The 144,179-nt window shown below is 43.9% G+C and overlaps 1 long non-coding RNA gene across 1 annotated transcript; it reads left to right on the top strand.

Annotated features, from left to right (window-relative positions):
- Positions 1–44,700: 44,700 nt before the first annotated feature.
- On the top strand, positions 44,701–135,571 carry LOC138302103 (uncharacterized). The gene is made up of 3 exons (XR_011205275.1): positions 44,701–44,950; positions 129,686–129,776; positions 135,173–135,571. It is a non-coding gene; the product is annotated as an uncharacterized lncRNA (long non-coding RNA).
- Positions 135,572–144,179: the final 8,608 nt, after the last annotated feature.

Below are 144,179 nucleotides of genomic sequence, written 5' to 3'. Positions count from 1 at the left end.
CTACCAAACCATGCATACCCTACTCTATGCCACTCCACTCTACAACACTCTACTCCACTGTATGCTGCTCTACACCGCTCCACTTTACAACACTCTACGCCACGCCACTGTATGCCCCTCCACTCCACTCCATGGCATTCCACGACATTCTACGACACTCTGTCGCTCTATTCTACTCTATGCTACTTTACTCCACTCTATTCCATTCTACACCACTCTACTTGACCTTATGCCACTCTACTCCAGTCCACGCTATGCAATCCTTGTTACACCACCCCAATCTATGCTACTCCATTCTACGACACTCTATGGCACACCTCTCTATGGCACTCCACTCTACTAACTTTATGACACTTTACTCCACTCCATCACACTGCACTCTTCTCCCTTCCTCTCCGCTCATTGCCACTTCACTCTGCCACTCTGCTTCACTCTACTCCACTCTAACCCACTCTACACCACTTTATGTCAATTAACTCTAGGCCACTCTAATCTACTCTATGCCGGTCCATTCTATAACGTTCCACTCTATGCCTCTACTCCACTCTACACCACTCCACCTTAAGACACTCCACTTTATGACACTCCACTCCATTCTAGAACATTCCACGACACTCTATGCCTCCCCATTCCAGTGTATGCTACTTAACTCTACGCCACTCTAAGCCATTCTACTCTATTCCACTCTACACCACTCTACTCCACTTAATGTCACTCTTCTCCAGTTCACTCAATGGGATTCCATTTTACATCACCCCAGTCTATCCTCTATCCCACTCCACTCTACGGCACTCCACTCCATGCCACTCTACTCTACTAACTTTATGACACTTTACTGCACTCTACAACACTTCACTCCACTCTACAATACTCCACTCTACAACACCCCACTCTACTCCTCTCCACTCAACGGCACTCTACTATGACATTTTACTCCACTCAACTCCACTCCACTCCACTCTAATCCACTCTACACCACTCTATGCCATTCTACACTACTCTACTCTACTCTATGCCACTTACTTCTAGGACACTGTAATCCATTTCTTACCAATCCACTCTACGCCACTCCACTCTACACCTCTACTCAACTCTGCAGCACTTCACACAATGACACTCCACTCTATGCCACTTTACTCCACTCTATGCCACTCCACTCCACTGTACTCTATTCTATGACATTTTACTCCACTCTATGCCACTTTATCCCACTGTACGCCCCTCCACTCTATGCCCTTGCACTCTAGGCCCATCCTCTCAATACCCCTCCAATCTAGACCCCTTCACTCTAAGCCCCTACATTCTATGCCCCTTTGTCATACGACTCTCTGCTCCATGACACTCCACTCTATGCCGCTCCATGCCATTCTATGCCACAGTATGCCAATATACACCCTCCATTTTCTGCCCCTCAATCCTATGCCCCTCCACTCTATGTCCTTCCAGTCTATGCACCTCCAATCTAAGCCCCTCTACTCTAAGACACTCTGTTCCACTCTATGCCAAACTATGTCACTCCACTTAAAACCGCTCCTCTCTACACCCCTCCACTCTACTCTACTCCACCCCACTCCACGACACCCTACTCTATGACACTCCACTGTACCACACTCCAGTCTACGTCACTCCACTACACTCCATTTCACGCTACTCCACAACCCTTGACTCTATGCCACTCTACGCCACTCTACACCACTCCACTCTATGACACTCTGCTCCTCTCTATGCCACTCCACTCTATGTCATACCACTCCCCTGTCCTCTATGCTATTAAGTTTTAGTCATACTAAACAGCAGCCATGCTGGTGTACAACATTGCAAAACACATTGGCAAAGCCAATAGCTCTTGCGTAGGTGAAACCTATTAGCTTTGTCAATGTTTGTTTACTGCTGACGACTACTGTGTTGTGCTTGAGGGGGGCCCCCTGCTAAGTACCAAGAGGGGGCTCCACCCCCCCTGACCCAGTCAGATGCCTGCTGCCCGTGCACAGTGTGCTGTGCTGAGGTTGGCCCCCCTGGAGCTCAGGCCCTCCCCCGCACCGTGGGGACTGCAGGGGCCTTTGTTACATCACTACAGTTGAGGTTCTGCCATCAGCAACACAACTTCTAAATGAGGCTTAGAACCAAGAGCTGGGCAGGTCAGGCATCTGCCTATTTTTAGCCTTTGTCACCTAACTCTTAATGCTTTTTACAGAAACAGAAGAATGATGTTTTCCTCAGTGACACACAGTTATCATTCATGTTGTCTCATGTGGCATAAAGCATTGTGGTCTAATAGACTGGAAAACAGAGGTGTTTGAATTATAAATTCAAACCATCACAGAGTAAAGAAATGAATAAAGTAACACATTTTCCTGCGAAATCCACTAAATGGGTCAATATTTTAGAAGGTTATGTCAAAATTATCGTTACATATTGAACTTCCAAAATAAAACCAACAGAAAACTCTCATTAGAAGAAAGTTAATTGGTTTAATCCATTTTTTATGAATTTGATGATTGCTCAAAAGGACTTCTGTAGTTTGTGACTAAAACCTTTTAGAAATAAGTTATGCAATCCCTACATCAACACAGTCAGTGGCAATAGAACTAACACTACAACAGATTATGAAATCTAAGAAAATGATTTAAAAATATTGTTTGATATATGCTTTATATTTTCAGTTCGTAGAATGGAATTTTGATATTTAGTAGTCCTGAGAGTTGTTTTTGTCCGGAAACATGTATTCCCCCCATAGGCTTGAAGAGTCCTTATTCGAGGGGTGACCAACATTGGTCCATGATAGCTGGACCCATGCATGATTTTCAGGATAATCACTCACCACAGGAATGATTCCCATTTACAATGATTGCTAAAAAATGATCACATATAGCTAATATGAAAGTCTTGGTTGGCTTCAGTCTTTTCAGACCAATGGTGAACCCAATTCCTACTATGTTCACACATTCTTCTCCCAATCACCTTTGGTGCAATCCAAGGTAACATAACATGACATGGACTTGTTGAAATTATCAAAAGAAGTGCATTCCATCAGGTTACAACTGCTTAGGGCTGACAATTGGCCAAGGACCTGCGGACCCTTCGTCCCTTTGGTGACTTCTGCTTTTTAAAATATGTTTGAATGCCAATTTTACTACCTGACTTGTAACAATAGGTTGCTTACCGTGTGTACTGCAAATGGAGGTTCCTAGATACTTGAACGTAGGAAAAGATATTGGCACCGTGTGCTAATTTGTTACATGTGTCTACTTTTAACTTCATGTGCCATGGTGCTGCCATCATATGCACAGGGACTGTCATCAAATTCCAGGTTCAGATATCATGTGCACGGGTATAACTACTTTAATTTTGACTTCTGTAAGGTACGGAATCAGACACAACTATGCAACATTGGTGCAAGAGGACACATCTGAGAGCAATCTCTTGTTTGCGCGACTTTCCCAGCTCATTCTTCAACATTCAACCTCAACCGAAAGCATTCATATGCTAACACAGCATTAGATGATTGGAGAATATATACATCACCCACTCTCTATGCAACCCCCCCTCCCCCCCCCCCCCCAGTTTAGCTGGGAGTCACAGGGAGGCATCCACGCCCAGGATATCAACTCTACCTTAGTATTCTGTAACTCTCCTCTCCTTTATAGGCTGGTGTGACTCAGATGTTGGATGATGAGGATTTTATGCCGACTGAAGTTCAGCTTTCTCGATTTCAGGGCAGCCTTGGTCACCAGATTTTGATGCCTGGGATCACTCAAATTTACGACCATTATTGCTGCTGCCCCTTTATTAGTACACAAAGGGATCTTTGGTGGTACGCCAAAGGTTCTCACAATATTCACTGTAATACGTTTCCTGGGAATGATATCTTATGAGCACATGCTGCCTCAATAATTGAAGTAAATATGTTTATACGCACCATAAGCACGGACACGTTAATAAATTGGGCACATACTGCCATCATATGCCAAATGTTTTTGATTATTTTCCAAGAAATAACACTCGCGTCATCATAAACATGTGCATTACCATCATATGCAATCACTGCAAGGCAAGGTATTGAAAGGTTATGTTTCGGTTCTGCTATTATACTCGGGTTATGTCATCATATGTATTAGTACAGAATCGAATGCCATGATAGTGTAGTAAATGTTCACATAAAGCCAAAAATGCATTAGAATTGCTTTTGTAGGCTCAATTTCCTCCCTGCCCACCTGCAGACAAGAGATTCCCAGATACTGCACTGATGTACCCACACACAGCCATGATGCGACCACACATTTGCTTAACAGCCCACTAAGCAAAATCACCCTTGCTGAATCATCAGCATGAGTTCTAAAAACCCTTAGAAGCACAAATCACATTTGTTGATTATAATATTTCGTAGCACAGAATCATCGTGGTGCAAAGTAAGCACTATTGAGATATCATTTAGAGAGGAAAAAACACTTTTAGGGGCAAAACCACACTGAGTTGAAAAATCCGACTTGGTGCAAAATTGCAAAGAATGTAGAAACCCTTTTAAGAACACAAATCAAATTTATGAGCAAAAACACATTTAGGTACCAAACCATCTAAGTGAAATTTCAACAGGAATGTCAAAATTCTTAAAGGGGCAAAAAAACATTTTCAGGCAAATTAACGTATGAGTCAAAAATCACACTTAGGTACTAAGGGCCAGATTTTAAGAAAAGTGGTGCAGCATGGTGGTGTGCCAAAATTGGCAGCGACACACTGAGTCAGTTTAGAAACACAGGGATGTGCCGTATTTAAGGGAATATGGCGCAACCCTGCGTTTCCCCCTGCGCTGGTGCTAAATTTAGCTGACAGTGCCAACGCAGGCATCCTTGCACCATTTTACAATGATGTCTGTGTTGAGGGGTATGATTGTTTATGTGCGGGAAGGTGTCCCTTCCTTCACATAAACAATCACTAATGGCACTTTGGTACTTCTGTGTGTGCTGCATTGTGCAGCACACACAGAAGTGCCAAAGCGTAATTTACAAATTAATGTTTATGTGCAGGAAGGGACACCTTCCCGCACATAAACAATCATTTCTGGCATTTTCCTTTTTCTATGCGTACTGGAGAATTCAGCACGCATAGAAAAAGCAAAAAAAACAGGAGGAATAATAAAAGTATTCCTCCTCGTTGCGCCCTGCTAACACCACCAAGGTTTACGAGATTTCGTAAATCTGAGGCAGTGTCAAAATGCAATGGGTGTTGCTTTGGCACGCCCACAGCAACATCCATTGCACGTCCCTTCCACGCATAGTGCTGTGTGGGAAGGGACCGTATTTACAAGGTGGCGTTAAGCCACAAAAAGTGGCTTAACGCCACCTTTGTAAATACGGCGCTGTGCTTAGCGCCACAGGAGCGTCACTAAAAGTGACACTCCTGAGGTGCTAGGGGCCTATAAATATGGCCCTAAATTACTTTAAGTGTGACATTTTCATGATTATAGCATCACTTTCATTTGCAAAAAAATTTAGATGCAAAATCGCATTTAGGTGCCAATACCACCTTGGTGCAACTGGAGTAGGGAGACTATTTTAGGGCCAACCATACTTAAAAGCGCATAGTTGCAAAAACACATTTAGGTTCAAAATCGTCCATAATCGTAGGAAGCCAGAGAAGATATTGGGGGTCATTCAGACCCCGGCGGGCGGCGGGAGCCGCCCGCCTGGCGGGAACCGCCGAATGACCGCACCGCGGTCAAAAGACCGCAGCGGCCATTCTGTGTTTCCCGCTGGGCTGGCGGGCGACCGCCAGAAGGCCGCCCGCCAGCCCAGCGGGAATCCCCTTCCCACGAGGAAGCCGGCTCCGAATGGAGCCGGCGGAGTGGGAAGGGTGCGACGGGTGCAGAAGCACCCGTCGCGAATTTCAGTGTCTGCTATGCAGACACTGAAATTCAAAGTGGGGCCCGCTTACGGGGGCCCCTGCAGTGCCCATGCCATTGGCATTGGCACTGCAGGGGCCCCCAGGGGCCCCACGACACCCCTCACCGCCATCCTGTTCCTGGCGGTCGGAACCGCCAGGAACAGGATGGCGGTGAGGGGGTCGGAATCCCCCATGGCGTCCTGTTCTGACCGCGGCCAAACCGCCACGGTCAGAATGCCCTGCGGGGCACCGCCAGCCTGTTGGCGGTGCTCCCGCCGACCCCGGCGGTCAATGACCGCCGGGGTCGGAATGACCCCCATTGTGTCTCTTTTGTGGCTCCCGCAATAATCTGTGCATTTGATGTAGCAGCTGTTTACTGGATACTGCAACCCCGTCCAGTTGGCACCTGTTTTCAAGCAATGTAAGCAGTGCATGCATCAATCGCAAGTAGCTCATGACACTGGCAGGTCCTCACATTTGTTCTGTTAGTCTGTGAAGACACTCAGCACCAGGCTGGCTTGTTTGCTTGTTGGATCCAAAGTTCAAAGAATATCCTGCAGGTCCTGTGTTCTACAGTCAAATCAAATCAATCTTTATTCAGATACAAATTCATAAAAAATGCATATTTAAAAACAAGTGTTTGTTCAATAAAACGTACAATAGTAATCAGAGAAAATATTCAGAAAATTTGCACTTCATTACATAAGAAAAATACGCACATAAAATATACAAGTTATCCATTCCACGACCTGACATCATTACTTTAAGCCAACTATAAATCGTCATGTTATTCAAACTCAGTGAGTAAATTCTCCAAGTGGGTATATGCTTTCCTATGTTTTATTGCATAGGTAACATATCTAGACACTGCAAACATTTTTCCACAGTACTCAATTTACATACATAATTTAATGCCTTTTTCAAACAAAACAACCTATTGGCAGTAACTAATGGGTTTAAAAACATTTCCTAATATCATGATAAAATTTAGAACACTAAATAAAGTACTGTGTCGATTGTGCAGATTGGCCTTAACAATGACATTTCAGTAGATTCATTGACAATCCCCTCATTCGTGGGAATGCTACTATAAAATGTAGAGTCCTTAATTAAAGCCTGGTAAGGTAAAACCTGTCCTGCACATTTGTTACAGTTAATAGATAGCCTTGAACACCATTATCCAAGGGACCGCTAATATAACACCTAATAGTGGATTTGGTCCTCTCACTGACTTCCCTTTTAGCCTCTCTTTGTCCCACCAATATCTTCTTTATTTCATGTTTACTATAATACAAAATACCAGGAAGGTCATCCAGGGCAAACTTCACATCTAGACTCTTTAGCAGATTACTCACATGCGCAAACTACGGAAATGTATCTCTAAGGCCAAACAATCTACAATAATTTCTTTAGTGAACCTGGTCCCATTTTTGGACCATATTCCGTACCATGTTAGTAGTGCACTAATATAAATAGAATCTTCTAAAAAAGGGGATGCTAGTTCTTAATGTACAACATTCGATGAGGTAGAACAGGGTACTGCCAGTAGTCTACATTAAAATGTATCCTCCATTGATTGTAGCAGCTTAATGTCTGATAAACCCCATAGGGTTGAACCATAAATAATGCTACTGATAAATTTGCTTTTATAAAGTTGTAGTATTTCATTTATAGGTTTGCTGCCTACTTTTGGTGCAAACCTAAAAATGGCCTCTGTGGATTGTAAAAAGTTAATATTCATAATCTCCAAATGGCGGTTCCAAATACCTCTAATAGAAAAATGAAGATGTAAAGGCATTCATCTCTGCAGGTTTGTGTCCTTTGACCATATGGGTTCTCTTCTTGACCTTTGCAGGCCCACCGACCATTAGAGAGGATTTATCTAAATTTAGACACTCGTCCCTTTCCTCCATACAAGTTTAAAAACCCTTGATCAAATGCTGTAGGCCATTGTCAGTCGACAATAGTAAAACCACGTCATCTGCGTACAGGGTGACTAGGACTAGGCGATTACCTATTACCTATTTTTGGGGATCAGCATGCAATTGTTCTAAATAAGTATCCACCTCATTAGTATATAATGAGAACAACAGCGGTGCAAGGCAAATGTCTTTAATTATTCTAAATCCTGGGGTGCAGTCGCCATTTACCCCATAACATATCCATGAAGTCAGATGCCTATTTAGTTGTGCTAATAAGGAAACTATATCTGAAGGAGCACCCAAGTCTGTCAAAACTTTCCATAGCTTGGTGTAGTTAACAAGGTCAAAGGCGCTACTAAGATCAGCAAAACACAGAAATAAATGCCCTTTTTGTTGTGGTATATTTACTCACAATAAGATGGAGGTTAATACACTGTTTTAAGGTGCCGACTTGAAGCCTGAAGCCAAGTTTTGTATCAGTAAGCACTTGATTATCCGTTGCCCGGGTCAACCAATCTTTCTAAAAGTATTCTACCTAACAGCTTAACTAAAGACTCAAGAAGGGAGATAGGTCTATAACATTTGGCATCTCCCCTCCTCCCCTTTCTGAAAATCGGGACAATTATACTTTATGCCCACATGGCTGGTATATATCCTTGTGATGCCGCTTTGCATATCTGAGTTAAAATGGGACCCCACAGTATAAATTGTGACTTAAAAGTGTCCACTGGGACTCCGTCTGGACCGGGTGCCTTCCCTTTTACACCTTTCTCTAAAGCAGCTCTAACTTCATCTAAAGTGATGGGATCCAGGAAAGGGGGACTAACCTCGATTATATCTGTGTATGTGGAGACCATGACCATATTGTCTGGGTTAAATATTATCGTAGTTGGACTCTCGCTCCCTAGCGGGACTGCTGGTTTAGGGGTGACAGCACTTTTGTTTGTAGGCAACTGAGTCACTCTAACAATAAGGCGCAACATTCGGTCCAACCCTCATGGCTCACAGGCAGTACCTCACTGAAACTCTGACAGCAATGGTGATTTCTGATATCCTTATGCAGGGACTCTAGATTGTGGCTTCTCAGGGGAGTCATGGTGGAATGGAAGATACCTTTTTCTCTTGTTAGCAATCAGTCTCATACACATATAGGCAGCAATGAAAGAGGTCCAGGAAGGTTTTCAATATATATCTATTGAAAATACTGCAATCTACAATAAAATGCATGAGCTGCAATGATTAGGATAACTTGTAATAATAAAAGCAGAATTGTGAAGATGAGAGTTGTGAATATGAAAACCCCCATCATCTTACAATAAACATAATATATAAAATTACTAACCAAGAAAGCCTAATTTCTACCCTAACAAGAGCTTGGTGCGATAACCCTAATCTGCCAGTACCATGTCCATGAGAAGCGCCCCCGGTCCTTGTTACCTTGGAATGAGGTCTCTAGGCCTGACTCCGTGGTGACATAAAGGTTGAGTTTCTGGAGCAAGGTGATAAGCAGCATAGATTGATCTGAAAGGAACCCCTCTAATTACCTTGTCAGTGTGAGGTGTAATTATACAGATCATGTAGGATCCCTGACGCATGTATGTACCTAAACAACTGATAATGTGGCAGACTTGTGTCAGCAATTGCATAAACAATCACTAACAAGAGCGTATTATGTTCCTGTCACACATAAGTTAGAAAGGGACATGATGAAAATACCTGTGTACATCACTGATAATGACGCTGATAATGACGCCTTCGCAGAATGGCACTGATAATGAAAATCAAAACATTTCTTATAAAATGTAAGCAGTGGTAAAACTAAAATAAATTAAACGATAAATGGAATAAAACAGAGCATGCTCAATGGGTAAAAGGTCACTAGGTAACGAGGGCAACAGGCCAGCAAGCTGAAGTCTAGGCAAACTCCTGTGCCCACGGGTGAACTAAAATGGATTCAGCACACACACCCATTGCTGGAAAAGGATACTAACTCATTAGCGAAGGTGCATAAGTCCAAGTCAAACAATGCTCTGAACTAAAAGTCTAAAATCTAGTCAAAATCTAAGCTAAAACATAGAAAAGAGATATAATGTAAACAATGACAAGCAAGGCAGGCCAAATTCCAACCAAATTAATAAGGCAATTTAGTATAACATTTTATATTTTGAAAAAAGGCCATGGTCAAATTATTTAACAATCGTTATGGTCTTGAAGAAGGCCTCCAAAATCATCAAATGGGAGTGCGCCCAGGAAGGACTCCACGTCAGCAGATGTCAAATCGACCACAGGATTGGCAGATGGATCCATGGAGCAGAAGTGCGCAGAAGTATCAGACGCAGGATCACCCATGTAGGCAGAACCATCCATTGTGCCAGATATCTTTGGAGCCAAGTAGTTCACAAGTGGTGGCTCATAAGTGGCCTCGCGAATCAACCTCAGTCTCATGGGGCATGACCGTGAATGAACCTTCATCAAGAACAGTAAAAATTCCTTGCCCGCAGTAGGCAGTGGCTGAACAGCAAGACAAACCAATGGAGCACGTTTGAAGAGGCACCTGGTGCAATGAAAGAGAAGTTGGATGCACCATAGGACTGGCCGGAATGACAATGATCAATCATGCTCAAGTTCTTCCAGCCCAAACACCAAAGTACTGCATCATGCAGTCATGACACAGCTGGGCTGGTGGTAGCTCCATCACTCCACTTAGCCGAGTAAGCACAACCACTGCATATCAGAAATAGCAGTAGCAGAATTCCTCCAGTCAGCGCCAAAGTTATAGGAAATCCACCAAACACATAGCTGAAGGAATGACTCTGAAGACGGTCTGGAAGGTAAAAACAAATCCAGACTCAATAGCCTTAAGAATGTGTACAATCCCCAAAGTGCTTGAGGCTTTTAATACTCTGCAGTCCAGCTCTCCAAAGTGCTTGGGGAAGTTGGTTATTAATAAGGATTGTACCTTGGCTGATGATCTCACTATCTGGAGAGTGCACATCTCCTTGGCTGATGTCAACGCCACATGTTTTTGGAACAGTAGCGCCTTTAGTCTGCTCAGCTTGTCAAAATGTACATTAGTAGTATCAATGTAAGGCCACATTTCTGCTACTCTTATCTCTTGTGTGGTGGGGAATGAAATATGGCCGCAACAAGTTACAATCTGAGAGACTGAAATTGTGTTGGCAATTCCCGGCCTCATTCAGTAGCAACTCTGATCGCTCAGAACCACATAACTTTCATTCAAAAGTGCATGAAATGCCATGCCAAGTTCACGACTTCCGCATTGCAAAAGCCATGAAGGGACACCTGTTTGCAAATCATTGAATGACTAACGGTAGTCTCTGATTTGCTTCTGCTCAGAAAGACCTCTGTTTCTCCATTCATACATTTGAAATTGAATGGCAACTCCCTCTCTTCCCTACTATAGCTTTCTTCCAGCCACTCATATCTGCCCACAACAAAATGTTTCAAACATTTTGTGAAACGAAAGCTGGAAATTGGCAGATTTCCAACAACATATACTAATCATAGTATTGATGGTGTCTCTACTACAGAGAAGGACAGTTTTTCTAACTTTTCAATGTTAAGCATGGTGTTACTTGCTTAGTTTGTAGCCATTTATATGTTGTTCTTTGAACAGATCAAAAGCAGCAAACAATTCACTACTGTTTATGTACTTCCAAGGGACAAAGCCATTTTTTAGAATCTGCAGTGGTCTACTCAACTGCTTGATGGAATGCAGCTGACTTTGTCCACATTGTAAAAGTGACATTTCATTCTAAATTATGACAATCACAGATGAAACAATAATATTGTATATTCTGCTGGACAGAGTGTTCATGGCGTTATCAACAGCTGCTAAAGCCTTTTCCACATTTTCCTCACCTATCTACCTTAAACGTGCAGCTGCTTCCGTTTGAGAAAGCTTTCATTTCTCATTGTATATGGCATCCAAGAATCGTTTAGAGCTGGGGTTTCTTGGATCTAGCAAGAAATCCTGCAAGTCTACTTCCTCTGATAGAAGAGTAAGATGTTCTTTACCTGCTACTAAGGTGTTAGTGCGTAACAATTGTTGGCACAGTTTTCCCACACAATGGCGGTCATTCTGACCGCGGCGGTCGGCGGTCGCCGCCCGCCAAGCGGTTCCCGCCGAAGGACCGCTCCACGGTCAAAAGACCGCGGCGGCCATTCCGGCTTTCCCGCTGGGCCGGCGGGCGACCGCCAGAAGACCGCCGGCCGGCCCAGCGGGACAGCCCCTTCAACAATGAAGCCGGCTCGGAATGGAGCCGGCGGAGTTGAAGGGGTGCGACGGGTGCAGTGGCACCCGTCTCAATTTTCACTGTCTGCACAGCAGACAGTGAAAATCTTTGTGGGGCCCTGTTAGGGGGCCCCTGCACTGCCCATGCCAGTGGCATGGGCAGTGCAGGGGCCCCCAGGGGCCCCACGGCACCCGTTCCCACCATCCTGGTTCTGGCGGTGGACACCGCCAGAAACAGGCTGGCAGGAAGGGGGTCGGAATCCCCATGGCGGTGCTGCAAGCAGCGCCGCCATGGCGGGTTCCCTGGGCCAGCGGGAAACCGGCGGGAAACCGCTGGCTCCCCTTTTCCGACCGCGGCTTTACCGCTGCGGTCAGAATCGCCCAGGAAGCACCGCCAGCCTGTTAGCGGTGCTTCCGCCGCACTCCGCCATGGCGGTCATGGACCGCCAAGGTCAGAATGACCCCCTATATGTATTAACTACACCAGATATTGACGCAAGACATAGCGAGGATCTGGCAGGCTAATCTTGAAACCCCCTGAGGAATTAACAAAACGTGCCTGACACCAATTTGTGTCCAAAGGCCATAACCATCCGCTGGGGCTTGAAAGTGTGGAATTAAAAGTACTATTCTGGATCCAAGCATTCAGTCATTCCTTAGTGACATTTAGGAATGTTTGCCAATCGGTTAATTTGGCTGGTGTAGGGATACTGGGCGCATTAAATTATTTTATTTTTGCTAACCCTAAGCAGGATGTTTGTTGAACTCTGTCATTTAAAGATATCATTTGTTTAGGAATAAGGCATCTTCTAAACAAAGCTTCCCTACCTTAAATTTGGCAATCTTGTGTTCCCCATGCACTTTTCACATCAATAGTGTTCTTCCAGTAATCATAGCCTTCAATAGCAATAGATTCATTTGGATTCAGTTAGCAAACTGTTTCTCATTTCAGAATCGAGTAATTTAAAATAATATGACTCTGCATTTGTAGTGTCATGCCCAGATAAATATGCAAACTTCTCTACATATGTTTTTGGGCTCCCCACAAGCGCAGATGAACAGTGCCCCCACTGTGTGTAATTAAATACTGCTCTAGGTCTAATCACTTGGTGTAGAAAGTACTGTACCCACTGATGATAACAGAGCATTTACCCATAATTTGCTGTGTTCATATACACATCTTCACTTTCAAATACAGTGTATTCCTGCAATTCAGACAGCATAGAATCAACATCAACTATTTTAACATCCCAGTCATCAGAAACAACATCAGGTGTAGTTACATCAGTCATTAAAATCTTAAACACATTTGGAATTTGGATAACCTCAGTAGGCCCATATTTATCAAATGGAACTTTATCCCGAACAATCACTTAAGGAATGGATACTGCTAAAATGTTCATGAGGGACAAGTCTCTTCAGACAGTATGTAAGGAAATATATGGTGTTAAAACTTCATCCACTGGCTCAACATCAGAGTGTTCAGGAAGATAATGACCATTTATCAGGAGAAAGAAAATAGCCACAAAACCAATCCATAACAGAAAGGCAAGCCATGTCAGTAGTTTCCACGGGCAATACCGTGGATAAATAAGATTGTTATTTTTAAGCCTTATGTACAGGTCACATGTCTTTGAAAAAGTTTCAGTTACAGGTGCAGATGAAGCTGAAGCTGAAGAAAAGTCATCAAGGTCGATGAAGCAAGCAGAAGCAGTCTCTGCAAGCACAGGTGCCGGTGCTGAAGTTGGTGGATAGATCCACATCTTGTGGAGGTTCATAGTAGACAATGTTGTCAGTTTGTGTTGCATTCGAGTAATAATTAGCCACATCTTGGACAGTTCTTGCCAGTGAGGTGGAAACAGGAATCAGCAGAAGCTCATTGTCTACCCTCCTCAAGCTTCAGAAGGCATTTGTAGCATTGTTGTACATGCTAGTGTTTTCAGAAGCATTGTTTCTACCTTGAAGCGGTATATCCTGTTGCATAGTGAGAGGGGACCGGGAACTACCCAAGGGACCTCAGGGTCTACCATGTAGGATCAGCCACATGGTGCAATTTGATGTTGTCAATGGAGATTAATCTGTTCCCTTTGGGACCTGGCAGCAGTGACAGAAAGACAGTTCTGGTGCCTTGGATTCCTAGGACTGGAACTGGTGCTCTGTTAGATGGACCGAATTCCTTCTTCACAGCAATCTTCTCACAAACCAGATCCCTAACTTTAGGAATCCAGCCTGTGGATGTTGTTGGTAAATCCTTTATTCCTAAGGTGGTGACACTGGCAGATGAATTGTCATCACAAAATTGTTGAAGCTCCTGTTAGACAGTGAGACGTTCATTTATGTCAAATGGTGTGACTGCCGCCACCATGCCAGGGCCATCTAGACTTGGGGCATACATAGGTATCGCAAAGAGGACTTCATAAGGAGTGCGTCTCCCACAGTCCATCTTGGCAAATTATTAAGTGCTCTGTGGACCCAGTATAGGTGATGAACCCAACTGAGGCCTGAACCTAATACTCTTGCTTTTAAGGACTGCTCTAGGTCACGATTCCTCCTCTGCACATCAGAATTACCTTCTGGATGATATGGAGAAGAGTAATGTAGTTCAACGCCCATCATCCTCATGGTGTCCCTGAATGCCTTAGAGGCAAAAGCAGTGCCCTGGTCCGATTAGAATGCTGCAACCGAACATGTACAGATAAAGACCATCAAGTCTTTAATAACAGTCAGAGCGTCAGCTGACTGCTGTGCCCATACCCACAGGAATCTTGAACAGCGACTAAGGTGTTTTTTGTATGCACCATCGGGTTGTAAGGAACCACAATGGTCGAGGTACACACATTGTAGTGGCCTATTGAACACTAAGAGGGATGTCTACAGTGGGTGTTTGATGATGGAGCCCATCTGGTAACTTATCCTTTAGCTCAATTACCTTCCCCCACAGAGTTCTGGGTTTTATGGTTTTCCCCTTTGAGTCTCTGAACCAGTTCAACTGCCTTATGATTGAGATAATCATTGTGGGACTGAACACATTAGTACCAATCACACACAATCAATGTGAGCTGTTCTGGATCTGTATTTTCCGGTGGCAAGATAAGAGCTTTAAGCTCAGCCAATTGTGCTGAGCAGTCCCCCAGGGTTTGCACGTAGGTATGTTGAGAGTGGAATACACCATCCTTCATCACTCCGCTCACACATGTGCAAGCAGCTGAGTATTGATGTTTTGAACCTACAGCTGATTGTGCTGAACCATCAGTATAAATGACAGTTTGGTATCTGTCATGTGGCAAGATGTTAGCAGGTGTGGGGGTATTCCCGTTCATATTGGAGAAATTCTTGTAATTTAAGTTTTTGGTCAAAGATGTTATCAACATCAGTGGCAGTCAGGGAGGTTGCCCATTGAATCCAACATGGATGTAATGCCTTAGCATTAGGAAGGCTTGCTTTGGTGACAGCCTCTAAGGCCGGTACGGAAGTAACTACAATAATGTGTTTCCCTTGGGCAAGTGGCCTTTCCTTAATGACACCCATCTGTACAGCAGTCAGAATCTTTTCTGTGGATGCAAAACGTTCTGAGTTTAAGTATAAATGTGATTTGTATGCTAATGGCACCATGTTGCCCTCATTAAAGGTGACATAGGTGAATCCGATGGCACCAGCAGTTATTCTGATGACCAAATGTGTTTGTTGTCATGTGTGTGTGTAAGTGTTTTGCTTCCAGCATGTCTTGCTGTAGTCCTCTAAGGATGTGTGTGTGTTCCACTGTCCAGTGTTTGCTTGAAAAATCTGGACAAATTAAATCATAGAGTGGTTTTGAGTGTTGTGCATAATCACATTTGGTAGGGCGCAATTGAAACAATTTAAAGTTCTTGATAAGATAGCGGTATCTGTAGATACTCGTAAGCCTAGTACCGCTGCGGTACGTTTGCAATTTTGAATGTGTGAAATGTATGTGTTGTACTGTCTTCTTCAGTAAAGATGACCCAGGAATAAACTGTTTCTGTTCCGTAAGCTTCATGAGCCTCCACGATAAATGTGACATCCCTGCCTTCATCTGTGAAGCCATGAGATACTAGATGTTGTGTTAATGCGTGTCTGACATTTTCTGGAATGTTTATGGTGTTAGCCATACTAAGTGATGGGTACAGAGAAGGAACGTCCTCTTAAGGGTTCAAACTTGAACACCCTACAGCCTAATTAGGTGCCCCCTAGTCAGCTGAGGAGGATTTCCTCTAAGACCATGGACATTTCTATATAATGGTACTTAGGATACCTGCTTTGTGTGAGACAGATATACTCAGGATATTTGTAAATTAGTACCAAAACACCATTGTTGGTGGCGCCATGTCGTAGTTGGACTCTCAACCCCTAGCAAGACTGCTGGTTTAGGGGTGACAGCACTTTTGTTTGTAGGTGACTGAGTCACTCCTACAACAGGCTGCAACTGTCGGCCCAGCCCTCCCGGCTCACAAGCATTACCTCACCGAAACTCAGACAGTGAAGGTGATTTCTGGCAGCCTTATACATGAACTCTAGATTGCAAAGTCTTAGGAGAGTCGTGGTGGAATGGAAGTTACACTTTTCTCTCGTTAGAAATCAGTCTCATACACACATAGGCAATGAAGGAGATGCAGCAAAGTTTTCAATATATTTATTGAAAAGACTGCAATCTATGATAAAATGCATGAGCTACAATGATTAGGATAACGGATAATAATGAACGCAGAATTTTTAAGATGAGAGTTGTGAATATGTAAACCCCGACCATCTTAAAATAAACATAAAATATAAAATTCCTAACCAAAGCCTAATCTCTACCCTAAGGAGAGCTCGGTGTGATAAACCTAATCTGCCAGTACCAAGTGCATGAGGAGCACCCCCCAGCCCTCCTTACCTTGGAATGAGGTCTCTAGGTCAGACTCTGTGGTGACACAAAGGCTGAGTTTCTGCAGCAAGGTGACGTCCAGCAGAGTTGGCATCTGGAAGGAACCCCTATAATGACTGTATCTTTGTGAAGTGTATTTATACAGATGATGTAGTATCCCTGACACAGGTATGTACCTAAACATCTGATAATGTGGCTGACTTGTGTTGGTTATTGTATAAACAATCCCTAACAAGTGTGCATTATGTTCCTGTCACAAGTAAGTGAGAAAGGGACATAATGACAATATCTATATACATCACTGATAATGACGCTGATAATGATGCCTTCTCAGAATGGCACTGATAATGAAAATCAAAACATTTCCTATAAAATGTAAGCAATGTTAAAACTAAAAGAAATATTAAAATAAATGTAGTAAAACAGAGCGTGCTAAATGGGTAAAAGGTCACTAGGTGATGAGGACAACAGGCCCGCAATCCGAAGGCTAAGCTAACTCCTGTGCCCAGTGGGGAACTAAAATTGATTCACCACAATATCCTACCATAATGGGTGAACCAGTCGGTTTGTGGTATATGTGTTACAATCCTGGGGGCATTTGTGTCTCTCAGAAACAGCTGATTTACAGTTTTCTTGAAAAAAAGGGCAGCTAGTGTAGCTGATCACTCCAAATCTTCCCAAGCCTCTTTCCGCAATTGGGATTTCCTTTTCTCCAATGCATAGTTATAAATTAGATATTTTTTTTTTTACTTCTTCAGTGTTTTTAGGCCAAGCTTGTCAAGCTTTTTTGAGCTCTTGACTTTCTTGTGAACAATTATGATCAAACCACCTTGACTTCCCGCCCACCATAAACTAATTCCATTGTAACCACTGGTTTCCAAATTCATCGCTAACTGCTCGCCTTCTTTATATTGGATTCATATGTTGAGGGCTAATAACAAAGGTTTGTGGTCAATAAAAACAGTGGGCCCAACCCTAAATGAGTCGAACATTGATAGGCGGTGCTTACAAATTAATATATGGTCAATAATTGAAAAATGCCCCCGATAAGTTGGTATTATAACATTGCCTAAATCAATTTTCTGCTGCATCAATCCAAGCCGTGCCTATGTACCATTTCGTTCAGCACATCTTCATATAAACAGTGCAAAAAGTGAGATTGGCCATTTCCTGAAACATCCATGTATCCCCAAACCTTCTCAGTGTCCATTTGAGATGCAGCAATATTAAAAACCCCAATCCATATCAAAATGTAGGGGGCGGTAATATCTCCTAGAAACACCTCTATCCCTCTCTTAAGGGCAAAAAAAACTAAATAGTCAAACCTATTATTAAAATAATTCACCTGTACTACTGCCATCTTATCATTTAACTGGAAAAATAGGAACTGAAAATATAGAGGGTTGGTGAACGACTTTATCAGTATAAACAGGATTAAAATTGAAATCAAAACTGCTAGCCCCCCTTTTGCTCTCCCACTGGGGGACAGTAAAGCTGAGGTAATAACCAAGGCATATCCTTTAATATAAAGGCCCCCTAATGCCAAGTCTCTTGGAGACAGATTATTTGTAAGGTTTTCAAAAAGGAGTGCCATTCTGTATTTCCTATCTTATTGTGAACCCCGCTGCATTCCATGACATTAGTGTAAATTGCTTTCCGTGTAGGACAATATGACATTCAGCTATATGATCTATTGAAGGCTTATCACAAGGAAAAGCTGGGGCATAATCGGTGACCACCAGACTGCCAGTGGCATTATCACATTAACAGTAAACACCATCCCTTCATCTGTGGACCGTGGTAGTCAGCCCAAATCATCGTAGCCAAGAAAAAATTAATTAGTCCATTTCCATATATCAGATCTTAATTGGTTGCTAGTTAACTGGCTTGTGCCACACCACAAATATACTTGGTTCTGTTAATTGTCTCATAGAAAAAACCCAGAGGTACAGCAATGATTTCTTCCCTCATTGTTGAGTTGTTCTGTTGTCTTTCATGGAGGTTGATGAGGAGATAATTAACCAGTGATAAATGTTGGAAAATTACGAGTATGCAATCACCCTCCTCTTGTTTCCTATTACAGTCTACCCATTTCACGAGTCTTACCATAATAATGTCCTGACACAATACGTTCATTGTACATATATTGACAGCCAATGTACCACATTGTTATGTAAGTCTGTCCAGGACTCAGTTGTTCCTGGTCTTAATTTTGGGACATCTTTCAAGATAATTATGTAAGGTGTTGATTCTGGGGGCAAATGTAGATGGTCGTTAGTAGCTATTGATCAATTTATATTTTCAGGGGTCTGCTTCTGTTCATGGCCTGTTTCCCTGTTTTTAGTGGGGGGATTTAGTAAATGGGGCCTCCCTCTTCTTTACCTTACTATTTTCCTGTTCAGTACTCAGTATCTCCCTTTCTTTAGAGTCCACAGTCTCAGCCAGAGATGGGGGGCGGATGGGGCAGGTGGGGTGGAGTTGAGGCAATATGTGTTTGATTCTCATTTGCAACTGTGCAGCCCACAACAGTTAAATTTTATTTGTCCAGAAAAACTTTGACATACTGCTCGATCAGGGTCACACAATCTTTTATTTACCTGGTTCTAGTCAATAGTTGTAATTATAAGTTGTCAAGTTTAGTATGCATTCTTTTTAACAAAAGCTCCAAGTCTTTAGGGAGAGGGAGATCATAAGCAGTTAACAAATCCTGCAATGTTATGTCATTTCATACTAGTGCTGTCTTTGTTTTCCTTGAGTTAATCACCCTCGGTGAAATAGTTGTACTCATTTTTGCTATCTGCCCACATCTCTTCTTTTTGGAAGAAGGTGAAATTAAATAGTCACCAGTAGCAGATAGTTCCATTATCACCAAAGGATCTGTAAGAACAGACCGCAAAATCGTGGTTTCAGTTTGATGCCAAGTGATACTATGTCATACTCAACTGGCAATACTGTTTCACTAATCGAGATAATAGGCTTAACTGTGGCTTCTATGATTACATCCTGAAAAGCGCTTTTAGTGGCCCCAGGTCTTGCTTCTGCACTAACAATCTCCTAATTTATCCTGCCTATGGCGTCTGTGAAGTATTTAGTAATCACACTGGCTGTATTGCAGGCTTTACTTTGTTGTCAATACAATTTTGAATTTGCTTTTGTTTCACTGTGGTAGAATGTCAATACTTGACACTATTATTCTCACCATAATGAACCTTGAACCTGCAGCCAAGAGAAGGGACCCGGCCTGGCCTCAGTTGTTCGCGGACGGACGCGGATGGGCCCGCCCTTGCACTGGCGTGGCCTTGGCATGTCCCACTCAGCAGGGCAGTGCAGGGCTTAAATGTGATTGAAATAGGGAGCAGCTGTTTGGCGAGCAGGGTCTTGTGGGAGATGGAGGCCCTAGCGGCTGCTCAACGCAATGGCTTAGCCCTTGCAGTTCTTGAAACTGCCCCAACTGGAAACATCCTTAACAACGTGTTGTGAACAATGCAGGCGTTTCCCACGCAAGCGTCACCACGACTCCTGGAACAATGCCTGGATTTTTTTGTGCATTAACCACGCATTTGCTAAACTAGGCATATGCACGGATAAGGCACCGAAAAAGCCATGTGTTGTTCGGGAGAGGATGCGGAGGATGCAGTGAGGGAAGTGGGGCTGGGGCAGGGGTGAGGGTAGATTAAGGGATTGGGGTGGGTGGGGGATCGGGCGGGCTATTTTATTTTTAAGGGGCAGGGTCGAGGGGTTTGGGTATTTTATTTTAGGGTTTGAGGTGGGTGAGTCCGGCTATTTTTTTTTTAAAGACGGTAGTGAGGGGGTTTGGGTATTTTTCTAATTTAGGGCTTAGGGTGGGGTAGTTTATTTTTAAAGTGGTTGAGGAATGTCTACGGAAGGGTGGGAGAAGGGAGGAGAGAAGAGGAGGAAGAATCGGAAGAGGACACGGTAAGATTAGAGGGTTTGGGGAAGGGTTGGTGGGTAGTTTTTAGCAGTGGGGTGTATTTAGGGCTTAGGGTGGGTGGGACGTGTTGGGGTAGTTTAGTTTTTAGGGGCAGGATGGGAGGTCGGGAAAGTTTTTTGTTTTAGGATGGATGGGGCCGGGGTAATTTACTTATTTGAGGAAGGTTTTAGGGCTCAGGGAGGGTGGGGGTGTCGGGGTTTTTTAGTTTTCCCTGGCATGGGTGAGGGGATTGGGATACTTTTTTGGGGCTTAACGTGGGTGGGAGGTTGGGGTAGTTTTTATTTGAGCTCAAGGCGGATGTGGGGTTCGGGTTACTTTAGTTTTATGGGACAGGGATGGGGGTCTGGGTAGTTGATTTTTAGGGTTCAGGGTGGGTGGGGGGATGGGGTACTTTAGTTTTTAGGGACAGGGGTTGGTATAATTTTTTTTAGGGTGCAGGGTGGGTGGGGATGTCAGGGTACTTTAGGTATTAGGGGTGGGGGTAGTTTTGGGCCTCAAACCGGGTGGGCGGTTGTATGACAGAATCACACAGGCCGCTTTGCATGCCGTTTCAATAAATGCCTTTACTACGCATGCTTTTACAACGAAATTCGTTGTAAGGCTTGCGTGATAAAGGCATGTGTGAAAATGACGCGGTCATGATTCCAACGGCATTGTTAAGGCATGCATTTGCCAGCATGCGTAGTTCCATCATACAACCTTCCCAACAGTTACAAAGTAGGCTCCCCAACAGCCTTGAAGGAAAGAAAACAGGGGCAAACACTGTCTGCTCAGGTCCCACTAGGAAACTAGTCTCCAGGCTTCACTCATCTCCCACACGCAGCACGGCAGCGCAGATCTTGAATGTGCTTGAGATAGGGAGAAGCTGTTAGGTGAGCAGGGGTTGTGAGAGATGGAGTCCCCAGTGCCAATCAACGCAGCAACTTACCCCCTGCAGTTATTTAAACAGCCCCAACAATATCGAAGTAGGCTCCCCAACAGTTTTGAAAGAAAGAAAACAGGGGTAAACACTGTCTGCTCAGTCCCGCTAGGCAGCAAGTCTCCAGACTTCACACGTCTCCCACTCGCAGCAGGGCAGTGCAAGGCTTAAAAGTGCTTGAGATAGGGAGCAGCTGCTAGGCAAGCAGGGGCTTGTGGGAGATGGAGGCCCCCGCAGCCGCTCAGCACAATGGCTTAGCCCTTGCAGTTCTTGAAACCGCCCCAGCTGGAAACGTCCTTAACAACGCGTTGCCAACAATGCAGGCGTTTCCCACGCAAGCGTATCCACGCTTGACGGAACAATGCTTGGCTTTTTGTGTGCCTTAACCATGCATGTGCTAAACTAGGCATATGCATGAATAAGGCACATAAAAAGCCATGCGTTTTTCGGGAGAGGACAAGGAGGATGCAGTGAGGTAAGTGGGGCAGGAGAGGGGTAGATTAAGGGATTGGGATGGATGGGGATTAGAGGGGCTATTTTTTTTAAGGGGTGAGGGGTTTGGCTTTTTTTTAGGGTTTAGGGTGGATGGGTGAGCTATTTTTTTTAAAGGCTGTAGTGAGGGAGTTTGGGTATTTTTCTAATTTAGGGCTTATGGTGGGAGGGTAGTTTATTTTGAAAGGGGTGGAGGAATGTTTAAGGAAGGGTGGGGGAAGGGAGGAGAGAAGAGGAGGAAGAATCAGGAGAGGACACAGTGACATAAGAGGGTTTGGGACAGGGTTGGTGGGTAGTTTTTAGCAGAGGGATGGATTTAGGGCTTAGGGTGGGTGGGGTGTGTCGGGGTAGTTTAGTTTTTAGGGGCAGGCGTAGGGGCATCAGTGTAGTTTTTTTAGGGCTGAAGGGGGGTGGTGGGGTCGGGGTAATTTCGTTAATAGGGGCAGGGTGGGAGGTTGGGAAAGTTTTTTGATTTATGACTTAGGATGGATGGGGCTGGGGTAATTTTTTATTGGGGGAAGTTTTTAGGGCTCAGGGAGGATGGGGGTGTCGGGGTAGTTTAGTTTTTACTGGCAGGGGTGGGGGGATTGGGATACTTTTTTGGGTTTAAGGTGGGTGGAAGGTTGGGTTTGTTTTAATTTGAGCCTAAGGGATGTGTGTGGTTCGGGGCACTTTATTTTTTATGGGACAGGGAAGGGGGGTCTCAGTAGGTGTTTTTTAGGGTTCAGGGATGATGGTTTCGTTTTTAGCGGCAGGGGTTGGGACAGTTTATTTTTAGGGCTCAGGGAGGATGGGGATGTCGGGGTACCTTAGGTATTAGGGGTGGAGGTAGTTTTGGGTCTCAGACCGGGTGGGAGGTTGTATGACAGAATCACACAGGCCGCTTCGCATGCCGTTTCAACAAATGCCTTTACTATGCCTGCTTTTACAACAAAATTTGTTGTGAGGCTTGCGTGATAAAGGCATACATGGAAACGACGCAGTCAAGGTTCCGACAGCATTGTTAAGGCATGCGTTTTTTCCGGCATGCGTGGTTCCATCATACAACCTACCCAACAGTTACAAAGTAGGCTCCCGAACAGCCTTGAAGGAAAGAAAACAGGGGCAAACACTGTCTGCTCAGGTTCCGCTAGGCAGCAAGTCTCCAGGCTTCACTCGTCTGCCACTTACAGCAGGGCAGTGCAAGGCTTAAATGTGCTTAAGATAGGAAGCAGCTGTTATATGAGCAGGGGGATGTGGGAGATGAAGTCCACAGCAGCCGCTCAATTTGATGTCTTATCCCTGCAGTTCTTCAAACAGTCCTAACGATATCAAAGTAGGCTCCCCCACAGCCTTGAGGGAAAGAAAACAGGGGCAAACACTGTCTGCACAGTTCCTGCTAGGCAGAAATTCTCCAGGCTTCACTTGTAGGCTCACATTCCAATTCAGTTAAAGGACACAGTCCAGCCTCACCTGTTTATTGTCAAATTCTGTCCCTCTTGGTCTTTGAGCACTTTACACACTGCTGGCTGATTGGTCACAATAGCTCCTCCTCTTATATTTCAGGAACACCATAAAGTGGAACTAGTTGAATGAGCAAATCTCTCTTTTCAAAATTATTTTTCCAAAATCTGATCCACAGAGTGAAAGGTTTGTTTTAAAGGTGGTGTGTCAAGGTTTTCCAAAGGCTGCATCTATTGTGTTGTTGCTGTTGTAATTTTAATAATGAGCACAGCTAGGACATACCTGTTGACAGGTGGATCAATATGTGGATTCCATCCCTTAGGACATCCCTACTGTTTCCTATAAGAAATAATTATGGCAATAGAAGCAGTGCTTTATGGCCATTGCTAGGGCTCATGAACTGCATAGTGGGAGACTTAGTGATCATAAAGAGCACCTGCATGAGTAGAAGTCAGAGGGAACTTGTTTTTCATACAGCTCTTAATACTGTCCTCATACAAATTGTCAATTGCAGATTACCCAATGTAATATTCGTCAATTTACGTACCTGAGTCTGAGTTGGCCTTACTAGAATTCATACTTTAGAACTGCAGATCATATCAAATATCTGCCGTAAGTGGTAACTCACTGATCTATCTTTTTCCTATGAGGGATGGTTGTAATGTATGTTTATGTACTTTTGGTTGTGCCAACCCTAAATGAAAAGTTTGTGTTTATTGTATTATAGAATTTCTTACTGTGGTTCTTATTGTGGTTTATTAACTCTATGAGTCTACACTTTAAAAAAATGATAATTTCTCAAAAGCTACTCAAAAAGTACTCCAAACCAACCTAATGGATTTCCTTGTGTAAAGTTCTACTTTTATGTTAAGTTTGGCCACAGTTATTGCATCCATACAAAACATGGCATACCAAACCCTTATCTGATTCATTTTTGTATTGGAAGATGTCTTGCAGATTGGTTGAATGGCATCATCATTATTTAGAAAATAATAAATGCCTTTTCAATTGAAATTGTAACCTAATCATAATTATGGAGCCATCACTACTGCCTGGGTAATCTATATGTAGAAAAAGTTGATCTGTTCGTTTTAGTTCACCCAGATTTTTTTATTTCAGGATCACTCGTTTTTGAGGCCTTTATTGTGAGTGAGTCTCCCTACCTATGTCTCATGCACAGTTATTACATGTTAATAAGACTGCATGTGTTTACCGCCAGTGCCCGTCTTTTAAGATAAGACACTGCAACATAAGTAGGTTGAGGGGCACTGGGCTGGTTACACATGAACATGTGTGCACACACAACTGGTCAAAAGTATGTGCTAACCTTGTGCACAGCCCAGTAACTGCATAGGTAGCCTGGTGCAGAGGGGATTCTGAAAGGGCACATGTTGACCTAGGGCCTTATGGTGTTAGTGGGCATTCATAGATAGGTCAGTAGGGTTTACTGAATTATCTGAAGTGTTGTTGTATTGTACACGATGGAGAAATCAACAATTTCACTTCTCTTAGGTCTACATAGTCCAGTAAGGTGTCAAAATGGGGTGAAATGTGCACACCAAGGCCCTGATTTAACAAAAATGGCACTTCTTGTCATGAAGCGCCACTTTTCTTGTGGCCCATTGTGCCCCCTAATGCCACCATGTGGGCGCCATATTAATTTAACACTCGGCGCACCATGGTGCAGGGACAATGTTGGCACTAATCCTGCAAAGTACATAGAGGCCCCTTAAAAATAATGGTGTGCATCCTTTTAACGCCTGCTCTATGCAGGTGTTAAAAATAACGTTAAAAATTGTGCAGTGGAATCTCATAGATTCCACCTCGCCATTTGTGTGCCCCCCCTAAAGGGGGATCGTCCTCTTTGTATACATTATGCCTGGAGCAGGCATATTGTGGTCCAAGTGTTTACAAAGTGTTTACAAAGTGGCGCAATGCGTGCATTGCACAACTTTGTAAATATGGTGCAGCGTTTTTGCCACATTATCGCCACATTGGCGTACAAAATATGACACTCATGTGGTGGTAGTTGTTGCTAGGCCCGTCTTAAATTTGGGCCCAAGTTTCAACATGCAGGTCCCAATAACCTACATCTACATCTTATGGGTCATCTACAATTGTCATATTTCTCTGCCTCATCTCAGAATCAGATAACAGGCCTTTTGTTTCCCTGCTGGGCCAAGGCAATTACCCTGCTCTCCAGCAGTGAGAACAAGGGCTTCTCCACGTAATTATCAGTGCTTGATTCAATTCCCAAGAAGGAAGTGGTTGGGAGGAAAATCTGCATCTGGAAATTTGCTGTTGCACTGCTCCTGGGTTGGGACAGCATAGGTCCACTGAATGAAGGAGCTGGCCCAGGCATTTAGAGCCAACACAGGAGGGGATCCCCATTGAGGTTTTTGGGGAAATGTTCAGGGCAGTGATGTCAGCTCTGGTGGAGCTGAGGCCCTCAGAGGAGCAGAAGTAAGAAAATACAGAGGTCCCTGCTATGGGAAGATGCTGCCAGACTACCCAGTTCTTATATTAAGGTGACAAAAGCACCATTCTAGGTAAGACAGTGATACCAATTTTCAGAATCCAGCTGAGGCTTTCTTTAATAATTCCAGCCTTTCACCATTCCCCAAGTAATTTCTTGTCCTGATGAGACCCTAGAATCCAGCATGAGGGTCGAAACGCCGTCCACACATTAATCAGACAAGACCTCTTTTTGATTATGTTTTGCATTATCAATCAAAGCATACTTCATAACTTAATAAGAGGCTGTATTTGTGAGATACACCAAAGATCACAGAACTTTCTTTATTGCTTTATTGCTTTATGGTATGGTGTTGCTTTTCTCACTTGGGGATCACTTGTTTCAACTGTCACTCTTTGTTTATTTTTCTAAAGTATGATTATAAAAATGATTCACCATTATATGCCGATGCAACTTCTAAACATTAAAAACACGTTTTTCACATATGTGTTGGTACTGGATTCAGTGGAGCTTTTTTGAAAGATTCTAGACAGATGATTTTCGTCTTCATTTAAGAATACATTTTTTGCATGAGGTAACCAGTAGCAAGATTTTTCTGCTATAATATTTAGATTGATTGCAAATGAGTTTCACGTGGATATGTGTTTTGTGATAATCATACCCAGATTCACGTGGACATTCTGGGTTGCTCATGTATTTGTTTAGAGCCTCAGAGGAGCACTGCTCAGAAAACGTGACATCACCATACTGCATTATCCCAGAATACTGTGAATGAGGGTTAGGACAGGGTTGGAGGGATGATGTTGCGTCCTGGGATTGGCCAGCGGTGGCTGGCTTCTAGATCTTTCACCCACATATAAAAATCCCTGTACAAGGGCCAGGCAGTGAGCAAGAATGGGGGAAACACCATGGACAGCTGGAAGCACAAGCCACATGATGCCCTGATGGACTAAGGACTGTGCAGCTGACCCCCCCAGATTAGATGGTCACTTCAGGGCCAGTGATGCCTGCCCCTTAAGTACCCTTAAGACCAGCTGGTGGAAGACCTAGACTTCTGTACCTTAGCAGGAGGACGGCAGCACTCGGAGCCAGGCAAATGAAAATTCTGAAAGGCTTATTCGAACAAGTCCAGGTGACTAGGGCTTGCCACCAGGAGCAACACTAGCCCAGAATCAAGTAAATCACCTCAAAAGGGATAGAAATACAGCAGTTTAAAGCCCGGTGCCCTGTGGGGCAGGGTAAAGAACCAAGAGTGCAGTGCTTTGTGGCAATTTTTCAAGATACCCCAGGAGAGAGTCAGTGCCTGGGTTTTGGCATAAGCTTCATTAATTATTTATGCACAGAATGGGGGTGGTGTTGGAGCCCCCTCCCCAGACTCCTACTGGGCCTGGGGACCACATCCCCTGGGCTGATGAAAGCAGCGTGGAGGCCTCTGTTGCTTGAGAAAATGGGTCATGGGGCCCCCATCAATGGGATCCAGAAGCAAAAGGATGACCTGCAGGGACTCACCCGCAGTCCATGACTGAAATTGTGGGTTGGGTGGCCAGCCTGTTGTGAGCCTCCCACCCCAAGGCAGGAGACACACTGCTCCCACCCTCTGGAAGCAGTGTGGGCAGGAGCATAAAGTATACTGGCTCACGCAGAGGTAGGTGGAGGTGCCACAAAAGCATTTGGACTACCCCATTGGCCCCCAGTGGAGCAACTATGTGTGGGTGTGACATATGGGACCATGGCATCCATGAAGAGGAAACAACAGCAAAGGTGATGCACAAAGTTGCACACATCAAAACAGCTGTGGTCAAAGCTGTTAACTAAGTATTCCCTTTCCCTGCAAGGAGTGCCCCATAATGACAGGAGAGCCTTAGATTGTTTATGGTTTTGGCCTTTCGTTTCCCCACAACAGCCAGAGACACAACCAACACATATAAATAAGAGTTTTGAGGCTGCAAGAGCGCAGCAGCACCCCTTGGTTAACTTTCAAACATCACCCTAAGTCTCTCAGGTTTCAAGAAACCTGACCTGAGGAGACTTTCCCCATTATTTCAAGCACTCTGGGCTTAAGCTTTTTGCTCTACAGCATGAGGATGCAGGGACATCTAGAGATTGTCATATTGTGTTTACATGCTTCATTTAAAGTATATTTCTCACAATGGTTTTTGATAAACATTGCAATGATTTTATTTACAGTAGTGTTTGCATTTAAACATAGACATCTAAACCAATCACAAACTCCATGGTTACTCATCTTCCATTACATCCTTGTGGTTTTTACATCTTACTTGCTGTTGGGATGGAAACCTCCTTTGAATGGTAACATCGTGCACTCCTGCCCTGAGTGCCCAACTGCACTGATATCTGGATCCTTAATGCTGATTTTGTTGTCACAGGCAAACACTGATCATGGGTGTATGCCATGACAAAGGCCTGTCTCACAGATTGAGGTCTTGTTGGATGGGAGGGGCACCTAAAGACATACCCCCATGTAGGTGGAAGGCTACACCCATAACCAGTAGTTAGGTAACACAGGCAAGGTGGTGGCAGCATACAGTGTAGTGATAAATATGAGTAAACAGGTCATTTTAAACCTGTGCCACTGAAGTGAGTCCTGCAAGCCCACTAACGTTTTAAAGTTCTGCTGCTGTGTGCTTAACTCACCCTTTGGCTACATCAGAATGGTGTAAAGTGCTGCTCAACACAGCCATGGTCTATCTGTGCTGGGGAGTGTTAATACATAAAATGTGCAAGTGCGTATGTTGAACGCAAGTGCTGAATGCACGTGTGCCTGTGAATGGTACAGTACGTGGGGGATACAGTACTTAGCAGTGTGTGTATGTTGTATACATGCACTGGGTCTATGTGTGCTTGTGAATGGAACTAACACATGGAGGGCAGCAAACAATAAGAAAGTGGCTATAGAGGATTTGACGGTCCAACACACGTTCCGCAGGGACTAGAATAGTCATACAATGAAGTAGTGTGCTGCTCCGCTGGAGGTTTAATACTTCATTGCTATTTCAAATCTAGAGAAAGGTCAGGCAGACAAAGCATCCCTTATCGGATACACAAGCCTTCACTCTCTGAAGTGGCATGTTTCGTCATCAGCCTGTGCTCCCCGCCCAACCAATAGCCTCTTTGCCAGTAAACATTTTCCTTACTAAAACTGCCTTATGGAAGCAGTTGAGTAATACGCTGTACCCAGTTTGGGAAGCTGTGGAAAATATAGTGATGGATTGGGAATAGGCAAGTTAAATATTTAATTAACTTCCTGTGTGAGAGAACAAATCCAATTTCTGGCACAGAATTATGCAGAGAATTAAAAAGATTGGCCACCTGCAAGTCAAAAGATTACCCAGGATCACAAGCCCCTTTTACGAGCAACAACTTTTGCCTCTGAAGCTAATGCTCTAAGAGGAGATATAAACCTTCATTATTTGTTACAAGAAATAGATTTGTGCATGAGTATCAGGGCTTCGGATTTTATCAGTGCGTTCACATGGTGTCATAGAAGGGTGGAGGAAATCTCCAATAAATATTTTTGGCTCCACTCTAGCTGTACAGGTCTTTGTATGTTTTGCTCAGAGTTGCAACTCAAAAGGGAAATTCAGTAATGTATTTTAGAGCCCACAAGTTATCATGCAATTTCAGGTCTCTGCTGATGTGTCAGAGACAGTCAGATGTGTCTCTGTAATTAAACATAATAATGGGAGGATGCTAAGTTCAAGTTTCTTGCATATTGCTGTGATGCTGGTGTTCTCCATATGTATTTTTCAATAGGAGGTCTTATTTTTTCTCAGTTTTAGTTTAGAAGTGATCAATAGGAACCTCATAATATTTGTGTTCAATTTCAAACAGTTTGCATTCATTCATACTTAGATAATATGGGATACATTTTAGATGAAAGGAGGGACTTTCGTAAAAGTCGCACAAAGGATGGAGTACACAGACATGTCCGATACATGTTAGTGATAATTAAGTCCAGGAGTTTATAAAGGGGGTGGATTGGGTTTTCAGTAGTGGGCCACACTTGTGCTTAATTTGTATTAGAACACTGGAATGTTAGAAGCTCCATTGAAAACAATAAAATGTTTCAGGCTTCTAATGGCTGGTAGAAGCTCGGACCTCCAATATTCCAATGTTGTCATTCACAGATGTTGCTGTGAGCAAAGGCTGCACGGAGCCCGGGCGCGAGAGCTTTGTTTTATTTATTAGAACATTCTGCCCTCTAGTGGAGGAATATTCTAATACCCTGATAGCCCTCCAGAGCTGGGATATACTGGCTTTGAAGTCCCACTCCCTTGATAAAGTCCCTCGCCTTCAGCTCTGATCTTTAACACTGGAGCAGGCCTTTAATGGATTGTATAGCCCACTGTGGCTATAATAGTATTAGTGCAGGTGCCTAAAGATCTGCTCAGAAACCTGCAGATGGTGGTTTCAAACACTGGCACTCCGAATACCAAGATAGTGAAATCTTGTATTAACCTCTTGGTTCTTCCATCAACTATCAGACACTTCCTGTCCTTTTATCTCACTTGTTCAGGTTCCTGGTTTCTCTCTTTGCAAATGTTTTCAGTCTTTCTCATCCTACTTCTTTTGCCTTTGGGTGTTTTACCTTTCTTGCTCTCAGTCAATGTCTGGTGAGGAAAAAAGGACCAGTCCTCAAAAATGAGTGCCAGTGGCCCCCACCAGAAATCAGGGGCTCAAATTAAGTACTTGCCCCACTAATCAGTAGTGTAGCTAAGTTGCAATGGGGCCTTGTGCAAGCGAAGTAACTAGACCCCCTCACCAGTGTTACATTTCAGGCCTTGAGTTGCCCACAACACTCCTCAACCTCCTTTGACACAGTCTGCAGCTGCCATATCAACACTCACTACCATTATCTTATATACGCTATTGTATTCCACTTCCGGCACTGTGTTTCTGCAATTTAAAGCCATAACCATAAAAAGCATTACCAAAGCCAATAGGATTGTCCTTTGTAAAGTGCATGTACACTAAGACATAACACGAAGGGACACCACTGCTGTCACTGCTGACCTCCCATAGGCACATTCCTCAGACTGAACTCACACAGGCATATGACTCACTCTGCACTCACACAGGCACAACCTTCAACCTGTGGACCACTTAACTGAACTCTCAAAAGACCATGGTAATTTTACATTCACACAGGTGCATACCTCGCAAAGCACTCACAAAACATGGCGGCTATGCTGCACTCATCCAAGCACACTGCTAAACAGCCTTTTGGCAAGACCTAAAATACACACAAAAGAAAGAGCACAAGGAGCAGTAGTGCCAGGAGTCCTTGGCTTACACACATAAGACATTCAGCACTGGTCGGGAGCATCACCATCTTCCCTGACACACAAAACAAGCGTGATACTACAGGACCAGTGCAGGTTTGCTTTAAAGATTTGTAACAAGTGTGGTACTGCAGTGGCAATCAGTGAAAGCTTTCTTCAAAGAAATGAAACCAGTGATACTGAAATGCCAGTGCAAGCTTCATTTAATGACATGGAACAAGTATGGCACTGCAGGGCCATTGTAAACTTCCTTCGAAGATTTGGCTCGAGCCAAATGCCAAGCTCTCCTCTGGAGTCCTCGAGCTCAAAATGAGCTGAGTTTTTTTGTGACTTCTGCCTGCTACCAACGCTTGGCTCACACCAAGAATGAAAGTAAAAGCATTAAACTTTGATGATAAAGAGGAGCAAGAAAGGGATACGAGTCTAGTGGCTGAACTGCACAATATCAGACCAGAAAACCTGGGATAATTCCCAGCTGGACCACTTGAGTAGTATTGTGTGATCTTAGGCAATTTTTTTATTTTATTGTGCCTCATATTGTTTCGTTGCTTAATTTGTGAAAACGTTGAAATACGTAAGGATGTATGCTGTACAAAAATCTCTCTAACTATAATGTTAAAATAAAGAATATAGTTCACGGGTAGCGTGCACATGACAAGTATTTTGCCTCTTTGTTCACTAATGGTATTGTCGTTGAAGTAGGGGTGGGAGAATGAATGTTTCTAAGTTAATGCTTAGAAATTACCGCTTTTAAAAAATGTCTTGCAAAGCAGTGATATAATCTAATATACTAAGGAGAAACGTTTGTCAAAGAAATATACTTTTTTAAGTTTGGAGACACTTGACCCCATTTTTACATAAGATTGGTTTCAAGATTTCCATGCCAAATGTTCCCACGGCACAGCTGGTGCCTGGGTCTTAGATCCAAGATGGGCTCTAAAGAGTCAAGACAGACCCTTAGGCCCAGATTTACATGAATCTGGTGCAGCAGTATTGATGCGCCAGAGTTCTTGTGCCCCCCTACCACCACCTAACAACACCCTGGATGCGCCGTGTTTATTTATAATATGGTGCACCATGGTGCACGTTAGGCCCCCAGCTTCAACATTTTTTATGCTATTGTGGCGCTTTGCTGCACTAGCGTAAAAAATGTTTACGCTAGTGCAGCAAAGTGCAAGGAGACCCATTGATTTCAATACATGCGTCCTTTTAACACCTGCTTTGGGCCGGTTTTAAAAAGGATATGAAAATGGGGCAATTAAATCATTGTACATTTCATTGCACCATTTTTGCGGGCCTCCTAACGTCGGAACGCCCTCCTTGCATACATTATACCTGGCACAGACATAGGGGGTCATTCCTACCCTGACGGTCCGAGACCGCCAGGGTAGGGGACGGAGGAAGCACCGCCAACAGGCTGGCGGTGCTTCTGGGGCTATTCTGAACGCTGCGGTAAAGCCGCGGTCAGAAAAGGGAAGCCGGCGGTTTCCCGACGGCTTCCCGCTGCCCCTGTGAATCCTCCATGAGGGGCAAGCAGCGCCGCCATGGGGATTCCGCCCCCCTTCCCGCCAGCCTGGTTCTGGCGGTTTTCACCGCCAGAACCTGGCTGGTGGGAACGGGTGTCGTGGGGCCCTAACAGGGCACCACATTGATTTTCAGTGTCTGCTTTGAGCCGGCTTCCTCTTTGCTGGTGCTTTCCCTCTGGGCGGGTGGGCGGGCTTTTGGCGGTCGCCCGCGGTACGGTCTTCTGGCAGTTCCCGCCAAGGTAGGAATGACCGCCATAATGTGGTGCACGAGGTCGCAATGAGGTGCAATGCATGCATTGCACCACTTTGTAATATGGCGTAGCGATTTTTGCCTCGTTGAGGCACATTAGTGTAAAAAGAAATTGACGCTAATGTGGTGCAAGGAGGTGCTTGGGCATTGTAAATCTGGGCTTTAGAGTCAATACAGACCCTTAACTCACCTATCCCTGTTAACTTGTTGGCTCATCTACTTCTACTTGCAGTACTGTGTATTACAGTTACTTGAGTTCCACCTCTCTCAATATCTCACTCCAGGGAGCAACATCTTATTTTCCGAGATTCTGGCTGGTTTCTATGGGTCTCAGAAGGCTAACTATTCCTTCTTCTGGTTTCAATAAGAAGGAATTGTGCATTAGCAATCCCAAGAAGTTGTTTACATTTTCTAGTGCATTTTTATTAGTATAAAATGAAACAAACAACCTTCAAATCATTCATTTTCCCAGTTTCAGCACTCTTTCCTAAGTAAGTAATGTTCTTTCACTAACTGCAATTGTTTGTCCTCCGTCCTTAAGGCTGAACACAGTGATTACTGAAACTGCCTCGTCGTCAGAAGCCACCTAGCAGCATAAGCATAATTTCTTCCTTGACTTCTGAAGGCGTAAGGCAGCCAAGGCTGAATAGTGCACTGATCTATCCATTCACTGTGCGCGCAATAAGGCCTTCTCAGTGCTCCAGCGGGTGTTTCAGTAGATTCTGCTGCTTAGATTCTGACTCCTGCATCTGAGAGAATCAGACAGAACTAGCAGCAGTCCTCTAAGAGCTCCTGTGGCCCTGGCAGGTAATGGTGCTGGAACAATTTTAAGACTGGTGGTGCCGCCATCAATGTTACATCACTGAACTCCTAGGGATCCTCAAAAATCCAAGTATCACACAAAGAACAAGTGTCCCAAAATGAGCCACCCCCATTCACTATATGTGTGGTAAGGGTGTAGTATGTAGCTAGTCTTGCATTTAGGAGCACACAGTCAAAAATATATTACTAAAGCATGATGTGATGGTAGCCACAGTCATTTACAGACAGCACATTTTCCATTGTAATGACCAGTAAATTTGCGCAGATACACAATTTTACTGATAAAACTATAGAGCGCACAAACGATAATGTCTGGAAATTGTGTATTAGTGAATATTCGTCATTTGCTCATCACCAAGTAAAGTGTGTTGATTTGTTTTGATCCTATTAAAATCTTTGTTTATTTCACTCTTTTGAATTAGATTTTTTTTTTCATTTGTGCTTTCCTGTTTGTTTTGAAATGTTTGTACAATTAATTTATATGTATTTACATGTTGTTTTGTGTAGAAGAAAACAACATCATACAGCCTTTCTTTTTACACTTCCAAGGTTTTCACATAGCACACTTTGAAAGAAGATTAAAGACTAGCCTTCATTTTTTAGGAATAAGCAGCAATTTTGTGAGAAGACTGGACTGACATTTGTCTTTGAACAAACAGTGCATTTGCCAGGTAGTGAATCAAGGTTTGAAGGCCTCTTTAGTGCTCTTCATATTTTGAACTTCAACGAGGTTATTTAGTTGCCCTCTCTAAGATCGAGGGGCTGTTGTTATTCCTAATACCCATATCTGGGCCTGGGGCATTGCACCGACTGCACCACTAGTAGCTACTCCCCTGACACCCATCAGTTTTGCCAGTGGAACTACAGCCTCTGGCTTTCATTAGGCTTCCCAGGATGGTATTCAAATAACTCTCCACCCTTAACTAACAAATGTTACGCTTAAGCTAGAAATATAAAGCTCTACACCAGTAGCAGCTACTGGCAGGAAGGGGTGGGTTGGAGGGGAGCAGCGCGAAGAGTGGGGGACCCAATTATTATTTAAAAAAAAGCTTACCTGCTGTCTCATTGTTTCGCTGCTTCAGCAGCCTCGATTCTTCTTGTCTTCTTCTTCCCCCCACCCAATCCTGATGCTTCTCTCATGCTGTTGCTAGCATGAGAGAAGCGCTGGAATTGGCCTGAATGGGCAGAAATGCTGCTCAGAGAGGGAGCAAGAGACTGCCCATGTTCTCCATCTGGCTGTGCAACACAGATGGGTGGAGAGTTCTAAGAGCGCATGTCAGTTTGGCCAGCCTCGGACGGACGGCCAAACTGATATGCGATCTCAGAAGTGCACAAACCACTCCTCCTTCATGGTGACATGGGGGTGGCTGGCCCCACCCTAACTAAGCGTTCAGCAGTGGGGCGATGCTCCTCTGCCATAGCGGAGGTGCCACCCCTGCTCTGAAGTTTAACTGCAAGCCTGCCCACTGAAAGTTAGTTAAAAATTACTAACAAAGCCATGCATGGTACAAACATATGACTGCATAGCCTAAAACACAACCCAGAAAATATGTATTTGCTGCAATGAAAATGAAAAGAACGACTGTGTGAAGTGTCATTGGTGTGCAGATATGCAGAGTAAAATGTGTAAGTGGATTCTGAGTATGCAGAAGTTATGCATTGATCAAAATAATCTGATCTTCTTACAGGGTTACCTGCTTCACTGAGCTATAAATAGTGCTCTGTCTAAAGGGGTTTGGAGATATGTGAGCGGTGGAAATGAATGAATCTCAGGCACACTACACCAAGAAGCATCAGATGATGTTGTCAGGGGAAATCCAAGGAGACACAGGTGTGGCCATGAGCATTATAGCATGTGGGCACCCGAAGATAGGATAGCAGGAATTCAGACATCAAATAAAATTCCTGGACTTAGGCTTGGGTCTCCCAGGCAAGGCTGGCAGTGGCTCATGGTATCGAGTGTTGCCAAAACTCTGCCTGCACCTTCTCAACCCAGCACCATGCCTGCCTTTCAAACACCCACCTTTCTCAGGGGGACACATCATCTGATATAAGTGCTGTTTTGCATAAAAGACTCAACTCAGATAAATAGAGCACAACATCAAGCTATTAGGCACCATAGCATGTTGGGTAGATCTGCAGGCCCCACAAAGTTTACATGAGGCCACATGGTGGATGCCATCTTGCAGTGCAAAACTAGGTTGTAGTCTGTTTAAAAAAAATAATAATGAGCCCACAATATCGGACGGAAAGAGGTGCATGAGTGGGATGCCATGCTGCTGCAGTATCAATGACTAACAAAAAGCGAGAGCAATGGGTGATTCGATTCTGTCATTAAAGATGGAGTGGTGGGCAGCTTCTATCTTTTCTTTCCTTTTTCCAAGAAGACTGGGGCTTCTCTGGGGAGGGACTATTTTTAGTCCCCCTCAGCAATGCAAAATGTAGTAGCCAAAAATATGTAAGTGTGTAAAACACCATGAGAGGAACTAAACTGTGAAGGACAGTCTATTGAGCCAAAACCTGAAGGAAGTGCTCCCAATCAACGCAATGGAAGAAGGGGTCCCATCTAAAACTCCTCTCTGTATCATCTATGTTGTATGCTGTTTTCTGCAGTGCTCTGTGTGTTGTGCTGGAGAAATTGTCTCTCACACAGTGATTGTTTCTCAGTAAAGAATCAGGTGAACCAGAAGTCAGCCAGTTCGATTTCCTCATTCACAATCTGATTCTAATCAGCATAAATGGGTGGCGAAGGGTGTTGGATGTGATTGATATGTCAATTAACATGCAGCATTAACTGCACTGGGTTACCTGAAATCATCATATTATAAATGGTGACAGGATAACAGAAAGTAGTTTCCGATCCCCTCTATGTGGGCAAAGGCACAACTGAGATGCTTCCAGAGTAAACTAAAATTCTAGAAAATTAGGTACTCTTAAAAAGGCATATTTCTCTTGGATCTTCAGTTATTTATTCAAGATTTATTTTAAAAGGGGTAACTCAAGACTGTTTAAATGAATCACCATGCATTTGCACAGCCCGGAGGTCTGGCTTTTTATTTATTTGGGGGCATGTTTGGTAACAGTGGAGAGGCTTTTGGTGCGTTGCCCATGTATATCCTAGAAAGAAAATCCCATAATGAAACAGCGCAGTAGGCTACAGCAACATTGAAGCTAACAACAGGACCTCCACAGTGAACAGACAGCATTAGCATAGTTACACTGTACCCTAGGAAGAACAGTATTACGGAAAGGAGTCAGAAGAAGGTGCCTGCATTCTAAATGGTCCTCTTAAAAGGGATGCACAGCACAATGCTGCAAAGCAGCTAGTTTTGAGAAACATCCACATCTTTTAAGCATCTTTAAGAAAGTCTGTGGGCCTGGTTACGACCTTGGCGGAGGTGACTACTGTGTCCCAAATGTGATGGATATTCCGTCCGCCGTATTACAAGTTCCATTATATCCTATGGAACTTGTAACACGGAGGAGGGGATATCTGTCACATTTGGGATGGAGTAATCCCCTCCGCCAAACTCGTAATGAGGCCCTGTGTTTGTGCACATCTTTACTATGGAAGAAAAATGTAATCTGTAAGTCCAACATTTTATAATGATAGCAAATGCAAACGAATGTGCTGGTGATTAGTTGATAGGGCTATATCTTAATGAGAGACTAGGGTAGTCAAACAGCAATCGTTTTTTGAACAAATAAAGCATAAATCAGCATCTAAGATGTCATCATATAAGCAAAGTATATACATCAAAGAACCCACGCTGTGTCTAGGGCTCCTTCCCATGTAGCATCTGTAGTCTAACAAAAGGGCTACTTGATACGTCCATTACTATAACCTAATAGAAGCGTAGATAGGACAATGTTACAATCCTAAAAATACCACAGACTGGATGAACTGCTCAAGCATGCAATGGAAAGTCATGAACAGCATCAGAAAGCTAATGGCTGCCGGGGCTGGCCAAAGCCAGCTCTCTTTTTCTCTCTCTCTCTCTCTACTCCTTAAAGTAGTTTTTTTAAGAATTGATAACATTAGGTCAATAATCAGCTGGAGCTGTATAAAGACATACCTAAAAATTATTCCAATCATGAAAATGTGTTGAAAGAAGAGATTGTCACAGACCCTCCTAAATATGTAGACTTAACTATATGGAGAGACCGCCCCCCTAACTGCCGCTCCAGTAGCGGGTTCTGTTCAAAGTCTTTATGACGCTTTTACCTTTTCAGGAATGATGTTGGAAGTTCAGATAAAGGATGCCGGTGGTCTGCATCCTTAGTGCCTCCTATCCATATTAGTAAATGTGAATAGACGGGGAGATGAACTATATGATACAACTGTCTCAATTACCTCCATCTCTTTGGTGAAACATCTCTGGATATGTAAGCACCAAAGTGATATTCGAGTTGGATGTGTTAGGTGCTGCTAAATGATCCTTTGTAGAGTTCCCGAATCTTCTAGTTCCTTTGAAACTACATTTCAATCTTTATATTTTCTGTGTTATTTTTTATATCCTCTTTGGGGGGCTCAAATAGAGACTTTTACAAAGCCTTTTGACTTATTCTTATTTTCGAATTGATTAACCCAATAGCAGAATCAGATTTCAATCTTAAATATTTTGTTGCATTGTTTTACCGAGGTACGCTTATACATTAATGTTTTAACAGGTTCGTTTAGTCCCATGCGGATGTGCTAAATGGATGCAAATAGAACGTACGCTTGTTTCAGCACGTTACCATTATGAGCCGAGTGTGAACTGTTGTATGTTCTTTGATGTTACAAGTAGGGTGCAGTGGAAACTAATCTTTAATACAACAAAGTGTTCAAGAGATAACAACAGAGGCAAAACGGGTTCAAAAGAGTTGTCTCATGTAATACCCACTTATAGGTCACTATCAGGTGCAAAAACAAACGCCACACTGAGAATTAATGTTACTTGCAAACGGTATTTTTGAAATTGATTATAACCACAGTATCCCCTTGAATATGTTTAAATATAGTTAGAATGTCTCCAGAGCCACAATCCATATTACCATTGATAAATCCAAACGTAAAAAGACAGCACACTTTTCATGGAGATTTGAGAAATAACATCCTTATTTCAAAACAGGAATTTATGTGGCAAAATAAATGTATATTTTATTTTTATGCTGCCTGTTACATCTTTGAACTTCCTTTTTATTTTTGCTGTGCTTAGCAGAAATAGCAGTAGCACAATGTCCATTTTCAAAACACATTATTAGTTTGCATATTTCCTTTTTTCCTTATGATTGCAAAGGTAAGCAAAATAATCTACAACAGTTTACATACTGGAAACCAATGGAATGTGTTATGATTTCATTTACCATGTATTTTCATCCCATTCTCTCAAAGCTCTGAAAAAAGTATATACATCTGTTGTGAACAAACTATAGACATTTTCTGAGAACTTCGGGGGTTTGGAGAACTTTCTCTTCATTGCCATCCTCATTCCAGTTACCACAGTAGGAAGTCACCACTGTCAAAAATATACACAACAATTTTTATTGCTACTAAAAGCATGTCATTTTATAGTAAGCTACAAGGAAACCACAAGGAAACCATTATGTCCTGTCCCTTAGTGGGTGCCCACCAATGAATGATTAGTCTAATTGAGACAGGGTACAAGGCTGTGGTCCTCTCAGAGCCTTTTTTATAAATCCTTGGGGCATGAGCTTGCTGGGCTCTGCTTGCGCTGCTGAGCTTCTCTGGTATCACTCTCCCCTCTGTATTTCTAGCATTCATGCTCGTACTAGACCATGGGTGATCTTACCCATGCCCCCCGCAATTTGATCGGAGGATATAGATAACCTCATGAACAGGAAGATTCTGGACTTGTTGATACGTATTGAAGACTGTCTCGCTGGTAACCACTCCATGACTAGACTAGATTTGTGCAATAGATTTTTGCTAGAATACCAGCTCTTTAAAAGATGGCCTTATTACAGCTCTTAAAAAGCTAATTTTGCCTACCATAGGATTGACCGGTTATGGACCAAAACTTGCCAAACAGCTGTAGAAAGCCATCATCAAACAATTAAACATTTCCTTGGTTTTTATAAAACATTGTCACAGGTCCAGCCTGGGTCTAATTCTCTTGTGGGTACTGAAAGTACTTATCTGTGATTTTCTGCATTTTATCAATGAGTGTGCATCCACACTCCTTGTACTTTTGGATGTCCCTTGGCAATTTGACAAGGGGGGGCATACTGTTGGAAATGTTGCCCTCTGTGTTAGGGCCTTGGGTTAACATTTAGATGACATAACATACTCAGCAGTTAAGACTAGCTTATTTAGGTAAGTCTGTCTCGACAGTACAGTTTTTTGCAAAACATATTACCAGTTCCTTAAAATATACATTGAGTGGGCTTTAGCTCCAGTCAGAGGATTCACCTCATGTCATTGGCTGTTTGGTTTATCTTTCCGTCTCCCACTGAGTATTACTGACTGTGATCTGACTGTTAGAAAAGACAAAAACCTTGCAAACATTGTACCTCTCAGACCCAAGTCTGCAAAGTTCTTGGCCAGAATGTGGTGATCAACTGTATCAAATGCAGCGGACAAGTCTAGGAGGATAGCAGCCGTACCCCCCTGGTTAACAATTGGATGTCCCTCTTCTAACATCAGTTCCAAGCCAGCCTCAGTCTTCTATACAATGGGAAGCCAATTTGCCAGTCATCAGGATGATTCTCTTAAAAAAAGGTTACCAGATGCTTGGCCACAGTTCTTTCAGCAACTTTGCCCATTGATGGAAGCAATGTGGTGGGCTTATAATTACATACATTACCAGCATCAAATTAGCTTTTTTAAGGAATGTTTTAAAGACACCTCTTTTCCACTTATATGGATGTACACCCATTGTTAGAAACTAATTTAGTTATTAAAGGCACAAAACCTGGTGGATCCTACTATAAAATAGAAACCGAGCACACATTATCTTGTGAGCCAGATTTGATGTTACGAGCACAGAAGGAATTTCTTCTTCCTACACTAGTTGAAAACTCCCCAGCATTTTATTCGGGCAGCTATTTATGGAAGCTTGTATCTAACCAATACCTATGTCATTTAATAGCACCATAAATCATTTTGATGTTGGAAATATTCAGCAAGAGATTCACAACATTCTTGAGAGGTTTGAAAAGAACCAGAAATACAATCAGGCTTAGGCAAAGATATTAATGAATTAGACTGTTCTTTAAATAGCTGAGATCCCATATGAAAATTGCACAGATAGCTATACGTAGCTGGAAGCAATTATTTTTATAGCACTTCAAGTGATATTTGTAGAAAATTACTTCATAATCCTTGTAAGTATTTTGCCACTTTCCACCTGCCTAACCTGGAGTCTTGCTTCCTTCAAAGAACTGGAAAAGTAGAAGTTATCAGTTTTCCTCTAGTTGAATCTATTAAGTCTGGTCACTAGAACGTGGCATAACATAGATAAAACTCCTTCTTTGAAAAGTTACCAGACTTCAGTATTATTATTACAGCTAAATAACCCCTCTAAAGAAGCTTTCAAACTCCTCAATAACAGCATCAAATGCCCAGACAAGTGACAGCATGACCAGGTGGAGAAGTGTGGCACAATGGTTAGAGTAACAGACCCTCATGCAGAAATCTGGCCCTTGACCAGGGTTCAATTCCCACCTCAGTGAGTCTTGGGCTCAATTCCCTTGGACCAGATAATTCTCGCCTTGGTGCCTAATCTAATTGATGGGTCCCACTCTGTAACTCAGGGCAATAGCTTGCTTAATCTCCTTGCTTCACCCTGGGGCTGTCCAGGAGTAGGTGCCTCACAGGGAAAAGCTAGGAGTGGTTCCATGGTGGTATGCGTACATCACCTTGAGACCTTAACAGGTGATTGGTGTGCTATACAAGTGTGAAGTTTGCAGTTTTACCAGTTACCTAATTCTGGGCTTCATTACGAGTGTGTCTGCCTTCAGACTGCGGTAGTCCAATCGCCATGATCCTGCTGGTGCAGATCATAATCTGCCAGGGCAGCGCTGCCCTGCAGATTATGACCTTGTTCTCCGCCAGCCTTTTCATGGCAGTGAAACTACCATGAGAAGGCTGGCGGAGAACATGTGCACCTAGCACCGTCGCTATGTTAACTGTCGAGCTTGCAGACAGTGAACATTGCAAGGGTGCTGATGCACCCTGTGGGCTACAGCATTGCTGGCGGCTCGAATACGAGCTGGATACAATGCTGTAAGCTGTTTTCCGCTAGGCCGGCGGGTGGAAATTCCGCCCACCGACCTAGGGGAAACACTTAATAACTCTGGCGGGGTGGTCACCATGAAGGTGGCTGCCAACCTGTAAGGAGTTTGGCGACAGGCTTTTCAATCCACCAAACTCGGAATGAGGCCCTTTGTCTTGTAAGCCATACACAGGCCAGGTGCACCCTAAAAAACCCTGGCACATCAAAAACATCTTTAATATAACTTTCAGTGTCCACATAGAGCCAAATATGTACTCTGCAGCAGATGTAGCCCCGTGTTTTCGTATAAACGCATTTACTTATTTCAGTTTTCAGTGTGTAGTACTGGTTTAAATGTACACGGCAGCCTCCCTATGAGCAGGTAATATTCTTTACCCGCAGTGCCTATGGGGCATTATTTAGGGTATTTATTTCTTTGGAATAGGTTATAACAAATAACAGAGGCACTGGAGCTCGTACTTGGCTTAAGGGTACCAGAAAAACCTTTTTGAATACGATTGCTGAATGCTTTTAGTCAACAGAATTGTATAAACATGGAAGGATTTGATGGAACAAAAACATTTAAGGACATGTATCTCAGTTCATTTGCAAATATCTCATATATAAGTTAGATAAAGGTACAAAAAACAATAACTGGGACAGTGAAATCAATATACAGGTATAAATAAAAGCCCAGTGTCTGAAGCTGATTTTTCGTTTTTGACCACAAAATACTTAATTTGATCAAATTTAGAGGTAATTGGAATATAGTTTGTGCCTTATCATCGTGCCACACTGTAATCATACATTATGTCTTCGCTTTTTTCATTTATTTGTGTTCAGTCACTAAATAATTATGCCATATCATATTTAACACACATTTTTTCACTGATACTTATGTGACACATGTATTTACCCAGCCTGTTCTAATGTAAAGATGCTCCTACATCCCACCACCTGAAACGTACACACATGCCTCTGAAGAACGATTAGTACCTCATGGAACTTCCCTACTGCATTAATCATTGTGCTGTGTGGTCTGGTGTCCCCCTAAACTTTGCTAACCCCTCTGCCTATACTCATTCATTACTTTATTCTTGTCTGAAACAAACTCTTCCCACGCTCCTTCCCTCGATCCAGTTCCCCCCTTTCTTAATTCAGACTTGATTAATGAGCCACCAGAATGTCCAAGAGATTTCAACAAAGCTTGCTGACCACCTTTGCAACGTTTTGGTTCAGTCAGTTGTCTGAAACTAGAGTGCACCCTGGCATTCCTGCTGCTCAGCTTATATACCGTACACGTGATACTAAAAACTGATCGTTCCACTCACATTTGGCTCTTTCCACATCATTCCTTGTGTTGCAAAATACTGACAATGCAACGTTATTGGATATCTGGTTCACAAGGATCCATGAAAGCCTTACACGATTGTAACCATTTGAATAAATTAGTAGTCAACTCCTTCAAGGACAATATTTTGGTCTTTGGGAGACAACAGACCAACACTGGTTCATTGTCTCGATACAGAGCACTGTGAACGTTAAAATTACTTAATTATTGATTTGAGGATCGGGGTGTAGCAGAGGAAATCTATTGAGATTGAAAAGGAAAGTGGCTTCTTTGGGTTTTGCATTAAAAAGTTAAGCAGTAAAGCGAACCTGACTGCGCTACCAGTACTCCAGGCATGAAAAGTTATATTTCTTTCATTCTTAGATTTTGGATCATAGGAAGCATCTTGATTGGTTAAACTTGACCCCATGCCTGCTCTTAGGTCCCTATTTGACTTACTATTTCTTATTGTATAAGCATAGTTTTGACTGGGCTTAATCTTCATCATCAATGTCTTGTGAAAGTCCCTCAATGTTTTAGGACCTGCAGCTGGCATTGCTATCCCTTGCCTGTCACATCAAGTTTCATGGGCAGATCTGGAATATTGTAGTCCTTTTTATGGTGGACAGCAAAAGTCAGCGGTCTTAATTTTTAGACTAATCAGTGGCAGAATTACATCTGCATGTCTTACGGAGCACTCAGCCACCAAATTTCCAAGAAAAAATACAAGACTGTCCGGCGAAGTTGAGTCTTGGGGAAGAAGTATCGACTGGTCTTCGACAAAGGCTTCACATGAAATAGAAACAAAAAAGGTTTTTATTTTTACAGGAAGCCAAAGAGAAAATAGAAGCAAAAGAAGAACAATGAAAAGTACAAAAGAAGTAAGTGAAAATAAGGACGGATGAGTAGGAACGTGGACACGAGAACGCCAAAGAGGAAGGCGAAAGAGAGGTCCGCAAAACACCATTGAGTCATCACATGACACACCAGCGACAGTTCCTGGGCCGAAGATCTCACCGCAGCCTGGAGAGGAACGCCAACCTAGCCACATCAGGGTCAAGAGCTGAAAGCATCTTGCTTGGTAGGACTGAGAAGCGAAAAACGGTGCACAGGGACATCAGGCGACGACACCTAGAGGCCATCAGATCGCAGAGTGCTCCACGGGCTTTGTACTGTTACCCACCACTCTTCAGGAGGAACGTGGCTTTCCCACAGGCATAACGGGGAGCACACATGGCAGAGGAAGGGAGACAGGGGAGGGACGGTCCTCCGAGAAACAGTATGTAACAAATTTTATGGAATGCATGGAGAAGGAACTAAAGAGTATAATAGATACCTGTAATTTCTAGAGATTCTTCCTCTCACAATTAAGCATGGGGGGTTCATGGCTTTCTCAGAATTATTCTCCCTTATTTACTTTCAGATAATGTTTGAGGTCTGTTAGTACTATTTTTTTTTTACCTTTCTTTCCCAGTATATGCTTTGGACTATCCAGAGTCTTTCAGAAATTAATAGACGCGCAAAAAGGCAGGAAGCCTAAACAAAAAGGGATTCGATCTCTGAGAAGGATAACAGAGAAAGATATAATTAGAAAGAAAATAACAGACAGAATAAAACAATAGCACAGAAAAATAATATTATTTAAAGGACATAAAAGTGTTAACCAAAGAAAAGCAGGACAAACTATATATAGAGGAACTTACCTATGCTTTCTCCTTTCGAGGATACCACCGGGAACATCCAAGGAAACACCTAAAGAAGAAATGAAGAACAGTTAGAATTACCATACTTACCTCAGAACCAGAGACTTTCTATTCTACTCTAACCTGGGAATCGACAGGAATTAGAAGAGCTTATATGTAAACAAGCACTTCAATCTTATCAGTTTCCCAAAAATCAATAAAAGATCATGTATTGTGCTTAAATCAAGTTGTGTGGAGCTATTACCCTGCTTTATGCCAAGTGACAGAGATATTTCTTCTGATTTTGGCACTAGTAGCCAAATCATTTTTATTTGGCCTTTTACAAAAATATCTTAGAGAGGGTGGTGCTCCCCACGTCAGGAATAGGATCATTTGATTCTGCTTTGATGTATTCCTTTTAGCAAGTAACACCTAGGAGTCAGCACCCTTGCAATTCTTCTCTTTCCTACAGATCCTGGTAGGGCTCCTTCTCCTAAAAATTGACGTTGCCATGCTCGTGCCTGCCCACCCCAGTCGGGCAGAATGCTTGAACACCTCCATCGTTCTCTCTTGCTCTTCCCTGCTAGCGCCTGCCACCTGTGGCATCCCAGCTACACCCAAGCGTGGGGTGAGGGAGGGGAGGGCAGCAAAAAACAGTGTAGAGTTAGATGGCAGGTCAGGATACCAAATCTTTCCTCCGCAAGTAGCCAAGTCAGTCAGAATCACTGGAATGAGCAACGTAGGCTTTATGTGCTGAGGAATACCTGAATACAAGGAGGAATACCAACACATAAAAGACCTGGAGAAGTGAAAGGGTGGTGGCGGTGGCAGCTACATAAAGACTGAGAGTCAGGGGAGTGTAGCTAAGTGCAAGAGAAACCTGTGATCCTAAGAGGGTCTAACGTGGAACTATCGCCTCCATTGTTGGTAATTTCAGGATATTGGCCAGGGTTCGATAAAACTGCCAGGTAACATGGACTCTGGCCTCTTCTTTGCATTTCAGTCAGAGAGAATAAACAATTCATAAAAAGAGAGGGGTCTTAGTACAGTGTCAGTAAGAATGCCTCAGCTTGAATTAGAATTCATCAAGGACCGAACCTACAACAGCGGAAGGGGGAAAGAAATGTGGCAGATGCCAAGACTCAAGTAGGAGACCCTATGGAGCAAAATGCTGACACAAGGAAAAACAAACTAAGTGGTTCTAAGAGGATCATTTGCAAAAAAAGCCCTTCATTGAGTGTGACTGGTGGTTCTTCAGTATCAAAATCAATTATTTGTTTAAATTTAATTATTGTTATTGAAATCACACAAAAGGTGGCATGACCTGGGTACAATGCATTTTTGATAGTATTCAATACGAAATTGTGTATAACAGTGGTTCTGGACATAGACAAGCACATAAATATTTAAAAAAATCAGTAAAACTCTAAGGACCAAGTTTATACCCTATTTGCACCAAATTTGTGTCATTTATTTTGACGCAAATTTGCCGCAAAACTAACTCCATATTTATATTTTGACGTTAGGCCTGTCTAATGTCAAAGTATTGGGGTTGGCACCATTTTTTCGATGTGTGAACCCACCTTGCATCAATGATATGCAAGGTTGGCGTTCCCATCTAAAAAATGGTGCTAATCCCATAGCCCCATAGTTATCAACCTGTGCTAAAATAACGCATGGGTGGGAGGAGGAGCTAAATAATGGTGCAAAGCTTGCAGGCGTTAAGGGACCTGACGACCCATTTCCATGGTTAAACACCATGGAATGGGACCACAGGTGAAATCATCAAGCCCCAGGAACACCCACACCCACACCAGAGGGACACCGGAGGATAGGGGACCCCATCCCAGGTAAGTAGGGTCTGTATAAGTAAGTTTTTTTATTTTTTATTAAAGTGCAATTGGGGGCCCAATGTGGGGCCTCCTGCATGGCACAGGGTGCAATGGCCATGCCCAGGGGACACTGGTCTCCTGGGCTGGCCATTGGGGTGGTGGGCATGACTCCTGTCTTTTAGAAGACAGGAGTCATGTGGTATGGATGGTTTTGCAACAGAAAATGACGCTAGGCTGGTTAGAGTAATCTTTTTTTACTCTAACCAGCCTAACATCATTTTTTGGTGCAAAACCCCCTTCTCCCATACCGCCAGCCCCACCCGGCTAATGTCATTTTTTTTACACTAACCCATCCTTTGCACTGGCTTGCGCCATTCCATGCATATGGCGTCCGGCTGGTGCTCAGGAATGGCGCAAGCCGGTGCTAAACATTTTGGTGCAAAACTGCGTTAGTACAGTTTTGCACCAAAAAGTATAAATAAACCCCCCAGATCAATTTCTACATGGTGTCCTCCTAGGGGTCTGTGTCTGTTTATTTGAGACTAGGGTGTCAGCCTCTCCTCTAGGTTCCAAGCCATTCTCAGATCGTGTCTTTAAACATTTTCTATTGAACCCAGATTCTGGTAAATCTCTTAGGAAAGTCTCATGCCCGATATATTGTATCTTCTGTTCGCATGCACTAGTCTATGTTCTTAGTCGATTGATCCACCTGATGAGTTTCCTTACTACCCCACAACTGGACACTATCTCTTTTGGCCACCATCAATGCAATATTACAGAAAAGTAATATGTGTTTTTGAGGCATTTGTTTATTATATGTCTCTAAAATAACCAACTTTGGAGTTATATTAACAGATGTCCCATTTGTTCCTGAAATTTGTTGCCTTATCTTGGACCAGAATGTCTGGATCTGCAGGCACATTCCCAGAGGGTGTGGACCAGTGAATCCGTAAAATGGCAGCCCTGCAGGCATCTATCATTGTCTATACTCCCAATTTTAAACAGTCTCATCCTGGTGAAATAAGTACAGTGCTGTATTTTCAGGTGTTTTAAGCAACAACTTGCTCTAAATGCAACTTCTCTGGGAAAACTACAGGTGACTCCCCTGTCTTTGTCCTTTAGTGCGCCTAACTTTACATCCCATTCATGTTTAAGAGCCAGCATGGGTACATGTCTATTGTTTTTCAGCATCCTGTATATTTCAGATTTGGCATGTATGCATAGCAGCGCCACCAGGACCATATATTCCAAAGGGGATTACTCTTTGATCAAAGACAGGTGATGTCCCTATTTTTTCAATGTGTGTTTGAGATTACGTAGCAAAAGTATTGAGTATCTGCTAACTCAAATTATTGTTAGCAATCCTTGAATGTCAGCAGGCTTCTTGGACACCCATATGTCCCTTATCTGTGATATGCCTAAGTAGTCCCACTTTTGAAAGCTTTTTAACCTAGTCAGTCCAAAAGTATAGCTGAGTCCGACAAGGGTGGACCCAGAGTAAGTTGCCCTTCCTACCCTAACGCTCAGTTGGCGTTCCACCAAATCCTAATTACTGTAGCTGTCAGGGTTGATCTCCAACCCCCTGTGCGTCCACCGTAAGTTTCCTTTTGTTATCCCTTAGATGTCATGGCCCTCCTGACTGCCCAGAGTGAGGGGTTCCTGTAGTGTAGTGAAGGCCCAGTTTAAGGTCAGCTAAGGCCATGCCCCCTTCAAATGGAGACCTCATCAATGTACTTAATCCAAAACTGTGGGTTCCTCCATCCGATAACAATGACAATACACACAAATAATCACTGCTAGTAAAGGTTGGTGGATAGGATACGCAGTCAAAATGTGACATATATCCAGTTCATTGTATTAAAAGTGCCACACGCTGTAATGCAGGTAGAACATGACAGACAGGATATCCTGTTCACAAAACCCTAAATAATGCCTCAAGTCCCTAATCCAAAAGAACTGGACCCATCGTATTTCTCTTCTTATTCTGCCAGCATACTATGCCCAACTGTTGTAATGGTGTTTGCTAAAGGATTGTGTTGTACTTTACTGCACAGCTTTTAATACTTGTATAACAATACACAGAAAACGACTAATTATCAAACGTGTTCATGTTCTGGCTATTACCCTGATTACAAGTTAAAGTCTAAAATAGAATCCTTGTTCAAACAGAGGTTTTCACAGGGATTGGAATGGCAAGTTCCGTGAAATCATCACACCAAGCTTTCCCCTCATAGGCCCTGATTAGAAGCTTGTGGTTAAAGTTTGATCCCCATGAAAACAAGGGATTGCACGAGGATCGTGAACCCTAGATTTACTGCATGCACAGTTTTCAGTTTAATGATTACTAATGTTTCAATGTATTACACATTTAGATTAACACAGGAAATACAACTTGATTAGATAAAGCACAATATTTAGTCACTTTCCTAAAACCAAACCCACTTTTTATATATGCTTGCTGTATTTGAACTAAACCTTGGCATATCTAAATTCTGGGCTAAATAATTACTGACTAGAAAACAATATAAATGCAGCAAAATGAATTGTTATATCATACAATCTGCTGTATCACGAGTGACTTGAGACCCAATGCAAAGTGCCCAATTCCTAAGAAGTCCCAGTTTTTAGGCGTACTTTTAGAAAACATTATATATTCCCTTTTCCTCACTTGTGAAGACAGGTCAAGCTGCATGTACATACAGTACAAATATACGTGTGAAAATGCATGAGTGTATTGACTTTGGGCCCTATTACGAGTTTGGCGGATGGTAACACCCGTTTGCCAAACCCCCGACGGAGTGATCACTGGCATGCTGACGACCTTCCCGCTGGCCCCATTAAGACTTTCCCGCTGGGATGTTGTAACAGCCAAGAGGGAAAGTAGAGGCAGCATTGTTGCTGGCTCATAATTGATCTGGCCGCAATGCTGCTGCAAGCAAGGGGCACCAGCCCCCTCGAAATGCGCACTGTCTGCATAGCAAACAGTGCACATTTCGAGGGTGCTTGGAAGGGGGATCCCTGCATTGCCCATGTCACAGCATGGGCAATGGAGGGGCCTCCCCTATGGCCCCCTGTACCTATTCTCCGACAGCCTTTTCATGGCGGTAGTACCACCATGAAAAGGCTGGCGGAGAACAAGGCTGTAATCAGCAGGGTGGCATTGCATCACAACCTGTACCTTTTGTCAGCCCATCGGGATTGAAGATCCTAGCGGGGACATTGGTAGGTTAGGCGGTCTGTCTGCCAACCTCGTAATGTGGCGGTCGGACCGCTGCAACTGTGGCGACTGACCACCACATATTGGCGGTCCTCGGGCCGCAAATGTCGTAATAGGGTCCTAAGTGGGTAAGCATTTCATAAAAAGGCAGCTACAAACAGATGTGTCAGAGTCCAGAGAGAGGGATATAAGTGAGGGAGACGTATGGAAAGAAAGTATGAGGTTGTTTGATATAAGTCTACAATTTATGAACAATTCAGATCTTATGGTATGCAAGCAGCCCTTGACAGAACTGAGACTCTCCTCGTTCCCTTGGTTGGTTTCCTTAATAGATAACAGTGTGATGCAAGTAGGTGGGATAGGGAACACAGAGGATAAAGGGGGGAATAAAGAGTCAGCAAAAGAGAATAGGGAGGAATTAGCAATCTGCTGGAGCAGAGTTTGGCCATGGCAAATGATGAACCAGGAGTATTTGCACAGCATTCTACTTTATTTCCGGAGGTCTCAGCTTCCTCAATAGCCTTGATGCTGGACTTAATGTTAATCTTGCAAAACACTTTGCAAGGAATATTTGAGGTGACAGTGCTAAACAATGATATCTCAAAATTCCAACGGTCACAGCTGCAAACCATCGCAGCAGAATTAAAACACATTCCTGACCGTATGCTAACCTTAGTAAGACCAGTAGCTGAAAGCAAGAAGACTGTTGCTCATAAAGATCAAAGGAATGTGGAAAGGGTCACATTTAAAGAGGAAGGTGTAACAACAGTTTACGTCTCCAAATATCCAATGCTGATAAACAAACGGGTGCAGCCCACAATGTATAGGCAATATATACCATGTATAAAGAGAATAAGAAAAGGCCAAGAGAGACGCCCATTAAAAAGGAAAAAGGAGAAAGAGAGTATAAATGCACTGAGAAAGGAAAAGCAACTAGTAAAATTCCCCAAAAATAAATCATAAAGAAATGCACAAGGGTGTTCAATTAAGCAGTATATTGAAAAAGAAGTAGGAATTCGAGGTCCTGGTGCAGATAAATGGAAGAATCATTCACCCGTAAGCAAAAGAGGTTTTGATGATGCTGAAAAAGAGGTAGAAAGCACAGAAAGGGGAGGGATAGGTAAACCAGGGTAGGCAAGTCAAAAAAGTGATATCACCAAAGGGAAAGGGAAAGCAAGTAGGGAAGGCTAAAAGGCTAAAATGACAGAACAGTGACAAAGAATGGTTGGAAGCAAATAAGTTAGGGGTATACCAAAAGCCCATACATAGGGAGAAAAAGGTAAAAGAGCAAGGAAATTAGTCCCCTTGAGACCAGTTACTATTTTCCGTTTCAAAATGCCCTGTTCTATAAGTGATTGAATCAAAAGATCTAAGGCAAGTAGACAAAAATCGGAACAAAGTAACAAAAGTATTATTGTATTCAGAAATTGTCAAGGCAGCATTCCAGAAATCGGTAGGTGAGGGGTTAAAAGAAGCCATTAAATTTGTAGGGGAAAGACAAATACTAGAAGTAGGAAACAGGAACAAAAGCTTTCTGAGATACCATGCTGGGCTGGGCCCAAGGCAAATTATATTAAATGAAAAAGGGAATACAAATAGAAGACATGTTGAAAACAGTAAGAAGGGATATTTAAAAGTAACTGTCCCATTTCAAATCCCATAAGAATATAGGAAAGATAGTGATAGAGGAAATTGAGGGAATCGTTGTGCGGTACTGTCTTCACCAGCCATTAACAAGTCTGCTTGACTGAGTGAGGTAGATTAGGACAAAGAGTGTTTGCACAGCCTAGGGATCCAGTCATGGAATGTGGTAATCGAGGTTAGGATTGTCTTAGTTCCAGTCTATATGTGATGTAATAGTCTAGTGTGAGGCTCTTGGTTCCTGGTGTGTTCTGTTATGGAACCATGCTTATTACCATTCCCAGAGTATGTAGGAGGGGAGGACGATGAATATAACAAATTTGAGTTAGCTGTCAATCACCTAGAAAATAATTTTGAAGGAAAAGTAAATCTGGTTGAAAGACAATATAAATGTTTTACATGTATGCAAGCTCCTAATGAGTCTATTGAGTCGTATGTCACAGCTTTGAAAGTTCTTGCATGGTATTGTGAGTGTGAAGAGTTCACTTCTCAACTAATAAGGGATTAAACTGTTTCAAGATATCATTCTAAGAAAATACAGCAGAAACTACTAGTTTGTAAGAATCCTTCACTTGATGAGGCCATTGATATCACAAAAAATATAGAAGCTTCTTTAGAAGATTCTAAGCAGCTTGGAGCAGTCATGTGTGGCAAGTCAAGTCAAACCATACATTAAGCGATCTGTGATACAAGGTTAGAGTGTAGGTGCAATAGCGGGAGAGGGTCTTTTCGTGGATCAAGCAAAGCTATGTGCTTTAGATGTGGATCTGCATCACATTTGTCTAATTTCAAAAAATTGTCTGGCCATTTCACAGTGTTGGAAGTGCAAGAAAATTGGTCATTTAGGGAAAGTGTGCAGAGGTGGTTAACGTGTGGGAATTAAGAGTGTACAAGACGAAGGACTGGTTGTGGATGATGATATAGACAAGAAAGTGGGAGAATTAGTCATGTAAGTTGACTGCATTGAAGTGGGGTATGTTCACTGCAATAAGAAGTACCGAAATGCACATATTCCCATGTTAATTGATGGCATTTTCACTCCATTATTAGAAGATTCAGGCATAAAGATCACTATAGTCTCATTTTAAAAATATATTGAACATTTGGCCAAAATAATATTATTGACTCGGATGTGATTACTACTGCTTTTGAAGGTAGTAGGGTTGAGTTAGAGGGATATTTTTGGGTCGATGTTAAATTTTAGACCAATACCATCAGAGGGAAGGTATATGTAGCAGACAAAGGTATTAATGTTTTAGGCTGGTGGCACCAGACTGAATTAAATTTGATGATTAGAACTGGTCAAAGCATCCTGTTGCTATCATCAATGCTGTTAAGGAAAAAGAAAACTCATGGAAAAAGAAGGTTAAAAATGTTTTTCAGGATAAAACAGGGAAAATCAGAAACTTTGTCCATACTATAAAGATCAAGAAGGACAGTGTTCCAGTCAAACACAGGCTGTGTACTGTCCCTAATAGTGTAAGAAAAGAGCTATCATGTATATTAGAGAAAATGCAGGATGATGAGATAATTGAACGTGTTGATGCCAGCCTATGGCTTTCATCTGTGGTTTTGGCTACAAAGAATTCTGGTGAATTACGTCTTTGCATTGATTTAAGATCACTTAATGCTGCAATTTGGGTGGAAAATGTTCCTCTTCCACACATAGAAGACCTAATCAATGCGGTGGGTCAGTCTAAATGGTATTCAAAACTGGAATTTAGGGCAGCTTATCATCAAGTTGCCCATAATGAGAAATTCCGTCACCTCACAGCGTTTGTCACTCCTGATGGTGTGTTCCGGTTTTGTCGTATGCCTTCGGACTGGTCTCAGCTGCATCAGTGTTTCAAAAAGTGATGACAAGAATGTTCAAAAACATGTTAAATGTAGTAATATTTCCATATGATATATTGATTTTTGCTGACACTGTAAAAGAGTATGACAAATGTGTTGAAGACATTTGCTCTATTCTGGCAAATAATGGTTTAAATATCAGAGAGGAAAAGTGTGTTTTTGGCATAAATGAAAATGAATACTTAGGATATGTTTTCACTTCTGATAGTGTTAAACCTAAGCCCAGTATTGTGGATGGCATTGTAAATGCTCCACATCCACCAACACGGAACAACTCAGATTACTCTTAGGGTTATGTGAATTTTATGCCAAATTTATAAAATATTTTGCAGATTTCACTGAATGTTTCATGACATTACTAAAAAAAACACAGATTTTGTATTGACTGATGCACAGCAACAACATTTTAATTGGATTAAGAAAAGCATTTCATTGGCTCCCTTATTTCAACCTTATGTTGAATGTTGAGAAACTGTGTGACAGTGGATGCAACAACATATGGAATGGGAGCTGTGTTGTCCTAAGTAAATATTGCATGGAAGTTACTGTAGGGTTTGCATTTAGAAGACTGAAGGAGGCGGAGTCAAAGATATTCAGTAATTGAAAAAGAAATGTTGCCGTGCGTATGGGGTGTTGAGAAATTCAAACTGTATCTCTGGGGCAGAAAATGATTCTTGCGAACAGATCATAGACCTGTGGTGGACATATAATCTCGAGAAAAGATCAAAAAAGTCACAGCTAGAGTAGCCAGGTTGTCAACAAAATTATTTCATTCAATTTTCAAGTGATTTACATTGCAGGTGGTAAGAATGTAAAACATATTTGCTATCCCACTTTCCAGCTGTGGGAAAGATACTGGCAAGGATGAAGCAAATGAAGAAATTGAAGAGTGTATTATTGCTAAAGTTGAGGATCAAGTCATTTGTTGTGACATGAAGGCATGGTGTGAACATGCAAAAGCGAATAATGTTTTGAGCAAAGATGTTATGTTAATGAAATCTGGTTGGCCAAGGGTAAAAACATTAGAAGTACCTTTACAGTCTTACAGAAAACTGGCATATGAGTTGTCTTTGGAAGGTGATTTGTTGGTAGAGGTGACAGATTGGTGCTACCAGAATGTTTTCATCAGCGAATTTTAGAAACTGCACATGTAGGGCATCTTGGTATGAGTGCACCTAAATGAAGGATGAGGAATGATTTCTGGTGGCCAGGAGTGGATGCAGATGTTGAGAGGCTAGTAAGGAGTTGTGTTCAATGTTGTTACAGTGACAAACATTTGGTAACTGTTGTTCCTACGTCTGCACCTGTCAATCCTTCCAGTAAAGTATGGAAGAGAATTGCTGTAGATTTTATAAGACTTTTTCGCATTTTATTTTGCATGATGAGGTATTTCATAGTGTTGGTGGATCATTTATCAAGATGGGTCAAGGTTCAGGGTGTCGGAACCCAATACTGATTGTGCGATTAATTTCTTTCATGATGTGTTTGCTAGGGAGGGGACTCCAGAGGAATTACTCACGGATAATGGAGTCCAGTTTACATCTGCAAAGATGACGAATATTTTAGAAAAGTGTGGAGTAAAGCATTTACTCACACCATTGTATCACCCACAAGCCAATGGAAAATTTGAGGGGTTCAAAAGGTTGTTGGTAGAATGTATAGAGAGTGCTGTGAAGTCTAAAAGGATTCTGAAACTTCTATCAGAGAGCTGGTTTGGGCTTACAGATCCATGCCTCATTCGATTATAAGGGGGTGCCATTTGAGCTGATGGGAGGGAGAAAAGTGGTGTCTTTGTTATGCCCTTTTTGGAAATTAGGGGTCAGGGGTCAGAGTTGTGATGTGACTGTAGCTAGTGACAGCACTAAATTGTTGAGTGACAAACAGAGTTCGTTGTCAGAGAAAATTGAGAAATAAAACTATGACTATCAGGAAAACAAGATGTAAGGTAGGTGAATTTGTGTGAATTAAAGATCCTATCTTGTTAGGAAAGGTTCTTTTAAATTTTGAGACCTTGTCAAAGTGATGGAGGTAAGAGGCATTGCTGTACATGTAGCATATGGACAAGATTTTCCAAGGTAGGAAGGTACAATATTAAAAATTAATATGAGTGTTGTGGGAAATTCATGAAATTCTGGGCAAAGAAAGAATAATACAGAGAGCAAAAGTTGAGAGTTCCTCAAGCATTCCAGAAAGTCATGGGTTAAGAAAAAGTGTTTGAGTTATCAAATTGCCAAAGAAATATGCTGATTGATTAGTTTATCTGATCTACTATCATTACACTTTCTACAATGTTTAAATATGTGTATATACACATATAGTAGTTAGTTGTATACTCAAATGTTCTTCATTATCATTTTGATTCATTTTGTAATTTATCTTTTATCGTCTGTTATGCTTAGGCATCGCACATCTCAGGGTATGTTAAATAAAATCTAAAGGGAAAAGATGTGTGGTAATTGAGATTAGGATTTTGTTAGTTCCAGTCTTTATGTGATGCAATAATTTACTGTGAGGCTATTGGTTCCTGGTGTGTTTTGGAGCAATGCTTGTATGTGTTTGCATAGTGTGGCCATTATTGTTATCTCCTGAGATCCTTGCTTCCTTGCAATTGTGATAGCAACATGCGATGTTGCATTAAGGAAGTATCTGCATTCAGAACGGGATGTTAAGTGTAAATGGTCGCACTAATTCAGATCGCCCTGCTTATCAGACGTTTAAAAAAGGAATGCAATTATTTCTGATTTATTATATTTCTATGTATGCCTGGTTTTTGTTATAAGATTGGAAGTAACAAGGTAATGGAAAAAGAGGGAAGCAAAAATTACCCACTGCACCTGGAAATAAACAGAGAAATTGTACTCCCCTTACAGAAAGAACACTCTATACATCTTACCACTAGGATTACTGAGAAAAAACTGGTGGAACTGGCTAGTTTTCAGCAGAGTCAAGGTATGACACAAGTTCCAGTTAATTGTATAGAATGGTACAGGAAAACAATTAACCAGGTGGTTTAATATCCAAAGTTGTAGATAGATGCTAACAGCAATAAACAGAAAAGGGCCCAGGAAGATACAAGAAAAGAAAATGCTTGGTTTAATAGGGAGTGTAAACAATTAAAATGCCAGGTAAGGAGAGGGGAGAAAATCCTTAAGACAAAATGTGACCGCAAGACGTTTGCCAACCTCCAGAGCAACAAGGGAAAATATTAAAAAATGAATATAAGATCAGAAAAGAATTTACAAGGACAGCTCATCAGCTGACCTTGTAAATTCTCCTATTTTAATAGCTTCTCCCAAAAAATATGGTAGAAGCTATTAAAACAAAACATGTAAAAAAGTGTGGCACCTTGTGCAACAGGGCTCAGGAAAGGAAAAGGAGATAATGAGATGTGTTGTAGAAGAAGAAGCATGAGTAGAACATTCAAAAAAATATATGGAGCTGGATATGAGGTAAAGGAATAGAGCATGACAGATTGGAATAGTGTAGATGAGGATATTAGAATTCAGTTCTCCTTGAGTAATATCACCATATTGGTCTTAAATTAATATTACCCAGAGCGGCAGGATCAGACAATCTACCCATCATAATTAAAACAAAGGTTGATGGGTGGGCTAAACTTTTCAATTAGAATAAAGCTACATGCCAGATCCCCAAAAACTGGAAGGGTACAATTATAAGATTGGTACATATACGGGAGGACACAAAAAAAACTCCAAAACTGCGGGTTGATTAATCTTCTGGATGTGGGTGAAAAAACGTTTCCCAAAATAATTTTTGTCAGACTTAAGGAATGGACAGAGTTATGCAATATTGTCCCATTGGAACACAGGTGGGGGGGTGGTTTAGGAAGAGCACTCTACGATAGACCACTGTTTTTAGTCTGTGGTCACATGCACTTAAGTCAATGGAACAAAGGGGCAGCTTATTTTGCTGCTTCATAGATTTCCATGCTGCATTCGAAAATATTAATAGGAAATGTTAACTAAATTGGAAATCCCAAGTAGCCATCTGGCATTATAAAAAGATGGCACTCACAACAGGGCTCAGGTAAATATTGATACAGAAAGAAGACTACCCAGAAAATCACAATCGGTAACAGACTGCACCAAGGATGCATCTTTGCCCCCTCTGCTTTTCTATCTATTTATTGCTGGCCTACCATCAGTATTAGCAGCATCAAAGGGCCTCTGCCCACAATGGATGGTACCCATATAGCTTGCCTCTTATATGCAGATGACATGGATATGACAGAAATAGTAAATCAGGGAGTACTGTATTAAGAAAAAGTTAGTGGTAAATATGGATAAGACCAAGGAGATGGGCTTTGGCAAAAAATCTTTAAACTTTGGTATTTAGGATCCATTAAATTAGAAACAGTCAATAAGTACATGTGTTTGGGGATATTTTTCAAGAAGAGATTAATGTGGAATGAACATATAGAATCACTCAAAGTTAGAGCCTTGGCATCAATAAGTGGCCATGATCGGCCATGATCTGTCCACAATTTGAGTATGGAGATTATTTGTAAGCCCAAGCAGCAAAATGAACTGGTGCTGCAGCCCGGCTCTGCCTGGTGGGACTCCAAGTCCCAGGCACCTCCTCGCTCCCACACACCGGGGGAACATCACAGGCGCTATTAAGTGCGCCGCGCATCGCTGCTGGGTGCTGCCGCCTGACTCTGCCTGGTGGGACTCCAAGTCCCAGGCACCTCCTCGCTCCCACACACCCGGGGAACATCGCGGGCGCTATGAAGCGCACCGTGCTTCGCTGCTGGGTGCTGCCGCCTGACTCTGCCTGGTGGGACTCCAAGTCCCAGGCACCTCCTCGCTCCCACACACCGGGGTAACATCGCGGGCGCTATTAAGCGCGCCGCGCATCGCTGCTGGGTGCTGCCGCCTGACTCTGCCTGGTGGGACTCCAAGTCCCAGGCACCTCCTTGCACCCACACACCGGGGGAACATCGTGGGCGCTATTAAGCGCGCCGCGCATCGCTGCTGGGTGCTGCCGCCTGACTCTGCCTAGTGGGACTCCAAGTCCCAGGCACCCCCTTGTCGCCACCCTAGGATGACCAAACAGCTTGACTTGTTTGGGGAAAGGATATTCGGCACACTAAATAGTAGTTAGACAATTGAAAACAGAAGGGGGTCAGTGCCGTACCTTGAGGCCCAGAGGGGGGGCCCAGCCCCTCCAACAGGCTCTGACGGGCCCGTCCTTGGCCCGGGCTTCGCCCCCGGCGCGTCCCGCGCAGCGGCGAAGTGCGGCGCGCTTAATAGCGCCCACGATGTTCCCCCGGTGTGTGAGAGCGAGGAGGTGCCTGGGACTTGGAGTCCCACCAGGCAGAGTCAGGCGGCAGCACCCAGCAGCGATGCGCGGCGCGCTTAATAGCACCCGCGATGTTCCCCGGTGTGTGGGTGCAAGGAGGTGCCTGGGACTTGGAGTCCCACCAGGCAGAGTCAGGCGGCAGCACCCAGCAGCGATGCGCGGTGCGCTTAATAGCGCCCGCAATGTTACCCCGGTGTGTGGGAGCGAGGAGGTGCCTGGGACTTGGAGTCCCACCAGGCAGAGTCAGGCGGCAGCACCCAGCAGCGAAGCACGGTGCGCTTCATAGCGCCCGTGATGTTCCCCGGGTGTGTGGGAGCGAGGAGGTGCCTGGGACTTGGAGTCCCACCAGGCAGAGTCAGGCGGCAGCACCCAGCAGCGATGCGCGGCGCACTTAATAGCGCCCGTGATGTTCCCCCGGTGTGTGGGAGCGAGGAGGTGCCTGGGACTTGGAGTCCCACCAGGCAGAGCCGGGCTGCAGCACCAGTTCATTTTGCCGCTTGGGCTTACAAATAATCTCCATACTCAAATTGTGGACAGATCATGGCCACTTATTGATGCCAAGGCTCTAACTTTGAGTGATTCTATATGTTTATTCCACATTAATCTCTTCTCGAAAAATATCCCCAAACACATGTACTTATTGACTGTTTCTAATTTAATGGATCCTAAATACCAAAGTTTAAAGATTTTTTGCCAAAGCCCATCTCCTTGGTCTTATCCATATTTACCACTAACTTTTTCTTAATACAGTACTCCCTGATTTACTATTTCTGTCATATCCATGTCATCTGCATATAAGAGGCAAGGTATATGGGTACCATCCTAGGGTGGCGACAAGGGTTCCTTTTAGCGATTGAGGCTGGACAAGTCATATTACCTTTCTTCCCAAACGGGCAAAGCGAGTAGGGCCATTTCTATTACCTTTGACTCTGTGTCCTGTCTGCTGCCAGCCATAAGGAATGAGGAAACGCAAAGCTATGGATGTCCCAACCCGCCAAAATGGTATTAAGAAATCTAAAAACAATCTAAAAATCCAGTGAGCCCCGCAATTAGTAAAGGAACCCACCGCCTGGATGAAATTGATCTATTGTTTAAGGAGGTCGATGAAATTTTTAACTATAACTCTCAAAAGCCCATAAAAAAGAGCGAAACCCTAGGGGTGGGGAAGATACCAGAAATCTTTGCAAAAAAGAAGAAGTCATTAATCACCTACTCTCCACCTTTAAATCCTTCTAGCAAGGTCCTTTCTCCTCCTAGAGGCAAATCCACGCACAAGACAGCAGCAATTTCTTGCAGCTTCGCCGATGCTCTACCTAGCCATCCGGGTCTCCCTCTCGCGGGCACTATGGCGAACCCCCCTCCACTTAGCCCTGAAATCGTGGTGATCCCTAACATCCCGTGTACAAATGGAATTGGGCTACTGATGGAAGAGGGAGGCTCCCCTGCTTGTGTACCACATGATCAACGCGGAGCTGCCACTGAGAGCAACGCCCAGTGTGACAGTGATCCCACTCCCGATGATGTGCAAATCCGCTGGGAGAATGGTAATTTAGACGTTGTATTACAAAAGGTAGATGAAGAAAAGGCCTTGCTTATGTCCTTAATGGGGCTGTTGAAAGAGACCTTGGTGCCGAAATGTGCTTGTAGTTGCCGAACAACCATAAAAAAGGCGGGAACCGATACTGGACCCACAGCCATGACCAAGCTTGGATTACAACCAGTTGTTCCTCCCCCTAAGGTTGCTATGAATCCCCTTCTGCTTGAATTACCCCTGACCCTTGCCAAATGCAACCAGCAAGATGCTGTTAGGCTGTGTCAGAAGCATACCGGGGCTCTCAACACAAGGGGTACACCGGGAAAGCTCCTACTGCGACACATTCCCTTCCCCTGGAAGCTAGACCCGAGGGGGTAGTTACATCCCGAGGTTCAGGTGGGGCGGCTGGCTTTCATGGGACTCATAAAGGAGTAGATACGCCCCTGGTTGACATATCACGACCGACACGACAGACACAGCACTTGGCCCAACCTAGTAAAGATTGCACTATTTATATGATTAATGTCCCCAAATTGACGCATGGTTCGTTTGAGGACCACGAGTCTCTGACCAATAAGGTCATCCATTGGGTAAGGTTCAGACGCCATTGCCTCTCGGTTATCCGATCAGATATTCTAGAGGTAGGCAGACATGACCTCCCAGGGTTAAATTATGATTACATCTCTGTTTCTTTCATTGAAAATGACACGGTGGATCAACTTATGGAACTGGTAAACCGTACCAATGAGTTATGGGCCAAGAGAAGGGTTGCCATTAATTTATCTACCAAACCACCGTCTATCTACATAGGAGAAAATGGTAGTGAGTTAACCCTGGCCTTGGGATGCGAACCTTTTGGGGATCATAACTCACCCCACTCCCTGAACGCCATTGATTGACTAAACAGTAATCGGGAAGTGGTGTTTGGGGTCACTACTGGGGCCATCTGTATGGAAGAGGGATCGAGCCCCACCCACAGCCATGATACAATTAACCCTGATCATCTAATTTTAACATGGAAAGTAGCGGGTCTTGGTAAGAAGCTAGGGGATTCGGAGTGGGCCACCTTCATCAATGATTTCCACATCTGCTTGTTTCAGGAAACCTGGGCTGTTGGGCAAATACATATTGATGGGTTTTTCTCGTATAATATCCCTGCCCAGATACCAGAGAAGGGCCGAGGCCATGCTAAAGGGGGACTGTTGATACTCATTAATAAGAATTTGCAGTGTGAGCATCTTTTGCTAAAAATAGATTCAGTGGATCTAATGGGAGTACAACTCACTTTTCACCGAGAAATTAAAATCAAAGTTATCAATGTATACACTAGATCTGTTCCAAGGGGTACTGAGTCCCAAATTCTGATGCAACTGTCAGAAATCCTTGACTCCCTATGTCCTCCATTATTTCTAATAATAGCAGGTGATTTAAACTGTACATTCGAACCCTCTAATTTGGTTACTGGACTAACTGAAGAGGAAGATGAGATGTGGGGAATCCCGCAGCTAATAGATACTCATCCCTGTACCCAATCTTGCGTAGCCCTTCAGTTGGCTTCGCTATGCTTGAGGTACGGGCTGCGGGCTTGTAACGGTCATACACCATCTTATTTAAATATGGAACCTACCTTCAAGCGTGGGATGTCTTCAAGTGTAATCGATTATTTTCTACTCGACGTTAGATTGTGGCCTCTATTGAAAGACATGAAGGTGGAACTTCGATGTGAAAGGGATCATAACCCCTTGTTATTATGAAATGGATGGGGAAGTTTTCAGGAGAACTCTGAACCTACAACGCACAGTGGTTCCTTCCCCACTGTTGAATAACAACCACACTAGGGTTTCATGGCCAAAGGTTTTGTCTAGTCCCCATGCGATCAGCGGGATTTACAAACTGTTTAAGGAGAAGCTGGCAATCTATACGCACTGCGAAGTTGATATCATCCCCATTCTTGATATCCATCAAGGAATGCTGAAGGGACTGCAGAGGTTCTTTTAGAAAATATCTAGTGTTAAATCAGGTATAGGATTTACCAACGGTGTGAAAGGGTGGTTTGAGGAGGGCTGTAGCAGGGCCAAATCTGAACTAAAAGCTGCTATTAAGACAGGCTGCCCAGCAGAGATTCAACCAGCTAGGCGATTATATAAGAAGGTCCGAATGGTAGCTAAAAAGTCATGGGAAGATGCATTATGGCAAGGCTTGATGCTTGCTACAGTCAACAAAAATGATGTGATGTTTTGGGACTTATTGTCCAGAGGGCAAAGAGGAAGCAGGAGGCCGATCAGGAACCACATCCAACCTGAGATTTGGGTAAATCACTTCACCCAACTTTATGCTACCCCCTATAACTCCTTGGCCGACCATCTTCCAGCACACAATTCATTAACTCTACAGTCGGCTAGCCAGTGGGATTGGTATGAACCACTTGTTTTCTCTATAGAGGAAACTAAAGTTGCAATAAACTCTTTAAAGCCAGGGAAAGCTCCAGGGTCAGATAAGATACAAAGTGATCTTTATAAATCAGAAATTTCCATTTTAGTCATGGTACATTAACCTGATTTCAAAGAGAATTTCCGCTGGCGGTGCAATTCCAAGCACCTGGAAGGGAGTAGAAATAATCCCTATTTTTAAAAAGGGTAACGTAAACTCCCCTGCCAATTACAGACCCATCAGCTTGATCGATAATCTGCAGAAATGTTTTGCTAAATAATTGCTAGAGAGGTTAACTACTTCGGTCCAAGACCACCAGGCCCTCTCCACGTTACAAGCAGGTTTTCGATCCAAAATCAGTACAACTGACCAGGTTTTTAGACTGACACTTCTGTATTGGAAATATGTGGCTCTTGCTAAACAACCTTTATATGTCGTTTTCGTGGACCTTAGAGTTGCCTTCGATCTGGTCTCTAGAGAAAAGTTGTGGGAAACACTATTTCAGATGGGTGTCCCCAAAAATCAATTTTTTCTCCACAGCGGCTACATGCTAATACGTACGTGCAAGTGAGGTGGGGTGCCCAGGGAGAACTGACAGACAAAATCCCCATACGGAGGGGAGTGCGCCAGGGTTGTGACTTGGCCCCCTTACTATTCTCCTTATTCATTAATAAAGTGATCCAAATCCTATCCTCTTGTTCCAATGACGCTCCCACTTTGAATGGACAGAAGATTCCAATATTACTGTTTGCCTACGATTCACTTCTTATCTCTAAGACCCCCATAGGCCTGCAAACCCTTGTGGATAGATTCAAGTCTTTCTGTGACGACCACAGTTTGGAACTGAATGCCAATAAAACCAAGTTGATGGCGCTCACTTCCGGCTCCGGTCGGAAGTGAACCACCAACTTGGACGGGGCCGCTTTAAGCAGAGTTAAGACTATAGACTATTTGGGAGTGCGTTTATCAAACAACCTGCATTGGGAGGATCAAATCAATAAAAGCTTGGGGCTTCTTCAGCACAGAGCAGCTGCCATCCTGCGCTGCTATAAGAATTCCTTATCTAAAGCTGTATCACCAGCCATTCAAATCTATCTGGCAAAGGCGCACGGTGCCGCTGCTTATGGTGCTGAAATATGGGGATTCTCCGATTGCAAACGTTTAACAGTAGGAGAAAACAACTTTGCCAGGGCTTTACTAGCATGTCCCCGTAGTACCCCCTTGATCTCTATGTTTTTGGACCTAGGCTTTAAACGTATAGCCGATCTGATAGCTCTAAGACCCCTGCTATAGTGGTTAAGGATTTGGACTGTCCCTGAGCTTTTTGTATATAGAGATTCAGTACTCGATCTACCAAGGAAGCCAAAAGAGGCCACTGTTCCATGGGTCAAGCATGTTTCCAAATGGTTCTTTATTCTTGGATTACGAAGGTTTTGGGACAAGCCACACAAGCTGGGAAGATCTGATAAAACTCTTTTGAAGATAGAATATTGGTCCTTGTAAAAAACAACCTGGTCCATAGTTTATCCTATGGCCAGCTGACCAACTCGTTTATCGATCTTAAGTGGTATCCCCAATTTGAACCATATCTTGATCTGATTCCCGATTGACTGGGGAAGGGTCTTTACGCATGCTTCCATTTTGGAAGCCTCCCGTTGTTATCTTTTACCAAACGCTGGGGCACCTCTCCATCTATTGATCTTTGTCCTGCTTGTCTTGGCTGTCCCAAAACCATTGAACATTTCATGTTTTTTTGCCCTGTATATACTGGTCCTAGATCAAAATGGTTACGTCCAATGTGTCGAGACTTGGGCTTGAGCCAGTGTTTTTTAGCTATCAGGATCTTAAAGAGTGACACTTCTAAATCTGTAATCCTCGCGGTTAGCAAGTTCCTTGTGACCGCGAGGCGCATACGACATTCTTTATTGAACTAAATCCTTTTAACTCTGCTACCAACTACCAATTGAAGATACGACTATAGGGATATACCTTCTCTGTTTTAATTATTGTATATGTATTTATTAAGTTATTGTGCTAGTTGTTTTTATCTCTTGTTTTAACTCTGTTATGTATGTATTTTATGCTTTGATGGCCTTTTAGACCGAATAAAGCCTTGCCATTTGAGAACTGGGACTATGAAAAGGGAAAATGTTTGAAAGGACTGTTGTCAGTACCGAGGTCTTCAGTGACTCAGGCAATAAGAACAGAAACAGGATTAACATCCAGGAGCTTTTTGGCATATGCCGAGTCGGTTAGATTCTGAATACACCTGAAAACAGGAGAATGGCAAAAACTATCATTTAAACACAAACTGAACTGAAGGGAGCCAAGGGCGTTAGAAAACATTTGGCTGGAATATGTAGGATGCTGGGTCTAAATGTAGGAAGCCAGAATCTGCAGGTAGGGGCCACGAAGGGCGATCTCCGTGCATTAGTTAAAAATAAAGCCAGAGACCAAGATGTGCAGTATTTAAAGGGGAAGCCATTTGTCCAATATATGCTAAGTTCATGGCAAAATGAGGAGTATATGTTCATATCTGAGATATTAAGATTAAAAACGTGTCTAAATCCGTGCCATAGTAATAGCAAGGTGAAAATGATAATGATGGATGCACTTGGAAAATGAACTTGTGGATTAAGGTTAAAGTGTGACTACCTGCACATCCTCATAGATTATATAAAATTTCAGATGCTATGAAAAGCTATTTCAAAGCCCTTAAATACTCCATCTGAGAACTTAGGCAAGCTGTGGCACTTTTAACCCACATGCGATATCTGCATGCAACATATGCCCTGGGAAGATTTGCGGTTGTCGTTAAAGGTGTTGTTTTAGATTCGTAATCTGTTTTAAAAAAAGTATTTATAAGGAATGCTAAAATATTTGTATCTATAAATTGTATGATGAGATTCCATTTATATATATATGTATTATGATGCTGAATTTTAATATTGCTTTAAATATACATTGTATGATAAGATCCTATTTGTAAAATTATGATGATCAATCTTAACACTTTTAAGTTGTTTAAAGACTAAGGTTGAAATAAACATTTTTGACTGACTGACTTAGTCCACTCACAACACCTCACTTCTGCTCCTATCTCCTCTGCCCTCATATGAGTTCAGTCAGACTTGTGAGATGATAACATGCACAAAAATATCCTGGTGCAAATAACATTGATTGTGATATTGATGGTTAAAAAATAGGTATATCATGAGCATGCAAATTTGGTATATCGTTTTTTGTCCATATCTCTATCCACTGCAGGCACGTTTGCACAGGCAGCTGCTACCAGCAGCAATCTGGTTGCAGGGGCGGCTCCTTCGCAATTGCAAAGGAGCATCGCCCACCTGGCTAAGCCATGAAATGAAAGATAAAACGGTATTTAAATATTGTTTTATCTTTCAGCTGCTGGTACAGCCAGTAGCATGTTCAGGGAGGAGCTGGCTGGGCCACGGGAGGGGTGGTGAGGAGAGAGTGCACCTAAGTGTGCATGTGTGTTTGGCTGGCCGTCTTAGGCCGGCAAACACACATGCACACTTAGGTTTCTCCAGCCCGATTGTGTTGAACAGCCAGGCTGGAGAAATTGCACAGACCCCAGGGTTGTGTCTGAGTGGCAATCCAAGCCTTTCAGATCAATCCCGACGCTGCTTTCATGCTAGCTTTCTCATGAAAGCAGCGCCAGGATTGCTGGGGAGCCTGTGCTGGTGTCCCAGTGAATGCTGGGACACCAGAAGAAGAGGAGCGACGAGGGAGGCAGCAGGAGACGACAGCGATAGGAAGACGTACGTTTAAAAAAAATATATATTATATTTTTATTCCCCCCACCCCACCCCAGTCCCTCCCCTCACCCACCCCATTGAGATTTGCGGCGGTGGTCGCTGTCTAGTAGTGGAAAACTCCAGCAATTGTAACTTGTGCTCAGCGTTTAATGTGATGAAGTACTAAAAAGAGTGCCATAGTCATCCATTTTAGAATGTACTCAGAGGTCCAAATGATCCCACTGATGCCATGAAGTTTAGGTCTCTATAAGTAGTCCTAAATCCACTCACACCCATCAATCTACATGTTTATATTCTCTAGTTGTGTAGTATTTTGTCACAAATACATATTTAAAAAGTGGCATTCAAACTCTGCAAACAATAATGTTTTTCAATGTTTATGTTTTGAAGTGAAGCACATAAACAGAAGTCGAAAAGGCACATATGTTGGTTAATCAAACCAAAATAAACTCCTTTCAAAGTATGAATGTGCTAGTGTTTTTTGTATTGCTTGGCAGTTTTAAAAAAGGAAATGCACAACTAAATAATGCGTTATGAAAATGCGGATTGTGCTTTCGGCATTTCTGCTCAGCTTTGCAAAAAATGCAAAAAATAGGAAGTTAAACATGGAACAGGCGAAATTGTTTTCTTTAATTGTGCCACACTACAATGTATTCACACATTGAAAAACACATGACGTTTCAGGTTGGTGTGAAAACTATGATGTTCTTTTTAGAAGTGAACTTTGATTTATGGAGGTCAGATCACGAAATTGCTTAAATAAATATACATCATTTGTATAAGTCTTTCTGGGAAACAAAGGGCCGTATTTATACTCTAGTTGCGCCGAATTTGCGTCGTTTTTTTCGACGCAAATTCGATGCTAAACTAACGCAAACTAACGCCATATTTATACTATGGCGTTAGATGCTTCGGGCGCCAAAGTGCCCGGAGTGGGCGTCATTTTTTAGCGTGAACCCCTTCCTTGCGTTAATGATATGCAAGGGAGGCGTTCCTGTCTTAAAAAATGACTCCCAGGCCTTTACGTGGTATTTATACTCCCGGGCAAAAATGACGCCCGGGAGTGGGCGTGGCCAAAAACGGCGCATTTGCGCCGCTTTTTAACGCCTGGGTCAGGCATGGCGTTAAGGGACAAGTGGGCTCAAAATGAGCCCAGAGTGCCCTCCCCTGCCCCCAGGGACCCCCCCTGCCACCCTTGCCCACCCCAGGAGGACACCCAAGGACGGAGGGACCCACACCAGGGACATTCAGGTAAGTTCAGGTAAGTATTTTTTTTTTTTTTTTAAATAATTTTTTTTGGCATAGGGGGGCCTGATTTGTGCCCCCCTACATGCCACTATGCCCAATGACCATGCCCAGGGGACAGAAGTCCCCTGGGCATGGCCATTGGGCAAGGGGGCATGACTCCTATCTTTACAATGATAGGAGTCATGTTGATGGGGGATGGGCGTCGTTAAAAAATGGCGCAAGTCGGGTTAAGACGATTTTTTTGCCTCAACCTGACTTGCCCCATTTTAAGACGCCCTAACGTCATTTTTGCCCAACGCCGGCGCTGCCTGGTCTACGTGGTTTTTTTCCACGCACACCAGGCAGCGCCGGTCTGCTTGCGCCGGCTAACGCCATTCCATAAATACGGCGCCCGCATGGCGCTTCAGAATGGCGTTAGACGGCGCAAAATTTTTTTACGCTAAACTGCGTTAGCGCAGTTTTGCGTCAAAAAGTATAAATATGGCCCAAAGTACGTGGTCACTGGACCAACATAGAGTGGGCGGTGTCCTCAAATGCAGATCACAGCAAAGTTGCCAAGGGGCTTATTTATAAGCCCCTAGCGCCATCTTGTGCCACATTAGAGTCATTCTTTTACGCTAATGTGACCCAACGAGGCCAAAATCCTGGTGGCACATTTAGAAAGAGGCATAATGCAAGATTTCATTGCATCATTTTGTACGGCACTTTTAAAGCCTTCTCAGAGCTGGCGTTAAAATGGGGCTTCCATTATTTATAGAGGGCCCCTATGTACTTTGCAGAGTACATCAATAGCATCATGAAAAATGAGTCTATTGCCCCCTACCCTGCGACATGGTGCGCCGTTTTTTAATACGGTTCACATATGGTGGCGGTAGAGGGGCAGTAAAGGGCGCAAGAAAAGCGGCGCTGCGCACAGTGCAGCGCCACTTTTCTTAGATATGTCCCATAGTTTTTAAGGGCAAATAATCATAGTATGTTATCTGAAATATGCTCCTATAGATTTTCAAAACGTGAATTCCATTCCTTCACTTTACCATTCCAGTTTCATCCTGTTGCTCCAATGGCCTTTTCGATATGGATTCTCATTCATTTTATGTGACTGAGAATCTACTTTGAATGTTCTGAACATTGAGTTACACAGATTGTGCCATTTCAAGCCCTAGGCAGCAGAACTATACCTTAGGATAGACAGTTCAGACATGCTCACTTGGGAGACAACCCAGAGATCACCCTATTCTTACAGCTAAGGACTGAGAAAGCATGTGTACATAGTACTGAAGATGCTGTAAAAGGTGTCAATATTGATCAAGGAAAGAGTATAGGTAAGCATAAAACATCTACCATAGCAGGTAGAAGTGCGTGTTGATACCAAAGAAATGTTGACACAAGGTCCTTAATTGGTGTTCCTGTGATTTAACTTTCTAATATAAGCGTCAAACACATTTTGAAATGAATTTGCTATGTCCAGTATGGGACGACTCCTGGTGGCCCACCACCCTAGGACCACCCCCAACATCCTCCACCTACGCACACAATCTCGGCATCATCTTAGACTCATCTCTCTCCATGGCCCAGCAAATCAACTCCATAACTTCCTCCTGTTTCAACACCCTTCGCATGCAAAGAAAGACCTTCAAATGGATCCCCATAGAAACCAGGAAAACCGTCATCCATGCGCTCATCAGCAGCAGACTAGACTACGGAAACGCCCTCTACGCTGGCACCACAGCCAAGCTTCAGCAGAAACTCCTCCGAATCCAGAACGCAGCCGCACGTCTCATCCCGAACCTCCCATGCCATGAACACATCTCCGGCCACCTCAGATCCCTTCACTGGCTACCCATCAGCAAAAGGATCATTTTCAAAATCCTCATCCACGCCCACAAATCCCTCCACAACACTGGACCAGCCTACCTCAACGAACGAGTGAACTTCCACACACCCACTCGTCTCCTCCACTCTGCTGACCTCACCCTTGCCACAGTCCCCCGCATCCAACGCACCACCTCCGGAGGCAGATCCTTCTCCTACCTTGCCTCCAAGACCTGGAACTCCCTCCCCACCAACCTACGCAAGACCCAGGACCTCCTGACTTTCAGAAAACACCTCAAGACGTGGCTTTTTGAGCAGTAAATCGCCATCCCCCCTCCTTATTTCCCCCCCACCACAGCGCCTTGAGACCCTACCGGGTGAGTAGCACGCTTAATACATTTTTGATTGATTGATTGATGTCCATAAACAGCTGAACATTTTATGAAAAATAGTAATTTTCGTCTAAAATCCTGGCTCTTTCATAATTAGTAAGTATAGTAATGGTCTCCATAAATTAACCTTGTTTCTTTGGTCAAGTACTTCCAATTACCATTGTCCCACAAATACAATTCAACAGGCTAACACTCTTCACATTATTTGTCTAGTTTCAGCCTCACATCCTTTCCAATTACATGCCAGCAATGGCCACCAGATGTCATTCCTGCCCACCGGAAACCAGAAATAACCAGTGCATGCCCAGGTTGGCTGCTTCATGTCATGGAGCATACTATTATCAGGTTTTCCGTTTTAATAACTAATAATGTGTTCCTAAATTAAGCTTATTTTACTTTTAGTAAAATGATAATAGGCATTTGCATTAACTACTTTCATTTACTCATTTCATTTACTTCCCAACAGGAACAGGCACTATATCATATTTCCATATTCATTCTCATTTGCTCATGATCGACCACTTTAGCCACACATTCAAGATCACATGCTCAGAGGCAGCCTCATTATATGCTGGAGGGGGCGACCATAATTCGTTCCTGGATATAAAATGCTAGGGTTGACCTCTGCTTGCTTGGGATTGACGTTTCAAGCCATGAAGCTTGCAATTACAAAATGCCAGCTTTTTCTTTTTTTACAAAGTAAAGTCTGAGTGGGTCTGTGAGTGGGAGCGCAACTGTCTGAGTGAGTCTGTGAGTGGGTGCATGAGGATCTGACTGTGGCTGTGAGTTGGTGCAAGAGGGTCTGAGTGAGTCTGTTAGTGGGTGCGTGAGTGTCTGAATGGGTCTGCGAGTGGGTGCGTAAGTGTCTGAGTGGGTGTGTGAGTGAAAGAATTTGATTGAAAAAGAGACAGAGAGAGGAAGAAAGTGAGAGGGAGAGAGATTGGGAGTTTTTTAGACTTTGATGTATGATATACTTATCATGAGATATTTATCTGCAATTTAAAATAAAAAATGTATCTGTCATTTTTCAAATTAAACTAATTTGTACTTTAAAAAAAAGAGGGAAGCAAGTCTTGCTGGGCTTGAGCCTTTAGTGCTCAGTCTGAAGGCCTCAAGGGTTACCTTGTGGTACCATTGGTTCAGTAAGCAAGGATCTGCTTGAAACACCACCTCCAAGCTTGCTGAAGCATTTCATCTCTGTTCTCTGCGAACATGCAGGGGACAGAGAAGAAAGCTTTGGTTTTGGACAGCGCGAGAATGTTTGACAGGTCCCACTATAAAAAACCAAAGTGTTTGCAGTTGCTTGGCTGAAACTGCAAAGCTGCAGCCAAGATACAGCAAACAGCTATGGCCCCAGGGTGGGTACCCCAGGACACAGAAGGAGCCGGCCTTTGGGGTTGGTGGTCCCCAGGGCCATTAGTGGCTCCATGAGAGTGGCCGCGTTGCCCCTATCCAACGAGTTCGGAGCCCCAAGGAGGTGGTGATCCCCAGGGCAGCGGGGGGACGATGCCCCACCCACATTATATTTATTTATAGTCCTGGAAAAGTTACTGGGGAAGCGGGGTGGCTCACAGCTTTGCCAAATATTATTTATACCCCTTGGGGAGGTGGTGGTCCCTGGGGCGGTAGAAGGGGGCAGGAACCCCCCCTCCCTCATTATTCAGCAAATGCCCCCAGGACATGTCCCACCCGGGGGATTTATAATAATGAAGTGCAGGAGCCCATGCTTCATTTTTTTATTTTTTTATTTTACGGCAGAATTGAGGATCCACCATGACTCTGGCCGTAAAATTTAAAAATAAAAGCTTTTAAGCCCTGAGGCTGGTCGCTAGGGGATCAAGGTGTTCATACCCTGGCCCCTTTTCTTGACTTTTTCAATTTTTCCTGAGACTCGTGGAAGTCGAGTCCAAACATGGCTGACAACACTTCAACGACTTCCTTGTTGAAGTGTTGTCAGCCAATCAGATCTTAGCACGAGATTGGGAGGGGTTGTGAATCCTTCCCATCCCTATATATACACATTTGTTTTCCCCTTAATTTCTCAAAACATACTAAACAGATTTACACAAAAACAAAAAAGGATTTTCTTCTGGACCAGGACCTACTTTTTCGCCAAATTTGGTGTAATTCCGTTCAATAGTTTCAGCGCTATCACTGTTTGAAATCCCTATGAAAAAATGAATAGGGCAACCTGTTTTGGGACCCCCCTCTTTTTCTTGGTCCCCCAGACAGATCACTCCAAAACTTTCCAGAAAGCAGATGATGTGACGGGCAATGTTTTTTTGGAAAGTTTTGTGAAGATTCGTCAAGCGGCACCAGAGATATAGGCAAGTAAATGTTTTTATATGGTAACTAGGTCCTAACTATATCTACCTAGTGGCTACCATTATAGGTCCAGAAATGTCAAGAGGAACTGCCTGGGTGCCCGAAGGACTCATCTGGACTGCTTTGCTGAGAAGGACTTCTGCCCTGCTGGCCTCTGACTTTGCTGAGAAGAACTCTGCCTTCCCCAAAAGTGCTTTCCCAGGGCTTGGATTGAGCTTGCCTCCTGTTTTCTGAAGTCTCGGGCCCAAATAGATTTAGGGGGTCATTCTGACCCCCGCGGGCGGCGGAAGCCGCCCGCCTGGCGGGAACCGCCAGAAGACCGTACCGCAGTCAAAAGACCGCGGCGGTCATTATGACTTTCCCGCTGGGCGAGCGGGCGACCGCCAAAAGGCCGCCCGCCCGCCCAGCGGGAAAGCCCCAGCAACGATGAAGCCGGCTCCGAATGGAGCCGGCGGAGTTGCTGGTGTGCGACGGGTGCAGTGGCACCCGTCGCGATTTTCAGTGTCTGCTAGGCAGACACTGAAAATCAATGTGGGGCCCTGTTAGGGGGCCCCTGCAGTGCCCATGCCATTGGCATAGGCACTGCAGGGGCCCCCGGGGCCCCACGACACCCGTTCCCGCCAGCCTGGTTCTGGCGGTGAAAACCGCCAGAACCAGGCTGGCGGAAAGGGGGTCGGAATCCCCATGGCGGCGCTGCTTGCAGCGCCGCCGTGGAGGATTCACAGGGGCAGGGGAAAACCGGCAGGAAACCGCCGGTTTCCCTTTTCTGACCGCGGCTTTACCGCCACAGTCAGAATTGTCCTTGATGCACCGCCAGCCTGTTGGCGGTGCATCCTCCAACCCCGGCCCTGGCGGTCCTTGACCGCCAGGGTCTGAATTACCCCCTTAATCTCTTCAGCAAACTCCTCGTGTGTCGAAAATCAATGCACCGCCTACCAGAATCAACGCAAAGCCTGCATTGCGAAACAGAATTGCTGCACAGTCGACTGGAACGAAGCAGCCCGATTTCCTGAGAGTGCCTACCTTGCAATGGAAAATTCAACGCATTGCCTACTGGATGAGCGCAGCACCCGTGTCTTCTTCCAACACGTCAAGGATTTTTCCCTGCATAGTCCCTGAGCGTCAAAATACCCTGCATCACAGTGAAGAACCAAGACTGCGCGGTGAAAAACTGACTCAACCCCTTGCAGCGTAGAAAGAAACAATGCATTGTCTGTGCCGCGCCAGAAAATCCAACGCACACCTTATTTTTCCACGCATCTCCTCCTCTGCGGTCTCCGTGCGTTGTTATTTTTGACGCAAACCAGTTATAGTGTTCAAAAACAATGCCAACAAGGAAGATATTCATAGGATTTGGGCGCTCACAGTGAGTCCATCAAATAACAACACATTGTGTTCATGGCACGGTGCTTTCGACAAGAGGATCTCCCTCAATCCTCCAATGTTTCTGGAGAAACAAAATAGAATAAGAACAGGTGTCGTAGCACTCGTGATATAAAATTAGAAGTTATTCATGTGTCCCGTCTCTTTCGTGAAATGACATCCAACTATTTTGTTTGTATCACAGTCCATATTTATTCATAATGTTCAGATATCCTCCATAGGAACAGCCAACACGTGTTTCGTCCTTTGAGAAGTATCTCTCATTAAGGACTTCATCAGGGCTGAAATACAATAGAGTAGTGTCTATATATATGTTACAGAGCGATGATAGAAAAAACAAACAAATTTTGGACCAAATTCAATAAATGACAATAGTGCGGTACATAGATGCATGAACTATTGTGATTCGTGTGATAGTCGTCGGCGAAAAGAAAAAGAAATACACAAATAACCCAATTACACCAACGTATAACCTTAGGTACAAAATGCAAAACATCTTGATCCGTGTCAGAGTAAGGTCTAAAACCTGAAAGTGATATGTGAAGGTCAAAATACAAAACGATAAAGTCCAAACAAGGTGCACGTCATTTCAGGCAAGCAAAGTTAAGAGTAAGTCTTTGTGATTAAAGTAGATAGGGGACCCCGATTCGTGTAAAGTACTGAAATAAAGATTAAAAAGTATAGCAAGAAAAACCTTCGAGGAAAAGACCTACATGAACCAAAAAGGGGCGAAAATACCTCCACTAACCTTATTGTAATTAGGATGTTTAAAAAATAATCATATCGTTGAGGTAGTCTCCGTCATATCTACAATGGGATGAGGAACACACAAAAAAGATATTTGGCGGTCAGCCCCATCCAACTAGATATTCAAATTATGCTCCTAAAAGCCGATAAGACAAATTCCATGTGAAATCCAGTTAATAATGGATAATCTATACCTCACCTCTATGCGAAATTCAGTCAAAGTAAGTATGGGAAAGAGAGAAACCGCGCGGTCACATCCACCCCGCAGCGTTCCCAAATCTTATGGCCGCATTGAATCTGAACGTCAAGGATACGGACGTCAGATAAACAAGTCCGCCCGCGGTGAGTCTGGAAATAGAGAAAGGGCTAAGGTTTGAGAAAAAACGGGCGCCATCTTTTAGTGTCTCCGTTGTTGAGCACGGAGATACGCTATATAGAAATAAGTCCTCTATTGTGTCTCTAGGTATATGTTACTGTCGTCACGACCATGTAGTGGCGCCATATTGGAAAATCTCTCAATTGGCAGAATAAAGGTAAGTTATCAATGAAGAAACAACCTATTGGTCTATAGTGTCCGCCAGAATGGGGCAATGTCCAATAAATAGAAAAGTGAGGAAAAAGGGTCCCAAGGAATACAGAGGAATGTTGGGAAAAAAACCTTTGATTAATCAACAAACCATCCAGCAGAAATATAGTTAGTGTTGTGTAAACATAAATAATAGTAAGATAACTTGATAAGATATCATCCTACCAATATTTGTACAATTACATACACGATATTACGTGTCACATTGCCAGCATTCGTAGCATAGAATATAACAAAATTAATATGAATATGCATTCAGTGAAAGTCACATTGTTAGTGTATCCTCCAAACTGTTAATAGTCTAAACACATTAATTATTGAGAGTCCCACATATCATATTACTAAGTACACTTACATCTGCGTACAAAATGACTACGAGTATGTAGTCAGCACATTGAAAGGAGCATCTTATCGTATAAACAAAGATGAGAGTGCAGGCATATACACACTTATTGTCTATATTCTTAGGCCTTATGTATCGAGAGGTATTATATGAAGGTGCATTTCTGATAGACTAACATTTGCCATCATTCATTGTGTGAATTCCCACCAAGGCCCAAAACAAAACGTATACTGTACGAATGTTCAGAGGACAGTCAGTTAGTCCCCTAGATAGTATTCCATCTCGAAGTTGGTATTGAGGCCATCCTCCACAGCTCTAAGTTTTAAAATCCAATAACATTCCCTTCTCCTGAGCGCTAGCTCTCTGTTACCCCCTCTAGGGTCTCTTTTAATGAGATCAAAACCAAAAAATTCAAATCCACAGGAGTCATTGCGATCAGGGCAATGTCTCATGTGGTTCACTATGGGGTATCTCCCGTCGTCTTGTCTGATTGCTCTGAAATGTTCACTCGCCCTAATTCTGAGTGGTCTGATAGTGCTACCTATGTAATATAGGCCACATTTACATACAATCATATATACAACAAAATTGCTGTCACATGTGATATTGTGGTTGATATTGTAAGGTACCCGAGTAGAGCTCCTAAATGTGGTGATACCCGATCTGGCCCATCTACACATGCCACAGTGTCCACATTTGTAAAAACCCGTACTGCGGTTACTTAGCCAATTGCCGAGGTTCTGTTTTTTGCGAAAACTCGGGCATAGAATATTTTTGAGGGTTTTGCCTCTTCTAAATGTAAAAATCGGGGTTCTGGGAATCACTTTATTGAGATTAGGATCAGCTTTGAGAATACCCCAGTGTTTGTTCATACACTTTTTAAGGAGCTTTGCTGATTGCGTATAGTTGACTATACATCTCATGGTGTTATCTTTGAGTCGAGGTTTGTAACAAAGTGTGTCTGATCTTTTGAGACGCATCGCCCTCGTACGTGCATTGTTAATCACGTTGGACGAATACCCCCGTACCTTAAATCTGTTGCTCATATCCTCAATACATTTATCAAAGTCTTCTTCCAGACTACAATTCCGTCTTGCCCTTACCATCTCACCATAAGGTATTGTATTAATTTGGTGGATTGGATGAGCACTACTAGCATGTAAAATGGAGTTGCAGGAAGTGCTTTTTCTGTACAGTCGACTCTCTATTTTGTTGTCCTTGACAAACAGTTCCACATCCAGAAAGGCAATATTAGTTGCACTCTGTTCGGATGTGAAAAGTATATTGCAATCGTTATTGTTAAGATACATTACAAATTCGTTCAATTTCTGTCGATCCCCTGTCCAGATCATCAAGCAATCATCGATATATCTACCCCAGTAGAGTATGTCTGTCATCCAGGAACTCCCTTCTTTGCTCCAGATCTTATTTTGCTCAAACTGTCCCATAAAGAGATTTGCATAGGCTGGCGAGAATTTAGACCCCATGGCGACGCCTCGTCTCTGGCGGTACCAGTCGTTTTTAAATAAGAAAACATTGTCGTTCAAAATCAGGACAACCATGTTGACTAACATTGTCGTGTGGTCACACAGTCTCGCAGGTCTTTTGTATAGAAAGTGGCGCATCGCTTCCTTTCCTTGTTCATGATTAATACTGGTGTAAAGAGAGGTAACATCTAGTGTAACTAGGATCATACCAGGTTCCCACGTTATGTCCATTAGTATGCTGAGTATGTGTTTAGTATCCTTAATGTATGATGGTAGGTTGATTACAAATGGTTGTAAAAAAATGTCAACATATTCCGAGAGCCTCTCTGTGGGACCCCCTATGCCTGAAACAATGGGCCTGCCTGGGGGGGATGTAGAGTTCTTATGTATTTTGGGCAGTGTGTAAATGCAGGGATTCCTGGGTTTGTGAACACGTAAGTACATATACTCTTCTTCCTTTAGGAGAGACTGATTGAAGCACTGTAGTAAGAATTTGTTAATTTTGTTCGACAGTGCGGGAATGGGATCTATCCCAATCTTCTCATAGCATGTACTATCTCCCAGTTGTCTAAGAATCTCCTGTTCATATTCCAAGGTGTTCATAATCACAATGTTACCCCCTTTATCTGCCTCCCTTATAGTGATGTCCTCATTGTTGTAAAGTTGTCTCAGATTAATCATTTCCGTTTGGTTTAAGTTACGGTGCCAAGCGTGTGTTCGAGTGGTGTTTTTTAATTCCAACTTATTGAAATCACGCCAAACCACCTTGAAGAAAGTATCTATACAGTTGTCCTTCGTAAGGGTGGGAGTCCAGGTAGATTTATTCTTTAAGCCGCTAGGGAGTGTTTCTGATGGGATATCTAGTTCTGATAAGATCTGTGTTACAATAGTAGGATCTTGTTCATAATTGGCAATAGATAGTAAAGTAGCCGTATCTTGAATGTCCTTAATAGATAAAGAATGGCCCTCATGGAGGGCATCCATTGTGGTACCTTCTTGTCTATAGTCGGGTAGGTTGATAAAATGTTTTTTCAATTTCAGACGTCTAATGAATTTAAAAAAGTCGATTTTAGTAATCTGAAAATCTCCAGCCTCACCTGGACAGTATCCCAGACCCTTGCTGAGAAGTGTTAGATCATGAGTAGTGAGTTCAAGACTGGATAGGTTAATGACATTAATATTGTTGCTTACAGAGTTTTCTATTTCCCCCTGTTCCAAGAGCGTGTTTGCATACCTTTCTTTAGTCCGGTGTTGTCTGCCTCTCCCACCCCGTCTGGTTTTCCTGGCTCTACCAATCGTCGATTTGTCTCCCACTGTCCTTGTCGTATTCTCTGGACCTCTGCTAAAAAAGAGGGAGTGCCCTGTTGTGCTACCCTGTCACATCTAGATGTATTTGAGCTAACGCTTGTCTCGCTATCACTAGTGGATACACTGTTCAAAGAGGATGTAGAGCCCGCTTCATTGTTCGGCGGGAGTTCAGTCCTTTTGATCAGATGATCATATTTATGTGAGAAAGTAAAAATTCTACCATTTTTGTAGTCCAACTCATCTCGTCTGAGTTTTCGTGCTTTTCTTTGTGCGACCTCATTCTGATGTTGGTTTATGATTTCGTTTAGAATTTTATAGTTTTTGGCCGTTGGTTCTTCCAAATTCATTTTTTTAATTTCTGTTTCTAATTCGGAAATCTCCGTTTGGAGTCTGGTGACTTTCCTCTCTGAGTTTTCTATCAAGATATTCATAAGTTTGAGTGAACTTGACACTAATTCTTGTTCCCAATTATTCAAGAGATCCGGATCAAGATCATCAAAAGTGGGAAAGATGTGTGATCTTAACCCCCTTGGTATCCTGTTAAGTTTAATATATTGTTTTAAGGTGGCCCCATCCCACCATTTCGATACCTCCTGTTTCATCAGTTTTTCTAATTTAAAAATCCTTACGAAGGACAACTGTATAGATACTTTCTTCAAGGTGGTTTGGCGTGATTTCAATAAGTTGGAATTAAAAAACACCACTCGAACACACGCTTGGCACCGTAACTTAAACCAATCAGTCTCTCCTAAAGGAAGAAGAGTATATGTACTTACGTATTCACAAACCCAGGAATCCCTGCATTTACATACTGCCCAAAATACATAAGAACTCTACATCCCCCCCAGGCAGGCCCATTGTTTCAGGCATAGGGGGTCCCACAGAGAGGCTCTTGGAATATGTTGACATTTTTTTACAACCATTTGTAATCAACCTACCATCATACATTAAGGATACTAAACACATACTCAGCATACTAACGGACATAACGTGGGAACCTGGTATGATCCTAGTTACACTAGATGTTACCTCTCTTTACACCAGTATTAATCATGAACAAGGAAAGGAAGCGATGCGCCACTTTCTATACAAAAGACCTGCGAGACTGTGTGACCACACGACAATGTTAGTCAACATGGTTGACCTGATTTTGAACGACAATGTTTTCTTATTTAAAAACGACTGGTACCGCCAGAGACGAGGCGTCGCCATGGGGTCTAAATTCTCGCCAGCCAATGCAAATCTCTTTATGGGACAGTTTGAGCAAAATAAGATCTGGAGCAAAGAAGGGAGTTCCTGGATGACAGACATACTCTACTGGGGTAGATATATCGATGATTGCTTGATGATCTGGACAGGGGATCGACAGAAATTGAACGAATTTGTAATGTATCTTAACAATAACGATTGCAATATACACTTCACATCCGAACAGAGTGCAACTAATATTGCCTTTCTGGATGTGGAACTGTTTGTCAAGGACAACAAAATAGAGAGTCGACTGTACAGAAAAAGCACTTCCTGCAACTCCATTTTACATGCTAGTAGTGCTCATCCAATCCACCAAATTAATACAATACCTTATGGTGAGATGGTAAGGGCAAGACGGAATTGTAGTCTGGAAGAAGACTTTGATAAATGTATTGAGGATATGAGCAACAGATTTAAGGCACGGGGGTATTCGTCCAACGTGATTAACAATGCACGTACGAGGGCGATGCGTCTCAAAAGATCGGACACACTTTGTTACAAACCTCGACTCAAAGATAACACCATAAGATGTACTGTATAGTCAACTATACGCAATCAGCAAAGCTCCTTAAAAAGTGTATGAACAAACACTGGGGTATTCTCAAAGCTGATCCTAATCTCAATAAAGTGATTCCCAGAACCCCGATTTTTACATTTAGAAGAGGCAAAACCCTCAAAAATATTCTATGCCCGAGTTTTCGCAAAAAACAGAACCTCGGCAATTGGCTAAGTAACCGCAGTACGGGTTTTAACAAATGTGGACACTGTGGCATGTGTAGATGGGCCAGATCGGGTATCACCACATTTAGGAGCTCTACTCGGGTACCTTACAATATCAACCACTATATCACATGTGACAGCAATTTTGTTGTATATATGATTGTATGTAAATGTGGCCTATATTACATAGGTAGCACTATCAGACCACTCAGAATTAGGGCGAGTGAACATTTCAGAGCCCTCAGACAAGACGACGGGAGATACCCCATAGTGAACCACATGAGACATTGCCCTGATCGCAATGACTCCTGTGGATTTGAATTTTTTGGTTTTGATCTCATTAAAAGAGACCCTAGAGGGGGTAACAGAGAGCTAGCGCTCAGGAGAAGGGAATGTTATTGGATTTTAAAACTTAGAGCTGTGGAGGATGGCCTCAATACCAACTTCGAGATGGAATACTATCTAGGGGACTAACTGACTGTCCTCTGAACATTCATACAGTATACGTTTTGTTTTGGGCCTTGGTGGGAATTCACACAATGAATGATGGCAAATGTTAGTCTATCAGAAATGCACCTTCATATAATACCTCTCGATACATAAGGCCTAAGAATATAGACAATAAGTGTGTATATGCCTGCACTCTCATCTTTGTTTATACGATAAGATGCTCCTTTCAATGTGCTGACTACATACTCGTAGTCATTTTGTACGCAGATGTAAGTGTACTTAGTAATATGATATGTGGGACTCTCAACAATTAATGTGTTTAGACTATTAACAGTTTGGAGGATACACTAACAATGTGACTTTCACTGAATGCATATTCATATTAATTTTGTTATATTCTATGCTACGAATGCTGGCAATGTGACACGTAATATCGTGTATGTAATTGTACAAATATTGGTAGGATGATATCTTATCAAGTTATCTTACTATTATTTATGTTTACACGACACTAACTATATTTCTGCTGGATGGTTTGTTGATTAATCAAAGGTTTTTTTCCCAACATTCCTCTGTATTCCTTGGGACCCTTTTTCCTCACTTTTCTATTTATTGGACATTGCCCCATTCTGGCGGACACTATAGACCAATAGGTTGTTTCTTCATTGATAACTTACCTTTATTCTGCCAATTGAGAGATTTTCCAATATGGCGCCACTACATGGTCGTGACGACAGTAACATATACCTAGAGACACAATAGAGGACTTATTTCTATATAGCGTATCTCCGTGCTCAACAACGGAGACACTAAAAGATGGCGCCCGTTTTTTCTCAAACCTTAGCCCTTTCTCTATTTCCTGACTCACCGCGGGCGGACTTGTTTATCTGACGTCCGTATCCTTGACGTTCAGATTCAATGCGGCCATAAGATTTGGGAACGCTGCGGGGTGGATGTGACCGCGCGGTTTCTCTCTTTCCCATACTTACTTTGACTGAATTTCGCATAGAGGTGAGGTATAGATTATCCATTATTAACTGGATTTCACATGGAATTTGTCTTATCGGCTTTTAGGAGCATAATTTGAATATCTAGTTGGATGGGGCTGACCGCCAAATATCTTTTTTTGTGTGTTCCTCATCCCATTGTAGATATGACGGAGACTACCTCAACGATATGATTATTTTTTAAACATTCTAATTACAATAAGGTTAGTGGAGGCATTTTCGCCCCTTTTTGGTTCATGTAGGTCTTTTCCTCGAAGGTTTTTCTTGCTATACTTTTTAATCTTTATTTCAGTACTTTACACGAATCGGGGTCCCCTATCTACTTTAATCACAAAGACTTACTCTTAACTTTGCTTGCCTGAAATGACGTGCACCTTGTTTGGACTTTATCGTTTTGTATTTTGACCTTCACATATCACTTTCAGGTTTTAGACCTTACTCTGACACGGATCAAGATGTTTTACATTTTGTACCTAAGGTTATACGTTGGTGTAATTGGGTTATTTGTGTATTTCTTTTTCTTTTCGCCGACGACTATCACACGAATCACAATAGTTCATGCATCTATGTTCCGCAATATTGTCATTTATTGAATTTGGTCTAAAATTTGTTTGTATGTAACATATATATAGACACTACTCTATTGTATTTCAGCCCTGATGAAGTCCTTAATGAGAGATACTTCTCAAAGGACGAAACACGTGTTGGCTGTTCCTATGGAGGATATCTGAACATTATGAATAAATATGGACTGTGATACAAACAAAATAGTTGGATGTCATTCCAGTTATAGTGTGTAACAAAGAAACAACTGTTTATTTCCAAGGATTAAGGCTCTTTTAAACCTTTCAAAAGTGATATTTCAACTTGTGCTTATTGATTTTTTGTCGTTTTGACCTTATTTTATTCAGATAAATATTAGCTATTTTTCTATATTTCCTGTATGGTGTATTTTTGTGGTGTTTTCACTGTGTTACTGTATAATTTATTGCACAAATACTTTACACATTGCCTTCTAAGTAAAGCCTGACTGCTTAGTGCCAAGCTACCAGAGGGTGGGCACAGGATAATTTGGATTGTGCGTCACTTACCCTGACTAGGATTGTGATCCTTACTTGGACAAGGGTGTATACCTCTGCCAACTAGAGACCCCTTTTCTAACTTTAGTTGTCAGCGGTGAGGATAGGACTTGCACTTACACAATACCATTGTGACTCACTATTGCACTACACATTGCACAGACCATTACATATTCTAATACTCTTTTTTATTATTCTCCTGTTCTTTCAAAACAGTCATTTGGATTTATTACTCCTGTTTCATATTCTTGCACTTGGGACTCTTGTTGTTTTATACCTCATCAAAATAGAATCTACCTTTGACCCAGACAAGTTGTTGCTATACAATCTAGAGGAGTTAAAGGGATTCTGCAGGGAGAGGGGCATACCTGTAAGGAATCCACCTTAAGGGAACTCCATAGAGCCCTGTTTAATTTTTAGGAGGCACCCTGGTTAGCAACGGTAAAGGACGACCAAGGGGTGATGGTTCTGAGGGTGACCCTGAAGGTGACCATGAGATTAGTGAGTACTCTGAGTGTGAGGGTCCCCAGTCTACATCCCAGGGAGACAGTGATCCCAGAGAGTTAGACACAGAGGGAGAACATGACTGGCCAGGGACACCAGTAGAGAGAGAGAGGACCCCATTGATATGGAAGTCCCTTACTGGGTCCTTTCCTAGGAGCAGTGTCACCTCTCATTCCCTGTCACCTCAGGAGCTCATAGATAGGTGGGAAGAGAGGGACCTGAGGCTACAGCTAGCCCAGCTGGCTGTAGAAGAGAAAAGGGTTGAGGTAGAGAAGGCCATAGTCCTGGAGAGGATGGCAGAGGCTGAAGGGGCCTTTGCCAGGGAAAGACACGCCCTATGGTGCAGTCCGACAAATGGTGGCAGCATAATTGATTGTAGTGTCAGGAACAATCCCTACCTACCCACAGACCTAGTGTCTGGGTTTAAGAAGTGGGAAGACATACGTCAGTGACTGAGGGAGTATGAAGAAGCTCTTGTTGTGCGCAGGATCCCTGAGGACTGGGGGATGGCCTTGGGAGCTATATTCCTGAGGAGAGGGAGGGATGCCCTACTGGCCCCAGAAGGGAGTGATAGGCAGGTGTGTCCCTTCATCAAAGAGGCCCTGATAAAAAGGTATGATCTCATCCCTGAAGACTACAGGTTGAGGTTTAGAGGCAGTAGAAAGCAGAAGGGTAGCACAGCAAACACTTATGAAGGGCTGCTCAATCTGATTGTCAGAGAGCACATGTTCTGTTGCTGTTTTCCAGGGCTATGCCAAAACCTGTTGCAGAGTAAGTTCTCTGACCCCAGGGAACTTGCAAGGGAGGCCAACCTCTGGCTGAGTGTTGGAGGAGCTGGCAAGGCACTGGAGAGTGACCCAAAAGGGATTGGCTCAGGTTCCCCCAACCAGGAGTTGGGAGGTTCAGAGTAACCCAGCCAGGTTTTAGAGTGAGGAGGGTGCAGGTTCTAGATGGTCCTATGCCCTGCTGCAGTCCCTGGAAAGCACCCCAAGGGGGCACAGGGAGGGAACTTAGTCTATACCGGTAAGTCATGCACTGAAGGGGACCCACAAGGGGAGGTGCAGAAGCTTCCCCTGAGGGGTTTGCGTGAAGGAGAAGCCTTTCCCATAACTCCAGTCCCCCCCAAGGGTACAGACCCTACGTTGGGAAACCAGGTCCAGGGAAACCCCCTTGTCCTGGGGATAAGGAGCACTGTTATCAGCATCCCTACTGTTTTGTTCACTAAGGGTACCACTCCTGAGGGGAAGGGTTTGAGGGAGAGGGAGGACTCTACCCTAACTCATGACCAGCCCAAGGGTACAGACCCTGGGTTGGAGAATCAGGTTCAGCGAAACCCCCTTGACTTGGAGGTAGAGACAGCTGTCCCCAGCCTCTCTACCATTTTCCCTTCTAGGGGTATCACTCCTGGTGGGAGGCAGCGAAACTCTAGAAGAAGGGGCGGGAGAGGAAGGACTCTTCACTGACCCCAGCTCAGCCCGAGTGAGAGGTTGGGAAGCCAGTTACAAAGGGACTCCTCTGAGCTGGTAGGTGAGCTGAGCAGGACGACTGACACCATTGCCCCGGCAGTTCTTGATTCTGTGGGGACCACTCTCAAAAGGAGGGTGCAGAACCCTAGAAGGAGGGGCTGGGGGAGAAGGTACTCTCCCTGAACCCTATTCAGTCATGGGACCAGTCCCTAGGCTGGAGGACCAGTGGCAGGGTAGAACCCCTGAACTGGTGGGAAGTAGAGTGGAGAGAGGATGCTATTCAACTGGGGCTAACACCCACCATTCAGAGAGGTTTCAGAGACCAGAGGCCCAGAGATGGCCTGGGACCTGGCTCTGGCCACAGACAACTAAGACGCCTACCTGTGTTAGCTTAGATTGTCTGGGAAGCATAGACAGAGGGATCCAACTGAGTTCAGACTGGTGTAGAATTGGAAGATGCCCCTGCAGTTGCGGGCCAGGGTCCATGTTTTATTGCCCTCAGCTGGGAAGTCCATCAAGGTAGTGATCGGTCTCCTCTGGCTTTGGGCTGGTAGGGGGTCATGTTTGACCTGGCTCTTTCTACAGGGTCATTACCCAAACTTTTTGCCTTCCTTTTCCTATTTGTTACTGACCCCTTTTTGCTGACGTTATGACTCTGGTCACTTTATCACTGCTGATCAGTGCTAAAGTGCATGTGCTCTCCCTTGTAAACTTGGTATGATTAGCTTATACCTGATTGACACATTTAATTTACCTGTCAGTCCCTCGTACAGTGGTATCCCTATACCCAGGGCCTATAAATTAAATGCTACTAGTAGGCCTGCAGTGCTTCTTGCACCACCCACAGAAGTAGCCTTTCAAACCTGTCTCAGGCACAGGGCCTGCACAGTTTACTAAGACCAAGCATCTAAACTTATTTGCCAGGCCTGGAACTTCCCTTTTACTACACGTAAATCACCTGCAATAGATAGAGCCATTTTTTATGCATTAGCTTCTCTAAAATGGCTGAACAGATTAGAAAAACATGATTTCAGGATAAATATCTAGCTTTCGCCCAAATTTGGTGTAATTCTGTTATCCCCACAACAAATGCATGTGGAAGAGTGCATTTTGGAACTACCCCTTTTTCTCAGCCACCGCTTGGTGAATCACAGCAAAACATTCTAGGAAGGAGCTGAGATGAATGATCTTTATTTTTGGAAAGTTTCTTGAAAATGCAACAGATTACTTTTAAAGTTATTAGTAAAACAAACCACTCTCTTCCTATGGAAACTCTGACTTATGTATTACTACACACATTAGCGAATGCATGTGCAAGAGAAAAAATAAAAAAAATATATATATTTTTTATATCTATTCCCTTGTATTCTCTCCACTCAGGGGTGAGACCCGCACTTCAAAGCCAATAATCCACCAAAATCGTGCAAGAAAGAAAACAATTTATTTGGGCGCGACTATGCAAAATCAAACCCAATGCCTTTCGACGTGAGAGCCCCTTGATAATGAGTTAGTTAGCCATATTCCTGGCACCTTTTGAAGAATACAACTGTGAGCGTAGACAGAGACGAAGGATTGGGAACCTCCCCACCTGGACAACCAAAATTCTGTCTATCTTGAAACCTGTTATATACCCTAACAGCAATAATGAAACACATTGTTATCTGATTGGAGTACTTTAAGTAAGTACATACATAAATATTAATGTCAAATAATAATGGTTAAAACAAACACGATCAACAGAAAAAATACTTGCTAATAATGTCATCAACACAATCAATATTCATGTCAATTTTCATGTCTAAATGATGGACCAAGTTCATTAACATGTGCTAGAAACAGGAGGCAGTGGAAGGAAAGGTTTACTGGCTCCTCACTCATATGCACCCCATTACTGACCGGGTCCCAGCCAAGAGGATCCTTGCCAATTATTATTACATATATATCCACATTACCATCATACATTAATGACACTGCAGATTTTGTACACAGAATCTTTGCTGGGAGCTAGGAAGATAATATGTATATGATGACGTTGGATGTCATAGCACTTTATACAAGCATTAGACACTGTGATGGGCTAGCAGCCACTAAACATTTCTTAAGGATGAGGCCCATAAAGACTGTGGAACATAACAAAATGTTACATACTATGATGCAACGGTATCTGTCTAGAAACATATTTCTGTTTAATGGTGAAATCTTTCAGTAATTGAAGGGGACTGTGATAGGCACCTGCTTTGTCCCCAACTATGCTAATTTACATATGGGCTTGCAGGAGGTGGAGGTGCTCGGAGGCAGTGATATGTCACAATTGACTCACCATATTATTTTGTGGGTCAGATTCATTGATGATTTCTTTATGTTATGGAAGGGTACAGCTATACAAGCTGAGAGATTCATGGAAAATGTGAATGTCAATAAGTTGAATCTGAAATTTACCCAAAATGTCAGCCAGGCCGAAATAGAGTTCTTGGATGTATTGGTAACAGTTGAAAACAACAGCTTGGTGACTACATTGAACAGGAAGGCCATAGCGGGCAATAGTGTCTTACTTGCACAGAGCATTCATCCAGCCCCCCCGGTAAGAAGTATTCCTTGTGGTAAGTTCTATGGAGCAAGACGGTTATGCAGTACTGAAGAAGAGTTTATGAAAGTTGAGGCACAGATGGCAGTATGTTTTAAATAAAGGAGATACTTTAACAGTCTTCTGAGAGCATCATCCAAAAGAGTTAGGATGATGAAAAGAGGGGAGGCCCTATTTGCACTTAAGATCAATAAACCTAAGATGAATTATAGAAGATTTATCACCACCTATAATATTGATCATAAGAAGCGGAGATTAGCCATTAAAAACACCGACATCTCACTAAACATGATCCTGTGATAGGACAAGAAGTACCAGGCAATCCACAGATTTGTTTTCATAGAGCTAGATCTCTACGTGACCTTCTAGTGAAAGGGGCGGTTGAACACAAACAGAAAGAAAGCTGTCTTATGCCCAAACAGGGATTTATCAAATGCATCCACTGCTAAGCATGCAAGTACGGGGAGAACCTTACTGACATTAAGACACCCTTTACCATGAAGATTCAAGTGAAAAGAAGACTGACTTGTAAGAGTACGTTTTTAATATACATATTATTATGTCCATGTCGTCAAATGTACATCGGAAGGACCAATCTACCAGTACACGAGTGTACTACAACATATTAGGGCAATAACTGTTAAAGACCACAGCTACCCAGTAGTGAGACATTTTTAAATATTGCATGAAAGTGACCCTAGTATGATCAAATACAGTTGCCTGGCCCATGTACCCATTGATTTGCAAGGTGGGACAGGGAGAAGAAGTTACGAAAACTGGAAACAAAGTATATACTTGGAATTGACAGCAAGGAGCTCCTTGGACTTAACATAAATGAAGAATTGTACACCACTTTAAAGTAAGGGCCTAACCCCCTTTAGCCAAAGTCCACACACAGAGATGTGGATTTTATGCAATGTTCACTGAAATATCTATTTTATTTTAGGGAAGAATTGGTATCTCACTTTTTTTTGTTTTATTTCCACTGGAGATAAGACGTAGACAACTGGATTTCAGACATTATTAGGCAAAGAGAACTAATCGCCACAAATGTTAGGTGCAATGCCGGCCACTTGAGCAGAATCACAGTCCTTTTAGATAGGTAAAGACTGTTTTCTATAAGGAACAAACATATTAGTTGATGTAAGAATAGCTTAAAATGTATTGCCTTTTGATCAAATTGCTCATTACAATGAGGTTATAGTATTAGAATGATGAGTTTTGAGGTTGTACCTAACCGTAATTATCTTTACTCCAAAGTCCTTCTTTTTCCCGCATGCTAATTTGTTATTTCTGGCATACTAGATACCCAAAGGTAACAAGCTAACCTGAGATGGAGCACTTACATTATGAAATGGTGGTGTTGGTGGAATGTTTTGAACAAGTTGGTAGAGCTTTACTGAAGAGTTTAGGAAAAATGCAGTAATCATTTATAACTGATTTACACAATAAATAGTTGTATGATTTTAGCATAACCAAAATGTTTATAATATCTGAGAGTATAAAAATTATAAAAAGAATTATACTTTTTTTCTTGTCTCACCGGGGCAGCAATAAATTGGCTACTGGGTATAGCATTTGTGATTACAATGACAAAGCTTAATTAACTTTGAGGGGTAAGGAGGATGTATGAATTATATTTAAATCTGCAACCTAGAACTGCTCTGATAAGATTATTTCTGTTGGTCAAAATATCTTGTTTATATAATGTTTTGTGCTATTTATGTGTAAATTACTGTGCTCAAAGATGGCGTTTATGGAGCCTGAGATGATGTAGTCCTTTCTCAATGTGTACATTTTGTAATGTCACTGCATTTAAATGCACTTCTGAACTGTACGGCATTTTGTTGTGAACAAGGTTGCGCGGCAACCAAAATGCACTGACTTGTCCTCACGCCCATGACATAAATGGATTGCACCACCTGATATCTGGGGTGCAGTGTCTAACGTCATTGTACAAAAGGAGTTGTCTGAAGATTTCTGGTGCTTATGGCGGTTGTGTCAGTTTCATTGCACCGCTGACATTCTGAAAGCAAGCCAGCACCCGCTGTAGTCACTACTAGATAGTTATAGATAGGTCTGCTTTTCCATAGAAAGTGCGTTTTTTGGCTTGAAATAACTTTGGCCCATGTGATGAATGGTCTGCGGAGATTTCGCAATATGCAGAGGACATAGTACTATGGTATTAGTATATTGATAACATATTCATAATCTGGAATGGAAGTGTGAACAAACCAAAGGAGTTCATACACAAGCTTAATAGAAATTATTTTAATTTGAAACTGAAATTGAAATAGACAGTCATTGTATAACTTTTTTGGATGTCTTAACAATGAAGCTATTTCGAAAGTCAACAGCTGGCAATAGGGAGTTGCATTCTAAAAGCTGTCACCCTTGGAATGTGAAATGGAGTGTTCCAAATACTAATCAGAGGTGAAGGATAGATAAATGTATCACTTGTACAACCTCATATGTAGTATATGTTCTAGAATCTCCTTGTAAAAACAGGTATGTAGGAAGTACGGTTTTCCAGGTGGCTAGACATTTACAACAGGTTTGTGATGCCAATTGTGAAGAATTAAAGACCTCGTTATGAGGCTGGCGGTATCATGGTGATGATCGGACTGCTGCAACTGTGGAGGTCTGACCACCACATTAAATCCCTGGCGGGCGGACATGCCAGGGTACCACTGTCTCTGCTGGGAACATGGTTCCCGGCAGTCCAACGGCAGCCTGAGATGTACTCAGCCAGAGCGGCGCTGAGTTCAGCACCACCTGGCTGATTACAACTCAGCTTTCCCCCATCCTTTTCATGGCAGGATCCCTGCCAAGAGACGGCTGGGGTAAAGCCAGTGCTGGGGCCCACAGTGGGGTCCCCTGCCCAACACTGCCCAAATTTGCACTGTCTGCTTTGAGAGTAGGAAGTTAATTAAGCAATAACAAATTAAAAATATTGCTATTTAGATTTCAGTTGTTAATTAATTATTTGATTGTTAACTATGTTACTAGTTTAAAACAGATCTATTTAAGTTACATTTTAGTTGGGTTTGTAGGGTGCTGTGTGATACGGTAGTGCCCCTTAAGGAAGCTGAGACCAATATCGTAGCACTGTTCCCACAGAACAGCCCGGCAAGAACCACGTACTACAATGGTTGCAACGGTCAGGCCAGCAGGAACATTGTAATACGCGTGGGGGGGCACCACCGTCATGGCGGTGGCATCCTCCCTGCAGGTTTGGTTGGCTCCCGGTGGGTCCACCAGACTCATAATAAGGTCCTAAGTATTTTAGTCACTGCAACGGCAATGAACAATCTTAGAGGAGGGAATTGTGTGCTTAAATTAAGATAGCTTGAGTCCTGATACATTATTAATTTGATACTTGTGGAAAGAAAGGTTAAAATACAGATGAAGAATTGGTAACACATTTGAAATTAATAAAGATCTTGGCTACTGTAAATATACATCATTTAATGACACTTGTATAGTGTTGTACATACTGGGATACAGCTTTAATCATTTCCTTTATATTTCCAGCACAGTATGGATATTCACTTCCAGAGGCAGTACACAGCAGCTCAAGTAGTGGAGGTTCTTGCTGGCAGCAGTGTCAGGGGTCAAGTGAGCAATACTATAGAAGATGGAGGTCACATACAGGACCGTCACCCCGGCAGACAACTCCATTGGCCCAAGTCTGCCACAGGCAGCAATGTGTTCCAATGGCAATTTACACAGCAGTTGTGACCGCCTATCACCATGATAACATCCGCCGGCAGAGTTAGGCCACTTCCACATGTCCAGTACAGTATGTCAGGCAGCTGCCATTTTGAGCACATTTCATTTATGGATAAGCTTTTGAATCTGCTTCATTGACAAATCCTTATATTGTGCTAATTATCAGTAAGTAATGCCTTTAGGTTTCTTGGTCTATTTCTGCATGTGAGTAGTTCAATCAGTGCAACAGAGGGATATGTGCTGATAGAAATGTACACCTTTTCTCAACATACTGTGTGCAATGGTAGTGTGGATAATGTGCAAAAAATGTGTTTCACATATTACGTCGGTTGGACTAACAAACACTGACAGCCACAGATTGATATGCATGTATATTTCATTAGATATTTGGAAGAATGTGTCTTAGGATGCATAACAATTTGTGGTCTGGTAAATGTCAAATGTTGTAACAAACCATGATTGCTGATATATGTGAGTTGTATATGTACATGTTCATTATATGTGCATTGTTCATGTTTCATACAAATTTCATATGTTTCTACAAAGTTGCCTTGGCATGAGGAGAGGAAGACAACCTCCAGTGTGCCGCCCACTAATAGACCTACCGACCATGGAAGAGAGACATACTATCCAGACATATCGGCTGAATAGGCATTCAATCATGGATCTTTGTGATCAGTTGGAGCCTGATCTGATACATTCCATCTGCAATCCCTATAGCACAGCCTACCCCCCCATCGTTCAAGTGATGTCAGTTCTACACTTCCTGGCCACTGGGTCCTTTCAGAATATTGTGGCCCTAACTTCAGGGATGTGCCAGCCCAGGTTCAGTCTGGTTTTGAAAGATGTACTGTCAGCATTGTTGAAACACTTGGACAGCTACATCAGGTTTCCCCAACGTGCAGATTTGGCCTAAGTGAAGACAAAGTTTTATGTAATGGGACACATTTCACATGTGGTCGGAGCCATAGATGGCACCCATGTAGCCTTGGTTCACCCCTGTGTCAATGAGTGTATATAGGAGCAGAAAAAAACTATCACTCCATCAACAGATCAATCAGGGTTTTGTAGAGCATGGCTAATCACCCATAGGGTCTCAAGACGCTTTTTTTGGGCATGCGGCTCAGTTGAAGAGCCAGGTCTTAAGGTCCCTCTTAGAACTGGTTCAGTGATGCGGTCTGCCTGAGCTTGAGAGGTAACATGTTCCATGTCCGGGGTGCTAGGTAGGAGAAGGATCTTCCTTCTGCTGTGCTTTTCTGGATCTTGGGGACGGCTGCAAGGGTGAGCTGGGAAGAACAGAGATGTCTGTTGGGTACGTAAAAGGCGAGGCGGTAGTTGAGGCATGCTGGTCCTATGTTGTGCAGTGCCTTGTAAGTGTGGATCAGGAGTTTGTATGTGATGCGCTTGTTGACTTGGAGCTAGTGTAGGTTTCTAAGGTAGGAGGAGATGTGGCTGTGTCAGGGGATGCCTAGGATGAGTCTGGCTGCTGCATTCTGGATTTTTTGTAGTCTTGATTGAAGATTCTTGGTGATGTCGCCATAGAGTGCGTTTGCGCAGTCCAGTTTGCTAGTGACGAGTGCGTGGGTGACTGTCTTCCTCATGTCTGAGGGAATCCACTTGAAAACCTTTCGCAGGAGTTGGAGGATGTGGAAGCATGATGAAGAGATGTGTTGACTTGGCGGGTCATGGATAGAGAGGAGTCCAGGATGATGCCCAGGTTGTGTGCAGGTTCCATGGAGGTGGGGAGGTTCCCAGTTTGGTGGGCCACCAGGAGTTGTTCCAGGCAGAAGGGGTAGAGCTGATTACGAGGATCTCTGTCTTGACCGAGTTCAGTTTGAGGCAGCTGGCTTCCATCCAGGCGGCGACTGCTCTCATCTTGTGGAAATTTCTCTTGGTCTTTGCAGAGTACTCAGACAGGGAGAGGATCAGTTGGGTATCGTCGGTGTAGGAGACTATGTTTAGCCTGTGTTGTTTGATGATATTGGCAAGCGGGCCATGTAGAAGTTGAACAGTGTCGGGTTGAGTGAAGATCCTTGGGGTACTCCACAGCATGTGTCTTTGCGTTCTGATGTGAACAGCGGTAGTCTGACACTCTGTATTCTTCCGGTGAGGAAGGACCTGATCCAATTCAGTGCTTTATCTAAATATGCCGGTGTTGTGTAGTATGGTGCAGACAATGGAGTGGTAGACAGTATCCAATGCAGCGGAGAGGTGGAGGAGGATGAGTGCGGCCATGCCTCCGTGGTCTAGTATGATGCGTATGTTGTCGGTGGCTGCTAGGAGTGCGGTTTCAGTGCTGTGGTTGCTTCTGAATCCAGATTTTGATGGGTCTAGAATTAGGTGAGTCTCAAGGAATTGGATGAGTTGCTGGTTCACGGCCTTCTCAATTACCTTGGCTGAGAAAGGTAGCAGAGAGATGGGTCTGTAGTTTTTTAGCTCCCTTGGGTCGGCGGTGGGTTTCTTGAGCAGCGAGTTGAAGTCAGCGTGCTTCTAGTCTGATGGGAAGGTGGTAGTCTCGAAGGCTCAGTTGATAGCTATGGTGGTGCTGGCCAGGTTGAAGATATGATGAGGGCATGGATCCGAGGGTGCTCTCGACTAGATGGAGTTCATGAGTCTTTGGGTGTTCTCTTTGGAGATGGGGTCAAGGAGTTCAGGATCTGGTGAGGTGCTGAGTCCATGGTAGTGAGCGATACGGGTGGGTGGGTTTGGGTTCCTGAAGCTTTCAGAAATGTCCTGGATGTTTTAGTGAAAGAAGGTGGTGAGGTCGTTGTAGAAGTCTTGGGAGGGAGGGATGGATGAGGTGGCGGTCCCGGGGTTCGTGAACTCTTTGATGATGACAAAGAGTTCTTTGCTGTTGTGAGTGTTGTGTGGTCTACGGTTGATTTGCTGTTCCTCCATTTCCATTCCAGTCATCTGCAGGAGCTCTTCGATTCCAGTATGTCTGCCGTAAGCCATTTAGGTGTTTTGCTCTGTTGATTTCCTGCTGGTTTCCTTAGGGGGGGCTACGTTGTCGCACATTCTGATAACCAGCGGTATAGATTGTGTGCAGCTTCATTTGCGTCCGCTGCGTCTGGTGGGAGTGAGGGTTTGAGAGTGTTGGTGAGTTGTGCTTCTGTATCTTTCCCCCATCATCTGCCGGGGGTTGGGAGTATACCGACAAGCAGTGTTCTTTGTGAAGGTAAAGTGGGCACACTTGTGGTCGGCCCAATGGTGTTGGGAGGTGTGAGAGATGGTGATGTTGTTCCCTGCTGAGAAACCATGGTCTAGAATGTGTCCGGCTCTGTGGATGGGGACGTTGATGAGTTGTTTGAGGCCAAGTGCTGTGAGGTTGTCCAGGAGGTTTGTGGTGTTGAGGTCGCCGAGTAGAATGTAGTCGAGGAGGTGAGTGCGTCTGGGCCAACAATGTCGGCAATGTTTTCACAGAATTGGGACTGGGGTCTGGGCAGCCTGAAGATGAGGGTGTCCGGAGGGAGGTGTTGAGGTTGGTCTGAATGTGGAAGTGTAGGTGTTCATGGGTTGGCTGAGACTGTGACTCGTTGGTGGTTGTCAGGTGGAGGTAGCTCTTGTAGACTACGGCAATGCCTCCTCCAGGCCGGTTGGCTATGGCCCTGTGGAGGATTTTATAATTGTCTGGGATGGCTGTGACAATGTCTGGGGCAGTAGTAGGGGTGATTCATGTCTCTGTGAAGAAGGCGACGTCCGGGGCTGGTGTGTTGAGGAGGTCCAAGACTTCTACCGCCTGCTTGACGAGGTAACATGTGTTGAGGAGTACGCACTTGAAGTGGTCGTCCATGCTTGGTTGAGTATCATGAGGTGGTCCTTGGAGGGTGCAGGAGCATGCACAGCATGAAAAAGATCCATGAGTTTTCCTTGGGATGGCTAGGTGGCAGGCTGAGGATCTTCCTGGGTTGAGGGCACGTAGGTTGCTGGCATTGAATAGGTGGATGGGGCGAGAACCCCGGGCGCAGATGGGGAGGGAGGCGGTGGGGTCTGGTCAGCTGGGAGGCGAGAGGGCAGGAAAAGCGATTGGCGGGGGAAGGGCCAAAGTGGCAGCAGCGGCATGGGGAAAACGTGGGACAGTGAAGGGAAAGAAAAAGAGACAGAGAGAGAAAAGGAATAAAAGACAATGAATATAGAAGTAAAAGACAGAAGTAAAGGCAGAAGTAAATGACAGGAGTAAAGAGAGACAGAAGATACTTACTTGCAGATGGCCACTAGGCCACCAGGGATGAGGGGCAGGCGGGAGTCTGAGGGTGAATGTGGGCCTCAAACTGAGAGTCAGGCAGGCTCTCTGTTCGCTCAAGGCAGAGGCAGAAGCAACAGGTAGAGCTGCACAGGGGAGGGCAACAGACGCTGACCAAGAGGTCAGAGGAGTCGCCATCAACTTTCAAGTTCTGTGTTTGGCAGACCAGTACATTTCACAAGTCAGTGCAAAGTTTCCAGGATCAGTCCATGATTCCTTTATCATGCGGAACAGCAGTATATCACTGCTGATGACACAAATCAACACAGAGAGGGAATGGCTGGTTGGTAAGTCCAATTTAACATGCATGTTTACAAAGTTTATCGCCTGCTATCACAATTATGCATGTCCTTGATATATGTTTGTGTATTCCTACCTATTTACTTACAGGTTACTCTGGCTATCCTAACTGTCCTTGGTTGTAGACACCAGTGAGGTACCCAACCATGCCAGGGGAAGTCCGCTACAATGAGGGCCACGGAAGGGCAAGGCATGTCGTGGCTCAGACGTTTGTGCTCCTGAAGGCAAGATTTTGCTGCCTGGACAAATCAGGAGGAGCCCTCCTCTACTCACCCAACCATGTATGTCAATTGATTGTTGCCTGCTGCATGCTCCACTATCTTGCCCTGAGACATCAGATACCATTCCTACCAGATAAAGGGGAGTCAGTAGTACCTGTGGTGGAAATGCAGATTTGCCAAGTGATGATGAGCCAGATGAGGATGAAGCAGGAGACTCCAGGGCAGATCTAATCAAACAGTACTTCAAATGACTCAAGGTGTGTGATGTATTCCTGATGCAGTGATTTAAGTTATTAACCTAGGGTTGATTGTTAGCATGTCATGTCTTTTTTACCATCAGCTATGAGGTATTAGGTAGCTGAAATGCCTATGAGTAAGTTGTACATGCAGACTGTAATGTGGTAGTGTAGACAGAACGGACTGGTCTACAGTATTATATATTGTTAATGCACATGCAAAGTCACTCTTGTGAACATGACTTGTCTGAATTGAGGAATGTTTTCTGCTATGTCATATCCGTCATCTATGTCAATCACTGATTTGCCGAATTCCAGTTTGGCTCATCATCATTGGCAAGTCACAGCAAAAGCAGATGGGAGCTGCAGGAAACACATGAGAAGTGGACATGGCTGAAACCATGGAGTGTAAGTAACATGGCCAGACTGTCAGGACACCGGAGTGGAATTGTATTTACCCATCAAGATAACCTGTGGGATACTGGAGGTGGTCAAATGGTACAATTGGTGTGTCCGTATGTGTCTTGCACATGTGAAATTATCGAACCATAGCCTCTACCATCACAATGGTTTTTGTTATATGTAACCTACCCTCACATAGCTGTCAGTGTGTTTCTACTTGCTGACCAATGTACATGTCTCTGTGGACTGTCATAGGTGAGTGGCAAGCATACAGGTATGTGACTAATGTAAGTAAAAGATCCTTGGACTGGGGACATCAGTACTGATATCTGTCTGAACCATGGGGTATGTATATTAGGAAGCAAAAGTAAGGTTATATGATAAGTCTTTACCAGGTGATACAAAGGACCAATCTGTATAACTTCTGGTGTGTAGGAAGACTGACATGTCCCTAACGTCTGTATCCTGTGGATTAGCAGTGTCTGCCAAACTTAGCAAACATCCTGATGTTACTATCAGTTATATTCTTTGTGCTGTTTACATGTCTACCAATAAATGTGTGTAGATGTAGCATACAACATATTTTTTATCTGTCCATGTTTGAATCCTAATGTAATGAGTCTTATACTGATAGAGTCCACATGTGACGTCCATAACATATGTTTGACAATACCTAGGGACATATTGATAGCAGAGTTGTTATGCCTTACAGTTGTACCTGGTTGATAAATGACACGTACATAGGACCTGTGTTAAAGTGTGATTTATTGTGAACAGTTAAACAATATGTGTGACTAGTAACTTACAAAAAACACAATATAAACAGTGAAGGGTTCCATCATGGTGGCTGGAATCATGAGGATAGCTCCTACACCATTTGGATACACAAGTTCAGTGTCCTTATGCCATGGAAAAATGGAGTTTGCTTTAAGAACAGTCAACAGAGTGTATCTGTGGCACACAAGGTGAAAAAGTGAGGAGAGGTTCACTTCCTGGCAGTGGGTTTGGTCTTGGCATCTGCTCCTCCTGGATGTCTGGGTGGACGTCCACATTTGCAGGGAGGTTCCTCTGCTACAAAGCGTGGGGTGTCTGAGACATGTCCTTCCCCCGGTAGGGCCTCAATTCCACTAGCAGCCACAGATGTAGAAGTGCTTGAAGACTCATTGCTAGTGTAAGAGGCCTGATGTGTTGCAGTCCTACTCAGGGTAGTATTGATGTCCCTCAGCACCCCAGCAATGGAAGCTAAGAAGGCATTCAGTGCCTGCCACTGCTGCATGACTTCTTGGTCGTGGTCCCTCTGCAGCTGTTGGATTTCCCCTATCATGGTGATTACCTGGTCCATCATGCCTTGGGAATTTTGGTATGCTCCCAAGATTTGTGAGATGGTTTCCAGGTCAGTATTGTCTCTTGGAACCCCCATCCGCTGGCCCACAGCGTAGATCACATGCACCCTACCCCCATGTGCCTGTGTCCCTGGCACAGTGTAACCACTCCCAGTGGTGGCAGGCCCATCATTGTCAGGGATGACAAGAGGAGACTCAGGTACCTGTAGTGTGGGGCACACAATGGATGTTGCAGACCTTGGGACATAGTTTTGGGGGCAAATGGTTGTCTGTGATGTAGATGCAACAGGGCTGGGAGGAGTCGATGTGGGCTGGGTGAGAATGACAGTTGTTCTTCAACAGCATCCTCTTCAGTGTCCATACATCCAAGTGTGCTGTCCTCACTGAGGCCTCCATTCAGAGGGATTGTGGCAGTCTCTGGTATCCTGTCCATGGTGACATTGGCAAGGTTACCTGTGGGAGAAGTGGAACTTAGTGTTGCTGTTACATTTTGGGTATAATTGATGTTGTGTGAGATGCAGACAGTGCCTTTACATGATCTCCAGAAATGGCATTGACAGCTGTTGCACAATCCTGCTTAGTACGACATGCGTCTCTGTAATTTGAACATCATAAACCATGCCTGTGGCTGTTAAACGATGTTGGTAGTGAGTGATTGGACTGCTGATATCATCTTATGTTGTCTGATTCTTGATGTGGGTATTCATCTCTGTTGTCTACTGAAGTGTCTGATATGATACATGGCACAAAAAAGGTGTACAAGGCACAACAGTGTCAGGGTAGTGATACAGTATGGGAGTAAGCAATAGACATTGACCTGTAACTGGATGTACTGCATGTGCATCCACTTTGACCTATAGATTTAAATATTTCAATCTTAGGAATCTTTATTCTATGGCCATTGTGATTGGGTACTCAGCTATAGTTGTGTTTTGCTTGTGATGATAGTGGGAGTGGGCCATTGCAATGCTGCCATTGCCATTCACCGTTTCACATTTGCACAATCACGATGGGTTATGTTGGTAGTTAGTTTCACAAGCATGACATGTCACATTTTGTGCACTGTTCTGATTTCCACAATGGTGGCTTATTGCATTCTGGGAATTGCAGTGATGTGAGTTGCCAGTACTGCACATGCCATTTCCAAGGGCTGTGGAGCCAGGTGAGTTTAGTGGGCATGTGGCATGCCATGCCAAAGAGGCGTAATGGAACATCTGGACAGAGGTGTAGTGGCTGGTATGTCAATTGGGGTGGGTTAAGGTGACGAGGGAGCATGCAAGATATAACAATTGGGAGACATGAATTTTGTGTGAACTTACCAGACTCCCCTCCCCCAGGTAGTCCAGTCAGCTCACCAGGATGCAGTATGTCCAAGACCTTCTCCTCCCAAGATGTGAAAGTAGGAGGAGGAGGTGGAGGCCCACCACCAGTCTTCAGTCCCGCCAGTTGGTGCCTGGATGCCATTGATCATACCTTTCCCCTGAAGTCGCTCCACCTCTTCCTGATGCCCTCCCTTGTGTGTAGATAGCTGCCTGCAGAATTGGCCCTGTCGACTATTCTTCACCACAACTAAATTTTCCTGGCAATTGATGTTTGCTGGACCTGTGCTCCAAACAGGTGTGGCCCTACCCTGACAATTTCATCCACCATGACCCTTACTCCTGTAGGAGGCTGGCCTGGTTTGTAGTGGGTACCTAAGGTACTTACACCTTATACCAGGTCCAGTTATCCCTTATTAGTGAAATGTAGGCAGTGTTCTAGCAGCTTAGACTGTCTAGAGGTAACTGTAGCAGAGCAGCTTAGGCTGAACTAGGAGACATGCAAAGCTCCTTCACTACCACTACAGTTACTCAGTACTTATACACAATAAAAGACAATACTCAGTGTTACCAAAAATAAAGGTACTTTATTTTAGTGACTCAAGGCCAAAAATATCTTAGAGGCAATACTCCTTCTAGAGGTAAGTATTATACACAATATATACACTAGTAACCAAAATCAGGTAAGTAAGCAGTCATAGAATAGTGCAAACAGTAGAAAATGCAATAGAATGCAATGGGCCTAGGGGCATCACAAACCATATACTAAGAAAGTGGAATGTGAATCACGAATTCCCCCCTAGGCACGTGTAGTGTATAGAGGGGCGCTGGGAGTGTAAGAAAACACCAAAATGTAAGTAAAGTACCCCACCCCAGAGCCCAGGAAAGTAGGAGTAAAGTACTGCAAGTTTCCTCAGGACACACTACAAGTCGTGATAAGAGATTTTGCAAGAACCAAGCAAGACTGCAATCAACAAATGGTGGATTCCTGGACCTGAAGATCTGTTAAGAGAGGAGACAAAGTCCAGAAGTCGCAGAAGATACCAAGAACGACAGGACACGCTGCCAACCTTAAAGATGGTGCAAAAATTGATTCTCCAGTAAGAAGAAGAGTACAGAAGACCACCCAAGAAGATGGCTGCGGGTTCCTGCATGGTGCAGGAGATGTCCCACGTCGAGTTGTTGGATGCAGGCTGTTTGCATCACTGGATTCCACCAACAAGCCTTGGTTCACACAAGTACACTTAGGGCCATATTTATACTCCGTTTGCGCCGAAATTGCGTCGTTTTTTTTGACGCAATTTCGACGCAAAACTAACGCCAACTAACGCCATATTTATACTATGGCGTTAGAGGCGAATAGCGCCAAAGTTCCCGGAATGTGCGTCATTTTTTAGCGTGAACCCCTTCCTTGCGTTAATGATATGCAAGGGAGGCGTTCCCGTCTAAAAAATGACTCCCAGGCCTTTACGTGGTATTTATACTCCCGGGCAAAAGAGACGCCCGGGAGTTGGCGTGGCTAAAAACGGCGCATTTGCGCCACTTTTTAACGCCTGCTCAGGGCAGGCGTTAAGGGGCCTGTGGGCTCAAAATGAGCCCACAGGTGCCCTCCCATGCCCCCAGGGACCCCCCCTGCCACCCTTGCCCACCCCAGGAGGACCCCCAAGGATGGAGGGACCCACCCCAGGGACATTCAGGTAAGTTCAGGTAAGTATAATTTTTTATTTTTTATATTTTTTTTTGGTGGCATAGGGGGGCCTTATTTGTGCCCCCCTACATGCCACTATGCCCAATGACCATGCCCAGGGGACAGAAGTCCCCTGGGCATGGCCATTGGGCAAGGGGGCATGACTCCTATCTTTACAATGATAGGAGTCATGTTGATGGGGGATGGGCGTCGTTAAAAAATGGCGCAAGTCGGGTTAAGACGATTTTTTCGACGTAACCTGACTTGCCCCATTTTAAGACGCCCATGCGCCATTTTCCCCCTACGCCGGCGCTGTCTGGTCTACGTGGTTTTTTCCCACGCAAACCAGGCAGCGCCGGTCTGATTGCGCCGTCTAACGCCATTCCATAAATACGGCGCCCGCTTGGCGCTTCAGAATGGCGTTAGACGGCGCAAAACTTTTTGACGCTAAACTGCGTTAGCGCAGTTTAGCGTCAAAAAGTATAAATATGGGCCTTATTGCCTCAAAATGGAGCTGCCTGGATCCAGGAAGGACCTGGGGTGTCTCAACTCAGACTGGGGAGACAGAGGGGGCTCTCAGCACTTGAGAGAGCCCACAGAAGACCAGGCAGCACCCACGGGAGTCCCAGGACACAGGGACAAAGAAGATGCAAAGTGTGGTCATTGCAGCACAACAAAGGAATGGCTCACGCCGGGGGGGAACAACTCAGTGAGTTGTGCATCACAGGATGGAGTGCTGGGGACCTGGGCTACACTGTGCACAAAGGATTCTTGGAAGAAGTGCACAGAAGCCCAAGGAGCTGGAGATGATGCGGTGCACAGGGGTACTGTCGCAGCACGGGGAGGCAAGCTCTTACCTCCACAAAATTTGGACAGCTGGACCTTAGGACTGTCTGTGTCACGTCGGTCCACCACCTATGTTCCAGGGAGCATGCTCGTAGTCAGGAGAGAAGTCCCAGAGTACCGATCGTCGTCGCAGAAGGGTGCCTGTAGAAGCCGGGAAGTGACTCTGTCACTCCAATGGAGATTCCTTTGGTTCTTCTGGTGCAGGATGAAGATAGGCAGTCCTCAGAGGATGCACACCTTGGAAACTTATGCAAATGCTAGCTGGAGCTGAAGTTGCAGGTCACAGGAGATGTCCTGGAAACTTTGTTGCAGTTACAGCGGTTCCTAGAGCAGTCTGTGGTTGATTGGACGGTCAGAAGCTGAAACAGAGGATGCAGAGGATTCCTGGAGTCTTGGAAGCTGAATCTGAGGAAACACCCAGAGGAGAGACCCTAAATAGCCCTGAGAGGGGGATTTGCTACCTACCCAGGTTATGCACCTATCAGGAGGGGTCTCTGATGTCACCTGCTGGCACTGACCACTCAGAGGTCTCCAGAGTGTCCCCACACCTTGGAATCCAAGATGGCTAACACCAGGGACACACTGGAGGAGCTCTGGGCACCACCCCTGAGGTGGTGATGGACAGGGGAGTGGTCACTCCCCTTTCCTTTGTCCAGTTTTGCACCAGAGCAGAGACTGGGGATCCCTGAACCGGACCATCGGTGCCCTTCAAAGCATTTACAGAGGCTCTGGGAGGCTACCCCTCTGAAGCCTGTAACACCTATTTCCAAAGGTGTAACACCCTCCTCCCAAAAGAAATGCATTGTTCTGCCTTCCTGGGATTGAGCAGCTCAGTCCGCAGTAGGTGTCTGTGAGGTGGCAGCAGCAGCTGGGCTGCAGTGGAAAACCTCAGAGAGCTGGTTTGGCAGTACTGGGGGTCCATGGTGGAGCCCCTAGGATGCATGGGATTGGCCCCCCAATACCAGATTTGGAATGGGGGACAATTCCATGATCTTAGACACCTCACATGGCCATATTCAGAGTTACCATTGTGAAACTACATATATGTATTGACATATATGTAGTGCACGCATGTAATGGTTATACCCGCACTCATGAAGTCTGGGGAATTGGCCCTGGACAGCGTGGGGGCACCTTTGCTAGTGCAAGGGTGCCCTCACATCTAGTAACTTTGCACCTAGCCTTCAGTAAATGAAGGTTAGACTGTAGGTGACTTATAAGTTACTTAAGTGCAGTGAAAATGGCTGTGACATAGCGTGGGCACTATCTCACTCAGACTGCAGTGGCAGTCCTGAAGAAAGGTTTGTCTGAGCTCCTTATGGGTGCAAAAGAAGTGCTGCAGTCCATAAGGATCTCCTGGAACCCCAATGCCCTGGGTACCTAGGTACCATATACTAGGGACGTATAAGGGGGGTCCAGTGTGCCAATTGGAATTGGAATATGGAGTCACTAAACTATAGTGACTAATGGGGTAAGTAAAGAGAGCATAAGCACTGGAGTTTTGGTTAGCAGAACTTCAGTGACACAGTTAAGCCTGCTGATAACACACACATTAGGCCACAAACTATGAGCACTGGAGTCCTGGCTAGCAGGATCCCAGTGAGACAGTCAAAACACACTGACAAACAGGCAGAAATTGAGGGTAACATGCCAAGAAAAATGATACTTTCCTACAACTCCTCATCCGTGAAACATGGGTGTTTTTGTGGGGACATGCAAGTGGTGGTGAAGACAGTGTGGTTGTGTTCAAAGAAAAAAGGCTGGAGTAAAAGGTAAGTGTTGATGTGTAGGTGCTGTGATGTGAGTGGGTGACGGTTGTTGTGGATTGTGTGTGGTAGTAAAATGTGTGTTCTGTATGTTGTGGAGGTGTGTGATGTGTGCATAGTAAAATGTAGGTGGATGCCTAATTTTGGTTTTCTTATTTCTCTAAACGATTTAGCTTGTCTGCGGCTGTGTGTGGTGTTCAGGTTGCAAAGGATTGTGGGTTGTGTGGGGGTGTGTTATATAGTGCAGTGTGTAGGTGTGTCGTGTGTTGATGTGTGTCAGGTGTGGGGTATTCAAACTATCCAATGTGGTGCTATGTTCATTGTGCTGTGAGTTGAGACCCTCGCGATTTGCAATACCAATGGTTTTCCGCCATGGAAGAACTGCTGTTGCGATTCATGGATTGTAATCCGATGGGTGGATTTCTGTCTGGCTGTCGGGCTGGTGGTGGCACCGCCTCTCTTCTGCCCTCCAGTGTCCTGGCGGTTTCAGAAATGTGACTGTTTTTTGGCGGACTTCTCAATCTGACTCTTCATATGGTGGTCTGGTTACCGCCAACATGGCGGTCTTTTGGCGGCCACCACAGTGCAGTCTTAATGTCAGACCGCCAAAGTCAGAATGAGGCCCTTAATGCCTAACTTCTAAAAGATGTCTTGCAAATGATGTTACATGCAATTTGCATGTAAACATATACATTTTACGTATATTTTTTTCGGTTTTCAAATGTAATTTTAGAAGAGGTTTTAAGACTTAAGTACATCTTCACTAAAAACATAAGTAGATGTGTGAACTCATTAGGCTTTTCTTAAGTGAACTGAATGGGTTTTGTAGCATTTGGTGATGAAGCTGGCTGGCATAGGATCTCTCACCTTTGAGTTAGTACTGGGAGATCCAAACACATGCTTTATGTACAAGAAATACCTTTACTGCTTCTCTGGAACTTACAAGTCTTGGAGGTTCTAAACTAAACTTACGAGGGGCTGTTATTCACAATTTGAGCTGCTTTGAATGTTAGATTTAAGGGGAAACATTGATTTATTTATTTTTTATTTTTTAAGTGCTTTTGGTCCAAGCTCTATACACAAAGAGTACAGTATAAGATAATGAACATGTAGGATACCTTAACGTGTAAAAATGGGTTATAACAAAGGAAAGTGGTCCTTTAGCAGATACCTTAAAATACAAATGAATGAAGAGGCAGTATAGGTACTGGGAGAGCATGACACAGTTTAAGGGTTGATTTATCTTCTGCCTTGACTAATGTAGAAGGTTCAAAGCAGCAAGCTGATTCCTTACCTTCTTTTCTCCATGACTAAGTGCTGGACATTCGAGGGGCAATTGCCTCAGAAATTGTCGCAATACCTTCTTCCCTGGCATCACATTAGACTGATTTACGTGACACCTCAGATCTTGCCCTCTTTACTTTTGCCTTACTCTGTCTAGGATTTTAACACATTGATATAATCCAGTATACCTTCTGGATCTCTCTTAGACCCTTGTCAAGCTGGTTTTCTGGACTCATGGAAAGATGTGGGTGGCAGAATGGTGCGTAAAATGGTCAATGTCTCTCCTTTTATTGTAAATGTACCAAATTAATTGGAATTTGGAATTGCCCATGCTGCGGAAGAAAGTATCCTTAGATCTGAGAGAACCAATCAACTTTCAGTGAATTATTTTGTTGCTGTTCCCAGAGAAAGTATTAAAATGTGTGGTGCCAGCCCAAGTACAGTCAGTTGAATATATTCAAAATTCTACTGCTCACATCATATCTTGACTGGAAATATATGTGACCATTCTTCAGAGTAAATTAGAAATTTACACAAGCTGACTTTTGGGAAATAATTAGTTGTAAATAAGCGTATGTAATGCACTAAGTTATTTGTTACACTTGTCTATCTTTAGAAAATGCATCTACTACTTTCCTTGTGTGACTTATGCCCTTCATCTAACCTTTTTTTGAAATGGTTCCGAAATTGAGGACCTTCTAAGTAGAGTGGAAGATCTCTTAATCATCAAGGCACTAGACTGCAGAGCTATCTCTCATTAATTCTTAGGGAACAATCCAGCCTAGTACATTTCAGAAAAAAAGTCAGAAGACTGGCCGTTAAGCAACTGAATGCAGCATTCTATTCTTATTCTATTTGTAAAAAGACATTCGGGTACGATCTCCTAAACTCAGTTCGTAAAACCTAGACACTGAAAATGTAGACATTCTATGTTAAACCGAAACATGGTTAAATGATTTGTCTGACCCAGGTATATTTATCACTATTGATAGAGCGTTCCGTACTAATAATTTACCTGTATTTGGACGCTCTTTCGGCCGATGAATCTTTTGGCTAGGTGGGACTCTCTTCACCCGAGATCAGTCAATTTAATCAAATCAATAATCAATAACGAACGTAAGCAATGCCCTGATCAACATAACACTTAACAATTAATCCAGAATACATGTCGGCGAACCATGACCTTCCGGTCATGAATAACCACACCAGTTTATTCAAAGTCAATGAATTTATTTCCCTATATTAACAAAGCTAGCACAATATAGATGTGTCTCAACACCAAATGATAAACGTAAATGAACATTAATAGCTGTCCATAACGACAAAACAGGTGCAATCTATGCAGCATTTGAATAACAAGGCATTCGATGATAGCAATGCAAATCACTAAAACTATAATCTGTAATGAGCTAATTGCATACATTTAGTCAGCATAACAAGGTCTCAAATTGCATCGTGCAACAAAAGGAATCCTCATCTAACCTCAAATTAGCATCGGCATGTGGGACTTCATGCAAAAACAGTTTAGCAACATTAATTTAGAAAAAACTCCTAACTAGGGCTCTTATCAAAAATCAGCAGTTGGTTACCTAAAAGAAACACAATGCAATTGTACAATTTCCTTTCATATTTACCAATTACAATCAGCATTCAAGGAAGTCTTCGTCTCACAGGTACCGTTTCTCGATCAGCATGGGACGGGGCAAAGGGGCAGGGGTGGACGGGGCAGTTGCCTCACGGCGGCAAGATAAACTACTACTTCATGCAAAGGGACAAATCAAAGTTAAAGTCTCTAGGGTAAGAATCATTTAAGTCTCTTTCTCTCGATTAGAGAAAGCATCAAAGTCTCTTTCAAAATGGCGTCGCAGCAAGGTGGGCCATATTAGCTGCAAAATGGCTCAATGGGTGTGATGTCGGGTAATAGCTCCTTTCTTCTCGTGCACCTGGTTTAAATAGACAACAGTTCAAATCCAGTAGGGTCTTCCATTGGAGGGTTCATAGGTTGGCTTCAAATTGTCCAATCAAAAACAACAGTTCTCAAGCTTTTACTTAAGCATACATTATCCTTGGAGACGGGTACGCAAGTTGCAACATTTTATACCAATTAACTCATTTTCAGAGCTTCCATTGTCCGCACCTGCAGATTGACCTTGGAGCAAAGAGAAAAATGCCAGGCTGGCACGAAACCTTAAGATAAGCATGTGAACGATCTCAGTGGAAAAGTACAGCTTCAAGCAGAAATACACGTTTATTAGCACATTTGAAAAATACGAGCATCTAAACCGTGAGACCAGGCAACTAGGCCGAAGCCTCCACTACAGTTAGGCTAAGCTAAAGCATTTCAAACAAGCAAATCATAGCACACGTTTACGATTATGTCAGATTCGTGCAGTTCTAATACATCACGTTATATAAAGCACGCTTATAAATGTTGGCAAACTACTCTGAGGGCACATTTTGTCCCCGTACAATATTTATTAGTTCGGTTAAAGTCACTCTTGATTATTGCAGCACTACGTTTAAGCGCTAATAAATGTAAAACCTTTATTTCTGCGTCATCAATCCCTCCTCTGATGACTACTTGTCATCACACAAAACTATTCCCACAAATTTTATGCCATTAAAATTCTGTCAGTTCTCTTTTCCTTTTAGTTCCCCTAGTTTTCGCTTTATATTCTTCTGCCATTCTTTTCATCATTTTCTCTTCCTTCCTTCTTTTAATTCTTGCCATAATCATTATTATTCCCCTTTTTATTCCCCAAATTCCAAATATACAAATCAGTACTATTAATATTCCCTGTATTATTTTTAGTAATATTCCATTCCAAATTCCACCAATCCAATTTCCCACTGAAGCAAGTCCTTTTCCAACCTTCTCCCACACCCCTGGTTCTTTCAATTCCTTCAAGTCTGCACTCTCTTTTGTTAGATTAGCAAGCATAGTTTTAATTTTCACACTGTTATCTGGAATATACGTGCAACAGTGGCGCGCACCAAGCATTTTGCAAACGCCGCCATCCTTTGCTAAAAGAATATCTAAGGCAAGCCTGTTTTGAAGAGTCATAGCTCTTTCCGCTGCAAGTTCAGCATCTATCAGGATTATAGCACCTGAAAACTTTGTCAACATGTTATCCACTATAGTAGACAACTTTCTTATTTTGATGGAATTCAGCACAACTCCCAATGAAGGAATCATGGCTCCAAATATATCTCCTACCACAGCAGCTGCGGTCTCTCTTTTCTGGATACGATGGGATCCAGATGTCTTTGAAATCATCGATAGGTCATCCAGTTGATAAACCTTTGGGAACACTATACCCAAATAACATCTTCCCCACCATCCCTTCGGAAGACGATAATAGGCATTATACCCACAAATGTAATATACACCTGGTATGACAGGGTCAAGTCCGTTCATCATGAATGTCCATTTGGCCTTAAAGATAAACGTATGTTTACACTCACTCGCTCCTACGAAAATGTTATCATAATAAGATTCACCTCGATATATACAAAATTTCCCTACATGCCAAGCATCTAAAGCTATTCTCCCTTGTGTCTTTATTGCGGCAAAATCATAATGATCTACTGAAGTCCTCTTACTTAGCTCTTTTTCTAATTTCGCATTCATTTGTGCCCTTCTATCATCTGTGCGATCTAAAAAGCTTATTTCTACTGCAGAGAGCGAGCAGGTAAGGTTTTCCCTATGAGCGTGAGCCGTTTCAAAAGGTTGCATTGGCTCGAAAAATTCCCTCATTATTTTAGCATCCCAATCTTTAGCAATCTGGCTTAGCTGCGCTATTATAGGAACATATGCAAAGGTAACATCATAATTTGAGTAAAAATACTGTATGTTAGTTTGACCATAAAATCTAGAAGTTACTATACTACATGTAATCCCGTATGTAAGAGGCATGTGGTGATAAGTCACCCCTTCCTTTACTGATGTCGGTATCTGTGTACACACATAACAATCTTTCGCATCCATAGTCTCAACATATTCTGTTAGCAAGCGATAGAAAACATTATACGAAAGTTCTTTCTTATCATGCAAGTGTCTCTCATCTAATTCTAGTCTTCTCAATGCAGTTAGTTCAGTGACAGTAACAGGAGCAAAAGTAGAAGCATCAATTTTCTCATTCTCACCCTTTCCATGCATTGCAAGCACTATTGCCGTTATTATTAGTACACATGCAATTATCAAGCCTATACACGCATATTTACAATATTTCACTCTACTGTTTTGTGTAGCCATGATCTGTATAGAATCAGAGAGCTAGAAGCACCTATAAAGAAACTATTTAGCAATTCAGTTACAAAGCTGAACGAGCGCAATGTTCACACAGTTTTCTTCAAGAGGCCAGTCACTTATCGGTTAGCAGCATTTGTCTCAATTCGGCAATAACTCAGTCTTTTTATCAGTTCAGCAAGTGTCTTATCCGGTTTAGCAATGTCTCAGCTGGTTGTATCACGTTAGATTGCAGCAAGCAATATCATTTATTACCCTTTCAATCGACAGAGTCCATAAAACTTTTCTTTTCTATTGGTATCTCTTCTTCTTCGTTCTCGAGGCTAAGAGATACAAATTCATCAGTCCAATCGTCATTGACTACATATGCCCATTCTGGACCGGAATATCTCCTGTTTGGTATCCTTTTCCTTTTCAATTTTGCTTCTCTTTTCGATTCTGCCTCACTGGTACTTTCCTCTTTGGCCAAGTCTTTTCCTTCACTTGAGGATGGTACCACGACAGTCACTTCCTTTCTTTTCTCTTTCACTTTTGGCCTTTCTCCGTCGTTCAAATTTTCTTTAGTCCTTTGTTTTATTGGTGATATACTTAGTCTCCTCTTCGCACCGTGTCCATTTGATGGACCTGCGATCTTTTCTGTGGAAGCTTGAACTGTTTCGTTCTGTTCTGCCTTGTCCCCTCCTTCTGGGGAATCAATCACGTTCTCTTTTCCTTTTTCTGTATCGTCTGCTTCTGGGAAAGCCCTCCTCTGATCAGGCTCTCCTGCTTTTTCACCTCTTTCGAGCCCTTCGTCACCGTTACTTTCTTCAGACTCTTTATCACTTTCAGCTGCTTCAGGCTCTTTGTCACCTTAAGCTGCTTCAGGCTCTTTGCTACCCTCAGCTGCTTCAGGCTCTTTGTCACCTTCAGCTGCTTCGTCGCTGTCTGAGGTTTCTCCTTGGTCTTCCCCAAGTGAGTCGGTCGTTTCGTCCTCAGAGAATATTTCTCTCTCTTCTGTTCCTGCCTGTTCGCTTTCAGTTCGGTTTTGCTCTGTCTCAGCGCTCAGCACTGTTTTATCAGGCACTGGCAGTTTCAGCGCTTCAACTTCCTCATCTGTGGGACACAACACTTTCTTTGTGTGACTGGCGTGAATCCAGTTGGGAACTCCTGCACACTTCACAGCGGTAGTGGTCGTCAGAATCACTTGGAAAGGGCCTTTCCAACGGGGTTCCAGACACGACTTTCTCACGTGCTTCTTTACCACGACCCAGTCACCTGCTTTCAGTGTGTGTCCTGGACCTTGGATCGGTGGCAAGGTGGACGCTTCCACCTGGTGAGAGAAAGAGCGAACCACGTCAGCCAGACCTTTGCAGTAGTCTAACACCATATCATCTGTAATATTCAAAAGCGCGTTTGCGGGAACTGCAGGAAGTCTCATAGCCCTGCCCATGAGAATTTCGTGCGGAGACAATCCAGTCTTTCTATCAGGGGTGTTTCTCATTGACATTAACACCAAGGGCAATGCGTCAGGTCATTTCAAATTTGTCGATGCACATATTTTCGCCATTCTTGATTTCAATGTACCATTCATTTGTTCCACCAGTCCTGAGGCTTCAGGGCGATAGCTACAATGCAGTTTTTGCTCAATGTTCAGCGCTGCGCAAAGTAACTTTATCACCTCGTTATTGAAGTGACTTCCCCTATCTGATTCTAAAGAGATCGGGAATCCGAAACGTGGTATTAACTCCCTCAACAATAGTTTTGCAACTGTAAGGCTGTCATTTCTACGTGTGGGGTATGCTTCAATCCAGTGACTAAAAATGCACACAATCACCAACACATACTTCAGACCTCCATGCACAGGCATCTCAATGAAGTCCATCTGCATTCTACTAAACGGGCCGCTCGCCCTACCAATGTGGCTCGCGTTCACAACCGTTCCCTTCCCTGGGTTCATCTGCTGACAAATGACACATCGATGGCAAACTGTTTCTGCAGCTTGACGAAATCTGGGGTTAAACCAGTCAGTTTTGAACAATCTTATCATGGCATCTCTCCCTAGGTGAGCCTGCCCATGATAGAACCGCGCTAGCTGCGATAAGAGACTATTTGGCAAAACAAATTTTCCCTCATTTGAAACCCATAACTCATCTGGTCTCTTTATACATTGTGACTTAATCCAGGAATCTCTTTCATCCTCCCTGACGTTATTTTGTAATGCTTTTAGTTCATCCATTGTATCTACGACCTTCAAGGCAAATGCTTCAGCTGGTTCGAGTTCTGGTTCACTTATCGAATTCCATTAATCTCTGAGTAATATACAGTTCAAGGCACAAAATCTTGCGACTTGATCCGCATATGCATTTCCCAGAGAAACATAGTCCTGTCCTTTTGTATGAGCACTACACTTTACCACTGCAACTTCGGCTGGCATTTGAATGGCGTGTAACAATTCCCTTATTCTCTCCCTGTTTTTCACTGGGGATCCTGAAGAAGTCAGGAAACCTCTCTGTGACCATAGTTGTCCAAAGTCGTGCACAATTCCAAACCCGTACTGACTATCAGTGTAAATGGTGACTTTCATCAATGCAGACAGTTGACATGCTCTTGTAAGGGCTACAAGTTCTGCTACTTGTGCAGAATAGACTCCTTGAAGCCAGGACGCTTCCAAGACACCTGTTACAGTACATACAGCATATCCTGCTTTCAAAATTCCCATCCCATCTCTTAGACATGAACCATCAACGAAAACAATTTGGTCATTTTCATCAAGCTTAGTATCCTTAATGTCAGGTCGAGGTTTTGGGCAAAATTCAGTCACCTGAAGGAAGTCATGCTCGACGTCTTCAGCGTTCTCAACTTCAGCATTTTCACCGGGAAGCAAGGTTGCTGGATTCAACGTAGTGCACCTTTTCAGCTGCACATTCGGTGAGCCCAGAATTATCGTTTCATACCTTGTGAGTCTTGCTCCAGTCATGTGTTGCGTTCGGGAGCGGGTCAAAAGTATCTCAACTGAGTGAGGGACCATGACTGTTACTGGGTGTCCCATCACTATTCCTTCACTCTGAGTGAGGCTGATACCAACTGCTGCTACGGCGCGCAAGCACCCTGGAAGTGCTGCTGCGACCGGATCCAAAGTAGCTGAAAAATACGCTACTGGTCTGTTTATGCCACCATGGGCTTGAGTCAAGACAGACAAAGAACATGCATCACGTTCATGACAAAACAATGTGAAAGGCTTTGTGTAATCAGGCATACCTAAAGCTGGAGCCCTGCACATGCATTCTTTCAATTCGATAAAAGCATCCATCTCATCTCCTTTCAGCTCAATTTGATCCAAGGCATCCTTCTGGGTCAGCTTCAGTAAAGGCTTTGCTAGAGTTGAGAAGTTGGGAATCCACTGACGACAGTAGCTTACCATTCCCAAAAACGTCCTCACCTCCCTCCTTGTCTTTGGTGGACTCATTTGAAGTACACTCGTTATTCTTTCCTTCATTATTCTCCGTGACCCTTTCTCTATCTGGTGACCCAAGTATTTCACTTTCTTCTGACAGAACTGCAATTTGGAAGGATACACCTTGTGTCCATTCCTTCCCAAATTGTTCAACAGAGCAATGGTATCGGCTGTGCAGCCACTTTCTGTCTTTGATGCAATCAGTAAGTCATCGATGTACTGTACTAGGGTTGACTCGAATGGCAATTCTAATGCTTCCAAGTCTTTCTTTAGAATCTGATTGAATATTGACGGTGACTCAGAAAACCCTTGAGGAATTAGACACCAACTGTACACTCTGTCTAAGAATTTGAAACAAAAGAGAAATTGGCTGTCCTCATGAAGAGGCACCGAAAAGAATGCTTGTGACAAGTCGATGACTGAGAACCACTCGGCATCGCAAGGGACTTGAAACATTATCACAGCTGGATTTGGTACGACAGGGCAACATTTAATTATGATGTCATTTATTTTCCTCAAGTCCTGTACAATTCGGACCTTTCCACTCGGCTTTATTAGTCCCATGATTGGTGAATTACATGGACTGCTTAACACTTCTTTCAGTACTCCCTGCTTTACAAATTCGTCAATGAGTTGGGCAACTTTCATGAGGGTGTCTTGTGCCATGTGGTATTGTGGGGTCTGGGGAAAGGTTGCATTGGGCTTTACAGTCACTTTCACTGGTTCCACTCCTTTCATCAATCCCACCTCTTTCCCTGTCATATCCCACACTTCCTTTCCGACTGTTTCCCGTAATTCAGCTGGAATATCTTCTTCAGTTATCATCGGGAAAAGACAAATCAGAGGATACTCTTCATCGACAGTTTCCATCTCATCCCCCTCTACACTGTCCTCTTCTTCCCCATCACTGCTCGTCTGAATTTTTATTCCATCGTTCGAACACATAATCGAACAACCCAATTTGCACAATAGGTCTCTCCCTAACAGTGCTATCGGGCTTGAGTCACATACCACAAATTTATGTAACCCTTGATAGTTACCAATGCTGACTGGTACCGGATCTGTAATTGGGTTTGTCAGGTGCCTGTTTGCTACTCCCACCACTTGAACTGTTCTCCCTGAGAGTGGCAAATTTGGTACTTCAATGCTCTTAACAGTTGAACGTGTGGCTCCTGTGTCAACCAAGAATGAGACACGATGACCCATTACTCTTCCCTCCACGTACGGACCCTTTTGATCAACTTCCAAGGATGCTGCAAGCACACAATCTCCTTCCTCTCCTGAACTTTCACTCTCCCATACATTGTTTATTCCACTCTCACTGTGTAAGGGGAACTGTTTTACGGTGCCATTTGTATTCATTACCTGACCCGAGACCTGTGGAGGGACCATCACTTGCTGCTGACTCATTGGTGCCAAAGGTATTTGCATTTGCTGATTAGGTACCATGGGAAACTGCTGTTGCATTGGCTGCATTTGCGTCATCTGCATACGGGGCATCTGCATCTGCTGCGGCTGCATGGGCTGTAATCCCTGCAGCTGATTTATGGTCTGAAAATGTGGGTTTGGACCTCTCATTTTCGGTCCCCTCATTGTCTGAAATGCATTGACATCATTGTTTTGCTGACCAACACCTGCACCTTCCTGCACCACCATTGGGCACTCGCATTTCCAATGACCGACAATTCCACACACGTGACACGGCATCACCTTTTTCAATGCCTGCACACCATTCGGAGTCACAACAGTGTTCAAATCCGGACCATTATTCACAAAACCTCCTCTGCCTCTGCCTCTCGCCTGTGGCTGAAACGTCATATTTCCCTGCAACTGCGGCTGCGGTTGCGGTACCTGCTGTTGGAACCCTTGCAACCCTTGCAGACCTGTCTGAGCTGCTTTAAGCTGCATCATCATCACTTTCTCTTTCAACTTTTTCTGTTTCACTTCAATTTCGTCGCTACAGTATTTCGCATAATTCAACACCTCATCAATAGGTTTCGACTGCCAACAAATCAAATGCGACTTTATCATCTGACTTATCTCTGGTCTCAGCCCTTCCACAAATCTAAACACAAAATGAAGCATGTCCTTCGCCTCTATTGTTTCCGTGCCACTGTAGTTCTTGAACGCCTTCAACAACCTCTCATAGTAACTATGAATCGACTCTTTAGCCTCTTGGGCAGTTCGATCGATCTTCTGCCAATCCACATTTTTCGCGGCAACCTTCGTCTTCAAATGCTCAATCACCTTATAGTACAGGCTCATCACCATAGGTGATGGTGCACCCGTATCCCTGTCTCTCTCTGGTTCACTTGTCGGCCAACCTACAGCTCTTTTGCAATCCTCCCACAAATCTGCCGGAACCACAATCTCAAAGAGAGTGTTCAGGTCTTCCCAGAGACATTTTGCAAGCTTCACAAACCTATCAGTCTGTTGATACCATTCAATCGGTTTCTCTCTCAGTTTGGGAAAATCATCCGTAAAAGACTGAATGTCGCTTCTGTGCCATGGTACATGTATTAATTTTCCCCCTGCTGTCTCCCTCATTGGTAACATGGTTACTGCATCACTACTCTGTGGTCTTTTCTCGTTGAGCTCTGGGACACTGTCTTTCCTCTTTTCCTTTCTCTTTACCCATCTGCTTTCCCATTTGTCTAAGCACCTCCACACTTGTGCACTCTGCAACAATTCTCTAAGGTGCGCCTTCATGCCTGCTGACCTCATGTGTTCAAAATCTGTGGTCCCGAAATCCAACCTGTAGCTCCTGCTCAAGTGTTTTGTCTTGTCTATATCAACCCCGTTTTTGTCAGCTATTTCTTGCAAGCTTCTATGTACCTTGTTCACTTCTCTCGTAATCCTGGGACATAGGTACCTCAGCTCTTCTTCCGAGTAGGACTCTAACCTATTCACACCCATAGTCCCTTCCACCAATTCTTGTGCTTCCATGTTCAACCTGACCCTATTCAGATAATCTTCTCCCTTCCCACTGGCTGAGCTTTGTGTGGAATTCAGACTGTTGAACCACTGTGTCAGCTGTTGCGCATTCAACCCCATCAGTGTAGCATTCACATCGACCGCCATTGATGGTTGCGGCAACTTTTCAGTGTTCGATGATAGCGGTATCATCAGTGGGGGACTCGACCTCACAAGTGTTGACTGAGCACATATGGGACTAAACTCCATCAAGGACCCAGATCCAGTTGGCAGGGCCGCTATCGGAGTTGTCTCTGGAGTGTTTTGAATGCACCTCCTTTCCATCCCGCTCTGCACCATTGATCCTTGACTGCTCATACCTGAATTAGGCTGAATGTACAAAGGTACCGGTGGACCTACAGTAATGGGTAGGGATATCGCATCTGCGTTCTGTCCATTCCCCATGTTCTGAGACATGTTCATTCCCAAACTATGGGTCATCATTGCCGGCATGCCCATCTGACTCCCCGTCATCTGAGCATGTGCGTTTCCCCCCTGCATCTGCTTTTGAGGCATCAAAAACTGGGTTGATTCAGCTTGTGCCAGTGTTGGGTTGTGACCATTCTGTCCTCCCATTACGGTTGGATCTAGAATCATTCCCGTACTGTTGTCACTGCTGTAGTACCTTGGGACCTGCGGCTGATAATTTTCTGCTGGTTTCAGTATGGGCACATCTGGATATATTCTCCTAACCTGCGGTATCTGCGGGGTGAACAGTAAACTCGGGTCCTTAGATCCCGATGATGCTCCTGAACTCTGAGTTTCACTGTTCTGTACCGGTGCCGGAGGGGCAGAACTGGTACTTGGACCTTGTCCACTCTCTGCATAAGGTGGTGGGCGGTCGTTCAGCAATTGCATTATTAACTCCTCATCCTCTAACTCCTCTTCTCTTCTCAACTTTTCCTCGTCCTCTCTATCTTTGGAACACCTCCCGTTTGTCTTACAGGTAACTTTCTTGCCTGTCGTCTCTTCTTCCTTAGTAATTGCGGGAAACAATTTTATCCCCTGCAATACATCTGACCTCCACACCTTCTGTGCATTATCCCACCTAGCGTCCGCTAGTGTCTTTTCTACCTTCCTTATCCTAGTCTCGAACTTATTTTGCTGCTGCTGTCTAGCCATTAGTTCCCAAATCGCTAGAGCCTCAAAATATGCTGGCCTTGGAGGTACCTTCATGTCGTACATCGCGAATCTCAAATTCTCTAGGATCCTTATATTGAATGTCCCATGGACCGGGAACGCTACGCTCCCATGTTTCTCTGTCAGCTTGTGCCATTGCTTTAGCCAAAGGCACGGAGCTACCCCTTTTTCCTCCATTACAATGTAAGCTGGTGTACCTTCGGGCGGCGTCTCCTCTCCTACGCTCGCTTTAATGTAAGACTCCCCCTTCATCGCACTCCTTAATGCTTTAAAAAATTTCATTTTCTCGTCTTTTATTTCACAAAGTTTGTAATCAATAAGTGACTTTTAATTCCCGGAATACTCTTCGCTTGCCTTTCCCCCTTCCAATCGAGCCCCACGGACTGCGTCCAATCCGTGCGCGACCCTTTTCTACAACCAACCTATCCCAGCGCGGCTCCTAGTGACGTCACACTCACACACTGCGGCTGACAAAGCCTCGCGGCTAGTCCTCCTTCACTCAGCTCCTCTCGTAACAACTTCTGGCATGTATCGCGAGCTACCAAAAAAATAATAATAAAACAGATCTGTCGGTTTACTACAGGAAGGGTAACACAATCGCTTCAGGACCTTAGGGATTTTTCACTAGCCTCGGCAGTTATTCCATCTTTCTCAGTCCCCACGTTCGCAAGCAAATCTGACCCGCAGACTGCTCTCAACTTGTCAGTGATCTATTCTAGTGCACTTAGAATTTTTGTCAAAGCCCGAAGTCGAAGTTTTCTTTCACTCCCTTAACACACGTACCGACTCGTTGACCACGCCCGATCAACCTACTAAACCGACCAGACCACAACATAAACAAGTGTCTCATACACTTTTCAACATACTCCGGAGTCTCTTGACCTCGCAGGGCCCGTCTCAACAACAACAACCACGTGGACCTTTTTATGCACGAAGCGCCACATGCACATGAAGTTCGACGACTTCCCTACTCTCACACTCGGAGTCGCACCTCCGCTATTTCTATGAAGTTCGACGACTTCCCTACTTCTACACTCGGAGTCGCACCTCCGCTATTCTCTAAAATCCTCGCAACCTTTTCACACAATCTGCGGCAATAAGCTGTGCAAGCGCAAAATCCTAACTTCACTCATACCATCACTAGTACCGCCAACGCTGATCTCACACCTCCATTCTCTTCATTCGCAAGCTCCGAGATCCCGGGAAAGTGGCGGTGGACTTAGCCCATCATCATTTTCTCAATCTGTTTTACCCAAGAAAATCTAATTCAACTTCTCGAGTGGGATCTCAAAAGTCTAAACCGTTAATTCAACACCATGTATGTCTCAAGTGGGGTCCCAAAAGTCTAAACCGTCCTCTGCTACCATCTACTGATAGAGCGTTCCGTACTAATAATTTACCTGTATTTGGACGCTCTTTCGGCCGATGAATCTTTTGGCTAGGTGGGACTCTCTTCACCCGAGATCAGTCAATTTAATCAAATCAATAATCAATAACGAACGTAAGCAATGCCCTGATCAACATAACACTTAACAATTAATCCAGAATACATGTCGGCGAACCATGACCTTCCGGTCATGAATAACCACACCAGTTTATTCAAAGTCAATGAATTTATTTCCCTATATTAACAAAGCTAGCACAATATAGATGTGTCTCAACACCAAATGATAAACGTAAATGAACATTAATAGCTGTCCATAACGACGAAACAGGTGCAATCTATGCAGCATTTGAATAACAAGGCATTCGATGATAGCAATGCAAATCACTAAAACTATAATCTGTAATGAGCTAATTGCATACATTTAGTCAGCATAACAAGGTCTCAAATTGCCTCGTGCAACAAAAGGAATCCTCATCTAACCTCAAATTAGCACCGGCATGTGGGACTTCATGCAAAAACAGTTTAGCAACATTAATTTAGAAAAAACTCTTAACTAGGGCTCTTATCAAAAATCAGCAGTTGGTTACCTAAAAGAAACACAATGCAATTGTACAATTTCCTTTCATATTTACCAATTACAATCAGCATTCAAGGAAGTCTTCGTCTCACAGGTACCGTTTCTCGATCAGCATGGGACGGGGCAAAGGGGCAGGGGTGGACGGGGCAGTTGCCTCACGGCGGCAAGATAAACTACTACTTCATGCAAAGGAACAAATCAAAGTTAAAGTCTCTAGGGTAAGAATCATTTAAGTCTCTTTCTCTTGATTAGAGAAAGCATCAAAGTCTCTTTCAAAATGGCGTCGCAGGAAGGTGGGCCATATTAGCTGCAAAATGGCTCAATGGGTGTGATGTCGGGTAATAGCTCCTTTCTTCTCGTGCACCTGGTTTAAATAGACAACAGTTCAAATCCAGTAGGGTCTTCCATTGGAGGGTTCATAGGTTGGCTTCAAATTGTCCAATCAAAAACAACAGTTCTCAAGCTTTTACTTAAGCATACATTATCCTTGGAGACGGGTACGCAAGTTGCAACATTTTATACCAATTAACTCATTTTCAGAGCTTCCATTGTCCGCACCTGCAGATTGACCTTGGAGCAAAGAGAAAAATGCCAGGCTGGCACGAAACCTTAAGATAAGCATGTGAACGATCTCAGTGGAAAAGTACAGCTTCAAGCAGAAATACACGTTTATTAGCACATTGGAAAAATACGAGCATCTAAACCGTGAGACCAGGCAACTAGGCCGAAGCCTCCACTACAGTTAGGCTAAGCTAAAGCATTTCAAACAAGCAAATCATAGCACACGTTTACGATTATGTCAGATTCGTGCAGTTCTAATACATCACGTTATATAAAGCACGCTTATAAATGTTGGCAAACTACTCTGAGGGCACATTTTGTCCCCGTACAATCTTTATTAGTTCGGTTAAAGTCACTCTTGATTATTACAGCACTACGTTTAAGCGCTAATAAATGTAAAACCTTTATTTCTGCGTCATCACTATCATGGCCGGATACAATATAGTTAGGAAATATAGAACAAAGGGCATGGGTGGGTGTTAGCCGAAATATATAGCGCACTGTTCCGGTTAAGCTAGCAGCTATACCACAGGTCACATTGGCAGAAACTCTCCTGTTTACAATAATGCTCGCCCAAAATTCTAGCTGGTTCTTTCTTTTTCTATTTTATCCCTCTGGATATTGCACCAGAGTCAGCTCTGAATCAGCTGATTTAATTGCCTTTAAATCTATGAAATAAAATAATCTCTGTGTGCTAAAAGAGTTTCATATAAAATGAGATGACAAGGGTTGAGTTGAGACTCTAGACTTACAGCACCCTCTATCTGCCTCAAACTTGGAGCAACTTGTGACCATGCGCACATATGAAAAAGGGTACACCATGGATCTAATCTGTACCATAAATGGAGCTATATCTGTTACTTCACCCATAAAAACAGTATGGTCAGACCATTATGGAATTCCATTTAATATGGTTTTGTGTAGTTATATATCCACAGGACAGAGAGTTAGACTGACAATAGGTAGAACATGGTCTAAGATAAAAAAGCCTAGTCATAAGAAACCATGCAAAAGAAATCCCTTCCCAGCTAACAGCCCAGACAGAGACGTTTCCCAACAAGCAGTTGATTTCAACAATCGGGTAAAGAAGGCACTATACATCATTGCACCAGTAACAATGAAGAGATCCTGAAGGAGCGTTCTGACCTACCTATTTGGGCATCTCTTTGACTTGTTAACTGTTTGACTGAAGGCGTACAGTGAAGTGAAAGACTGCACTAGGCACTCTTGAAGCCTACAATCTTTGCTTATTCACTTGAAGCCTGCAACCTTTGCATGTACACTTGAAGCCTGAAACCTTTGCATGTACACTTGAAGCCTGAAACCTTTGCATATACATTTCATCCTTTGCCTGGCAGTATGCAGGGGAAAGTAAGGGACTCATGTGACAATTACTGGACATACGATCTGCCCTGGCCTTGGTCATTTGATGACCAGCCTGAGAAAGCCTGAAGCACAAACGCTTTCCACTCTTCAGGAACTGTGCCATCTTCGCTTGCGCACCAAAAACTACTAAACCCACGGATTTATGATTCTCTTTTGGAAAGCTACAGATGTACCCACCCCAAGGTTAAAGCACACATATTTGTAATTCTGAAGCAGTGCCTCAGAGAATCAGCACGTGTCTTCTAAACGTTCTTCACTTTTGGCCTACTTCATTGTCTCATTTGAAAATGTTGGCACACTGAGGCCCTCTAGTAAATAATTCAGATAAACTGGATTTGCATCTCAATTCCAGTTGTTTACTTCTCCCGAAAGCCAAAATAGAAAGTGCTCTAATGGAAAATAAAATACAGCACTGCCTCTACTGGCAACATTATCTGCACCCATGAACTGTTACTAAAGAGTTGATTTAAATCAGAGATACTGGAGCATCACATCCAAATAATTAATGTGATAACTTCACTAAAATGGACCAAATAATTTGCTCCTTTCTACTCTATAAATTACTTTGCGAGTTCTAAGCGGGGTGTTAAGATGGAAATGTCTCTTCCATGGCTTTAAGGAGCGTGACTCCCTGCTCTGTTACACTGCTAATGAACTCAGATCTCTCTCTTGATTTTGATGTTCGCTAATGACTTTGACGATCATATGTGCTTGTTTGGTGTAATGGCTCGTGACTGCAGAGGCTTTGAGGTCTGTAGAGTCACCCAAATGCAGCCCCTTTTAAGACTGACAACTGTTCGTTTATTGGGCTGAGAGATACTGGTGGCAGCAAATGACTATAGTAGGAAACGTGGACATTTTTGTCTATCTCCACACTAGAAATGAAGACTGGACTCTCCCAATAAAAGGTTTGACTAATCCCCTCATCTGGGTCTTCCACGCCATCTGTGTATGAAGGGTGCGTACTAAACTGTGCGTGATTAAGATAAGCATGGACTGTAGATGTATTTTGGGATTCATATGTGGAAGAGACTTAGGAGGCTTAGGTTTTTTTCATGGATTGAGTGAAACCTTGGAACATTCCCCAGTTTGGCCTTTGAAGTAAGCCAGCGCCCAGTACGTGGAGGCTATGGAGTTATTCCTCATTGAAGTAAAATGTCTACCCATGCCTCTTCCTGCTTCCCCTCTCCATGCCAATGTCACTGCAGACAAGTGTGTGTAATGGACAGTGAAAATGTCACTTCCACTTTCTGAGTTTTCCACCAGTGGTTATGGCACCCAACTCCACCTCTTTGGCCTACTGATTATATAGATAAAAAGACTATGGACTGGAAGGCCTAAATGAAACGTTCCAATACCCTCAAAACTAGGTGTAATCCAAAACTGGAGGGGATCTGGAATTCACAACTTCTTTGCCAGCCAGTGATAAATAGTTGGTGAAAATCCCAGGTCGGGGTGCAAGGTATTAGTAACTGCCTGGGAACCAGACTCCCCACACTGGTGGACAAAATATTCAATTTCCAAGGCTGATGATACTGAGAGCCATCTCTTCCGAAATATTGGAAGAAGACCCTACAAGGGCAGCTTAAAATTACCTGGAAAAAAGGGGAACTGTTTTCAGCAACAAGGGGTTGCTGAGCTGCATCCTCAGAAGTGCACATGCCTTGTGGAGTCATCAGCCAACCTGGTTAATACCTAGGAGCTGTGCATGGAACTTGTGGTCATAAACGCTGCTATTATTGCTTCCTGTCTTTCGCTTTAAAGTGGAAACCAACTATAAAAGTGTGATAATAATATCTCCCTTCAGGGCATAACACTTCTAATAGAGATCATAGTCCAGTGACCCGCTGTCTGAGGAAAATGTTCAAAGGAGTCAAGACGCCATAATCACATAATCACATTATCACATCAAGGCCCCGGGGAGGGGAGAACAGTATTACAAGGAACTGTGGGGAGCTCACTCCACTGCTAAAACTCTGTGTGTGCCGCCCCTAAGTGCCACTAACAGGAACATGCGTTTGCTTTGTCCTTGTTCCTGTGACATTTCGGAACAAGACTCATCGAATTCCTTGGCCTTCTGCCTTTTAAGTGGAACACAGCATGCCTCTGGTTCTTGTGTGCAATGTATTGTGAGCGGTTTTCAGATGTACTATCCAGCCTCAACAATGTCCTCACAGTTGTGTTCGCTCAACAGAGAAACCGTGTAAGCTATGGAGGGCTCAATGGAAGCAGCATCTGGTAGGGCACAGAGAAATGGAAGTAAATGGAAGACAAGGCATGGCTAGCCTTATATCTACGCCTATCCAAGACTGTAACCTCGCCAGTGTATGTCCCTTGAAATTCCCAATCTAAGGTGTTTTTAACCTCTTTCCTCTGATGCTATCTCCTGCTTAGAGCATAAATCGAGGGGCATTTACCAGCGAATAATGCTTTACAATGCATTAATTCCCCTTTTTTTATTACATTGATTGCCCATTTTGTTACCTTTTTTTGACCCTATTTTTTGCTTTCTTTTTCATCAACAGGATTCTATGTGGATTTATTCTTCTGGAAGATCTTATGCTGAGCTCTTTCTCAACGTTATTAAAAGTTGTTTTGATGTCTTGCTTTTGGTTGCACTGTGGCTAATGGGAATTGCACTGTCCTCTGGAAATCTAATGGAAACTAGAGAGACCTTGATTTCAGCCAGTCCTTGATAGTTCTCTGACCTAGAAGAGTTTAAATAGTTTTAATTGAGGCTGTAAGCTGTCATGACCTAAAACCGTTTTTAAACTCTCACAGATCTTTCGATATGAATCCCACTTCATGGGAAGCTTTGAGTGCCTGCTTGTGAGCAGCATTTCAGGAACGAAAACACCAAGGGGACTATTCACCATAACATTTTCAAACCTTCACCAATAAAAATGCACCTGTGTGTGGGTGCAGATTTACTACTTCTTGCTGTTTATAGACATTCAGGGCAGCATACTTGGAAAAATGCAGTTATCCAGGCATACAGCTGGGAATGTAAAGGGACAGCTCCTATTGGCCTCTATTTCCCCTTAGCCAACTTCTTCAGGGCATGGATTTTCAAAAACAGCCGAAATTGCATTTGTGAACTGGTTACTCTCTCTTCACCTGCCCTGTTGTCAAAGCCTGTAGGCCATGAGTGATTGATCGTGAAGAACATTGCGTTATTAAAAAAATATATATATATACAAACAATTGATGGATGGAACGCTTGATTTATTTTCAGGCACTGGTAATTACTTGGGACCATATCCTAGTCCATCTTTATTTTGCCACCACCATGCCACCTTAGATAGAAAACAGCTATGGGCAAACCAGCCTTGGTCCAGCTCAAATGAAAAACAGTCCAGATTGAACTGCCAAGCTGTGTCCCATCTGAAGTGGAACAGCCGACCTATGACCAGTTTCAGTCTATGTGGGCCTTGACACAGTGAATGGGACCCATGCCTGTGCATACCCATCACACTCTAGGGCTGCTTGTGTTCCCTTTTGGTGGAGACCACGCCTGGCCAGGGTGGACTGCTCCCATGAGGAGCAAGGTCAGTAGTGACTGGTACAAGGCAAACCTCTGTGTAGAGTCCCACATTGGGCAAAAATGAATGGGTTGGAATGCTACATCAAGTAATTGCCAGAGGTACTGACTATTTGCAAGCATTCCTGACATCACATTTTGTGCGTGTGACCTGTTTTTTATAGCCAATGGGCAGTGTCTAATTCGTTGAAGGAAACACACTTTCCCTCAAAGTCTGTAGACATGTGGGCTAGTGTGTAACATTTTCTAAAACAAATAGACAGGGGCTTACTTACTTTGAAAATCCATTTTGAAATTGAATCGGTAGAAGATTGTTTATAGTGTTCAGACTACAATACCTATAGTACACTGCTTGTTGTTTCTCCTTGTTCATATATATTTTCAAGTGTAGCAATTAGCTGTGTCTTGAAGGAAGTATTTTTATCTGTTAAAGTAAAAGCACTGAGTGAAGTGAAAGTGTTATCCAACATTGTCATTGTCACTGCTGAGTTCTCAGTTACTAGTCCACGCTACATCCCTGATTGAGCCTTGGACCACTCTGCCTCTCTATCTGAGGGGCAAATGCTAAAAGGGAGCACTTGATGGTCACTTTGAGTCCAATAGCAAAGTGGGCACATGACACCACGGATATAAGGCTCCAAAAGATATAAATGAAGACCAGTAACACCTGACTGCCCTGCCCCTATAACCAATTTCCACACCTGGCTACTGTCTTGCTCTGCTTTCCTAGCCTCCAGCATCTCACTTTTCTAGGTACTTAACACTGTGTGGCTCAGAGCCGGCTGTTTTTGACCTGGCAGCCCAGCATCACCTAGTCCTCTTCTGTAGTGAATAAGCACTCCTGTTTAGTAGCAACCACGTTATTCAACCTGGTTACTATTGGGCCTATTGAGTTCTGCATATTTTATTTTGCTCGTCAACTATTACTTGTGGAATAAGGTTTGTTGAAAATGCTTCTTTAGATGATTGGTTTGTATATCTAGCTTTCAATAAGCTCATGTTGATTGTAAAAAGTATATATAGATACGTTTTCAAAAGGTATTGGCTAGGCAAATATAACCTGGCGCTACTTGGTCTTTTTTATTTGAGTACATTGATGATTGACCGGGAAAATCTTGTATTTTGAGGTCAGTGGGAACACGAAGTGGCTATTAATATTGTAATTGATTTTTATAGAGATTTAACCTGAAATCCATTGGGTCAAAGTTTTTCAAGGAAGGCACCCCTTTAGGGTTCTACATTTACCAGCTAAGTGTACAATAGTGTACAATACAGACATTGGAAAAATTCCCAAGACTATAGTTTTTTAACTTTACAATCAAGTCACTGGTTAAATGACACTAGTAAGGATGCAAAAGTACGTTTTGCATACTCAAAAAACTACTTTCAGAAACTTCATTTCACAATAAGAGTATGAACTTGATTTCTAGTTTGCCGGGCAAGTTATTTCATCACAAACATAGCAGATATATAATCCACTTTATTACAGATGTATTATACTCCAATGTACTTCTAACAAGGCAGACGGGACATCCGCCACATTTGTAACAAAGTAACCCATCCGCGAATTCTAAATCAGGACCCAAATGATGCATATTGAAAAATCTTTGTGCAGAGCTACATTCCTTTTCCCACTACTGACAAAATGAAACTGTATCTTAATCTTATCATGAATGCAGCTGGTAGATTTCTAATAATAAAAAATAAGATTAAGTGATTTAACACTGGTGGTGCATTAGTGCATTTGGTGTCAAATGCAGGTCATTCATTTGTGTCCTCTTTGTCCCCCTGGTGATGGTAAAACTAACAATAATGCTCACTTTGTATTTTTCGGTGAAAGGGACAAAAATAGTACTGAGTTGTTACCACTGGCGGCCAGTAATTTGGGAAGAGAGGTGGCTGTCAGGGCACACACTCACACACATACATTCACTTACTCACACCCATGCACACGAACATCCATTTACAACATTCACACACAACACATGCATACAATTATGCATAAACACATGCTTAAACCAAACATTTAAAAACAAAACTTCCTGGTAAGGAAGTCCCTGAAGGTCCCAGGAGTGTTGGGGTTGCTGCCTTGTCTCATTGGCTGACCTTATGGATCAACAAGTGGAGGCAACAATCCTTCACTCATATCCGATTGGGATGTGGTCAGTAAGACTGCTGACCCGACCCCACTCTGTCACTGATTGACACTTGCTCCTGGACACCTCAGGGCTTAAAACTGAAGCACCCAGGTGCCAGGCACTCAGTGACATTCCCCTTCGTCATGAGACAAGGCCTCAAGGCACATTTGCCAGGTTGAGGAGGTCATGTCCACAGGGCTGTAAAATCATCAGGCTGGCAAAATTCAGCTTAGGAATCCAGAAGCCTGCATATCTAGTGCATATCTAGCTCCTTTCTGCCTGACTTGAACAAGTAGAGTGTCTGTCAGGGTGACCTTTCCTCAGCTTCATAGACACTCTTCCTCTCCGGAAAAAGGTGAGGGGTGTGTGGCCTCTTTGCCCATCTGGATGGGCCGCGGCTGGCTGATACTCCTGGATATTAAAATAGGCGGTTCGCGGAATTACAGAATTGCTGAGATGTTCATTTTAAACATTAAGGAATTGGATATTATTATTAACTGAGATCAATAAAAGTGTGCTTAATATTTTGGAGTCTAGATGATCTAGGTATATGCTGAGATTCTTTTGAACAAGTAAGAACTGATCCTGTGCTTTGTATGGATATGCAGGACATTATATTGCCTAAATTCTTTTGTTCGTGGTACACCTCCTTTTCTGTCTGCTAAAGTGTTTTCCCTAGAGTGGGGCTTCTCATAAGGGGATGAACCATAATGCTTTGTGCTGGATATTTGGAAAGATTTCATTTGTACTGTAGCTTTGATAGTTTGGTATTGACCCTTCGGTGTGTAATTTTTGTTGTTTTTATTGCATCTGTCATATTGTCATTTGCCACCCCTCTTCTTTTTGACCTCCAAAGGTTTGCGCTGTAGTAGATATTTGAATCTGCAAACATCTACAATACGTACTATACGACAAATGTATATTTTATAGCATTTTATTATATGGTGTATTTTATGTATGAGTTGTTATGGTACATGGTTGTGTAGCTGAATAAAGCTACTAACTGAAATGACAGTAGGCTGTATTAAATATAAAATTAGAACTCTTAACAGCAAGTGATATGTCCACATTTTAGGGTTTTCAAATAAACAATAAGGATATATGAAACTGTATCACAAAATATTGATGAATTTTCTGAGGTAACCACCAGAGGGCAATTGAGCTTTAAGAATGGGCACTTTTCATTAGAATACAACCTTTCTGTCTTAAAACAAGTAATATTAGATATAATGTTTATAGATTAGAAAAATCCCAGAGTACTTTTTTCCAATTCCGTCACTGCCCCTGCCCTCCCAGCTGTCTATGCTCCTCCTTACCCTCTGTTGACTCTGCGCCGGGGCACAGCAGTCAGCACCCGAGGGGAGACCAAAACAAAACCACTGAAGAAAGGCCACTCCCCACAGCTGACGTTACTGGTTTAGCTTGGGTACCAAAGGCAGGGGAGCACTTGCCCGAGTCTGCGCAGTTACAGGCCCACCCAAAAAACAATCTCCAATATATTTCAATATGGAACACCCAGCCTATGGATGAGCGCAGCTTGCCTGCTCTTTTGAATAATATGTTTATGTAGAAAATATAATAATGTAGAAAAATGTGATTACGAAGAATGGCAATCAATGTTGACTGAGTGTGCTAATCAATGATTTAATAATATGAGGTGTTGAAAATATGTTTGAATAATGTAGTAATGTGTCATATTGATGGTTATGAATTACGCTTTAGCTTTATAAATTGCAGGCCTGAACTTAGCAAGTGTCTTGGCCTATTTGCTAGGCCTCATGTTAAAGCTGTATTTCTTGGCGTTTAGTAAAAATGCTGACTAAGTGAATTAAACTGTGAAATGTCTATTGTATTGTTTAAATGTGCTCATCACAGAAGCTTTTCTTGTGAATGGACTACTAGGAGATGATGTTCTTGCTAATGCAGCATTTTATGTGTAATGTGTGGGAGACTGACTTTCCCCGGACAAGAACAATGAAGATACTGACTAGAGTAGAAGCTGCAACAATATTGTTACCTGATAAGCCGGATGATGAGGACATCGTAAGACGAACCAATCAACAATATGAGAACGGATAAATATTAGAATTCATAGATTAAGGACATTAGTTTTATTGGACCGAGTGCGAACATATGATTAACTGACCAATAGGGAATTAGGGGATAGGTTAGGAAGTGGCGGCCGGCAGCTTTAGGAGGGAGGGGTGCGAGCGGGAAGCACACACACACACACACACACTCATTCTTTCACACACAGATATGCACGCACGCACGCACATCCATTAACAATACTCATACCATTCAAACATGCACGCACGCACCAAACATTCATTTGAAAACATCACACACACTCATTCTTTCCCACGCACGCACATCCATTAACACTCATAACATTCAAACATGCACGCTTGCACCAAACATTCATTTTAGAAGATCACACCCACTTATTCTTTCACACACACACGCACGCACGCACATCCATTAACAACACTCATAACACTCAAACATGCACATGCGCACCAAACATTCAATTTCAAACATCACACACATACACACACACACACTTACCTTCAGCCTCCAGGTCCCAGGAGGGTTGGGACTGCTGCCTTCCCTCATTGGCTGACCTTGGGTCAGCCAATGAGGGAAGGCAGCAGTCCCAGCCTCGTCACAGAGTGGGATGGGGTCAGTGAGACTGCTGACCCCACACCACTCTGTGACGAAGTGTCACTGATTGACACTCGCCCTGGGCGCTTCAGGGCTTAAACCTGAAGCGCCCAGGGCGAGTGTCAACGGGTGACGCTTTCCTCGTCACCCAGCGGAGGGCCTCGAGGCAGCTTTGCTGAGCTGAGGAGGTCACGCCCATAGGAGCTGTGACCTCCTCAGCCCAGCAAAGTTCAGCTCAGGCAGCCAGGAGCCTGCCCAAGCCGTGCATGGCTCAGTCCTGGCTGTCTGAGCTGAAAATGAAGAGTGTCTGTCAGGCTGGCCTTTGTTCAGCCTGACAGACACTCTTCATGAGGGGCAAAAGGTGGGAGTGTGTGGCCCCTCCGCCCTAAAGGACGGGCCGCCACTGAGGTTAGGTAACTTTAATATAACAACACTGCAGAGAGAGAAGAGGGACATTCTGCCCTTGCCTTCATGCGGTCACTCATTCTGAGAGAAGACAGCTTACTGCCCATATTTTCCTGACCGAAAGGTTATTACTTTCTTATGCGTTTTTACTAGAGACGTGCTTAACTTTAATGCTTAATGACTTTGCCCTTTTAGAATTCTGATGCTGAAGCCTGATGCCTTGCTGATCAACTGATGTCCTGAGGACGAAGACTGATTCTGCTTTGCTGATCCACCCTGAAGATAGGTATATTCAGAACTGTGATTACCATGCATATTTGCTTTTTCTTTCTAGGTACCAACTGCGCTGTTTTGATAGAGCCATAGTTAGATGTTTTTCCAAATTTGTGTAACTAAATTGTTTTGCATGAAGTCCAGCATGCTGATGCTAACCTGACGTTAGTTAAGGATCCCGACTTATGATGACAGAGACTAATGTTTGATGGATTTCTCTGCTAAACTTCATGTACTTCATTTCATTGACGTAGCTGACCTTGCTATTGATTTACACCATAACTCTAGAATGTGTTGTAGTTCAAACTTTGATTAGATTGCGTTTCTTCCACCGCTTTGGACAACCAGTGTTGTTGCTGTATGAGTTTCATTTGATATTGAGATTAATCTACATGACCTTAGCATTGTTAATATAGGGAAATAATCATTCTAAACTTTATCTAAGGTGAGGTTATTCATGACTGAAAGGTCATGATGCATGACAATTACTGACTCTATTCATTATTGATTTTATTGATTGCTGATGATTGTTGATTATCGTGTATTGATTATTGATTATGTACTGGAGCTATGGTAAGAACATCTTAATTGCGAGTCAAAAGGTTCACCGGCCTAATCGCGGACCCTTGTAAGTTTACTTGTTAAGGTCAGGTGCTCTAACACCACCCGTCTGTAAATTTCACGGACTGCCTGTAATTTCACCCTGTCGTCCATTGTCTGTGATGAAAAATCGTAAGGGACAGCGTTTGTCCGTAATTTTAGCCTTTCACCAAAAGGACAACAGACAGCAGGGCGAAATTACAGGCAGATCAGTTTCCCCAGCTGGATTGAAAGGCAGGGAGTCTCCTGTGCTCTGAGGGAGGGAGGGGCAGACAGATAAGAAAATACCTTCTTGCCAGGGTGTCTCCTTCCCTAAAGAAATGCAAATGTGCACAACTAGTAAATCTGCAAATGTAAAGGGGCCTGGAAACCTGCATTGACTTTAATAAAAGGAGTCACTTGAAGCTTTCTGATTACAAAGATATTTTCTTTTAGAGAGGTACTGTAAGGGTGTTCCAAGGTGAGCTGTGGAGTGTGTGGTTTTAATGGAGTGTTATAAAAAATGTTAGTAGTAGGTATAAACTGTATATTATTCAAATCTGTATTTGAGAAGCACTTTTTAAAAGTTTCACCTAAATGTATTTGCACATTTTGTAGCAGCCTATATTATGAAGTAATAGTATTTAGATAGCGCTTACTACCCCTGGTGAGGCATTGAATGCATGTTTAAAATAAGGACTTACACATTCACAGTTCTTTCAGGGGCCTCAGTATCTCATAGTACTAACAAGCATTGGCAAAGCCAATAGGTCTCATCTACGTAGGAGTTATTGGCTTTGACAATGTGTTTTAGCCATGTTATAAACCAGAGTGACTGCTGTTCAGCATGGCTAAAAGATAGTGGCATAGAGTGGAGTAGAGTGGCATAGGAGCAGTGGCGTAGAGCACAGTGGTGCAGAGTACAGTGCAGTGGGGGACAGTGCAGTTGTTTAGATAGCATAGGTGTAGAGTGCAGTGGTTTAGAGTGCAGTGGCATGGTGTGGCGTGGGACAGAGTAGAGTGGCATAGAGTGCAGTGGAGTAGAGGGGCATACAATAGAGTGGCAGAGAGTGCAGTAGTGTAGAGTGGTGCAGTGGCATAGAGTGCAGAGTAGACTCATGTGGCACAGAGTGCAGTGGTGTAGAGTGGAGTAGTGTAGAATGGTGCAGTGCAGAGTAGAGTATAGTGCTGTAGAGTGCAGTTGCGTAGAGTGGAGTGATGCAGAGTAGAGTGGCATAGAGTGCAGTGGCATAGAGTGCGGTGGCATAGAGTGCAGTGGCATAGAATGCAGCATTTCAGAGTAGATTGGTGTACAGTACAGTGTTGCAGAGTAGAGTGCCAGTGCAGTGATGCAGAGTGCGGTAGAGTGGAACAGAGAGCAGTGGTGTAGAGTACAGTGGTGCAGAGTAGAGGGCAGTGGCGTACAGTGCAGTTGTTTAGAGTGCATTGGCGCAGAGTGCAGTGGCATCGAGTAGCATGGGTAGAGTAGCACAGAGTGCAGTTTAGTAGAGTGGCATACAATAGAGTGGCAGAGAGTGGAGTAATACAGAATGATGCAGTGTCATAGAGTGCAGAGTAGACTCATGTGGCATAGAGTGCAGTGGCGTAGAGTGGTGCAGAGTGGGGTATTGTAGAGTGGTGCAGTGCAGAGTGGAATATAGTGCCCAGAGTGGAGTGGTGTGCAGTGGCACAGAGTACAGTGGCATAGAATGCAGTAGTACAGAGTAGAGTGGTGTAGAGTGCAGTGTTGCAGAGTAGAGGGTCAGTGGTGTAGAGTGGTACAGAGAATAGTGACATAGAGTACAGTGGTGCAGAGTAAAGGGCAGTCGCATAGAGTACAGTTGTTTTGAGTGCAGTGGCGTAGAGTGCAGTGGCATAGAGTGGCATAGAGTGCAGTGGAATAGAATGTATTGGTGCAGAATGTAGTAGTACAGAGTAGAGTGGTGTAGAGTAGAGTTGCGGCCAGTGCAGTGTTGCAGAGTAGAGTGTCAGTGTGCAGTGGTGTAGAGTGCATTGAACTAGAGTGCAGTGGTCAGAGTGGTGTAGAGTGCAGTGGCGTAGAATAGATTGTTTCATAGTAGAGTGCAGTTACATAGAGTGGAGAGGTGAAGGGTAGAGTGCAGTGGCATAGAATGCAGTGGCACAGAGTGCAGTAGCATAAAGTAGATTGTTTCACAGTAGAGTGAAGTGGCTTAGAGTGGAGAGGTGCAGGGTAGAGTGGAGTTGCATAGAGTGGCAGAGAGTGGGATGGCATATAGTAAAGTGGTGTAGAGTGCCGCGGCATAGAGTGCAGAGGTGCAGAGTAAATTAGAGTGACGTACAGTGAAGTGCAGGGGCATAGAGCTGAGTGTGACAGAGTAAAGTGCACCAGCATAGAGTGTATTAGCTTAGAGTGCAGTGGCGTATGGTGCAGTATTGTAGAGTGGCATAGAGTGGAGTTGTGCGCAGTAGATTGGTGTTTCCTATACTGGAGTGGTTTAGCGTGCAGAGGCGCAGAGTGCAGTGGTGTAGAGAGGCGTAAAGTGCATTGGCATAGAGTAGACTTGTACAGAGTAGATTAGAGAGGCATAGTGTGAAGTAGCATAGAGTGCAGTGGCATAATGTGGAGTGGTTCAGAATGGAGAAGAGTGCAGTGCAGGCAGAATGCATTCACAAGGAAGCACCTTGAATGTACTTAAAGTGGCAGCCGTCGGATACTTTGTGGGGAAAGTCCAGTATTTTTGTCCAGTCCATATCTTTCAGAGGTTTGGCTACATGGATCATCCAGGTTGTATGACGAGAAGACCTGGAGTGGTTTCCATGTTGCAGGAAAGGTCTGTACACCCATTCTATCAGTTTTCCACCAGTTCCTATGGTGTAGAGCTTTTGGCACACCTTTTGTAGGGTTAGTGCTAGGTGGCAGACATGAAATAGGGCATTTAATGATTATTTAAGGTGGTTGTAAGTAAGGAGTTGACTGGGGTGAAGATGGTAGTCTGCCACAAGGGTTTGGAAATTTAGTAGCTCGCTGTCCAGAAACAAATCCCCCAATTTTAAGACACCTGCAGCATGCCACTGGTGGAGTTACTTTGAGCACAGCCACCCTGTGTGAGTGGGAAGGCTTAGCGAAAAAAAGTGTAGGAGCTCAGGGTTTCTTTCTGTCAGTGAGTTTACAAGGCAAGAGAAAGCTGTGCATGATAACCCTGGATGGTGATCCGTAGAATGGTCAGTAGGAAACAATGAGCAATACATTATGCCTTCCTTAAAAGTCTTTACTGATAAACACCATCTCATGCAGAGAGGTGGGCAGAAAGCCAGCGAGCCACTCATTGGACCTGTGCAGCTGAAGAATAGCATTCTAAGTCCAGATGACCTAATCCACCCGCAGTCATGGGTAGCTTTAGAGTGGAAAGAGCTACCCGATGGCGCCGCAGTGACCAAATCAGATGCATGGCATGTCTGAAGAAGGAATGAAGGACGAGGAGGGGAAGGTTTGCAAAATAATACTAGAATTGGGGTAGCACACCATCTTCACTAGTGCCACATGGCCCACTACAGGAAGCAGAAGAGACCAAAAAGCAAACTGGGCTTGGAGGGACAGTGACGCTTTGCTGAGATTTCCATCCTTCAAATCAGTGGGAGAATGGTAGATATTAATCACTGGGTATCAAAAGGTAACTGGTTCCTAGGTTAATCTGAGATCTAATTGTATATAAAGGGGAAAGCAGTCCCATATGTTAAAGAAACACTAATTACATTTTTACATTTTGTTTGTGCAATTTGCATCCCAAACATTTTGAAGATTCTATTTGTACTTGACACTGAGGGATAACCCAGATCACTAGTTTGGCTTTTGCTCAATTTAAAAACCATTTAAAGATGTGGACAAAGTGGGCACTTGCCTTGCACAACCTTGCAAAGATGTGTGGCCCCTGCTCACCCTTCACAAGCTCGAACAGCGGACCATTGTACCAGAAGAGTTTGCCAAGGTGGATAGGTGTTGCTTGTTCTACCACTTGACAGTGCCTCTTCTGTTTATCTCCTGTGTGCACAGACAATTCCCCAGGTACCCAATACCTTCCGATAGTCTTGGTGGACCCATCTTGTCTGATTTTAGGAATTGTCCCACCTTGTTCTTCTCTACCTTATTTATCCAGCTCTTAGCAACAACCCTTTCAATCACTTGACGTGGATTTCCCATTTGATCTCGATTTCATCCTCCTTTTTTATTATCTTTGATTGGTAGTCTGGGCTCCCATTTCTGAGATAAATGTAGAGTCCCAGACATACACTTTAGTACTGTGAGACTACAGATAAGTTGTGGGCCTCACAACCTGACATTAGGTGTGAGACTGTCGCCCACACCATCTGCCCTGCCTCATTAAAAAAAAATTAGGTTGAAAGTCCATGAGCGGTTGGGGTGAGCCAGATATTTTTGTTCAATTTATTTAAACTAGCATAAGGTTAAATGACCCTAATGTTTCTCAAACTGTTTGCCAGGGCTTTCAAAATGTTGAGAAACATAATCAAAATGTTGCTGCTATTTTCTCTTCAAGAAAGATTTGGGTAGATTTGGGTAGGGGTGATGTCCTTGACACAGTGCTGAAGGGCATTCATTTACTACTGAACAAGGACGTAATGTGACACCTAAGTGTAGCATACCAGGAGGCAATCACAAAAAGGCCACAGTGAATAAATAATGATATGTTAAAAAAAGAGTAAATAAATGCACTGACAACATAGTGAGGCATGGCATCTCTTGGGTGTGTCTGTATAACTGAAGTTTGTTCTTGAATTTTTGTCCTGAATTTTTATCCTGAATTTTGACCCTTTGTCCTGAATTTTTTACAGACCTATCCAGACTTTGCCTCAATGCCAGGTAGTCACTCTACAGGAATGGCGGGGCCTACTCATCATGCTGCCACTGAAAAGAGTGCCTCTAAAGGATGTCCCTAAAAATACAATTACAAGAGTGAAGGGGGAGAGGATGTGGTATTACAGCCAAACTGTGGACTTTGGATCTGGGGTACTATGTTCAACCCTCCGGTCGGCTCAACATCTTGTACCTCTGGGCAAATCTCTTTTTCTCCCCATGCGTAAAAAACATGAATGTGTGCTTGTGTAATGTAACTGGTACTCATATAAAGCGCTCCAATATATTCAGGGATATTCGTGCTACATTAAACTGAAAAAAGAAGTGCAAAATACATTGCATTTGTATAGCGCTTACTACCCCTGATGAGGCGTACATACAAAATACATTCTTCCTGCTTCAAACTAGGTTTATCTTACCTTGTTTATGTAAAGTACGCAATATAAGTTAAACAGTGACCTACCGTGAAGTCAGGTAGGTTACATAAGCTCATATGTGCCTTTTTTTGCAGAACATTTGGTTGGAGATGAAATCACCCCGTGCCCCTCTGTGGCCTCCTCAAATTTCGCATTAAAACAACTGTCACGTCTGCACTGCACTAGATCAGCACAACGTCCAAGTGACCACCAGTAGAAATTCGAAGATTCGCTCATCAAAGGTCCTGGGAGACCCCTGTACTATAGTCACCAATGCGTGCCCACACCAGCAAATGATGTTCGCCAAGAACGATATGTTTTTGATTAGAGCGGGCACTGTGTGATTATGTGTTAAAGTGCCCTGATTTATTTTTGTAACTACGCCAGCTGACTTAGGGGGTCATTCTGACCTTGGCGGTCCATGACCGCCATGGCGGAGTGCGGCGGAAGCACCGCCAACAGGATGGCGGTGCTTCCTTGGCGATTCTGACCGCGGCGGTAAAGCCGCGGTCGGAAAAGGGGAGCCGGCGGTTTCCCGCCAGTTTCCTGCTGGCCCAGGGAACCCGCCATGGCGGCGCTGCTTGCAGCACCACCATGGGGATTCCAACCCTCTTTCCGCCAGCCTGTTTCTGGCGGTGTCCACCGCCGAAACCAGGATGGCGGGAACGGGTGCCGTGGGGCCCCTGCACTGCCCATGCCACTGGCATGGGCAGTGCAGGGGCCCCCTAACAGGGCCCCACAATAATTTTCACTGTCTGCTTAGCAGACAGTGAAAATCGCGACGGGTGCCACTGCACCCGTCGCACCCCTTCAACTCCGCCGGCTCCATTCCGAGCCGGCTTCATTGTTGAAGGGGCTTTCCCGCCGGGCCGGCTGGCGGTCTTCTGGCGGTCGCCCGCCGGCCCAGCGGGAAAGCCGGAATGACCGCCGCGGTCTTTTGACCGCGGTGCGGTCTTTCGGCGGGAACCGCTTGGCGGGCGGCGACCGCCGACCGCCGCGCTCAGAATGACCGCCTTAGTGTGCCTCAGAATTTACAAACTTCTCATGGTAGCCATGTGACCTGATTTCTTAGTAGCAGAGCCCTCACAATAATTTAATTCCATCATCCTCGACACTAACTGCCATAATCTATATACAAGTCCTCCTGCAACATGTACAAAAAGTACACTGCGTGGAAAACACGAATAGGCATGAAGTAATCCAAAGAATTTCAAATAATGCCGTTAGGAATAGTATAAAGTGAAATGGGACTATAAATATCACTGTGGAAAAGGTATGCAAAGTCCAATGCTTACATTTTTCTGCCTAGTGAGTTCAGAAACTAGACCCTTCTCTATTTTTGCATCACTACCTGAAGTAGGTGCATCACTGCATAGATGTTGTAAGCTGGAGTTTTCTGCTGATTAAAAAAATGCCATTTTCCGCACAGGCTTGTTAGCCTTAGTCACATGGTTTTGTAAGCACACCTGAATCAATCTTGTAATATGGCTAATCTGGGGCCAGATGTATCAAAGCTTTTTGCATTTGCAAACGGTGCGAATGCCGGTTTGCGAATGCAAAAAGCCATTTCAGAATGTATCAAAGCCATTCTGAATGCAATTTTAAGGAATCGCTAAAATAGCGATTCCTTAAAATTGCGACCCTGTTTAGAGAGTCGCAAATTGCGACTCTCTAAATAAGAAATCGCAAATAAGGAATCCTTATTTGCGATTTCTAAAGCACATGTAAGAAGCAATTCCTTAACGCGAATCGGGCATTAAGAAATCGCTATTTACCACCAAGTTGAACTTGGTTTTAACCATGTGCAAATTTTAAAAATGCATTTAAATTCATTTTTTTTATTTACATGTAAAGCACACATGCCCTTTTGGCATGTGTGCACCTTACATGTTGAAAAAAAATATTTTGGGGTGCAGCAGAGGGGACGGACCTAAGGCCCCCAGCACCCTGGACTTTGCATTTCCCAAAACTGTGAATTCCAGGTAGAAATTCGTAATTTGGGATATGCAAAATATTCGCAAATATGGGCCGACAGACCCATAGATGCAAATGGGGGCTGTAGGCAATTTGCGATTCGGTAATAGCATTTGCAATTTTTAAGAAATCGCTATGACTGAATCGCAAATATGATACATTGCATTTTGCGAATCAGAAATAGTGATTTCTTAAAAATCGCTATTTCCGACTCGCAAAATGCATTCTTGATACATCTGCCCCCTAGTGTCTAGCATGCAGAAGTTTGGTGAATTAGTGTATAAGTCTGAATGTATAGCATCATGTAATTCATAGGGGCATATTTATACTCCGTTTGCGCCGAATTTGCGTCGTTTTTTTTTACGCAAAACTAACTCCATATTTATACTTTGGCGTTAGACGCGTCTAGCGCCAAAGTTCATGGAGTTAGCGTCATTTTTTTGCGTGAACACCTTCCTTGCATTAATGATATGCAAGGTAGGCGTTCCCGTCTTAAAAAATGACTCCGATGCATATGCGTCGTATTTATACTCCCGGGCAAAAATGATGCCCGGGAGTGGGCGGGTCTAAAAAACCCGCATTAGCGCCGGATTTTAGCGCCTGGGTCAGGGCAGGCGTTAAGGGACCTGTGGGCTCAGAATGAGCCCAGAGGTGCCCTCCCCTGCCCCCAGGGACACCCCCTGCCACCCTTGCCCACCCCAGGAGGACACCCAAGGATGGAGGGACCCACCCCAGGGACATTAAGGTAAGTCCAGGTAAGTATATATATTTATTTTTTTTGTGGCATAGGGGGGCCTGATTTGTGCCCCCCTACATACCACTATGCCCAATGACCATGCCCAGGGGACAGAAGACCCCTGGGCATGGCCATTGGGCAAGGGGGCATGACTCCTGTCTTTGCTAAGACAGGAGTCATTTCAATGGGGGATGGGCGTCGTAAAAAAATGGCGCAAATCGGGTTGTGGCGATTTTTTTGACTCAGCCTGACTTGCACCATTTGTGGACGCCCATACGCCATTTTCCCCCTACGCTGGCGCTGCCTGGTGTACGTCGTTTTTTTCAACGCACACCAGACAGCGCCGGCGGCTAACGCCATTGAATAAATACGGCGCCCGCATGGCGCTTCAGAATGGCGTTAGCCGGCGCTAATTTTCTTGGCGCAAAACTGCGTTAGCGCAGTTTTGCGTCAAAAAGTATAAATATGGCCCATAGTGTTTAAAATGTGATCACCCATGTCCAACTACTATTTTACATATAGGCCCTCATTACGAGTCTGGCGGTCTGCTGACAATCAGTGCTGCAGGCCCACTAGTAGCATTTAATCTACAGGCCCTGGGCACATATAGTGCACTTTGCTAGAGACTTATAAGTAAATTAAATAATCCAATTGGGTATGATCCAATGTTATAATGTTTAAAGGGTGAGAGCATATGCACTTTAGCACTGGTTAGCAGTGGTAAAGTGCGCAGTCTTAAAACCAGCAAAAAACAGTATCTGAAAAGTGGAGGGAGGCAGGCAAAAAGTTAGCGGTGACCACCCTAAGGCTGTCAGTTCTAACAAAAACCATATGCTTTCGCATCAATCTATTCCTCCTACTTATATATTAATCAAAATAACTAATTGGAAACTGACTACAATGCGTTTGTCACTCCTTTGCAATATCACGGCTTGGTGCCACACGCCTATATTTACTTCTCCTACTTTAAGTCAGTGCCACAGGCCTCTTTTCTCTTATCGGATTTGCCTTATCAGAGTTTAAACTTTTATGAATATTTTGTGCCAAAATGTTTTGGGAGGGGACTCCCCCACCACCTCCAACCCCTCTTATGTCAGTCAGTCTCATTTGCAATTTGAAAGTTGGATACAAATTTTACACCCCATCACTTGTAAGAGTCACCAGCCACCACTAAGTAAGAGGTAAAATAAGTGCTGGGTCCCAAAAAATTAGTGTTGGTGTGTCACGCCTGCAACCACCAGCTCAAATTGAGCACTGGATATTGTATGCATTATTTCTGATGTAAGTAGATAGACAGTAAATATTCTCATCTATAAGGAATATGGGCTGCCACACTTGTTACGTCTGCAGTCCTAGAGGGTGGGTTGGTAGCACCACACCGGCGACAGGTACAGCATCACCCTCAATTGACAGTGAACTGTGTGTGTTGAATAGACACTTTGACGATCTTCCGGTCTGAGGAGTCGTGAGGCAGGATCTAGTTTTCTCACTTTCCTGGATATGGCAGTAGCACTGAGTGCCAGGTGTACTACTAGCCTGGGATGTAACAGAAGTATGTACTGCGGCTTTGCTAACATCGGTCCAAGTTTTGGCACTGCACTGGATGTACTGATGCTGCAACACTCAAAGGGGATTTTCACAAAGACGTTCAAAACATTCCCTCATTAATATTCATAAGGTGGGGTGTGTTCTGCAATTGTTGCCAGGGGCTGTGAATGCAGCAGGGTTTGAGCCCTGTAATGGTCTTTAAACTGCAGTCCCTGCATTCATTTTCACAATTTGCCAGCTCCGCAACCTATTGCTCATTGCAAAGGGGCACTGTGAGGGAGGGGAACCACTGTCAATGTGTTTTGGTTTACCAATAGAAGCATGGACTGCTACAACTTTGTAGAGAGTTACTATCTGTCCTTCGCAGTCAGGAACAATCCAATATTTTGGCACCAGAGGAGCGGTCACCAAACATTCACACATTTTCTTGTGAGTCACCCGGAGTCATGGATTGCCCCTTTGTTACCCTTTTCCTTCATGACCTGCAGAGGTTGGAAGTGTGGACAACTGAATTTCAAACACGCCTGCGAGTTGCAATTCCATGTTAGTACATTTGATTTAGGAACTTTGCACTTACAAAGACTTCCGTTTCACGCAGAACTGGCTTCGCAAACACAACATTTAGGCCCTCAGTACAACCCTGGCGGTCGGTGATAAACAGGCCGGCGGTAAAAAAATTTGAATCATGACCACGGCAGAAACCGCCAACACATACAGCCACTATAACACTTCGACTGCCACGGCGGTAGCAACAAACACTGCAGCGGTAACCGCCAACAGCCAGGTAGAAGACAATGTACCGCCCACTGCATTACAACACGCCCATCCGCCAGCTTTTCCGGCACCAACGCAATCAAAGGCACGGCGGAAACAGAACACTGAAGGGAAACGACTCACCTCTCGACACACAAGGAAGAACCAGGACGCCATGGAACCCGAACTGCAGGTGTTCCCCATGCTGTTGTATCTTCTCATATACCAGGAGCATGAACGCCGGCAAAGACGACCACGGTGAGTACTTCACCTAGCACACAGGGGAGGGGGGAGGAAAAAGAGAGTGACACACACATGCAACACCATACACAAAAACACATGCAAAAGCATTACATATACACCCCGTAACCCTCAGGAATAACGCAAGGACAAAAGAAATGGAGTAAAATGAGTGTAATATTAGAAATTTTTAGAAATATGTTCATAAATAAATAAACAATATGTTCAATATATACAATATATGCAAAAGGAGGGACAATGCCCACTCAAAAATGTCTGAGGCCCAATGGCCCAAAACACATAGGCCAACGTCACACTTTACTCCAGGCTCAATACGGAGAGAACACTGCAGGGGCATCAGGTCAAAAACACACAGGCACCTCAGGTGGACAGGGAATGGGTGCACCTCAGCCAGAAGATGGAATAACAACACTGGCCTGGAAGGAGCTCCATGCCCACTGCTTGGTCATGGGGAGTGCAAGGCCACAGTCTCTCAAGTGGGTGGTTTGCACACTGCTTGGTCCCTGGGAGTGCAAAGCCACAGTCTCTCAAGTGGGTGGTTTGCCCACTGCCTGGTCCCTGGGAGTGAAAAGGCACAGTCTCTCAAGTAGGTGGTTTCCCACTGCTTGGTCCTGTGGAGTGCAAAGCCACAGTCTCTCAAGTGGGTGCCAGTTCTCTATTCGTTCTGGAGGGGGCTTGGTGCCCAGTGTGCTTCATCCTGGCAAGGAGGGGCTGAGTGGATTGCTTCTTCCAATGGTTCCGGAGGGGGCTCTGTGCCCAGTGTGCTTTATCCTGGCAAAGAGGGGCTGAGTGGATGGCTTCTTCCACTGATTCTGGAGGGGGCTTTGTGCCCAGTGTGTTTCATCGTAGCAAGGAGGGGCGGAGTGGATGGCTTCTTCCACTGGTTCTGGAGGGGGCATGGTGCCCAGTGTGCTTCATCCTGGATGGTCCAAGGTCACAGTCTCTCACCTGGGTGTCACACCAACAGGTGTTGCAGGGTCCAGGACGCACTGCTGCCCATGTAGTCACCACTACACACTGCTCTCCATTGGTGACAGCTGCTCAGTGGATGCCAGTTGCGCTGCAGGTGGAGGTGCAGGCAGTGGTGGTGGTAGCCTCCAGGGCATCACCTGCAGCCTCGGACGGCTGCCCACTGGGGCTGCTGCTGCTGGCAGTGGTGCTGCTGGCGACGGGGCAGGTGGCAGTGGTGGCCGCAGCGCAGGTGGCGGTGCAGGCAGTGGTGGTGGTGGCCTCCAGGCCTTCACTTGCAGCCTCGGACAGCTGCCCACTGAGGCTGCTGCTGCTGGCAGCGGTGCTGCTGGCGGCGGGGCAGGTGGCGGTGCTGGCCATGGTGCAGGTGGCGGTGCTGGCCGCGGTGGTGGTAGCCTCCAGGCCTTCACCTGCAGCCACGGACGGCTGAAGTACCATGGCTGGTGTTCTGTGCCCCTTCCTACCCTTGGCAGATGGTGGTGCCTCCTTGCTTCTGCCAGCTGGAGTCTTTATCTTGCCCTTGCTGGCTGGCTGTGCCTCCTTCCCCTTGCTGGCTGGCTGTGCCTCCTTCCCCTTGCTGGCTGGTGTCCCCTTCTTGCCCTTGCCAGTTGGCGGACCCTTCTTGGCCTTGGCAGGTGGTGCTGGTACACTGGCTGGGCTGACGGGTGCCTCCTTGGAGCCTCTCACATCTATAGAAACCACAGTGGCCGTGGACTGGGTGGCTGAGGTGCTGGGCTGGGTTCTGGCCACCCTGGCCTGAGGTGAAGGATGGGGGAGGGGTAGAAAATAGGTCAATGTTGGCGAGGAAACGCTTCTTAGGGACACTTGGGTGGGAAGAGGGTGAAGGTTTGGGAGTAGAGGAAGAGGGAGTGGTTGTAGGAGGTGTCAGTCTGCTGTGTTTGGGTGCAGATACATGGGCTGGATGCTGTTGTGAGGTGGATGGCTGTTGGGTGTCTGTGTGTTTGCGTTTGTGTTCTTTGGAAGGAGGGGTCACAGACACAGTGGGAGAGGACACAGGGGACATGTGCATCGATGTGGGGGTGGTGACTGCCAGTGAGGGGCGTGTAGTGATAGTCGTGCTGGTGATGGAGGTAGTGGATGAGGATGTGGTGCATGCAGGTGTGAGTGGAGACGCTGCTGGGAGGGAGGTGGACGAGGAGGAGGAGGGGGACACAGTGGAGGCAGTGGATGTTGGTATGTCTGCATGTGGATGGTGCTTGTGTGAGTGCCTGTGAGATTAAGTGTGGTGCTTGTGTTTGCCTGAGCCACTTCTGTGTGTTGATTTGGGTGATTGCTGGTCTGAAGGTGTGCTTGGTATAGGTTGGTGTTGAGGGGATTGGCACTAGGTACAGTAAGTTGGAGGGGGGGAGGCTGGAGACAGGGACAATGGCTGCCATCAGTCGGAGGCCAGAGCCTGGAATGTTCTCTGTTGGGCCACCACGCCAGATTGAATGCCCTCCAGGTGTGCAATTGTTTGTTGCAAATGCCCTGCTAGACCCTGGATGGCATTCAGTATGGTTGACTGCCCAACAGAGAGGGATCTCGGGAGGTCAATAGCCTCCTCACTGAGGACAGCAGGGCTGACTGGGGCAGGGCCTGAGGTGCCGGGGCGAAGGAGATGCCCACCCTCCTGGGTGAGCGGGCACGGAAAACAAGCTGAGGGGCTGCTGGGAGGGCGGTGCTGGTACGGGGGTGGGTGCTGTACCTGTTGTTGGGGTGGGCACAGAGGTGTCCGCCACCGCCAGGGAGCTGCCATCGGAGGAGGAGTCGCTGTCGGTAGTGTCCCCTCCTGTCTCTGTCATGGTGCTCCCCTCGCCCTCTGCCCCACTGGTGCCCTCACCGTCGGTGGATTCGGCCTCCAGGCACATGTGGGATGCAGCTCCCTCCGTCGCCAATGCCTCTGCTCCTCTGCCAGATGATGCTAATGCACACATGGACAGGGTGACAAAACAAAAATGGGGGGGGAGAGATAGAGGATACACTTGGTCAATGCCAGCAACAACACTACCGTTGGTGTACACAACATACAGGGAACAGCCCTATGCACTAGGCCATGCACTACCAGTTACAATGCTAGTCACCAGCCCATGGGGTACAATGCCTAACGCCATTAGTTGCACACCTGAAACCCACAGGACCCTGCCCAGTAGTAGATGCCCACTAACACTATTGGGGTTGGAGTGCATCTGAGCTTGCCCATCATTGAACCTACCCTGCCATGTTCGCCCTGGCCTAGGGTACCCACAGCCCACATCCCCCACCCAGGTAAAGCCTTAACACGCGCAAAGTCGTGATTCTGCATCTGTACTCACCCCCTTGTGGCTGCTG

This window comes from Pleurodeles waltl, chromosome 6 (genome assembly GCF_031143425.1).
Source record: "Pleurodeles waltl isolate 20211129_DDA chromosome 6, aPleWal1.hap1.20221129, whole genome shotgun sequence".
NCBI lineage: Eukaryota > Metazoa > Chordata > Amphibia > Caudata > Salamandridae > Pleurodeles > Pleurodeles waltl.
This window is presented reverse-complemented; position numbering and strand designations above follow the sequence as displayed.